The sequence below is a fragment of the Cupressus sempervirens genome, chromosome 4, assembly GCF_028749045.1.
Source record: "Cupressus sempervirens isolate cs-2001-9-10 chromosome 4, ASM2874904v1, whole genome shotgun sequence".
In the NCBI taxonomy this organism is placed as follows: Eukaryota; Viridiplantae; Streptophyta; class Pinopsida; order Cupressales; family Cupressaceae; genus Cupressus; species Cupressus sempervirens.
Genome location: NC_143121.1, coordinates 533,384,489 through 533,528,667, shown reverse-complemented (window position 1 = coordinate 533,528,667; position 144,179 = coordinate 533,384,489). Strand labels below are relative to the sequence as shown.

Genomic DNA, 144,179 nt, shown 5'->3' with positions numbered 1-144,179 from the left:
GGTGTCAGAAGGAGTTGTTGTTCTCTTGAGTCATGCTCATTCTAGCTAAGATAGCCTGATTCCTCTCCCTTACACCTAGTTAAATCCAAGCATGTTTATTCATCCCTCTCCTCCAAAACTGTCATCCTTAATCATCTTAATACCAATTGGAAGTTATCTATTACTCATAATGATTGGAAAAATATTCTCGCCCAACTTTTCTTTATTTGGAGATTGTTGTTGCATAGGTTACCATTCACTAAGCTAGGAGGGGAGCCTAATAGTTGTTTTGCTTGTAACCAACCTGAATCAATTGCTCATGTTTTCTTTCAATGTCCTTTTGCTCAAGATATTTGGCATATGTTTGGTTTTGTGTTTGATGAAAATTTCCTTATTGAGAACATTATATTTGGTAAAATATGTTTTGGTAGCAAGTATCTTAATGTGTCCTAGTCCATCTTTTCTTCATTCATACTCTGGTATCTATGGAAACTTAGGAACAATAACGTAATTCAGGGTAAAGAAATGATTCTTACTGAATCTCTAAGGAGACTCATAAGGGCTAACATTACTATGCAGGTTACTACCATCTTCAAGATGAGGGAGGCGCAGTTCCAGAAATTCATGTAGGAAGGTAAAGGGTTGTTGACTAAGGACCTTAAGTATGGCTTCACTACTATGAAGGAGAGATATTGCAACACTATAGAGAAAGACTTTAATGTCCCTTTGTTGCAGTTGGTGTAGCAGATCCACAAGGAAGGTAACTAGAGGGCACAAGGATCAGGAATGGAGGGACTGAATATGATGTTTATGCCTTCTCCTTTGAGGTTCACTAATTCAGAGTCTAGTGGTGAAGAGGAAGAGTAATATATTTGAACTAATAAATATGTTGTAATGTCATACCTTTTGTTGTAATATGTTGTAAATTATCTACGTTAGTCATTGGGCTATGACTTGGTTTTGTTTTTGTTTTGTTGCTCATCCTGCTACTTGAAACTTCCTTATACTCTCTTTGTCTCCTTGATATGCAATAGTAATAAGTTTCCAAATTGATAAAAATAGAAACAAATATAATAGTCAATTATATTTTAACAAGCAAATGAAAATATTGAAGAACCAATGTCAAAATTGGAAACTTACATAAAAATAATAATAATAATAATAATAATAATTAGTGCACTATTAGAAAATTAAAAATTAGAAAAGTAATCACAATAGTCTTTTACAGGTTGGGCTTACAATTTCCCAGCAAGAAATTATAAAATCCAGGAGCAAAGCTCCCACATATAAGCCCATTAGCTTAAATTAAAGTGGCTTTACCACAATTAAGATAAAAATGTTTATAAATCATTTTACAATAAGATAGAAAGTTCAAAAATTATAATTAAAATATTAGGTTTTATTAAAGTGGTTTTCTTATTAGTGCTTGCCATAAGGCAATGCTATTATTCACTAGTGCTCAATTAATTAATCAATGCCCACCAATAAGAATAGTTAATTATTAGATTTTATAAAATAAACTAAGTGTAACAAAATTCAATATTTTTAATTCTTTAATTATATAATTTCAAAACCATATTTATCTCTAATCTTATGGGTTGGAAAGAATGTGTCTTATAAGACACCTTTTTAAGGAATATAAACTTGAAACTTTTGAGTTTTTAGGGAATCCTTCCATAGAAACTTCCATTAAGACTTTTGAGTTTTATATTTTAATAGAAACTTCTAATTATTTTTAAATTAATTTTTGTCTAACTTTTATTTAGAAGAATTTTTTTTTAACACTGTTATAAATTGCATCAAGTTTTTGCTCTCACCAAGGTTTGATCTCCAAATTTCACAATATATCAACACTTTTTTTTCATTTCTTTTTTCTTTTATGTATTATATTTTTTTCACAGTTATTTATTTGATAGATATATTTTGAGACATATCACATTACATAAAAATATTTACAGTTCATAGTTAACAATTTAAATATATAAGTTTTTTTTAATCTTTAAAGCTATAGATGAATATGATTGTTCTCAGTTCAAATGTGTATTTTTTATAATACATTTCTACCACATCTTAATCCTTCTACCTCATTTTTCATTAAGAAATGTTCTTATTACAAAGAAGTTTCCTGTGAAATCTGATTTTAACCAGGAAGTAAAGCATTAGCTAAATTATTTGTTAAATTTGGTGCCTTATATTTCATTTGTGTTGCTTGATTGAGGGATGTTTATACAAAATATTTTCTTATTCCAAGCTCGCCATCACATTATTGTAAATATATCAATGTTAATTTGTACAAGAAGTGTAATGAGTTGTAGTTCTATAGTAAAATTTATAATAATTTATCTGATCTATTCACCTATTTATTTTATAATACATTCCTGTGACATCTTCTTATTCCTTCTACCTCATTTTGTATTAGAGCATTTTTTTTTAATTATCAAGAAGTTGCCTATGTAGTGTGAAATAGCTAAAATTAATTTTCATTATAATCTTATTAGGGTTCATGCTTACAAAAGACATAGTCTTGTAAGTATCTTTCCTAATATGTTACCACACTTTAAAAAAAATCATAAATAAATAAATAGTACTTTGATTCTAAATAATAATAAGTGTAGTTTTTAGAGTAATTCTATAGATTTAGATAGATATAATTGTACTTCAAGAGATTTAATTGGGAACTCTATAGATTTTGCATGTCTTTTTCATTAGTATTTGACCATATGTAATTGAAAGCAAGTTAAAAGCATATTTTGTACATTACTAAAATACTTTTTTCATTTAGATCTTTTGATTGAGAGTATCTCTTTATTGAAAATAATTTACAAAGTTTTGGAGGGTCATTTTAGAAAATTATAGAGAATTCACAATTTTTTTTATTGCTTGTCTAAAGCAATAACTATAGTCTATTAATTGAATACTATATTATATTTATAAATTTAGAATAATTTATTTAATAAATTTATGTTTATTTTATTTTTTTAAATTGACATAATATGTTGGAAATTTTCTTCTATAAATCTAATGACATTAGAATATAGTAGTTCTATAATTAAGATAATATTGTTTTATTGAAGTAAGACAAATTGTTTCAAAATGTTTTCTTTCTTGTATTAGAAATTGCCTTTAATAATTTATTGCATAAAAATCATATATGTACACATCATCCAATTTTTAAAATTATAATTAATATATACTAGATTACTTCATTATTCATTAATGCTAAATAATACATTCTAATCACCATTTTCTTGCTTGAAAGTCATTTGAATTTGTTAAAAAATTGTTAAATTAATATAACTTGATATCTTTTCATTTTTCTCTTTGCGAACTATGAATGCTTCCCATTATCAAGCTCTTTGTAACTTCCTCTTCACATATGCTCTTTCATTGTATTAATTTCTATTATTTATAATTGAGAAATTTTCTACAATGTAATATGATATTCCAAACATGATTGCAATCTTATCATCTACAATAAATATAGCTTTCCTTTATAATATAATTCAAAATTATTCATTAATGTCAAGTACTAGCCACTATGTGGCACTTATTATATATGTATTAGTATGGTAGGAACAATATTAGAATTTATTTTGACTAGCGAGAGAAATTATAAGTTAGAGAAAAGGTATGCTCTCGATGACGCTCTTGCTTGTTATATCAGGCCCTTGTCATCGTTGGTGAGGGCAACTCTACTGGTTTGTGGGTGGTGGTAATGTCATCGTTGATTGTGATGAGGTTCCAACTAGGATTTTCTCTCATGGAGTTTCTTCTTGTATGGATGCCCCTATTTCTGTTGGGCTTGGCATTGGTGGTAGGGGTGTTGTGTTATCATCTAAGTTTAAGGGTGGTTTTGGGTCTGATGCTCAATGTATGTGATCATGTTCTGTTGAGGTGGAGGTAAAGGGGGATTTCCTATGCCCAAAATTTATATAATGACAATGGTTTGGAGTTTGCCAAAGTTTGAAACTATTTCCAATATTGATCAGCATATTAGGCTCTTTTAGAAGATGCAATCATTTTTTCATTTTAATGGGTTTTTCCCACTCTTCGTGGGCTTCATGCATGGGTTACAAAGCATTGAGAACCTCTAGTTTTGGATGCTGTTCATTTTTTTTGGCCGGCAAAAGTTTTTTTTATTGTTAGATTCGACAGTCTAGACGATATGAGGCTTGTCCTTTGTGAAAAACTTTTTTATATGAGAAAATTGTTATCTAATGATGGCTAAACCCTGGCATCAGGATTTTAACCCTTGAATCTAAATCATTTTATAAAATTTCTATTTGGATAATCGAATCAATAGTTTTTTTTTGTTGAAAAGGCAGAACGGTGGAGAACAAGGCTCCTGAATAGGTTTGCAGAGAGTTTCAGTAAACAGGGTAGAAATTTTAAAAATTTAGGAAGGTTTGAACCATTTAGGAGACATGAAGATTTGAGATATTGTGGAAATAACACTGGGAGATGGCAAGGAGGTAGCATATTTTTTCAAGATAGGTTTCAATGGGAAAAAGTGGGACAACACAATGGAGGAAAATGGCAAAAAAAGGGAGAAAGATGGAGTTTTAATGTATAGAGGAGTCATCCAGTGCAGAGGTTCACATCAATTAACTTGGGATGAAATGTGGTTTTTGAAGCTATTACAATGAGATTAAGGAAACCACAGATAGTAGTAAACCAAGAGAAGAAGATGATAAAGGATCAACAAATGACAAGGTGCACAATTGAGAGAGTGGTTTTAGATTTGGGTCCAATGAAGGAGAAGATGGATTTTCTTGAAAAGAATTCTTTCTTTATGAAATGGGGAGGACCATGGCCTGCAATAGGGAAAATAAAAGTATGGTGTGATGAGAAATGGGGAAAGGTGAAAGATTTTAAGACTATAGAGAATGGGTAATGCATTCTTATGGTGGAGATGGCTCAAGATAAAGATTGGATTCTAAATGGTGGACCATGATTTCTAGAGGGTTTTGGATTTTACATGAAAACGTGGGTCCAAAACTTTGACCCGACAAAGGAAATAATAAAGCAATTCCCTCTCTGGGTGGGTTTGAGAAATTTGCCTGAGGAATATTGGAATGAACATTGTTATAAGGATATTGGAAATAAACTAGGTACATTTATTAAGGCTATGGAAATGGTGGACAAGGAAAGCCTACAAATGCTTCCAAGAATACGCATAGTGTGGAATGGCTGCCACCCTTTACCAGAAATGGTGGAGATCTTCTGTGAGGGAATGGTATGGAGACAACCTATGTCGATGGACAAAGGTTTGATGGTGTGTGAGCATTTTCTGGTAGAGGAACATGACTCAAAGAGTTATAAGCAAGAAGGCCACTACAAAGGGAAAGTGGAGGAAAAGCTATTAAATAAGGTGGTTGAGATGCCTAAAACAAAGGAAAAGATACACAGAGAGTCAAAGAAGTTCTCAAAAGGGGTTGCAGCAAAGGTAGAAAGCTTAATGATTTGGACAACCAAAGAAAATAGCTATCAAGAAAGTGAAAACATGTGGTGGATTTAAGGGGGGTGGAGTAGCGTGTTGGTTATGGAGGAGATGTGTATAGAAGTTTACAATAGGTCCTCCAATGGGAAAAGGAAGGGGTTGAGGCTCAGAATATGATAGGCTCTAATAGACAAGCGGGAATTATAGAAGTGCATGGACTTAGAGGGAACTTTGAGGGGGTGGGGGGGATGGGCAAAATAAGGGAGGAACAAACTGCTCTTATTTTCCAAGAGGAACCTCAAATGCTAGAAAGTAATATCAGAAAGGAAGTAGATGAGGTTATAAGGAATGAGGAAACAAAAAAGGGGTGAGAGGAAGATGAAGGATTTAGAACAGTTTCTAAAGGGGAAGAAGATAGAGGTTTTGGGGAGGTGTTTAAAGACATTGAAATGTCCCTGATTAGAAATCTAAAAGGAAACCCTAGAGATTCAAGCTCAGAGGAGAGCTCAATTGAGAAAGAATTGGAAAGGGAGTTTGCAAGGGAAGAGGATTACCTAGGGTTGGAAGAGAACATGGCCCTCAAAGAAAAAAAGGACTCTGGAAAAATCAGAAAATAAAAATCTTGAAGTACAAATAGGGGAGAGCCAAAAGAGGGGGAGAAGAACACTAAATGCTTTATTATAAATTGCAAGGAGTGTGAGGGGCCAAATTAAACTAAAAATGGGAAGGGGGAAGAACCCCTCCTAGGAGGGATGAAGATCCTTTCATGGAATTTCAAGGGTTGTAAAGCCCTTGACAAGATGCACTTGATCAAGCAAAATCGGATATGGTTCTATTTCAAGAAACAAAGATAAAAAGTGAGGATGTGGAAGGTGTAAAAGAGAAGTTTGGGAAATGCCAAAGTAATTGGGTTGTTGTAGAAGGAGAATCATGAGGCATAAATGTCTTATGGAAGGAAGATTCAATGGCTAGGTTTGTAATGTAGAAGGAGAAAAATTGGTAATGGATCAAGGTATGTTCAAAACAACAGAGGTGTGATTTTAATATTGTCAATGTGTATGGACCAATTTAGAGTAGGGATAAAAGAAAGTTATGGAAAGATTTAATAAAAGTTTTAGAAATTCTACAAGATGAAATCACAATTATGGGAGGATATTTCAATGTAATTCTTGTCCCTGATGAGAAAAGAGGGGGAAGGGGTTGGAGAACATCCAAATAGGATCATTTTTCAGCTTTTGTGAATAATAATGGTTTAGTGAACATTCCTTTTAAGTAAGGGGATTCACCTAGAATAATAGAAGACCAAGATTTGTGAATATTGCTGAAAATTTGGATAGGTTCCTTTTAGGGGGTGATTGGACAAAGGTGGAGTGGATGATAGATGCTAAAGTCGTTCCTATTCATGGATCTGACCACTTTCCAATTAGTTTGAGAATTTAGTAAGAGTGCACCCTTGATAGATGTTCATTCAAATTTGAAGCAATGTGGATAAGGGCGGACGATTTTAAGGAGATGGTACAATAGTGGTGGAGAGAGGCCCCTATCTATGAAGGAAACAAGCCTTTCAATTTTTTTTAAAAAGATACAACATATAAAAGGAAAGTTAAATGTCTGGAATAGGGAATCTTTCCAAAACATTTTTAGGAAAAAAGAAGAGTTGGAAGGGTCTTTGAAAAATTTAAATGAGAAAATCATTCAACAGGGAATGAATGAGTAGGACTTCCAAGAAGACAAGAAGCTGAAAGCAGAATATGAAGAAATTCTAAGAAGAGAAGAAGTGTTTTGGGGGCATAAATCTAGACAAATATGGCTAAAAGAAGGTGATAGGAACACAAAGTTTTTCCACATTTCAATTAAAGTGAGAAGAGCTCATAATAAGATTTTCTCCATAAAAAATGTGGATGGTTTTGTGGTAAATGATTGAGAAGTAATTAAGAGAGAGGTTGTAGTTTTTTTCAAGGAAAGAGGAAGGTTAGAGGAAGATAGCGAGGCCTTAGAAGAGGAGGTTTTGGAGTGTGTCCCAGAGTGTGTTACAGGGATGCAAAATCCAATGTTGAATGCAACAGTAACTATAGAAGAAGTAAAAAAGGCTCTCTGGGGATTAGGTAAGGATAAAAGCCCAGGTTTGGATGGCTTCACTGGAAGTTTTTTTAGACTCATGTGGGATTGCATAGGGGGTGAAGTGTGGGAAATGGTTGAGGAATCTAGATGTGGGGGTTTTGTTTCGAAATACATAAGCAATACTTTCATTGCTCTAGTGCCAAAGAAAGAGGAATATAGGACTTTCGAGGATTTTTGACCTATTTCTTTGTGCAATATTTTGTACAAAATTATCTCAAAGTTGATTGCAAATAAGCTAAATTTGGTCTTAAATGATCTCATTTCAAAGGAACAGAGTGGTTTTCCTCCAAGTAGAGCTATTTTTGAAGGGGTGATAATAGCCCATGAAATGATCCATTCCATAAGAGTAAAGAAACTTAGTAAAATGATGGTGAAATTAGATACAAGGAGGTCCTACAATGAGGTTAAGAGGGAATTTTTGTTTAAAGTTTTAAAAAAATTTGGTTTCAGTGAGGAAAGGGTTATATGGGTTAAATATTTTTTAAGTTCTATTAGATTTCCAAATCTAGTGAATGGTAGTCCCTAGGGATTCTTTGAGTTAGAAAGAGGCATAAGACAAGGGGATCCATTATCCTTGTTTCTTTTTATTATTTTAGAAGAAGTTTTCGAGAGATTGATTTGAGGAAAAAGAGTGATGGGTCTATGGAAAGGAGTTAGAGTGGAAAGAGGAGTGGATCCTATCTCTCATCTTCAGTTTGTGGATGACATCTTTCTTACATGGGAAGCTTCAGAGCAGGAAGCAAGATTGATGAAAAAGGTCTTAGAAATTTATGAGAAAGTTTCAAGGCAGAAAATCAATTGAGAAAAATTAGAAATATTCTTTTTTAATACTGCTACAAATAAAAGAGTGCCTATAGGGAGAATTCTAAACATTAAGCAAGGTTTACTTCCAAGTAGGTATTTGGGGATCCTATTGTTTCAAGGAAGAAACAAAAATGATGTATGGAAGGATTTGGCTAAAAAGTATTTTAGAAAAATGGAAGGATGGAAGGGTAAATGGTTGGCTTGGGCAGGGAGAATCTTGATGTAGTGTCTATTTTTTCAATGATGTGCCTAAAAATTCCAAAAAAGGTAATTAATATGGTGGAAAAATAGATATGGAGATTCTTCTAGAGTGGAGCAGGGGACTATAAAAAATGGTTGTTATTAAAGTAGGAAAAAGTTTGCAGACCAAAAAATATGGGGGAGCTAGAATTGGAGATTGGAATACTATAAATACTGCCTTGGGAGGAAAATGTAATATCCCTTGCCCAAACTGACTAATTTTAGCTCAAGGAATATTGGCAAACTCTTGTATGCGGCCTTTCAATGCTAAGAAATTTAGAATGTTCGCAAATGATATTATAATGCCTCTTACAATGAACTAATATGCAAGTGTCATTTGGTACTTTCAATGCTTATACATGGAAACTAGATATGGAATGCATACCTATGGCCAACTGATATTCATATATGCTATTAGATAGACATTTCATCAAACAAATGGTATGCAACATGTATCTCCTTTATTGAATTCATTCTCATGTACAATGTTTCTATGAGTTTGCCAAGACAAATGAGCTTACAATAATGACTATAGTAATGCCAAAATTTGATTCTAAATTATCATAAAAACATCAAATGCCCAAAAAATTACAATGTTAACTACTAATAGCTGCAAGAAGAAGTGGATAATAGTGATGCCCATGGATGGAGATGAATCAAGCATAAGTACTATAGCGTGACATTGTTCTTGTGTATTGTAGCAGCCAACAATAAATGTATTCTCCAATTTAAGCACAAATAGAACTCCTGAATTGAAGCTCTCCTGAATACCAAATTTAGAGGATATTTCACCACCTCAAATGGTTGCAACACTGAAGAGTTTACGTTCGCCAATGGTTGACTAAAATTAAAAACCTTAGTTTATTCTCCCAATTTTATATCAAATGAAATTCTCAATAATTAGATGATTAACAATGAAGCTCTCACCTCTATTTATTCTTTTCCTTCACCCTCTAGCAAGAAATAAAATATTATTTAATTGCATTCTCTAGAAGTCGCCCCTTTTCCAATACAATAATTAGTTGTATTTCTAGAAAATACACTCTCTAGAAGCTTTTCCCTTACAATACAATAATTAATTGTGCTTCTAGAATATTAAATTAATTAAATATAAAGTCACCTTTTAATTTTTATTTATTTAATGACTTTATAAGAAATTAAATTAATCAATTTCTCCTTATTTCTCCACTTAGCCTTCAGAGAATGTAAAGGCTAGGAACTCCATTGAAATGCTAAAAAGATGAGGACATTACAATCTGCCCTCCTTGAAATTGCTTGTCCTCAAGCAACTTCAAGTCCAGATGCTACAAAATCTCCTCGTTCTCCCATGTCCATCTTCTATTGGCAGGTCCTTCCATTTCACCAAATACTCAGTACGCCGCCTCAATTTCCTTTTCGTAAAATCAATGATAGCCTCTAGCACCAATACCAATTTTCCCTCATGATCCAAGGGTGGAAGCACTGTAGAAGGAACAATATGATCTCCTAGTGCTTTCTTGAGGCATGACACGTGAAAAACATTGTGCACCTTGCTCTTTGCCGACAAATCTAACTCATAAGCCACCTCTCCCACTTTCCTGATAATCTTGAATGGACCATAGTATCATGGCTTAAGTTTCTCAGTACCACTCTTCTTGAGAGTGAATTGATGATAAGGCTGCAACATAGGATACACTATATCTCCAACCTCAAAAGTCTGCTCAGTCCTCTTCTGGTCTGCATAGTTCTTCTACTGATTTTGTGCCTTGGTTATATTATCCTTGAGAGTCTTAACAATGTCTTAACTCTTCTATAACAAATCATCTACACTAGGCACTCTATTGTCACTCAAAAGTAGATCCATAAAATTGGGTGCCTCATACCCATACAGGGCCATAAAGGGTGACATCTAAATAGACATGTGATACGTGGTATTGTAGCAATACTTACAAAGATAAATCTACTTTACCCATGCCTTCTATTGCCTTGATATATAGTTTCTGAGATATACCTCCACCCATTTATTCACTATCTTTGTTTGACCATCTATCTAAGGGTGGTAGCTAGTACTCGGAGTGAGCTCTATCGCACACAACCTGAATAGCTCTTGCCAAAAGTGACTCATAAGCATGTTGTCTCTATCACTCAATGCTCTAAGGTAAGCCATGTAATGTGACTCTCCTTGAAGAACAACTCTGCCACCTACATAGCAATGTATGTAGTAGTGATCGGAAAGAAGTGTGCAAAATTTGTAAGGCGATCGATAACCACATATATGCACTCCCTACCTTAGGCTCTAGGTAGTCCTATGACGAAGTCCATAGATAAACACTCCCACTTCCTATCAGAAATTGAAAGTGGCTGAAGTAAATTGGTTGGGTAGGAGTGTTCTTTCTTATTCTGATGGCAGGTGGGACACTCGCTAAAATACTGAAGTACTTATACTTTGAGCCCTTTCCATGTGAAGCACTCTCTAATATGCCGATATTTCTGGTAAAAACTAGGATCTCCTACCATAGGTGAATCATGAAAAGATTTTAGAATCATCCTCCTCATTATTGACCCTGGGACTAAAAATATTTTCCCTTTGTAAATGATGAGCTCATTCACAAGGGTGTATCTGCAGTCCTGAATAGTTCCATCTATAAATCCAACTGCCCACACATCCTTTGCATACTCCACAAGAATCAAGTGTCTCCAATCCTCTGATATGTCTATCAATAAGCTGAAATGGGGCCTACATGATAAAGCATCAACAACTACATTCTATGTCCCCTTAAAATATGTAATATCAAAGTCATAGGACTATAACTTGCTCACCCACTTCTACTGCCTATCATTGAGATCTCGCTGCCCCAAAAAGTGTTTTAGGCTATTATGGTCAGTTTTGATACAAAATTTGCTACCTACCAAATATTTCTTGAATTTAGCCAAAGCATGCACAATGGCTAACATCTCCTTATTGTATATGCTAAAGCTCCACTCTGGTCCTCTTAATTTCCTACTCTCATGATAAGCAATAGGCGCTTCTCTTACATAAGAACTGCTCCAATGCCTTCTCCGGAAGCATCACAGTGTAGCTCAAAAGTTTTGCTGAAATCTGGTAACACTAACATTGGACAGGAAGTCATCAACTCCTTAAATTTCTCAAAACACTCCTATGCCCCAAGATTCCACAAGAAAGCTCCCTTTCTCATCAAATCTATCAAGGGTGCTCCATGCCTAGAATATCCATCCAAAAACCTCCTGTAGAAACCACATAATCTGAAAAAGCCCCTTAATTGTGTAAGGTTCACTGGTGAAGGCCACTCCACAATGGTACAAATCTTTTTATGATCCATATGTATGCCTTTTGCACTGATGATGTGACCCAAATACAAAAACTCTATCATACCCAAATCACATTTCAACTCCTTTGCATCAAGGACTCTTTGCCCAATATATCCAACACTATGTCAAGGTGAACCAAGTGCTCCTCAAAAGATCTACTGTACACCAAAATATCATCGAAGAAGACAAGTACAAATTTTCTCAACTGAGGATGGAAAACCCTATTCATTGTTGCCTAAAAAGTAGAAAGTGCATTAATTAGCCCAAATAGCATAACTAAAAACTCAAAATAACCACAATGATATCTAAAGGTTGTCTTCTCGATGTCCTACTCTCTAACTCTAATCTAGTGATAACCTAATCTCAAATCTATTTTTGAGAAGAAGCAAGCTCCATGAAGCTCATCTATCAACTCCTTGATCTTGGGAATGGGGTACCTATTTTAAATTGTCTTCCTATTAAGCACCATGTAATCAATGCACATCCTCAATGTATCATCCTTCGTCTTCACCAACAGCAGTGAAGAAGCGAAAGGAGACTTACTTGGTCTAATGTGGCCCATAGCAAGTAACTCCTTTATAGTTTTTTTCAATTTCATCCTTCAACCTCTTTGGATGTCTATAAGGTGTGATCATGATAGGCTTAGCCCCCCCCTCTAACTCAATGATGTGCTCAATACCCCTGTCTGGTGGTCTACCTGGTGGAATGTCACTGAACACCTTAGAGTGTTTAACTCTAAGCTCCTAAATATCAATAGGATATCCAATCTTCTATTGTCCCTCCTGTGATGGCATTAACATGCACTCTACTGCCCACTCTACCTAATCATGTCGAATCGATCTAGCCATCCTCTAGAAAGAGACCATTCTAAAATCACTGTCCCTGATTGCCTAAGAATATGTGTCTTCCCATTCACTTTAAATGTCATCTCCATCTCCTTGAGATTAAGAGTGAACTCACCAATATCATGCAACCAACTCATTCCAAGGACTATATTTGCATCTCCCATAGGCACAACATAGAAATCTACCTTAAAGACATAATTATTAACTTCCAGAGGGAGTCCAGTGATCTTACGATCATAGTTGAGGACATAGCCATCAGCTACCCTCACTCTCATTCCCCCAAACTCCTCTATTTTTATGTCACACTTCTCCACCAACCTAGCATCAACGAAATTATGAGTGGCGCTGGTATCAACCAAATTTATAACTCATTGTCCAATAAGTACTCTCATTTGAAATGATCCTTCCTTCTTAATACTAGTAAGACGAGCTTCCCTAAGTTGCTCATCTCCTTCCCCATCCATGGACTCCATTTTAGACAAGTTTTTAGACTTGTCTTCCTTTTTTTCAACATCTATTTCCTCTATATCAGACTATTGGTTTGAATTATTCGAAAGTAACATTGTACTTAGCAGACCTCCTCCCACCTTTCAAGAAAAGTTAAAGCAAATGGGAGAAGGTGCTGGTATAACAAATTTTAAATCCTTGAAGTATGAAACAAGGATAGAGGTAGAGCATAAACAAGTTGAAGAGTTGGTGCTGACCAAAATGAGCAAATGGAAGTATTCACCAGATGAGATCACCTCTCAAATGATTCCTCATATTATGTCCACATAACCCTTTGGTCTAAGAGGACAGTCATGGTTTGCATCATAGGGTCCCTTACAATAGAAACATAATTTTTTCTTCCTCAAATCATTTAATGTTTCCCTATCAAAGGTGCTAGAGTTTTATCTTTAGAATCATTTTTAAAATCAGTCCTTTCTATCTTTTTATAAAATAGTTTGTTATCCTTATTACAAGATGCTCCTTTGGACTAAAATTTGTTTGTTGGGACTGCATGCTCCATACTTGTTTCCTTTTTCATAGCTTCTTGTAAAAAAATGGGATCAAATGCCTTATCGAACCTCTCAATCGTTAGGATAGGCCCTCAATGAAAAGAACTATCAATCTACACTCTACAATGGTTGGCACCATGACTGCCAACTGTTGAAATTCACCAATGAAATACTCCAAGTTGCCTGTTTGTTTCAGCTATGTTAATTCCTGGAAGTAAACCTCTAGATCTTTCTTGTCAAATATTTCAACCAACCTATCAACAAAGTCCTGGTACTTTGTCACCTGATTATGCTAAAGTGTTATATACCATGGTACCACCAATCATGTGCTACTCCCTCCAAATGCAAAGTATAGCTTCAATCTCTTCCATTGGCCTCAGTGCCAAGAATGTGTCAAGCTTATGAATCCAAGATTGAGTTGTCATCTCACCACTCCCATTAAATGTAGGCATAGTAAGCTTGCCTGTAGCCCTCTTTAGCTCACTATTTTGACCCCTAGGCCTCCTATCCTGTCTAAGAGACCTGTAATGTTCTCTCCTCTGATTTACAAAGCATTTAAAAGTCATCCTCTCCCAAATCTACGGTGCCAATAATTCTCATTCATCATTTGCAACCATAAAGATATCTGCAAATGTCTCATCCTCAACTTCCTCTGTTGGTTCCTGCACCGATTCCTCTCTAACAAAAGTAGGATGTGTAGGCATGTCTACTATTCTAGAAATAGTTCTATGAGTTCTAGGTAATCCTACTACACTCCTATTATCCCCTTGTTGCAAATTTTTTCTGTCTTGTGGGTTCATGCACTCAACCATGGTGGTGAGTGCCTGCAAAGCTTGAGCCATTCGCTCTTGTCCTATAACCATTGCTCTGAAAAAATCTCTTATTTCCTGATCCTCATTCCTATTGTCTCTTGGTGGGCTATGCTCTTGCACGTCACCCATGGTGTCTAGCTGCTTAATAAAATCTTGTTCCCTGTCAAACAAAGCTCACTTGATAGTAAAACATCTATGAGAGCCAACCCCAGGTGGCTTGTGATTACTAAACCTGGCAGGAACTAGGCTTTGATACCAATGTAATATCCCTTGCCCAAACTGACGAATTTTAGCTCAAAGAATATTGTCAAAAACTTGTACGTTTCCTTTCAATGCTAATAAATTTAGAATGTTCACAAATGATATTACAATGCCTTTTACAATGAATAAATATGCAAGTGCAGTTTGGTACCTTCAATGCTTATACATGGAAACTAGATATGGAATGCATACCTACAACCAACTGACATTTCAAAAGAGAAATAATTGACATACAACTATTATGCTAATCATATATGCTATTAGATGGACATTTTGTTAAACAAATGGTATGCAACATCTAGCTCCTTTATTGAATTCATTCTCATGTATAATGTTTCTATGAGTTTGCCAAGGCAAATGGGCTTACAATAATGACTACAGTAATACTAAAATCTTATTCTAAATTATCATAGCAAAATAATATGCCCAAAAAAATACAATGTTAACTACTAATAGCTGCAAGAGGAACCTGATAATAGTGATGCCTGAGGATGGAGATGAATCAAGCATAAGTATTGTAGCGCGGCATCGTTCTTGCATAATATAGCAGCCAACAATAAATGTATTCTCCAATTTAAGCATAAATAGAACTCCTGAATTGAAGCTCTCTTGAATACAAAATTTAGTGGATATTTCATCACCTCAAATGGTTGCAACACTGAAGAGTTGAGGTTCTCCAATGGCTGACTGAAATCGGAAACCTTAGTTTCTTCTCCCACTTTTATATCAAATGCAATTCACAATAATCAGATGATTAACAATAAAGCTCTCACCTCTGTTTATTTTTTTCCTTCACCCTTCTAGAAAGAAATAAAATATTATTTAATTGCATTATCTATAAGTTTCCCCCTTTCTAATACAATAATTTAAAAATGCACTCTCTAAAAGCTTCTCCATTGCAATACAATAATTAATTGTGCTTCTAGAAAACTAAATTAATTAAATATAAAGTCACCTTTTAATTTTAATTTATTTAATGACTTTATAAGCAATTAATTTAATCAATTTCTTCTTATTTCTCCACTTAGCCTTTGGAGAATGTAAAGGCCAAGAACTCCATTGAAATGCTTAAAAGATGGGGACACTACACAAAATTAGTCTGGTAGATGGCAAGTGATGCTGATCAGATTTGGACAAAAAATTTAAAGGTAAAATACCTGGATTAAGATGAGGACATAAGGATTTTAACAATCCAAAACCTGTTGAAAGGATCGGCAATTCAAAATTTTATTTTATCATGCAAACATGTTATTACAAACCATATTTTATGGGTACTAGGAGATGGTAATCAAGCAAAATTCTGGGAGGATTCATGGAATGGTTATAAAACTTTAGATGAAGAATGTAAGGATAGAGAGTTGAAACAGAAACTATGTGAGTTGTAGGGAAGAAGTGTAAGGGATTATGTCTATGAAAAGGATGGGATCCTTGGAAAAGTGTGAGAATGGAAGGATTGGAGGGTTGAAGGCTTGTTAGAGAGGCAACAATAATCTCTAAAGGAGATTTGTGCCCAAAGGAAAGTCTGCATTATTGACAAAAGGGATAAGATAAGTTGGTGTGCAACAACCTCAAGGAAGTTCTCAGTGAAAATTGGTTATGAATTAATTGAAAACTAAGATGAGGTCTATTTTAAAGCAAGGGATTTGTGTTGGAATAAAGAAATATTACCTAAGGCTAGAAATTTCTCTGGGGATAGAAGAAGGAGATATGGATTTCAAGGACTAACAAAGTGTGTTATGTGTGGAAGAGAGGAAGATAGTGTTGATCATCTATTGCTAAATTGTGATGTTGCAACTAGATGTTGGAGTTATATTCAAGGGAAATTGGGATGGTCTGGACCGTGGTGTCCCTCATGGCTTTCTTCTTGTCATGGCCTAGGATAAGTAAGAGAAATATGTTTGAATGTGTGTGAAGGGTAGTTCCTTCAATAGTTATATGGGAGGTGTGGAAAGAGAGAAATAGGAGGATTTTCCAAGAAGTGACAGAAACTTTGGAACAACTCTTGCAAAGGATTGACCACTTGATAGAAGAAGTTGTTAGTATTTCATTGTTTAGGAAAATTTTGTTAAAGAGTGTGTTTATGAGGTGTGATAGAGCTATTCAAAAGGAATGGCTTGGGATCAAAATTGGACAAGCTGGAGCACAGGGGAAGATGTTTTCAAAGATGAATAAGAGGGAAAATGGAAGGTGGGAAGCTCTGGGAGAAGGTTGGATTAAAGTAAATTTTGATGGGGTGGCCAAGGGCAATCTAGGAAAATCAGGGGTTGGATGCATAGTTAGAGATCATTTAGGGGAGACAGTGGCCTTTGGTGCAACAAGACTTTTGGATGACACAAATAATGAAGCCAAATTTTAGGCTACACTATTGGAAATTCAATGTGCAAAGAAGGTGGGGAGAGTTAAGGTGATTTTGGAAGGTGACTCTATGGTAGTAGTGCAAGCATTGCTAGACAACATGATCTCAGCTTGGCACTTGGGTAATATTTTGTTCTGTGTCAATGAAGAGTTAAAATCACTAGAGGATTTTAAGATCCACCATGTTTATCAAGAAGCCAATCAAGAAGTAGACCAACTTTCAGAATGGGCGGTATTATTTTTGGCAGAGGAAGTGTTTAGTTTTGAATGGTGTAGCCGTTGGGAAGGAATTTCAGAAAATGATTAAGGAAAAAGTGAAGAACCTTTTATTTATGAGGAAAGTGGGTGATAGGAAAATGACATCAGAAAGGATTGTCAACAAAAGTATGGTTTTAGAGTTGGAAGATTTGTAATAAATGTTCACATAATGAAAGGTCGCGCAAACAACAAAGGAAAAAAATGATGATTTTTAGTGGCAACTTGAAAAAAACATAAAGTGAAACTACTGACAGGCTATAAAGAAAGTAGTTTGAAAAGAAATTTTTAACAAGTTGAATAGTAAATTCTAGATAGTAGTTTTCCACAATCCATTAGAATTCTTAGCTGTGTTTTCTGGGTAGATTGTGTTACAATTTTTGCATCAACGTTTCGGATCACACTCTGTGATCCATCATCAGGATGAGAGAGCTGAAGGATTGTGTTACTTTTTTCCTTCAGCTCTCTCATCCTGATGATGGATCACAGAGTGTGATCCAAAACGTTGATGCAAAAATTGTAACACAATCTACCCAGAAAACACAGCTAAGAATAGTAAATTCTAATTTTGGTGAAAGTGACAGAAAAAAGTGAAAGGATGGAGGCTACCTTTACATTGAAAATGTGAAGACAACAAAAGGCTTTGTTTAGTCCAATTCATAACTAGAGGTTGAAGTTGTAGTTGAAATGTCCTACACAAGGAGTGATGGAAGCTTTAAAGGAAACGATGGGGGGAATCATTTCAAAACTTGACCCACCATTGGAATCAAATTAATTTTGATTGTAAGGAAGCTAAGGTGCATGGAATCGCTTCCTATAGTAATCTTGACAGGACGATTATGAAAATTCAACTAACTATTGCAGAGATCTCAAGAAATGCATAATAACATAATCAAAATAACAATGAACTCATAACATAATGATTACCGTAGGGAAACCCTTACGGGAGAAAAACCCCACCCTTCAAAACCTACAAATGTATTCTTAAATAAATAAGATTACAATACACTTGCAATGCAAGTTCCTATAGGAGCACATCACTACAACTCAAACTCGAACTTGAACTCAAAGAGACTCCTTCTACCACCAATCTTGCAAACTGAACTCAATGATTCAAACACCTCCCCAAGCCCTCCTTTATAATGATTTACCACTTGGAAACCATTTGTGGTTTTACAAAACCATGGGTAAAACAACCATGCCACATGTTACCCACTTGTAATTTGTAACTCCAAGAATACTATTCTCATCCATAATTTTGTCCTCTAGTTTAGAACCCCATAAAATTCATATAATGAATTGTTTACACTCTAAAAATTTCAATTCTACATTGTTCTAGAGACTAGACGTATTTTTAACAACTCATAAACCTTTTTCCAACTCATAAACATGTGGAAAACTACCACAAACAAATTCTAGGATTCTCTATTTAAAAAATTGGAGTTTTTTGGAAAAAGCTTGCAAGGTTGAGACACAATTCTCAACATTCTCCCACTTGTCAAACACCTTACAAGAGTCAAGGGATCCAAAGATTCATGGAATTAATTGCTACAAGCCAAGAGGCCCATAGACTCCAAACACCATCTGAACTTCTCTGTGGTCACGGGCTTAGCTAATGCATCAGCAACATTCACCAAAGTCTCTACCTTCTCCAGCTTCACCTTGTCATCCTCGACCATATCTCTCACAAAATGATATCATACATCAATGTGCTTGGTCCTGGCATGAAATGTTGGGTTCTTTGCTAGGCAGATTGCACTCTAACTATCACTATAAATTGTCACTGTACCCTATTTGAATTCTATATCTAAACACAATCTCTTAAGCCAAATGGATTCCTTGCAGGCATGAGTAGCTGCTTTATACTCTACCTCTGTAGTGGACAAAGCGACTATAGCTTGTTGCTTGCTCATCCAACTGATTGCACCACCGAATAATGTAAACACATATGCACTGGTGGATCTTCTTCTATTAACATCACCAACCCAGTCTAAATCCACATAGCCTTGAATATCCAAGGAATGCTCCCTTTTTTTTCCATGAAAACATATAGAGTACTCTGAGGTACCCCACAAGTATCTAAAAACTCTTTTTACTGCATCCCAATGTGCTCTTCCTAGATTAGACATATAACCAAAAAGTACTCCCACTGCTTGGGCAATGTCTGGTCTTGTACAGACCATAGCATACATCAAACTTCCAACAACACTATGATACGGTACTTACCTCATCTCTTCCATCTCCAATGGGTATGAATGACACTATGAGCTAGAAAGCTTTGTTCCCATAGTAATAGGAACACTCGATGGTCTGGAATCTTGCATACTGAATCTTCTTAGAATATTACCAACATACTCTGGCCTAGCCAAAGCTTTCTATTTTGTCTATCTCTTACAAACTCCATTCCCAGAATGTATCTTGTTGTACCAAGATCTTTCATTTCAAACTTCGCTAAGAGATGAGATTTTAATTCTACAATCAAACCTTTTCCTTTGCCAATAAACATGTCATCAACATATAAGGCAATAACCTAGAAATAATCACCATCAGACTTGTAGTATATACGTTGATCAAATTTGGATCACACAAATCTCAAACTCGGTACATATGTATCAAACTTCTGGTACCACATCCTAGGACTTTGTTTTAACCCATACAAGAATTTCTTCAATTTATAGACCAAATGATTTTTACCTTTCACCACAAAGTACTCTAGTTGTGTCATATAAATTTCTTCCTCCAAATCTCCATGAAGGAAAGTTGTCTTTACATCGATTTGCTCGACTTCTAGATCATAAGTTGCTGCAATAGAAAGTAAAAATTGAATGGATGTCATTTTTTCTACAGGAGAAATTTTTTTACTATAATCAATTCCTGCAACTTAGGAGTAACCTTTTGCAACCAAACTTGCTTTATACTTCTCAATGCTTCCATCTGAACCCATCTTTCTTTTGAACACCCATTTACAACCAACAAGCTTTCGTCCTTTAGGCAATGGTAACAAGTCCCATGTGTCATTCCTCTTAAGAGCTACCGTCTCTTCTTCCATGGCTATCTTCCAGGACTCTGAATCATTCATACCAAGAGCCTCTTCTATAGATTTTGGTTCATCAATATTAGCATTCAAAGAAAATATACACCTCCAATCATCAAGAGAATATCCATACTTTTTTGGTGCTTTCCTTTGTCTACTAGACCTTCGAACAAGATTTGGTTTAGGTTCAGGGTCTCCCTCTTCCTCTGATGATTCAGAATTCGTAGAGCTCTCTTCAACAACTTGTCTTTCTAAGGGCCTCGATTCAACTTTTTTGGGCATAGAAAAAAGTTGAATCACATCTTTCTTTTCATTTATCTGTTCTAGCTACACTATAATAGAAGAGGGCTCAGTTTCTCTAAAAATAATACTTCTGGAGTAAAATTCCTTTTGTGCACTAGGATCCCAAAGCTTGTATCCTTTCACACCATAACTATATTTGATGAAGATACATTTGACAGCTTTGTTGTCCAATTTTTTCTGCTTCTCCTTTGGCACATGAGCATATGCCTCACAACCAAATACTCTTAGATGTCCAAGTGAAGGCTTGTGGCCTAACTATGCTTCCATTGGTGTCTTATCAACGAGAGCTGATGTAGGAGACCTATTTATCAGGTAGCAGGCAATGGCTACAGCTTCGGCCCAAAACTTTTGTTCCAATCTAGCTTCACTCAGCATACTCCTAACCTTCTCCATCAAGATCGTGTTTATTCTTTCTGCAACTCCATTCTGTTGTGGAGAATATGGAGTTGTTTTCTCTCTTTTAATACCACAATCTTTACAAAATGTGTCAAAAGCATTGGAGCAATATTCACCATCATTATTAGTTCTCAAACGCTTTATCTTCTTTCTAGTCTGCAACTCAGCCATTGCTTTAAATTCTTTGAAACGACTAAAAACTTCAACTTTACTTCTAAGAAAATAAACCCATGTTCTTCTACTGAAATCATCAATGAAAGAAACATAATAAACTGATCTACCAATAGAAGGAACATCACATGGACCAAATACATCCAAATGGATTAGATCCAAAATACATGAAGACTTATGAGAACTTGAGTAAAACTGAATGTGGTTTTGTTCACCATAGATACAATGCTCACAAAAATCAAACTCAAGATTGCAATCATTCAACCCATCAACAAGGTTTTTATTCTTTAAGGTTCGTAGACCTTTCTCACCTATGTGGCTGAGTCTTTGGTGCCATAACATAGTCTTCTCTGTAGGTAACCTTGATTTAGTAGATAGAGCAACATTGGGTACCCAAAAATCACGACCATTTGTTGAAAGAGAAACTCTCTCCTTCTCCAACAAAGTAGTCCTCTTCACAATCTTATCAAAAGTACTATTGCACTCACCCATGAATGCATCAAGCTGGTACAATGTACCCAATCTGCTTCCTCCTACTATTACCATAGCACCTATCACCATTTTCACACTTGCTTCAAAAATTTGTACATGCACACCCACATCTATTAGTTTACTAACAGATAAAAAATTCCTCGCTAGTCCCGAGATATGCAAGACACCATCAAATCTTCTAATTCTACCATCAAAAAATTTCACATGGATACTTCCATAAGCAACAATATCAAGAACCAAGTTATCACCCAAATACACCTTACCACCATCAAACTTTTCATATTTACTAAACCAATTTCTATTAGGAGTCATGTGAAAAGATGCACCCAAGTCTATCAACCATGTGTTGTCACCTACATGAGTTGTCAAAGGCTACGATGAAAACATCTCCATCTTTCTTCTCAGAGTCAGAATCAAAATCTTGCTTCTTCTTCATTTTCTTCTTCTCCTCTTTGCAGTCCTTTTACAAGTGTCTAGGTTTGCCACAATTCCAGTAGATCACCTTGGACTTACCAGGAGATTTTGATCTCCCCTTTTTTTTGGACTTAGAATGGCCATGCTACTTCTCGTTCTTGCCTCTTTCCTTTGGTCTTCCTCAAACACTCAAAGCCTCTTTGGAATTCAGAGAGACTTTCCTTCTCATCTCTTCAAAAAGTAGAGAACCAACAATGTCCTCCATCTTCAAGACAACTGATGTGCTCCCTATGGCCATGACAAGGATGTCCCATGAGTCTAGCAATGAACATAGCATGATTTGACACCTTTCTTCTTCATCCATTCACAACCCCAATTGAGGTCAACTGAGTCACCTAAATATTAAAACTTTCAAGATTCTTAAAAATTTGTCCACCTTCTTCCATTCTCAAGGAATACAACTTCTTCCTCAAGAAAATCTTGTTCACAAGTGATTTTGCTTGATAGATCTCGCTTAACTTCTTCCAAAGCTTCTTTGCAGTAGGTTCTTCATGGACATTAATCAATATAGAGTCTGCAAGACACAATCTGATGAGACTTTTAGCTTTTCTATCTCTCACATCATACTCTACAGTTGAAGTTGGATCTATGGGCCTCAGCTTCTTTTCATCGACTGCATCCCATAGATCCTGATCAATCAATAGATCTTTCATCTTTAGCTTCCACATTTCAAAGTTTGTGCCAGAGAACTTTTCTACATCAATCCTCCCTGATGTGCTTTCCATCTTTACAATCCTACAACATAGAAATAAAAACCCTTTGCACAAGCTCCCACTCAAACCTTGATTATCTCAAAAAACCCTATACCCAACAAATAGAACCAAAACTGGCCAAGCTCTGGTACCACATGTAAGGAAGCTAAGGTGCGCAGAATTGTTTCCTACACTAATCTTGAGAGGTCAATTATGCAAATTCAACTAATTATTGCAGAGATCTCAATAAATGCATAATAACATAATTAAAATAACAATGAACTCATAACACAATGATTATTGTGGGGAAACCCTTCCGAGAGAAAAACTCCACCCTCTGAAACTTGCACAATGTATTCTCAAATCAAGAAGATTACAATACACTTGCAATGCAAGTTCTTACAGGAGTGCATCACCACAACTTGAACTTAGACTCATACTCCAAGAGACTCCTTTTAGCACTAGTCTTACAAAGGGAACTCGATGATTCAAACACCTCCCCAAGCCCTCCTTTTGTAGTAATTTTCCACTTGGAAACCATTTGTAGTTTTATAAAACCATGGGCCAAAACCATGGGAAAAATAACCATGCCACATGTTACCCACTTGTAATTTATAACTTCAAGAATACCATTTTCGTCCATAATTTTGTCCTCTAGTTTAGACCCCCATAAAAGGCATATAATGAGTTGTTTACACTCTAAAAATAGACCTTCTACATTGTTGTAGAGACTAGACATATTTTTAACAACTCATACACATCTTTCCAACTCATACACATGTGGAATACTACCACAAACAAATTCTAGGATTTTCTAAAAAAATTCTAGAGTTTTCTAGACAAAGCTTGCAAGGTTGAGACGTAATTCTCAACATGGACATAGTGGCAATGGTGATGACTTGGGGTCTAGAATTGGCATTTTCAAAAAGGAAGGTTGAAAGGGTAATGAAAATGTTTTTCCTTGAGGATTTGATAGTTGGAATTGATTCCCTATTGGAGTGGGTGTGGCTGAGATAGGGGCTTGATTATAGTGAATGTTTTGAAAACATAGAGGAGAGGCGGGCTTAGGGGATGGGTTTGTTTGGTGGCCAACAGGAGTTGATAAAGAAGCCTACAAAGTCAAGATTAAGGTGGCTTGGCAGTGGTTGGTGAAGGAAATTAGAACTTTCAAGGAGAGGGAGGGAAGGAAGGTGACGGGATTCCTTATGACCCATCCAAAGCAGTGGAGAAGTGTAGGGAATAGGAGGCACTGAGTTATGAGAGTCTAATTCTTAGTGAGGGTGGAAGATTGAAATAACAAGTTGATGGTTTTTGAAACTTTGTCGTTTTTGTGATTTTGTTGCTTTTCACTAAGAAGGCCAGTAGAAGAAAAAGGAATTTCTTTTTTTGCAAATGAACAACATGAAAACCACACAAATTTGGGTAAGCCCCAATTTTGAGAAGAGCTTGGCTATGGACAGAAAAGAGATAATGGAGGAGCTAGTGCAACGTTTGAACAAAGGACAAATATGGAAAAGGAAGGCAAGATAATCAATAGAGCTCTGAGGGGGGATTCGCATCACAGGAAGTTTGTTGGTGTCACTTCAAAGCAAAGAAAGGACAGTTGGAGTTGATGACTAATGGTATTTTTGTAATGTTATCGGGTAAAGGTTTTATGTAAAGATGTATAGCGTGTAAAAAGGTGCAATACTTGATTAGTGCAAAAATGATTAGTAGAATGTAGGCAGATGTTATAAGTGTGCTATAAGTGTAAAGGAAGGGTAAGGCTAACTAAGAAAGTCTTTTTTATGTTGATGTAAATATCCTTTATTTTAATAAAATGGTAAATTATTACCGACAAAAAAAAAATGTCTATTTGGGTTCTCCTCCCCAATCTCCCACTTCATTTGTGGGTGGATCCAATGTTGAAGTTGATGAAAGATCAATCCCACGGCTCCCAAGAATCACCTGCATGCAAACACTTGTCACAGAAGAGAGAAACAAAAAGCTACGGAGGCTGAAATTGCGACATCCATAGATGAGCCATTCTTGATGAGCAAAAAAAAATTGCTATTATCAACAATGAATTGGTTTTACAAAGAGAGATAGTCTTTATAAAGGAGATCAAAACCCTAAAAAGGTCTAACCTAGGTTGCGTAATAATAATTTAATAAAAGAATTAATTATTATATGCCTAAAGTTTAACTTAAGTAGATTAGAGTTAATTAAAAAATATCTAATCACTCTAACACACCCCACCTTAAGAGTTAATTTACTACTAAAAGTAAATTGGGTCCCAACAACAAAGTCTGATGGGGTACCCAAGCACAACCAAATCTCTGAAAAGAGGAGAAATGGAGAAAACCCTACTCCAAAAAGAGATGGAAAACATGGTGAAAGAAACTACTGAAGGAATGAAGAAGCCTCCAAACTAGGGAATGTCTCAGAAGATAGTAACAAAAGATGATCATTAAGAACACCACTGAAGCATGTAGAAGCTGCAGAGCTCTGTCAAAAGTAATTGTTGATCTGAAGAACCTCCATTGAAATAGAACTTGACTAGGTAGAGAAGACTATAATCTACATCGAAGCAGGGGGCACACAAAGGCAAACAACTAAACTCAAAGATACAGATGGCATGAAACACCAAAGCCTAGAGAGTTGATCAACTGAACCAAGGAAGCGTGAGAAACAACAAAAGAACCCCTCAACAAAGACAAGGGTGAGGTGACAGGCATTTTCATGCAAGTGATTCTTGGAAGCTGTGGGGTTGATCTTTCATCAAATTCAACATGGTATCAAAGTCGGGGATCGATTTCGTTGCTTCAGATGACTCATCATGACTTGTACTATCTATTGTATTAGTCTTATGTCTCTTCTGGTCTATTTAGACATCATTTGTATGCATTCTTGCAAATGCACTGAGAAAAAGTTTCATATTGCATCTATATTTTGTTTTAGTTGTTTTGCCTTGTTTTTCCTTCTAATTTGAGTAGTGTCATCTGAGGACACTCATATAGATTATTGTATTATTGGGATTCACCATATCTTCTGTCTTATTGTACATTCACTACTCATGAGTAAAGTACCATGAGGGGTTGATGTTTTGCCTTTGTTTGTCATCTTCGTTTGTCCAGTGAGTGTCCCTTCTATGACATTAGCCTTATGACATGTCTAAGATTGATCACCTTAGTACACACATATGTACTCTTTTGTGCATCTTAATAGTGGTTCTTTGGCATGCAGTTCTTTTGGCCCACTTTTCCAGTAGCTTGTCACCTCACCCTTGTCTGCATTAGGGGAGTTCTTTTATTGTTTCTCATGCTTCCTTTGTTCGATTAATCAACTCTTCAAGCTTTGGTGTTTCATGCCATCTATATCTTTGTGTTTAGTTTTTTGCCTTTATGTACCTCCTAATTCAATGCAGATTATAGTCTTCTCTACCTGGTCAGGTTCTATTTTAGTAGAGATTTTTCAGATCACCAGTTACTTTTGATAAAGCTTTGCAACTTCTACATGCTTTAGTGATGTTATTCATGATCATCTTGCTCTGATACCATGTTGAAGTTGATGAAAGATCAACCCCACAGCTCCCAAGAATCACCAGCATGCAAACACCTGTCACATAAGAGAGAAGCAAAACACTATGGAGGCTGAAATTGTCAGATCCATAGATGAGACATTCTTGATGAGCAAAAAAGAAATTTCTATTATCAACAATGAATTGGTTTTACAAAGAGAGATCGTCCTTATAAAGGGGATCAAAACCCTAAAAAGGTCTAACTTAGGTTGCATAATAATAATTTAATAAAAGGATTAATTATTATATGCCTAAATTTTAGCTTAAGTAGACTAGAATTAATTAGGAAATATCTAATTACATTTGGTTCTTGAGACCGCGCGTGATAGGTTAGGATATTGTTTAATGGAGGATTGTGTGTCCTCTGATATTTTTCACTTGACCTTTGCTCATATCCTTGTTGATATTGATGCCTCTAAAGGTCTTCTTGCAGAGATTAAACCTTGCACCTCAAAGGTCTTGGTTTCTACCTTTAGATTATGAGGGTCTTCCAAAAATGTTTCAAAATTGGCCATGTGGCAACAAAATGTGAAAATGAAAGAATTGGGCTTAAGAAACCTTCCTCTTGGTGGAAGGGTGTCTCTATGCAACATTATATTGTATTTGAAAACCTATCTCAAACAATGGAGACAAATGAACTTATCAGAAATCCTAATGGATTTGTTGAGCCTAATATTGTTCTTGGATTGGATGCGACTCAAGAAGTAAAGGTTAGTGGTAAAAATGTTGGATTTGATTTGGCTTCTATTAGTTCTAAACATCAACTTAGTGTTGTCTCAGTCACTATTGGATCTGCCTAGCTTGGCGATGTTGATTTTGTTCCTTCTATGGTCATTGCCACTGTTGGTGGTGTTGTTGGTGCTCAATCCTCTTCTAGTGGGGATCTTCTTGTTGGCTCTATCTATCCAACCAAGGCCTTTTATCGGCTACTATTATCTCTAGTCAGCTTGATTTTGCTGGTATTATTGGTCTTGTTGTCTTAGATTTGGCTATAGGCCCTTTGGTTTCTGTTGGTCTTGTTATTGTCCTGAATTCTATCTTGTCTCAAGATGGGGACTACACCTCGATGGACTCTTTATCTTGGTACAAAGTTGTTGCTAAGTTGGAAGAGGGGTGGACCGTACTTAGAAGGAAATAATCAAAATTCCCCAGTGCTAAGTTTGACATGACCTGTCACTCTCATAAGGGAAAATTAGTTGTTAAGATGCAAGGGTACTTTTGTTGTTTGGTTTGCATCTTCTTTCATGCATTTTTTTTAGTTGGTAGAGTCCTACCTTCTTGTTTCTTTGTTTTGCCCCACCTTCGTGTGCCTTGTTGAAAATCTTTTGTCTTAGGTTGCTCTTCTTTATAAAGGGTTCCAAGCTCCCTTCAAAATATATTTTCCCCTTTGAAAAAAGAAATCATATTGTAGCTAGGATTTTATCATCCCTTAAAGTAGATTAAACTACTAATTTTTGTCATTTTCACATTCAAACTATAAGAAAAGACTAGTTTTGGATGACTATTCTACATAAGAGGAAGAAAGTCTCAACCACATTGACTATGGAGTCCTTAAAAGATGATGCTTCTATCCTTCAAAGGGGAGTGGAATATCATAAGGACAACTAATCAAAAGAGGAAATTGACAATTAAAATAACAATTTGGACTCATTAAAAGTTGATGTTACTACACTTCAAAGCAAAATAGGTTGGATGGAAAGAAAAATGGAAGATAAGAAACAATGTAAAGATTGTAAAGTATGATGGAAAAATACTTATGGTCTTATCAACATCTACTAGGAGAAATTTAAGAAGATGGATAATGATCTAGACAGACTTGTCATTATTATAGATGGAATTATGAGGAAAGTAGTGATGGACATTGTTTATGATTGGTTCTAAAATTAAGAAATAAAGTAGGAGCAAGTGCGCATCAAGGAAAGTCGAGTAAAAAATTAGGAAGGCCAAAAAAAATTCCTATATAAGAAGGAAAATTGAGAAGACTATGATAAATGGTTGGAAATTTATATATTCAGTTGTTTTATGAGGTTTGGTGCTACTTCATGTTTTTGTCTTATTTCTAGTAGATTATTGCACTAGCAATAGAACAAGCTTCCTAATTTTGTTATTTTCTTTGTTTTACCTTGATGGTTTATTTGTAAGAGACGAAGGTCCTTTCCCTATTAATCTATAATATAAAATAAATGATTATTTATTTTGACCTTTCAAATTTTACGAGTAACATTTGTAAGAATGAATCAATCTCAAGTTTGAAAATGCCCAACCTCTCTATCTCCTTTGATTTACCAATTTTATATCTTACATATGAATATCTCATATCTTCTTGAGTTTTTTTTCAAAGTGTACAATAAAATTTGACAACATTTTTGTTTAGCCAAAGAGGAGATTTTAATGTTCTCGCGATTTGTTAAAATTAAGAGTTGGTACTATATCTTTGTTGTAAAAGAATATTCAATTAAAATAATTACATTATATTTGTATTGTAAGTAAATTATTGATGACAACTCAATAATAATATCACCTTATCATGTACTTATCCTGTATACCACATTTTTCATATCATAGGATTATTTTTAAATAAAACTATATACCATAGTAATTACATCATCTTCAAGTCTACACTTCCCAAAAAAATTAGAGCAAGGATGGTGAAAGATGAGGGCACATGTTTTCAGTAAGAATTTTTTTTTGAAAATTTTTAAGATGTATACAAAAAATCTTTTTAAAAAAAATTATATATATATATATATATATATAAAGAAACTTCATATATTCATTTTATAATATTGTTAAAGCATTCATCGTAACAAATATAGAAAATTGAATTACATTAGACAAATTGTCATTTCATATTAAAATTGAAAAACAAATTAACAATATAATATATAAGAATTATAATATAATGCCAAAAAAATGTATGTTTCAACTACAAAATTACAAAAAACGTAGAAAATATACAATTGTCCCTAATCGACATTTGCATCTAATATGTATTACAATTAGTGTTTGACAAGTCACCTCCACTAGGGTATTGCCTCAAGCAATGAAGTGCCAACCAATCTCATTTTTTCTAATATGTATGGAATATTTATGATCAACATCCCAAATTGACATTAACATCTTCACACCCCTCCTTGGAGAGGTAATTCTCATGGTTGGGGAAAGGTTGTGGGCTCAATCAAAGGCCTCATCTTTTGGTGTTGATGGTGCTTCTCTGCTAGTCATTTGGCTACAAATTGTTCTCTTGTGCATTTAAGAGGTGTTGCCACTTGGGGGATGGATGTGAAATATGATAAAATCAATTGCATATTTCTTTGTGGACCATCAATCATCAAGCATTATTTGTTTCATGCTTCTTCCTTCAAGTGTGCTTGCCTCTGACCATGTACCTCATTGTAAATTAACCGCCATTAATTGGTAAGTCTCCTAAACCTCAAGAATCATCTCTAACAAAATAAAGTAGTTGTCATATATAATATTCACATTCTTGAAAAGCTCCTCACTTGAAATAGTCCCAAACCAAGCAAGTGATATATGATGATGCAAAAAAACATTTATGTGTCTCTAGCATCTAGTATTAATGTCTTCACCCAATCTATCTCTTTATTGTCTTTCAATGTACAAATCCAAGACTATATCCCCAAAAAAACAAAAAAAAACCATCCACCATCAAGCCAACTAACTACACAAATTAAATAAGTGACCACTTGTATGATATTAAAGGCTTCAACCTCTATTTTTGGAATTTAAAATTGGAAGTTTAAATCAATCCTCTTCAACGAACAATCAATTTAGCTCTAAGAAAATAAAAATTTGTTGAAGTTGTGATACTAATTTCGATGAGTGACCAATGTTTCATAAAGTTCACATGTTCATGTGAATGCGGCATTCATCCCTTATTCAACTTTGTCTCACTTCTATCAACACACCTTACTATATTTTCTATCAAGGAGAAGAGTGGTCCATAACTTATGTTCTCTTAATGGCACAATTAAAGGACCAACAAAAATCACATCTTTGGATATTTATTTAAAACAAAAAGAGCATGCCCCATAAAATGATATCGCATGAACATAAAAAAAACTTAGCAATAGCAAACTCAACCACCTCTCATAATTGTATATTACACATCTATGTGACTCCTTTGAATTTTGACATTCAATCCCTATAGAAAAAGACACATTATGATACAAACCCTCCAATGAAGTTCCCTTCTTTCATCTTTGTCCCCACCCCCCATATACAATCTAGCTACTTTGAAAGTTCCAACTAGAGATATAATTCTACAACTCAATCTCCCTAACCAAAAAAGATGAGAATAGGCATAGTTGTGTGTATTGTCTTTGTTACACAAATGATACACCCATGCTCTACTCCCCCTAAAATTTGGTTTTCTTCTTGTATTCACAATGTGAATCATAAGATTATATTTTTTGACATTTTATTGGGTATTTTGAAAGAAAAAAAATGGCTTGATTTGACTTGCTAACTTTGCAGCATTCCACTATAAATGAAACCTCAATGGCTGCCCTTCTATAGCTTCTAGTTCTTCATTGCATTTGAACTTCAATATTTTTACTCTCACTACTATAGTTGCCCACCATTTGTTTTGGATTTTTTTTGTCGGGGGTTAAATGGTTAAATGGGTATTTGCAATGTTTTAGAAGATACGTAAAAAATAATTAAAATGGGTTGATTTGACTTGCTAAGTTTGATACATTCCACTCTTTAAGAACTCTCAATTGCTACCCTTCTATGACTTCTAGTCCTCCATTCCATTTGAAGGGGAAAAAATGATAACTAAAAGCCCATAAATAAATTTCACATGTACCAATAACCACCCACTTGTACTTCAGTAGATAGAATGTGTAGACCTTGTAAACTTCAATTGGAATTGTATAACTTTATTGGTACCTATTTAACATAACTATTGTGACATCTGTGATTGAGTACAAAGAATTACTGATGTGGTTGCAGTGAACTTCTACGAGGCATCGTTAAGTAGGTATTGAACAACTCTCTGAATACAAAATCATGTATCAATAATTATAAGTAATTAGATTGCATATAAATACAACCAAAAAAAAATCATTGAAATCCAAAAAGCCATTAAAGGTCTATGGATACATGAACACAATGACTATTAGGATGTTATATATATATATATATATATATATATATATATATATATTCCAAGTTCTGAAAATAGGAGGAAAAATGGACAAACAAATGATAAATAAATAAATAACTTACCTCAAATGTAAGAGGATTGATACCTTGTATTTCCACTATTGTTCCCTCCTATATTCATTGTTGCTATTTTATTCCTAGTTCTTTTGATGCTTTTATTTTGTTTACAGGAGATATTTTTTCAATTAGTTTATGTTTTTTCAGTTTTGCCATTTTCTATAAAATCACAACTTTTAAAAGAAAATCTTGAACTTTCGGTTTGCCAAGCTAGCTATTACCAAGAACGATTTTTCGTTACCATGATATAATTCAGTGATGCCCCTTTACCACTGATGCTACAGTAAATAGACGACTATATACATTTCATTCTATAAAGATTGAGAAACAGCTTTTGAAAAGGAAATGGAGGACATAACTTATTAATTGTCGCAATTTTGCGTAGGTACAATAAATGTTCTTGGTTACCATTTTACAAATTGTTAACTGACATGATATAATCTAATTTTCCTAAAATGATTTATGGAAAATGGCCAATTGCCAGATATCACCCTGTAAAAATTTCATGAATACCTCGTAGAAGTACAAGATTAGGCAAATATGGCTGGTTACAACTTCTAAATTGACACTATCGACCGGACATAATTTAATTTTCTAAATAGTGGTTATAGAAAATTGGCCGATTGGCAGGTATCTAAGAAGATTTTCATAATTACCAATGCAACAGGTAAATTCTAATTTTTTATAATGTTTATTTTTTAAAGCTAACAGACGATATGGCCTTGGAGAATTTTCTTGCTTACCAAACCCATATGGAAGAAATGGGTTTGATGGATGTAGATAGATCCATTGAGGGTACAGTAGCATTGTTTGTTGTTTCATAGATTATTCATTTTTTACACCAGAAGGTCAGATTCTGCTTGACTATACCAGCAGGAGAAATAGATTTGACTGGATTCAAATTCGCTGGGGTGTCACAGAATTTCTTATTAATTCACCTTTTCTCATATCCATCACGCAGAATTTATTAAGCATATATCCTGGCATAAATCTCAAATACAACCATTATTGTGTCAAATATACAGCACAACTAGAATTTGTATGTATATTATTAACTACTATTTGAGAAATTCTTTTAATTATCGCCCTATTAATACCGACAATCAAAGAGTTTAATAAATTAAAACCTCGCACAAATCTCAAGTACAACCATATAATGTTTTAAATATGCAGCACAGTCTACTAGACTGCCTCCAATAAGTGTTTACAATGTTGACATATTAATACTAGCCTTACAGCTCTCAAAGAGCACCAGCTTCTGATAAAAGTGGTACAAGCTTTCCACTATTATGCTTTGCCACGGTATCTACACAGAAAAATAGAGTTAAGAGGCCTTCAAATTATGCAATCTTTGATTATCATGAGGAACAGCCAAAAACAGAGTTCAAAAGGTTAACAAACATTACAATATATGTTGTTCAAAGTTCAAAAGGCTACCAAAAATTAAAACAACGTTGTTCAGAGTTCAAAGGCTAACAAAAATTAAAATATGCAGCTTGATCCTTTCATATATAAAGGTTAGAAACAACCCAACTAAAACTTTCATTGAAGTTCCAAATTAGCTTTTCACAAACTTCTCCTGTAGAACCCAAATTTCTCGCTTATGTTGAAGTGTAAATCAAGGTCAATAAATTTCTCTTTAAGAATGCAAGGAAAGTGCTATTTACTCCAGAGTTCACTCCCGCCTGCCAGACTCTCATATGCTACTGAAGGGTCTCCGCGACAATTTACAATCTTGATATTTTGGGTCAGAGGAATTATAAGTCTTATTAAAGGTTGACAAAAACTTAATAGCCGCAAGTCAGTTTGGATGTTTTAATCCAACTTCAAGTTTAGAAGTACTTAATTGAAAACTCATTTCAATGGGTGATTATTGGAGAGAGTAAAAGATTAAAATTGATTACATTGTGTTCAGCCATAGGAGTAATAATAAAAAGATTTATATCAAGATAAACAAATTCCAATCTAGAATAAATCATTTTATTGAATATTCCCTCTTTCGTTATTACACAAAGTAAGCCTGATCGCTTTAGTCTCTTCCTTTCCTCTCCAAAGAAGCTCCACCACATTCAGCAAACTCTTCATCTTAGACCAAAAAAATTATTCATTACTCTTTACATCCAGATTTGACTCTCCTAATTAAACCTCTTAATGCTCAACCATATCACAATCACCTCACGCAATACAAGAATTTTTTTATAAGATTCCAAATCTAAGCCAACTCTATAGCTCAGCTCACACCCTATCATCATTAGGAGAACAAATTTAGTAAATTCCAACGACCACTAAAAATCCAACCCACAGGTGAGAGAACCAGTCAAAAAATTGATGTTGTAAATGAAAGAGCAAAACTAAGATCTCATCCTTTATCAAAGAAAAGGTCATTGAGTACATCTACAGATTTAATAATGGCCATGTTCATCTCAAGACAATATCATAGTATTTGTGTTCTTCAAGACCAATACAAATATGATTCTCGTACATGGTAGTAACTTCATAAACAAGATTATTTATTCCTACAGCCTCTTGCAATCAAGATTCCATCACAATTATTTTATTTTTAAACATTTGTAGACTTTAGTACTTACCATTCTTTAATTAATTAATTTATTTTTATTTTTAAGTCGTATTGGCTTTCTATCCAATTTGAACAAAAGTTGCAAATTCATCTTTAACTGAATGGAATTGAAATTACTTCTTTATTCACTTAGTGAAACATAACTGATTGGCTACAAAAAAAAACAGAGCACTTAGTTATGCCCGTTCCAACTTTGCATCTTCTACATATAAGCATGATCATTATAGGGAGGGGCAACAAAGTTTTGGGACTTAGCCCCAAAGTGTACCAACTTGGATGCATTTATTGCAGAGCTTGCTAGAGTTAATAATAATATAGATGGATGATGATGATGAGATTCTTACACATGATGCACCTAGTGGGAGTGACTACGCATATACATGTGGTTAGAATGATGTTGAACAAAATGATGACCTTAACCTAGATCCTTTTGATGATTGATGAAGATTAAAAACAATTATAGAAAAAAATTCTTATATTTATTTCAGTTTTCAAGTTGTGTATTTGTAATGATGTAGGATCTCCATTATGGAGACATACCACAAGATTATCACAGGTTTTAGGAGGTGGGTCATACATTTGGAGATGTAGTGTATGTCATAGTAAACCATTCAATAGCTCATATTCTTCAGTCAAACTTCATTTTATGGGGCCTATTGGTAAAGGAATGGGAATATGCAAAGGAAAAAAATATGGAAAGGGGATGATTGATGCACAATTAGCAGGATTTATAAGAGAACAAGAAGTTGCTGATCCTTTGGTTAAAAGATCAAAAAAAAGTTTTTATCAACCTCCATCTGGAAAGAACAAAATAAAATTGTCCAATGGTCCAGATATATCCTCCAAACATCCATTCTTGCAAGTACTTGTACCGGGAGAAGAAGTAGAAGTTATTGTCTATAAAAGAGTTCCACTGGATTCCGCATTTAAAATGGAAGCAAGAGAGCTTGTTGATGAAGTCATTGCACATTGTCTCTATGTCAATGGTCTTCCTTTCAACATGGTGAGATCACCATATTGGAAAGAAATGGTGACAACCATCAATAAAGCACCGGATGATTACACTAGTCCTGGTTATAAAGAAGACTTCCATAGAGAGCTCTTCTACCAATTGAAACTTCTTGGAAAACTTTGGTATGTCTATTGTCTAATGGATGGAAAGATACGAGAAACAGACCATTGATTAATGTGATTGTGATGTCCCCCAAAGGGATAATGTTTTTGAAGATGGTTAATTGTGAAGAAGTCAAGGATTAACAGTTCATTTCTAGAATTCTGATTGAGGCCATAGAGATGGCAGGCAGTGAAAATGTGGTCCAGGTGGTTACAGATAATGCCAATAATTTTAGGAGTGCAGATGCCTTAGTTGAGAGCCCGTATGACCATATTTTTTGGACACCATGCATCGTACACTCCCTCAACTTGGTCATGCAAAAAATTGGCACCCAAATAGGTTGGGTGAAGCAAATATACCAAGGAGAGGAGATACATATATATGTGATGAACCACCACATGTCACAATCCAAGTTGAAGTTGTTGAAGGTAAATAGTAATTAGTTAATTTTATTTATTTATTTATTATCAAATTGTATATAACTTTTCTTAGTATTTATTGACATATTGTTATCTTGCTTAAGGTTGCTGAGAGCCGATTTGTATCTCATACTATTGTTATGAGACAACTAGTCAAGGTGCAAGGGGCATTGAGACAAATGGTCAATTCTACCCAATGGGGTATATGGAAGGCTTAAAGTTCAGAGATAAACCAAAGAGTTGAGGCTTTGGTCTTGGATGACAATTGGTGGGCTCGTGAATTTGTAATGTATTTCACTGAGCCTATCATGACTATGCTCTGCTTTGTGGAAACAGAGTCACCTTGCTTGGGGGATGTGTACGATGGCATGGACACAATGGTGCTGGTATGTTTGTCGTTGCGCCAAGAGCTTGAGCTATCAACGAACGTCACAAACACCAAACTTACCTAGATCCATGAGAGGTGATTAACCCATATTGCGAACCCCGACAGAGGTGCTGACCACCAAGTCAACAATCTCCCCCTCAACACCAATTGAGGATTCTACATCGACGAAATGAAGGAGACCTCTCGAGATTCAAACTCATGACCCAAGGCTCTGATACCAATTGTTGGTATGTTTGTTGTTGTGCCAAAAGATTGAGCTATCAACGAACGTCACAAACACTAGACTTACCTAGATTCACAGGAGGTGGTTAAACTATGTCACAAACCCCGAAGGAGGTGCTGACCACCAAGTCAACAAATGGTAGAGAAGGTAAAACTTTCCATACAAACATATGAGAATGACCCCACAAAAAGTGAAGCCTTATGCAATAAGGTCAAAGCAATCATTCATCATCATTGGGAGAAGATGACTGCCCCATTTCATCATATTGAATATGCCTTATCTCCAAGGTACTATAGCAAGGAAATACTTGTTATGCCAGATAGAGTTGCGCATTATGCAGATGAATAAGTTGCTAATGGGTGCTACAAAGCATTTCCAAGACTCTTCCAAGATGATGAAATGCACAAAAAGGTGAGGCTAGAACTTGGCTTATTTGCGTCAAGATCAAAACTTACTCCAAATGCAATAAAGGACAAAAATGACATGGGAGCTATCACATGGTGGTACATGTATGATCAAACATACAAGCATCTACCAACTCTTGCAATCAAGAGCCTCTCATAAAAAAAATTTTGCTTTTAGTTTACCTGTAATGGGCACCCTTGAAATGCCCAAGAACTAAACCAAATGCTGAAAGAGATTGTGATGTTTTTGCATAGATTTAAACCACATAACATGAAACAAAAGGAATTCATGCAAACTGAAAATTGAACTATTGCTGAAATAATATTAGTTCTCCAACGAATACATAGCAACTCACTAATTACTCCAGCATCATCAAATACATAACAAACTGTTCAACTCACTAATTACACCCAATCTGCCTATAGCTGGAAATGCGTCCAAGCTGCTTGTTAATGAGTTGATAGCAATGAATTCCAAAGGTCGAACCCCAAGGGAATAACGTCTAGAATGTCACAAGAGAGGATGAACGTCCTCTAATGCCAAGAACATGATTGTACATCCAAATTCCTATCAAATGCAATTCACCATCATCCGATGCTAAACAATGAAGCTCCCACCTCTATTTATACTTTCCCTTCACCCTTCTAGAAGAAAATAAAATATTAATTAATTACATTTACTAGAAACTTCCCCCTTCCAATAATTAATGCACTCTCTCGAATCTCCTCCCTTGCAATACAATAATTAATTGTGCTTCTAAAAAATTAAATTACTAGAGGCTTCCCCCTTTCCAATAATTAATGCACTGTCTAGAAGCTTCTCCTTGCAATACAATAATTAATTAAATATAAAGTCATCTTTTAATTTTAATTTATTTAATGACTATAAGAAATTAATTTAATCAATTTCCCCTTATTTCTCCTCTTAGCGTTTGGAGAACGTGAAGGCTAAGAACTTCACTTAGTTGCTAAAAGATGGGGAAATTACAGACCGCCCTCCTTGAAATTGTTTGTCCTCAAACAATCTCAGTCCTGTTTGCTGTAGTACTTGCTCACTCTCCCAAGTAGCATCTTCCTCTGGCAAGTATCTCCATTTGACTAAATATTCTTTAATCAACCTATTTCGCAGAGTCCTTTCCCTAATATCTAGAGTAGCCTCACGAATCAATACAAGCTTTCCCTCCTCATCTAATGGTGGCAATTCTGCAAAAGGCACAACTCTCTGACCGATGGCTTTCTTAAGCCTTGACACATGAAACACATTATGCACCCAACTACCCTCTGGAAGCTCAATCTCGTAAGCAACCTCGCCCACCTTGTGAATCACTCTGTAGGGGCCATAAAACTAGGCTTCAACTTCTCTGCTTCGCTCTTCTTGAGTGATGACTGTCTGTATGGTTGTAGCCTCAGGTAAACCATATCCCCAACCTCGAAGCTGCGCTCTATCCGGTGCTAGTCAGCATTTAATTTTTGTTGATTTTGGGATTGCTGTATATTCTCCTTGAGCACCCTCAAAATATCCTGACTATCTTGCAATAAGTGTTTTTCTTTGGGCACTCTACTATCCCCCAAAACCAGATCCATGAAACTAGGTGCTTCATAACCATACAGTGCCATGAATGGAGTCATCTTGATGGACATATGATAAGTGGTGTTATAACAGTACTCTCCCATATGTAGCCATTTGACCCAAGCCCTTTGTTGTGCAGTCACATGGTTCCTCAATTATCCTTCCACCCATTTATTCACAATCTCTATTTACCCATCTGTTTGTGGATGATAATTAGTGCTAGGTGTAAGATTTGTACCACACAACCTAAACAATTCCTGCCAAAAAGTACTCATAAATTTACTATCCCGATCACTAACAATAAAACTAGGTAGTAACCTAAATAGCTCTCTGAAGAAAAGATCAGCCACCTGTGCTGCTGTGTAAGTGGATGGAATAGCAAAGAAGTGAGCAAACTTCGTCAGCCAGTCAACTATCACATAGATGCAATCTTTCCACTATACTCGTGGTAACCCGATGATGAAGTCCATAGAAATACTTTCCCATTTCCTATCCAGAATGGGCAAAGGTTGTAACAACCCTGCAGGATATGTGTGTTCTCCCTTATCCTGTTAACAAGCTGCACACTCCCTAACATGCTTCTGAACATCATCCTTGAGCCCTTCCCATGTGAACCGCTCACGGATCTACCTGTAGGTCTTAAAGACCCCTGGATGTCCAGCTGTAGGTGCATCGTGAAATGCCTTCAGTATTACCTCCCTAAACTGTAATGAAGGAATCAAATATATCCTTCCCTGGAACTTAATCAATCCGTCTGTCACCACGTAACGATCATCCTATATGGTGCTTGCAATCACTCCAGAAGCCCAAGTGTCCCTCGCATACTCTGTTGTAATCTTATTTCTCCAATCCCCTGTAATCTCAGCTAGAGCACAAATACGAGGTCTCCTAGATAAAGCATCTGCTACCACATTCTTCTTACCTTTGACAAACTCAATATCAAAGTCATAGGCCTATAACTTCGTAATCCACTTTTGTTGTCTATCATTCAAATCATGTTGGCTCATGAAGTATTGGATGTTGTTGTGATAAGTTTTGATAACAAATTTTCCCCCAACTAGATGGGGCCGAAACTTAGCCAATGCATGCATAATAGCTAGCATCTCTCGATCATAGATGGAATAGCCCCTCTCCATTCCACGGAGCTTCCTGCTCTCAAAAACAATGGGATGCTTCTCCTGCATCAAGACTACCCCAATCCCATCTCCTGACACATCACAATGAAGCTCAAATGGCTTCGTGAAATCTGGTAGAGCTAGTACTGGACATGATCACATCACCTTCTTGAAATGATCGAAGCTTCTCTGAGCTGCCCCTCTCCATGCGAAGGCCCCTTTCCTTGTAAGGTCTATCAAGGGTGCAGCGATCTATGAAAATCCCTTAACAAATCTCCTGTAAAACCCGCAAAGACCAAGGAACCCCTTAAGCTGTGGAAGATTCATAGGAATAGGCCAATCAACAATAGCCCTAATCTTTTCGGGATCTACCTGAACTCCATCTGTGCTAATGATATGCCCAAGATATAGTAGATCAGTCATCCCAAACTCGCAATTAGATTCCTTGGCACATAGTGACTCTTTTTTCAAAGTGGACAACACCATCTCAACATGTTGTAAATGCTCCTCCCAAGTCTTACTGAAGACTAAAATGTCATCAAAGAAAATCAAGACAAATCTCTTAAGTTGCTCCTTGAATACTTGATTCATGCAACTCTAGAACGTAGTAGGGGCATTGGTTAGCTCAAATGGCATAACCAAAAACTCAAAGTGGCCATAGTGACATCGAAAAATTGTCTTCTCAATGTCCTCCTCCCTCATCCTGATCTGATGATACCCTGACCGTAGATCAATCTTTGTAAAAAAGCATGCACCATGTAACTCATCAATCAGCTCATCTATTCGTGGGATGGGATATATGTTCTTAATGGTCTTCTTATTCAATGCCTTGTAATCAATGCACATGCACATCATTCCATCCTTCTTCTTTACCAACACTACTGTTGAAGCAAAAGGGTTCTTACTAGGCCTGATATGCCCCATCTCCAACAACTCCTTAATTGTCTTCTCTATCTCATCCTTGTGTTTCTTAGGATGATGATAGGGAGTAATCATAATTGGTTTGGCTCCCTCCTTGAGCTCAATAACATGCTCTATCCCTTTGTCAGGAGGAACCCCATGCGGAATCTTGCCAAATACCTTAGTGTGCCTGTCAAGTATCTCCTGGATATCTAGTAGATGACTCTTCACCTATAGCTCCCATGAAGCTAGCATAGTCAAACATTCTGCTGCCCACTCTATGTCATTATGCTGAAAAAGTCTCTGCATTCTCCTTAGGGAAACTACTCTGCAACTCCCATCTGAAAGTTCTCTAAGTACAACAGTTCTCCCCTCATGCTGAAACCTCATCTCCAATTTTGCTAGGTTGAGTGTGAACTCAACTAGCGAGGCCATCCATGTCATACCGAGGATGACATCATAGTCTCCCATGTCTACCACATAGAACTCATCCTCCAACTCATAGCCATCTCCAACCCTAATGTGAAGATTAAATATCTTTCGAGTGCATAATAGTTTGTCACCATTAGCTACCATAACTCTAAACCCGGCATGCTCCTCGGTGTGTAGACCTCTCTTGGCTACCAATTGTGCATCTATGAAATAATGTGTAGCCCCAATATCAATGAGTGAGATCACTTTCTGCCCTTGGATAGTACCCCTGACCTTAAATGTGATTGCCTTCTGAGCCCCATTTAATCGTGCCAATGACTTCTCATCCTCAGGAATGCTGCTCTCCTTTGTAGTGCTATCCTCGTCTGAATTAGAGTGTTGATCCTCCCTCTCTAACTGTGACTCCTCTGTTGAGAAATACTCCATTTGATTTGCCTTAGCCTTGAGAGGACACTTATAAGATAAATCCCAAGGCTCTTTGCAATGAAAACGTAGCTTCTTCTTTCTCAAATCATTCAAGGTGTCATTATCCAACTTATCTCTTTTTGGCTGAGCATCCTTGTGAAAAGATTTTTTGTCCTTCTCCTTGTCCTTTTTCATATAAGAATCCCTATGCTGAAATTTGCTCCTAAATAAAGAAGGTGCTAAGTCACAAGCCTTTTTAGTGGCCTCCTGTAACGTAGCTGGGTCATGCCCCTTGACCCAACCTCGCAAGGGATCTGAGAGTCCATCCATAAACAACACTACTAACCTCCTCTCTAAAATATCTGTGACCAACATAGTTAACCTCTGAAATTCACTAATATACGTCTCAACTGATCCCCACTGCTTGAGTTGTGCCAACTCCTTAAACTGTAATTCAGGATCCCTGATATCAAATCTCTCTATGAGCTTCTCAGTGAACTCCTCGTAAGATGTGATCTGATTATGTCCCAAGGTTACCATGCCATGGTGCCACCACTCATGCGCCAGTCCATCCAAGTGAATAGCCATATACTTTATAGCCTCCTCCTCAGACATAGGATTCAACTGCAAGTATGTATCTATCTTCTGCACCCAAGCTCGTACAGTCATCTTCCCTGAAGCATCATAATAAGGTAAAGAAAGTTTCCCAACTTTCTTTCTCAGCTCAAGGTTTTGACTTCTTCCTCCTGATCTGGGCATGTGTCTCATCCTCAAGTCCATATAATCTCTGACAAATATCCACCTGAAACTCCGGTCCACTAGCCTCCCAATCCCTCCTGAACTGAACTGATCCTGTAACTCCATAATCTACGGTTCATTAATTGGTTGAACTGGATCTCTGTGTAATGTCCCATTTTTTTTGGAGTTAATTATAAAGTTATCAATTAAAAAAATATATATTACAATGTAACTTTATAAATTAAATAAAAAAATCTTCTAGAGGTTGCTAGATGAAGCGGAGAAAAAATTAAAAAGAAGGCCGACCTATCAAGGAAAAAAGAATAAATAGGCATTGAGGGCCCATTGCCTACCATCGAGATTTATTATTGATTTTTTTTCTTATATGCGTTGTGGAGCCTAGGGTTTCTGCAAGTAGTCACAATTGGCCATTGAAAACGAAAACTCTCAATTGGTACGCAATTTTGAGGGTGTGAGAGATCACCTGAATTATTGCAGCTGTGGGAAGGATATTTCAGTCCTTTCACTTGTGCTTAATTGCTGATTTGGAGTTTCCAGTGGAGTTGCACTTTCACCATATCATCTTCAGCATTCAGTCTCCACCATTTTATCAATCCAGGTTCTTCATTTCAATCTGTAGTTGCAACGAGTTCTCAATTGTATACAGTCAATTAGGGTTTCTCTGTAATGTGCTATGTCATAATGTTTTGGTGCTGAAATTTGCCATATCATTTGTAAAAACATTTGGTTTTCATTGGATGAATACATTGGCACTATTATTTCTTTTATTTCAGCAATATATTTTAGCAGTGTATTAAATTTAGGGTTTTGTTTAGTGGCTTATTGGTACGGGTCATTACAGTGGTATCAGAGCGGTTTCCTGCCAGCCTAATAGGATTACCCAGCCACCATTTAATTTAGTTTACAAAAGAACCAACATAACTGAGAATATGGCTGAGAGACATTCTCAAAGCCCATCCAAAAGTGTGCGAGATGATGAAATTTTACAGTAACAGGAGAGGCTTCTACAGTCAATAGAGGCAAGTACACAGGCAATGATGGTTATGATGCAACATTTGATTGGAGAAAATAGGAGAAATAATCATAATAATGACCAGGATGACAAGAGCATAGCAGGATCACAACATAGGACACGGTCTAGAACAGTTGACAGACCCACACATCCTACATTCAGAGAAGAAACTCCAGCACGCACACCTGATGCTATGGTAACAGATATTGTAGATGAACTCTGACAACCGAGGAATGAGTGGGATTCATTACCAGAATATGTACAGGATGGATGGACATTTGACAGGTACCTGAACTATAGAGCTGCCAAGCAGAAGCAAGTAGATAAACACAGTGAGTTGCAACAGGTCACCAACAAGTTGGTATTACCCACATTTGATGGCAGTGGAAAAATGACTACTCGTGCTTGGATTCATAAGGTGGATACTTTCCTATCTTTGAAGACGATGATAGAATTAGAAGCGCTCAAGTATGCCATTTTACACTTAGATGGGACAGCACATGATTGGTGGACACATGGCATGATCACATTGCAACACAATCAGGTAACCACTTATCAGGAGTTTGTGGATAGATTGATAGAAAGGTTTGATAAAAAAAATCCTGAAGTTTATTTCCGGGAGTTAGCCCAGTTGAGACAGTCAGGAGGCTTAGAACAATTTATCAATGACTTCCAGAAGCTTGCAGTGATGGTGCCTAACATTTCAGAAAGGAGGCTAGTCATTTTATTCACACAGAGATTAACTAAACCACTCAAGGGGTGGGTAAAGGCCTTTGATCCTCCTATATTGCAGGAAGCCATGAAGAAAGCCCGTAGTATGGAACTTGCAGCTCCAGCAAACCGGTTTAGTTCAAAGAGTTCTTCATCATTTAGAGATAACAAAGGGGAATTCAGCAAGGGTAAAGAGAGGGTTAGTGACTCAAAAGACAAGCTAGCTGCACCTTGGGATAAGGAAACACTTAATGACCTGCGTAGGAAGAAGCTATGCTTCTTTTCCAAAGGTCCCTATGAGTTTGGTCATGATTGTCCTATGAAGCCTAAGGGGAAGGCTAACCTAAGGGGAAGGCTAACCGGGTGATGTGGGCTTATTACAAAGGTTCAGATTCAGACATCTCAAAGCACCATGATGAGGATCCTGATGAGGCAAAGGGTGAACAAGAGGTAGATAGTTCTGAGAAAAAAGAGGCTCCAGAGATACATTTACAAAAGGCATGTCTGTCTAGTATTCAAAGAGAGGGATCTTTCAAATTTCGGAGAGTCTTGGCAGGACAAAAGATTATTACTATGTTGGGACAAAAGATTATTACTCTATTGGATACAGGTGCCACGCATAATTTCATTGATGCACGATTTGTGGAGAGGCGTGGACTCATTACTGAGGAGTTTGAGGGACTGAGAGTTAAGGTAGCTAATGGATATATTCTTCGTTGTGATAGGATGGTGCGAGATCTACCTTTGCGCCTGAACAACTATGAGTTTAAGGCAGACTATCATGTGGTCAACATGGGTGACATGGACATAGTACTTGGGATGCAATGGCTACATTCTTTGAAGGAGGTTACCCTGAGATTGGAGGATATGGAGATACAATTCGTGGTGGATGGCAGGACTCATGTGCTGAAGGCTATCCGTAACAGTGATGTCAGGACTATCTCATTTAGGCGGTTGGAGAGATTAGCCAAACATAATAATATAGAGTGGGCCGCAATATGCGCTTTGATGCCTACCCAGGAGGGGCAACATAAGACTGAATATCATCCAGATATTCAGAAATTGAGAATCAAGTATGGGAAGGTATTCAGTGAGATTCCACCAGGCAGGCCACCAGACAGAGGTATTGAGCACATTATCAAGTTGGAGGAAGGTGCTAAGCCTGTCATGATCACACCATACCGGCACCCAAAATGACTCAAAGATGAGATCGAGAGGACCATCAACGAGTTGCTAGCAATGGGACACATTAGACCAAGTAAGTCACCCTTTGCATCTTCTGTCGTTTTGGTAAAAAAGAAGGATGGTACTCTATGAATGTGTATTGATTACAGGGTGTTGAATAAGAGAACTACAAAGAACAAGTATCCCATCCCACACATCGATGAGCTAATAGACGAATTGCATGGGGCTTGTTATTTCACAAAAATTGATTTATGATCAGGCAATCACCAAATCAGAGTTCGAGAGCAGGATATTAAAAAAACTGCTTCTAGATGTCATTACAGGCATTTCGAGTTTGTAGTCATGCCTTTTGGTTTGACTAATGCACCTGCCACTTTTCAGTCCATTATGAACAAGGTCTTCCACCATCAGTTGAGGAAATTTGTGCTAGTGTTCTTTGATGATATTTTGATCTATAGCAGGACATGGCAGGAACATTTAGAGCACTTGGAGACAGTATTAAGCATTTTATAGAGCGAGTCCTTGTATGCCAAGGAGTCCAAATGTGATTTGGGGATGACAGAATTGTTGTATCTTGGACACATCATTAGTGCGGGAGTGCGAATGGATCCTTAAAAGATCCATGCTATTGTTGATTGGCCACCACTAGAGAATCTTACACAGTTAAGAGGGTTCCTTGGTCTATGTGGATTCTATCGCAGGTTTGTTAGTGGCTACTCACGACATGCAGTGCCCATGACAGATTTGTTGAAGAAAGGGGCATTTGTGTGGACTCAGGAGGCACAGGAGTGTTTTATGCTTTTCAAGGAAATAATGACTACATGCCCAATATTAGCATTACCTGATTTCACAAAGCCATTTGAGCTTCAATGTGATGCTTCTAGAGAGGGAGTTGATGTTGTACTCATGCAGGACAAGCATCCTATAGCTTATGAGAGTAGGAAACTCAGAGGGGCTAAGAGATCATTCAGCATATATGATAAGAAGATGTTGGCCATCATGCATGCCTTGGCCAAATTCAGACAGTATCTTGTGGGCAGCAAATTTTGTATTAAAACTGATCATAATAGTTTGAAGCACTTTTTGGGACAGCGGGACCTAAATGATCGTCAACAGAAGTGGGTGAGTAAGTTACAGGCATATGATTTTGATATCACATATGTTAAGGGGACACAAAATATTGTTGCAGATGCTTTATCCCCTAGGCCACACCTCACTTCTATGATTCAGATATCAGAGGATTGGTGACACTTGATTGTAGCAGAATATGCCAAAGACACGTGGGCCTCTGCTATAGTGGAGGGGACAACAATCGACACCAGATACACTCTCATAGATGATTTGATCATTTACAAGAACAGGATTTACTTAGTCCCAGGATCAAAAGTGAAGCAATTGATTTTGAGAGCATTCCATAATTCACCTACAGCAGGCCATCCTGGGTATTTCAAGACTTACAGGTTAATACGGGAACGGTTCACTTAGAAGGGACTTAAGGCTGATGTTTTGCAGTATGTGCGAGTGTCATGTTTGCCAGCAGAACAAACAATAGCACACTTATCCAGCAGGGCTCCTACAGCCACTTCCTATTCCTAACAAGAAGTGGGAGTGCATCTCTATGAATTTTATTACGGGCTTTCCCAGGGCCCAGGGGCGCGCTTGTATCTATGTGGTGGTGGATAGGCTGACAAAATATGCTCACTTCTTTCCTATCGCTACTACATACTCAACAACTCAAGTGGCAGAGGTCTTCTTCAAGGAGATTTTTAGATTACATGGTTTGCCTCGGAGCATTGTGAGTGACAGGGATAGCCGCTTCATGAGTCTTTTTTGGCAGGAGGTATTTCGGTTGTGTGGCACTGAGCTTACACCTAGCACTAGTTATCACCCACAGACCGATGGTCAAACAGAGATTGTAAACAAATGGGTGGAAGGGTATTTGAGGAATTATGTGGCAGATCAACAGCGAGCTTGGGTCAGATGGATATATCTCTGTGAGTATTGTTACAATACTACATATCATATGACTATACAAATGACACCCTTCATGGCACTTTATGGTTATGAGGCACCTAGTTTCTTAGATTTGTTGTTGGGAGACAGTCGAGTACCCCGTGCAGGTGAACTATTACAAGAAAGTAAGGATATAGTTGCTACTCTCAGAGACGACATTGCTAGAGCTCAGAACCAACAAAAGCAGTATGCAGACAAGAAGAGGACTGAGTGTAGTTTTGAGGTAAATGATATGGTTTACCTCATGTTGCAGCCATATAAGCAATCCACTCTCAAGAAGAGTGGTGTAGAGAAACTCAAGCCACGCTATTATGGACCATTTAGGATCATCAAGCGAGTTGGTGAGGTGGCTTATGAGTTGGAGCTTTCCACAGACAGTAGAGTGCACAATGTGTTTCATGTATCACGCCTCAAAAAGGCGTTGGGTCAAAATGTGATGCCTTCTGCAGCATTACCTCCCTTGGATGATGAGGGGAAATTGATCTTAGTGCAGAATCCATTCTAGATAGTAGAGAGAAGCAACTTCGCAGGAGAGTAATCAGAGAGAATCTAGTTAAGTGGAAAGATTTACCTATTGAAGATGCTACTTGAGAGGGAGAAGTGATTTTGCAGCGTCCAACATTAAGATTGCTTGAGGCCAAGCAATTTTAGGAGGGGCGGACCTGTAATGTCCCATTTTTTTTGGAGTTAATTATAAAGTTATCAATTAAAAAAATATATATTACAAGGTAACTTTATAAATTAAATTAAAAAATCTTCTAGAGGTTGCTAGAAGCGGAGAAAAAATTAAAAAGGAGTCCGACCTATCAAGGAAAAAAGAATAAATAGGCATTGAGGGCTCATTGCCTATCTTCAAGATTTATTATTGAATTTTTTTCTTATGTGCGTTGTGGAGCCTAGAGTTTCTGCAAGCAGTCACAATTGGCCATTGAGAACGAAAACTCTCAATTGGTACACAATTTTGAGAGTGTGAGAGATCACCTGAATTATTGCAGCTGTGGGAAGGATATTTCAGTCCTTTCACTTGTGCTTAATTGCTGATTTGGAGTTTCCAGTGGAGTTGCACTTTCGCCATATCATCTTCGGCATTCAGTCTCCACCATTTTATCAATCCAAGTTTTTCATTTCAATCTGTAGTTGCAACGAGTTCTCAATTGTATACAGCCAATTAGGGTTTCTCTGTAATGTGCTATGTCATAATGTTTTGGTGCTGAAATTTGCCATATCATTTGTAAAAACATTTGGTTTTCATTGGATGAATACATTGGCACTATTATTTCTTTTATTTCAGCAATATATTTTAGCAGTGTATTAAATTTAGGATTTGGTTTAGTGGCCTATTGGTACGGGTCATTACACTCTGGGTGGGTAGGTGGGTAAAAGAGATCTCGAGCTTGTTGTTCGAGCTGGGCGTGCAAAATGTCTAAAGTTATCAGCTTCATTCCCATTGTTGCCATGTCCATTATTAATGTTATTCTCAGGACCATTGTTGTTGCCTCGGCCTCCATTATCATTGCCCCTATTGTTGTCGTTTCCCCCATTGTTATTATTTCCATTGTTGGCATCACCTAGATTAATATGGATGCCCATCTCTCTAACCATGAGCTACAACATCATATCCATTCGCCTATTCTACTCCTGTTGCATACGCTGCCCCTCCTCTAATATACCCAGTAACCTGAACATTACATTTTCTTAATCTGGACCGGTATTCTTGCCTCCATCTAATCCTGTATTCCTGTCATCTTGGTCACCCATACTATTGTCTTGTTCAAAGAATATCTCTTTTATGTCTGTATGGTTGGATTGTATATTCCCCTGCACGGATGAACTAGCCTGTTCGCTCTGCAAGTCTGAACTCCTACTTTCTCTTGCTCTGGTATTGCAGAAATTATAAAACCCTTGTCGCATGCTCAAATATAAATGTTGTTTCAAACTCTCTATAAGACCTCCACAGGATGACAGGACTTATAGCTCTGATATTACTGTAATGGGTACCCTTGAAATGCCCAAAAACTAAACCAAATGCTGAAAGAGATTGTGATGTTTTTGCATAGATTTAAACCACATAACATGAACAAAAAAGAATTCATGCAAACTGAAAATTGAACTACTTTTGAAATAATATTAGTTCTCCAACGAATACATAGCAACTCACTAATTACTCCAACATCATCAAATACATAACAAACTGTTCAACTCACTAATTACACCCAATCTGTCTGTAGCTGGAAATGCGTCCAAGCTGTCTGTTATATAATGAGTTGATAGCAATGAACTCCAAAGGCCAAACCCCAAGGGAATGATGTCTAGAATGTTAGAATAGAGGATGACCGTCCTCTAATGCCAAGAACAGAACTGTACATCCAAGTTCCTGTCAAATGCAATTCACCATCATCCGACGCTAAACAATGAAGCTCCCACCTCTATTTATACTTTCCCTTAACCCTTCTAGAAGGAAATAAAATATTAATTAATTACATTTACTAGAAGCTTCCCCCTTCTAATAATTAATGCACTCTCTAGAAACTCCTCCCTTGCAATACAATAATTAATTGTGCTTCTAGAAAATTAAATTACTAGAGACTTCCCCCATTCCTATAATTAATGCACCATCTAGAAGCTTCTCCTTGCAATACAATAATTAATTAAATATAAAGTCACCTTTTAATTTAAATTTATTTAATGACTTTATAAGAAATTAATTTAATCAATTTCCCCTTATTTCTCCTCTTAGCCTTTGGAGAATGTGAAGGCTAAGAACTCCACTTAGTTGCTAAAAGATGAGGACATTACATTACCACCTGTATTCTACAATTTAGTGTTTAACATTCTTTAATTTGCTTTCATTTATATGTTTAATTTTATGAACACTATCCAAGTTGCAAGTTCTTCTGCTGCTAACAGAATTGGAGTACATAGTCCTATATCTAGTTCAGTGAAGCAAGCTGGTTGGGCTCAAAGAAAGTTGAAGACTTGATTTATATTCGTACCAACTTGTGTCTTTTGTCTCCTACGGAGGATGAATACAAGGAAAGGTCAAACAAGCTTTGGGATGTAGCCTTTGAATGTGCAAACTTGGATGCAACAATTCAGAATCTTACTACAATCATAGATGATGATGATGATGATAGCATCATGGTACATGGTGCATCTAGCACAAGTGGAATCATTTTTTGTTCAAATGATCTTGAACTTGCAGCAGTTGGAGATGATGAGAATGTGGATTTTGTTGAGAATCCTTATGATTCTGAATCTAGTTGGTGAATCTTAAGTCTTGACTCTTGATTGATCAACATTGACTTGTGAACAAAGTTTAGATTATGTAGTTCAAATTGCATTTGAATCTTGAACTTGAGCTATTTACTAATTAGATACTTCAATTTGTACATTTGTGTTTGTATATTTATTGCATTTCCTTGCATATAATATATAGAGAGACACATCCAAACACATCCAAAATCAAGAAAAAAATCGTGCATCTACATCCGCAACTTAGATAAAATGTAATATCCCCAAATAAGGATTATAGAAAAACAAAATTACAAAAACTAGGGCATAAGAAGTTTGAAATTATTTTTTGCATATATTAGATTCTATGACAAACTCAGATTTGTAGTTAGATTATTGGTTTGTTTTTTTCTGCCAATATAAGTAAAATTTCTGAATACTACTTAATATGGAAAAGAGCATAAGATCCCTCTGATTCTGTCCAAAAAAATAAGAAATGGATTACAATGATTTTCTCTCATTTTCCAAAGATATAGATGATAAAATATGCAGATTCAGATACCAAAATCTCAGAATTTATCTTCAAACCCTATCTGTCCTTAGAAATGACTTTAAACCCTAGTTGACTTTGTCAAACTCCCAATAAAACGATGTGAGGTCTGATAGACTTTTCCTTTCTATTGATGTGCTCAATGAGGCTCAAAAATATGAAAGCGCATTGCTGAAGACTATCAAAAACCTGACCCTGTAGCTCTGAATTTAACTCCAACTCAGCCTCCAAACAATAATTAATCAACCCAACACTAAACTTTATGTTGAGAAATAATATAATTAGTTTTCCAATCAAAATAACTTTATTCTAAAAATTGCAGGAGTACCTTTATTTCTTAATCAAACCCTTAACCCCTGCAAATTTGTCCCCAAGAGGCAGGATTTTGTCCAACCCTTGTTGATCCTCTGAATGTTTCCATCCTCAGCTTCCACATATATCATCACATCAAATTCAAAAAGCATGCTTGCTACATACCAACAAATCTCCTTTTCAAGTACTCCAACCTCTATCTAGAAGACTAGGCTGCATTTAATTTTTGCAAGTCTCATTATATATTTGTCATAATTGGATAACTTTATTAAATGACTTATTTTTTCTTTCAATTTATGTTATGATTGAATAACTCAATTAAATTCATCCTTTTTGTAATAATATTATTTTTTCAGAGACCTTAATTAAGTCATTTTATAAAAATTTGGGACATTATATAAAAGCATAATTTTATTTAATCTGTAAAAAGAAAAAGCAATGTTCAAGACTACATATTTTAGTTAATAGCTATTGTCATTTGTCAAGTGCTAAATTTTCATCCAATATTGTTTATTTATGGTGAAATATGAAAGGTAATCTTTTTTGAAAATCTAGTGCATAGTGGTCTATCCTTGCTGTCAATCTCCTTTGAACCTTAACCATCTATTAGGTTTAAGATTCTCAACTAGAGACTTTGTTGTGTCTGCCTCTATAATAGATACTAAGTGTTTGGCTTCCTCTCAATGTTTCGGGACATTGATGTTTCTCCTGAATTTCTTTCTTCTCTAAAGACATGGGATAGGACCAAGATAGCCATCTACAGCAACATCGATAGTTCAGTATAGTTACTGCACCAGTCAAGCTTCTAGGTCAGAGGGTGTAATTTTGACAACTAAAAGCTTACAAGCTAAACCCAATGTAGAGAGTTAACACTGCTCAAATGCTCCAAGTCATCCCCCATTTTAGTTTGTAGTGAAGAAGTATAGGGGGAGTTGAGTTCTCTAAATGTGGTTTGGCCTGTCATTTTAATCACCTATAGCTTGAAGCTTCTGATATAACAAATTTTTGTCAAGCTGAGGAAACGTATATTGAAAATTTTGCATGTGCAAAGGATTTTTTTACTATAGTGTTTGAGTTCCTAAAACATAGTGATTTTTTTCTTCATGATCAGGTTTGGGCATGGAGAAAGTGTCTGCTCCCTGTGATGCCATAGTTTCTCAATTTCAATCCTTTAGCAGAAACTTCGAATGCCATGCCAACTTGGATTAGGCTTTCCAATCCCCTTCCAATTTTGGATTGATTCTTGTCTTGTAGCACTTGTTAACTAATCGAGAATCCATCTACAAGTGTGGTGACTTCAGCTTTCTCCCACACAACTTTTGCTCACATTTTGTTTAGGCCAAATATTTCAAAAGATCTCCCAAACAATATTGTACTGAAGTGGAAAGTTGATCATAGAATCAACTCATGGAGTATGAGGGACTGGCATTCCATTGCCAGTAGTGCTTTACTACAGGACGTGTTACCACTGACTTTTCTAGCCTTACAATAAATCTGCCAGCCAAGCTTCATGACAGAGAGGAGCTCTTCCCCACCACATCATTATCGTGGATGCTTAAAAGAAGGCTCATTTTCCCTCAAAAATGTTAGGGTTGTAGCTTCTATTGGATTGATTTTATCATGAGATACCCTGTTGATGGTAAATCATCTTTAAGATAAATATCTTATATATATATTTTAACATATTACATATATGCTTAAAGATGAGTTATACATATGGTTATATATTATTAATATATTAACTAATGATGATTATCTATAGAGACATATCTCTTCATGAGACATGTCTCCTCTCATATTTATGAGTCTTCAAATCTGCATTTGGAAGACATCAATCACATTGACAATGTCATTACATTTGCAGAAAATGATCCATGTTACTTAACATGGTATCAGAGCCAAGTTGCAGATTAAATCGAATTGAAAATAAAGAAATAAGAAAAGAGGAAGGACTAGTGAAATGTATGTGGCTATCGAACATGTTACTAACATTGACATCTTATATCTGAATCAGAGTGCAAGGCAGAAGAGGTCACACTTCATTTCATTGAAAATAGGGAGGAAGATGCATAAAAATAGAAACTTATATATCTGCAAAAGGAATAGAAGACATAAACATCAAGTTCGTCACAGTGCAAGAGAGCAGAGTTTGAACAAGTATATTCAGCGAAAATTAATTTTTTGAAGACAATGGAGTAATGTTTTGGAAAACTGAGTTGGGATCATTCTTTAACTACAATGATAGAAAAGATAATAATTAACATTACTGCTCTGTGTATTATGTGGATTCCATTGTTATGGTTTGGGTATTTGCATCAAACTTTACTGTGCGATTGTCTTTCCTCGTGATTGGACGACCATCTATGCTCATACTTTCTAATGATTGGCCTGGTGTTAAGACTGATAAAGAATCCAGGGGTTACCTTGTAGAATTCCAATCACCCCCTTCTCTGCAAACACACAAATCTCATATGAAATGTTAAAAGAGATGTCGAATTCTACATTGGCCGTTGCAAAATTCCAAATCAACCGCCAATGAGATCAAGCAGAAAAATTAAAGAACAATGAAATGAGTCCCAAAACATTAAATCACACACCCACCAGTGGTTCGGATGCAACACATAGGAAGGTTCACCATTGAGAATATTAATTGAAAGAGAATGAATAAATGTGGTTGACATCGAACACCAAAGGAACCCATTCATTGATAAGGATTCATTTACTATTCGTCGTGGAGGCATGCACCAAACAAGAGATTAAAATCACGAAGTTAGTGGCAGCAAATTTGAAGCAATCAAAAATCCATATTACCGCTGGAGGAATATTGCTGGACCCACCTATAGGTGCACACATAATGAGATTGGTGTGCGAATAGAGAGACCACTTTGAAGTGGAACAACAAGTTAGAAGTACGTACGTGGCACGATGATCCTACCAACTTCTTGGGAAAGGCATGGTTCACGCATACGAGGAAACCACTCCAAATAGAAAAGGGGTATGTTGCTTGTATATTATTATATTATAATATTATAGTTCTAAATGCAAGATCTAATATTGTTCATAGATATAATTAGAAATGAGAATAGGATTAAATATATATAAGAGGAGATGTGCAATTAAAGTCACTAACAATTCTTAGTTGGAATTGGTGATACCACTTTTAAGAAATATAATAAATTCTATACATTGTTGGGACAGGAAATAATACTTTACAATATATTTCTAATATTTATCTTAATATATATGTTCGATATTAAAATAGAGCTAATCTCTAATTACAAATAGTTTCTGAAAATATATTCATTTAATATGTAAATTAAGGATCAAAAGATATAGATATTTATCTATTAGAATGATCTTATATCATTTTGCAAAATTATCCTTGAATATTATGTTAGTCTCTCACTTGTTACTCTTTTATTTTCAATTAGAGCTACGTGCCTTGATCTTTTCCTCTGAGAATGTTATTGCAAGAAGAGGGAAGTTGAGACTCAGAGGGAGTCTAACATTTCATTAGAGGCAAACTTAAAAGAGAGGGATAAGATAAACGATATGATTCAACCTTTACTGATTCAGAGGGAGTAAACCATATTGGGATACATTCTCCAGTGATCATTAACTTGTAGTGGTCAAGAGGACTATAATTCATGCAACTATGTGATTTTAATGGGCCTACCTCCTGTGTACATCATGAGGAAGTCTAAAAGTATATGTGTGCAATGTGAAAAATTTTAAGAATCGTGGATGAGTTTAAGAAAATGGAAGGACATGTTTGATTCTACTATTAAGCTTAATGCATGTTTGGAGCTTCAATGGATGAAAAAAGCAAGTTGGAACTTAGAAGGAAGTCATTAAATTTGATGTGATGCAAAAGTGTTCAAAGATATAAGAGTGGGAATTTTACATTGTGATGGGGGAATAATAACCAATGTTTCATTCCCACTTGGACCATCTTTAATAAGGAGATGTTCCATGTCCCTCATAAGTACTCGTTTGAGGATGTTCTTGTGGGTAAAGAAGGTTGGTACTTCACACATGCTACCAAATATTGTGTAGATGAGAATTCATTAGTCATTTGATGATCAGGATAAAGTGAAGTGAATATTTTTAATGATTGAGATTATGAGTATACTTCTACATTAAGAGGAAGTATGACACTTCTTCGAAAGTAACACAGGAGCTTAGAAGATTAATATAAGATTCAGAGTGAGTTCGATAGGCATCCTTGGTTTCTGACGAAGTAACTATAGGACCTGACTTCCCAGGATCATTGTTCAGAAGAAGAGACTTTGAGATGTAATCCCTTGTGGATGATATGTTCTCTATGAGGAGAAGTTCTAAGTGAAATTCCTTGTAATGTTCTCTTCTCTATAAGAGAGAAGTCTGAGGTGAAAATCCTTGTTCCACCCTCTAGTCATAGCTATGGTGGTTCATGGTGGTTCATTGTGAATATCATGTAAGTCACTACATGATGTTGTTATGACATGTAATGAAAGGTGATAGTCCTTCATTGACATATATAAACAAAAGGTAACCATTATAAATGACGATCTTATAAATGGTAGACCTGTTATCATGACAGACTTCATTAAATTATTGTCCCAGAGTGTTGGGGATCATGATAATAAACAAACAAAAGGTAATCATTGTAAGGTGACAATCTTATAAATGGTAGACCTATTATCATGGTTCTTTGGGCCAGATTTTGTCGAACACCATGATAACCAACTTGTTGTCAGATCTTGCGTGGTTCTTTGGGTCAAATCTTGCCAAACACCATATAGACCACACTTAAAGGTGGTGTTTTTAAAGTTATGGAAATTGCTTCAATTGTGTGTTATGAAAGGTGAGAAATTTAGCCTCATAGTGAATTGAATATCATACTGAGATGATATCTCTTCTTATTCTTGAGAGCATAATGTGTTCTATAATTCCTCCCTAGCTAAGAGGGAGTGTTAAGGTTGTAGCTTCTATCAGATTGATTTTATCATGAGATACCTTGTTGATGGTAAATCATCTTTAAGATAAATATCTTATTATCTTATATATCATGAATGGTTTAAAGAAGGCCCATTTTCCCTCAAAGACCCCACAAGTTCTCTGATGTTTTAGAACCCCAAAATGGTGCTCCCTTAATCCCTTCTTTGTCTTTTGAAAGTCTTAGGAAAAGCCGCATTTGGTCGATATGAATCTGCACATGCAGCACAATCTCAAGTGATCCCTTCTTCCTCTGCTGATAGGTTAAATCTGAAAGCTCCAAAGTCGGATGAAGTTTTTCTTTAAGTTCCATTTAGCACATGCAGTAGAGAAAGCAAGCAGAACCCCAATAGATCCTGTCCAGCCTCTTGTTCATTTGAACAAGGAATGTACTCCATGTGAGGAGAAGCCTCTTATGTCAATAAAGAAGTATGATTTGGAATTTTCAGAAGGTGTGAATTAACAATGGTTTCCAAATTCTGCCAAAACAAAGAAAATAAAGTCTCAGATGCTTCAATGTGTTAGTAAGAGCTCGGAAGGCTCTCTGTTGCAGTCCTTATCCAGCTTTATGCTTTATCATGCTTATTCAGGGGAGGGAGGATTATTTTTAAATTATACTTCTGGAGGTTTTATGTTTCTCTTTCCAAAACTTGTGCACATGCAATTATATTAGACAAGTACCCACAGGAAGTCTTACACATTGCAATAAGTGATATAAAAGATAATTTAGAAATCATAAGAATATATGCCATTGTGATAAAAACGCACATTGAAAATTCCTATTAATGAACATTATATACTAACCATCACAACCACCAATGTGCGTGCCTCCAATGAATACGTTTGGGACAGTTCTTTGTCCTGTCCATTCTTTCAAAGCTGCCTGTATATCTGGACCATCACCTGCATAAGTGAAATTTAAAAAACAGTACCATAAATCAAACACATATCACCAATGCTCAAGATAAATTATTAAAAGAAATTTACCCGAATGCATTAAATGGCTTTTAATATTCTATAATGGAAATACTCCAACACATTAACTAACAACAACATAAATGGCAGCCAAACAATATTTTAATTTCAAAGAAATGCCAGCGGTAAAAACAATTAAATTACAATGATACAATTCAATAAGCATGCATGTTTCAATATGACCAAACACGTAATGTAAACAATAGAAGCCACTCCTTCACCTAATGGAGATTCATTATAGTCATCAACTAAAGAATCAATGACCACATTACTATGGAAACACAAAGATCTGCAGCTCTTTACATTTGTCATGCTGAATGATGCCATGACATATGGATAATCTCTCTTGCTAAGAGCGGGTGTTGAAGTTCTAGTACCAGCGAGATTAATTATTCATACATGCATATTCTGTTATTGTATTCTTAGGTGCTATTATCATCTTCAACGGAGACTCTATCTTGTCTATGGTTGCTATACTATTCATTCTCTATGTACCTAGTTTGGAGTTGTGATGGCTATTGTTTTTTACAGTTTGGCCGTTGTATTGTATTCCTCCTGTGTCCATCACCGCACACTGGATGGTGTAATTATGTTTGACGTTGAGTGATATGAACTTATCGTGGACCTCTATCAATTGCATCGACCCTTCTTCCTCCAAGGATTATGGGTGTTCTTTATGTTCAATAAATATGAGTTGACGTGGCACAGATATGAGATGACATGACGCGGTAATGATATGACTTAGTATCATCGGGCTATGTGCATCACAGAGTTAGCTGTATTTTGCTGGCATCAATTGATTTGGATTTGTCTCCCATTATCATCAATGTTATTGTTTCATATAAAAGGTGGATTAAAGTAAGAGACGGTGTGTCCCTTATTATTCCAAACGGCTTGAGGTGAAACATATTTGTCCTATTTGTCACCAATAATTAAGAAGGTTCATCGGGTTTTTTAATTCTGAAGAATTTATCATTCTCGCTGGCAGTGTTGATGTGACGAACATCCTTTCCTTCCTTGGTAGTGTTGTTTTCATATTAAAGATTTGATAAGTGTAAAAGAACGTATGACTGTTGAGATGGATTGACATTCTTGTAACTACTGTTGTTTGTTGATTATGCCGGATGAGATGACATGTGGGCTGCTTACAATTTATGTATTGCTGGGCCATGCTGTGTATGGGAAGAGAATATAGTGTGCCGTGATTATCACGAATGCAAGTTCGACACTATCATTGCAGAGGGAATGTCATTATTGAATCGGCTTCTTATGTTTCTGCTTCAGCTTTTGGGACCACCATGTCTATTCAGACTGTAGTGCCTTTGTTTATTGTTGCATATTGGTTCAAACTTCAGACTGTGTTGCATGATCTGTCACTTATTCATTGTAATCTGTGAGATTCTTTTATGTTGTTCAGATAGAGGAGACTAGCAGGCTATGCTAGAGCTGCTAAAAGTCTTCCATTATTGATTGTTAAGCATTAACAATATTGTTTAAATGATCGTCTGATTTGGCTTGAGAACATTGTACTCAGTGTTTGAGTATTCAATAAAGGATCTATTTTTTAGGTGTGGTTGGGTTTTTCCCTCAAGTGGAGGATTTTCCCAGGGTAAATACTAATGCAATCTGTTCTTTTCTGTAGTTTGAGTTTTGTTTAATGAATTACTGTATTCTGATTCAAAATTTGAACACAATTTACTCAAGTTTTCATAGTTTTTCTAGGGTGTCGGATCTAGTAAAATCTAAAATTTCGATCTAATAAATGTTTCCGCATTATCAAAATCTATATATTTTGTTTCATTAAATTGATGACCAAAGTAGGACATTTGTATATTTCCTCCAGAGTAAATCTAAAGTCTTTAATCCATGTAAGGAGTTTAAGGCCTAGGCTGAAAATTAGACTTGTAAAAAAATTATGCATTTGAGAAGGACAATAATGGTGATTTTGTTCTTGACAAGTTCAATATATAGAATTGAAAGACATAAGACAAGTCCATGCACTTTTGAACAAAATAGAGCTATAGAAAGGAATCAGGATAAATAGGATGTTAATGGAGAGGGCTGAGTTGCTTAGAGATGTCGGCCTTAATTAAAAGTTTTGTGCTGAAGTTGGAGCCATTGCTTGCTATCTCTTAAACAAACCTCCTACATCAACAATTGTTGATAAGATGGTGCAATTAAGAAAGAAGCCTTCTATGAGACATCTCCAAGAATTTGGTTGCAAGGCATATGCATGTGCTTAGTGAGAAAAGTTCAAAGTTGGAGATATCAAGGGGCACAAATTTATCTTCATTGGTTATGACCTCAATGTTAAGGGGTACAAACTTTGAGATCCAATGACCAAGATGTTTCTTTACAATAGAAGTGTAATTTTCAGAGAGATAAAAATTTTCTGTTGAGTTGTAGCAAAAGAAAAAAGAGAAAGAAAAGTAGATAGTTCAAATTGCACCTAATATGATGAAAGATGAACTACGTAATCTTGATGGACCTGATGATGATGAGAACTCTAGCAGCTCTAAATATTCTAAAGAACCTCACACTTAAGCATTGATAAAGTGTACAAGAGTTAGGTAGCAATTGAGAAGGTTTCGACGTTACCAGTTGGACTCTAGTATATTTTTTCTTTCATCGATAACACTGATAAATGTAGGACTGTTGGAAAAGCAGTGTATGAATGATATAGATTCTTGGATGGGATTCATGGAAAAAGAAATGGCTTCTTTGATACCTAAGTGTTGAGTTTGAAACTTCAGAGGTCCAAGTCTAATCATTGTGTTTACCATAAAATTGATAATGATCCCATTCTCATTATTGTACTACATGTAGATAATATGGTGTTCTATGGGAATGGAAAATATATAGTTTGTGACTTGAAGCCTCAATTATCAACACAGCTTGAGATGAAAGATCTAGGTGCACCTAAAGACATTCAAGTATTGGACATTAGAAACTACCAAGCCAACATTAGTATTTGGTTAAGCTAGAGCAAGTACATGAACTTAGTGTTGAAGATATTCACCATGACAACTTGCAAACTCTTGGTAGTTCCTATCTTGCAAGGAATGAAGTAATCTATGGAGGATTCTCCAAAATCTCCTGCTGCAATGGAGGACATGACCAGAGTACTGTATGCGAGTGTTGGTAGTTTGATGTAAACCATGGTCTCTCAAGGCTAAACATTGCCCAAGCAATAGGAGTCCTAGGTCAATTCATGTCCAATCCTAAATGAGTACATTGGGATGCAATTAAAAAAGTGCTGCAATACATGCAGGGTACTTCTGAGTATTCCCATTTCATAGTTATCCTACTAGACATATACATTCAGTTTGTAGTTATGAATATGTGGATTCAAAATGAGCGGCCAACATTGAGAGCAAAATTTCTACTGATGGATATGCATTCACAATGTTTGATGGTGGGATTAGTTAGATGAGTAAGTGGCTGGTTATAGTCACTTTGTCCCCAACTGAAGTGGAGTATATGCCGACTACTCATGCTTGTAAGGAATCCATTTGGCTTAGATGTGCATGTTATGATTTTGGGTTTAATACAAGGATCATTACCATCTACAATAATAAATAGGGTAGACAATCCTACTTTCCATACCTGAACAAACCATGTTGATTGTAATGGCCCCACTATTAGGATTAGCTTGGGGTAAATATTATCTACAAAATAAATGCCAGATTTAAACAATAACAAGTCTAAATATACTATTCTACCCTCTATCTTAACCCCAAACCTTAAAGACATCTCCAAATTAAATTTAATAACCCTCTTGAGGATCTTCGGATCCTGAACGATATATCATCGATTCTAGTACCATCCTTGGTTATTTAAGTTGGAGATCAAGGGGCACAAATTTATCTTCATTGGTTATGACCTCAATGTTAAGGGGTACGAACTTTGAGATCCAATGACCAAGATGGTCCTTTACAATAGAAGTGTAATTTTCAGAGAGATAAAAATTTGATGTTGAATTGTAGCAAAAGAAAAAAGAGAAAGAAAAGTAGGTAGTTCCAATTGCACCTGATATGATGAAAGATGAACTACATAATCTTGATGGACCTGATGATGATGAGAACTCTAGCAGCTCTAAATATTCTAAAGAACCTCACCCTTAGGCGTTGATAAAGTGGACAAGAGTTAGGTAGCAATTGAGAAGGTTTCGATGTTACCAGTTGGACTCTAGTATATTTTTCTTTCATCGATAACATTGATAAATGTAGGACTGTTGGAAAAGCAATGTGTATGAATGATATAGATTCTTGGATGGGATTCATGGAAAAAAAAAAGGGCTATTTGATACCTAAGTGTTTAGTTTGAAACTTTAGAGGTCCAAGTTTAATCATTGTGTTTACTATAAAATTGATAATGATCCCATTCTCATTATCGTATTATATGTAGATGATATGGTGTTTTCTGGTTATGGAAAATATATAGTTTGGGACTTGAAGCCTCAATTATCAACACAGATTGAGATGAAAGATCTAGGTGCACCTAAAGACATTCAAGTATTGGACATTAGAAACTACAAAGCCAACATTAATATTTGGTTAAGCTAAAGCAAGTACATGAACTTAGTGTTGAAGATATTCACCATGACAACTTGCAAACCCTTGGTAGTTCCTATCTTGCAAGGAATGAAGTAATCTATGGAGGATTCTCCAAAATCTCCTGCTGCAATGGAGGACATGATCAGAGTACCATATGCAAGTGTTGTTGGTAGTTTGATGTAAACCATGGTCTCTCAAGGCTAAACATTGCCCAAGCAATAGGAGTCGTAGGTTAATTCATGTCCAATCCTAAATGAGTACATTGGGATGCAATTAAAAAAGTGCTGCAATACATGCAGGGTACTTCTGAGTATTCCCATTTCATAGTTATCCTACTCGACATATACATTTAGTTTGTAGTTGTGAATATGTGGATTCAGAATGGGTGGCCAACATTGAGAGTAAAATTTCTACTGATGGATATGCGTTCACAATGTTTGATGGTGTTATTAGTTAGATGAGTAAGTGGCTGGTTATAGTCACTTTGTCCACAACTGAAGTGGAGTATATGTCGACTACTCATGCTTGTAAGGAATCCATTTGGCTTAGATGTGCATGTTATGATTTTGGGTTTAATACAAGGATCATTACCATCTACAATAACAAATAGAGTAGACAATCCTACTTTCCATACACGAACAAAGCATGTCGATTGTAATGGCCCCACTATTAGGATTAGCTTGGGGTAAATATTATCTACAAAATAAATCCCAGATTTAAACAATAACAAGTCTAAATATACTATTCTACCCCCTATCTTAACCCCAAACCTTTAAGACGTCTCCAAATTAAAATTAATAACCCTCTTGAGGATCTTCAGGTCCTGAACGATATATCATTGATTCTAGTACCATCCTTGGTTATTTTTCCATCTTCTCTAGAGTGTTGCCTCTAAGGTTCTTCCTTGGAGAGGTAGCCTCTATCCAAGGCCCTTATCACATATGTACATGTTGACATCAATAAAATATTCCAGCCATAATATCTTCCTCTTCTAGCCATTTATATAGGGGTTAAATTGACATTTCACACTAACAATAATAGCCACTTATATGAAGGTTATACTAACCTCCTGCACTGGCACTAAGTGGTATCATTCTCATCTAGCCATTTATTTGGGGATTGTTATGTGCCCTTGCACTGGCACTATAAGCCATTTATACAAAGGATATACTAATCTTGACATTCCACATTGACAATATTAGCCATTTATATGAAGGTTATACTGACCCCCTACACTGACACTAAGTGGTATCATTCTCATCTAGCCATTTATATGAGGATTGTTATGTGCCCTCGCACTAGAACTATTAGCCATTTATACGAAGGATATACTAATCTCCCACACTAGCACTATGAAATTCCATTTATCCCAACTTAGCCATTTATATAGGGATGACCCCAATCTCTATACTGGCACTTATTTATATAGAGTTTAGCACGATCCCTACACTAGTACTATGAGTGTTTGTCAATTACTTCCCCCATAAGGAGTTATACTATTTCTTATAGAATACCAATTAATTAGTTATATTTAATAAACATAATCTCAAATCATTAAATATCATTCTTTTGAATTGATGTAAATTTCCACATACACACACATATATATTCATTTCCCGACTGATTACATTTGTACACCTTACTAATCAAGGGAAAGAATTCATATTTAAGAAAATATTAATTAATACATCTTATTAATAGTATAAATAACCTCATAATCTTATCTATTAAGCTTATTAATCATATAATGAATCTTGTGATTAATCTTATTAATATTAATTAATACATTTTATTAACTATATTAGTTAGTCTTATCCCTTCGATTCTTATATTTTAGAAAATAAACTTAGAGAGAATGATGTACATACCTCTTTATAAAGGGGAGTCTCCTTATTATATTTATTTGACTTACTCATTTCCTTATGGTATATCTAATAATGCTGATATTTAATTTAAGGCTTACGTCAGATGTCTTCCATTTTGTTTCATTCACACTTCCTCCTCATTTTTGGCTTCCCTTATTATTATACTACAGGTGCCTTATATTTTTCTTATATACCCCTTGTCTTCCAAGTTGTAGGAATTGAGAGTGCTTGACTTGTTTTGACACCTTTTGTAGATTCTCCTTCCTATCTTTATTTAATCATAAATGCAAACCGCATCCCTTGCTTTGAAATCTTCAATATGTGTATTTCCTTATCTTCTTCTGTAATGTAATCATGTTTGTGCTCCTACATATATCCTTCTCGCACTTCCTTGTTAATGCCTGATTTATATATTCAGTGTGCAGGTAGGGGTTATGGGTCATGGCCCCTACTTTTGATTAGTTATAAGTTTGTAAGCATCTCTTATTAATTAATGAATTTACAAATTTGGATTGTTATAATGATTATATATAGTTGATTAATTCAACATATATAGATTATTTATATAGTGATTAACATTTGGTTAATGATAAATTAGTCATATTGACTATCCATTGGATATTTGTTGTTGTTTGTTGAATTATATATATATATATATATATATATATATATATATATATATATATATATATATATATATATGTTATTATCATTATTGACATTTGATCGTAAATGGTGTCAATGTTAGTCTCTTATAGATTACAGAGTTTATCCATTGATTAATATATTAGATACATATATTCATATTTTGAATATATTTATGTTAATCATATGTCAATAAAGAGTTATGACACTGATATTCAATTCAATTTTGTCCAGGATATGGTGATAGATGAGAAGGTGAAATCGAAGAAGGTTGATACTTGGGCGAGCATTAATTATTTAATTGTTAATGTTAATATTATGTTGTTGATTTCTGATGTAACAAATTTTATGTGTACTCAATGATGTCCTCTATGAGAGTGGCACTTTGAATTGTCGTACATGAAGTAGCACTGATGACATGGTTCCATTTTTTTCTAGAAAGGTGTTCCACTTTGTATCAATTAATTGAAGTCATTGTTGCTAGTTACTCATGTTGAATTATTGGTTACCAGTACCAAATTTTATTTCTGAGAAGTCAGCTTGAAAATCACTAAAACAAGATTGTGCATGTAGGTGCATTCCATGTAATGTCTGAGTTTGCATAAATGCATGCGTGTTGAATGTTAAGTGGACACCTTGCATGTGTTGTTGCAATTGGTAGGTCGCACTTTTGTATCTGTAGGTTGAGCTAGGCACCTTGCATGTTTATCTTCAGTGTTGCATGCAGGCAGTGAAGGGGATGATGACATGTACAATCTTGGGCATATCATTTTAGAAGAATCTAAAATATGCATTGTAAACTCCTTTATATTGTACAATTGTATCTTAGAGTAGTGTTACGTTGTATTCACAGGACAGGTTATGCTGTCGAAAATTCAAAATTAGTCCAGAAACTTGTAGAAGTGTGAAGACTCCTCCCAGAGCAAAGATCTGCAATTGTATTGTAAACTCTTTTTTCTGATAATACATTGGTGGGTTGTGTTCTTAAGTGTGTGGCTTCTCACCCAAAATGGCTTTCCACATGTACTTGTTAACTCGTGTTATCTGGTTGAATATATATTTATGTTATTCTGAATGTGCATTTGAATCTGCAACCATTTAAGGGTTTTTACAATATTTGCAATAATTAGTGTGACATATAAAATTAGTAATAGTCTCTTTGTTGCAATACTATTTTATACCATTGATTTTCTTTCTTGTTTGAAATCACTAGAAAGGGAACTAACATAGTTGTCAAGGCAAACCTGCCATGACACTAATAAAACTGCCCTACCATTTACAGAAAGCCATTGCAAATGTGTAATTGCTGCCACCATGTATATCTGGTTAGTCATTGATAAAAACCTGTTCTCTATATTTTGTTCTGTTCTGATTAAGGTCCTTTGTTTGTTAATGAGGCAATTATTTGTGGATGCCCATGAATCATCCTACAATAATATAGTTTCTAATTTCAAATCATTTTTTTGAAACAATAGAAATATGAAATCATCCTGCTTGCTTGTTCTCAAGGCCAAAGAATCTCAGCCCTCTAACACCACGATCTTGAGGCCACTATACAGAGGTGAACAAGCTTTCTATAGACCAGCATCAATAACCACTTCTGTTAAGTTTTCAGAGTATGTTAATCTACAAAAACATACTGCTGGAAATAAAACAAACAGCAACTACTCAAAGAGATGAACTCTTGAAACTCCACCTACCTTCTATTAATGAAGAAAGTAGAATAACACCCCCCTCTCTCAAAAAAAAAAATCATCTTAAAAGGGAGGATTTTCTCCAGCTAAATTAAGCAACACTAATATGTTGAGTACTGTGTTACATTTGATGAGTGACCAAAAGAGAGCAACTGGCAACGCTGCTATGCCTTGTCTGAGTTATATAAGAACATTGATCTAAAATAAGAACACCAGCTAACTGACAAAATTAGAAACCAATCTAAAAAAAGAAAATAGGTGCTGTCTAAATATAAAAGCATCCTAGAAAAGGAGAACAGCCCCAAGCTAAAATAATAAAAGCTAATATGTTGAGTGTAAGCCAGCCCCACCAAAGAAGAACAACTAGCAACACTGCCAGACCATGCTGCTGCTGTCTTGACAGTGCTTTCAACCCACCTGCACACACCAAAACTGTTGTTTGTTACTGTTGACCATTGTGTTAGCATGATACAATGGAAGGGGAAATGAGAACAAAATCCCTTTCTTGAAAGTGGAATTCACCACTCCAAGGTTCCAGAAGGCTGAGTCATAGCCTTGTTGGATAGGTCAAAGAAAGGTGTTAAATGTGATTAAATTTATCTCAGATTGGAACTATGAATGCCTTTTAGTTCAGAATATAATTCTTACTAATCTCTATACTATATCTGGAGGTACTAATCAGAATTTGATCTTTAGCAAGTGACAATTCAATATTGATATATGCTGAATATTAATTAGTAATTCTGAATCTGTAATTTGTAGTCACCGAACTCCAAAGGGCAGAGCACTAATTGATTTTGATGTTCTTCTTGGCCGATCGGTTTGAGTATACATAATTAATAAAGAGTCGTGTCCATGAATGGACATGTCTCCTCAAAGTGGAGGCATGTCCATTCATGAGATGCCTCTTCATTTCTAACTATTTGTTTACCAAACAAAAGGCCTGATTACTAATCAGGATTAGCATTAGTTTGCACTCAACCAATACATATCATATTTGTTGATTTTCATAGATCGCTGCAAATGTACTAAGCACTGTCATATTAGGTATGTGTTTTTCAAATGCATTGATCTCTTTGAATTTGTATGAGGAATAAATCGAGAAGAGGCATGTCCCTTCATGGGACATGTCTATTCATTAATATAATTAATATAATGGCAAACATAACTTTACATATTATATATATGTGAATCATTGTAATTATATTAATTTCTCTTTGATCTCACATGTTTATCCTACTAAAGCTACCAAAACATTGACACTCCCTCTTAGCTAGGGAGGATAAACACAAGACATGTATTACACCATTGGTAATATTAGGTATGGTAAATTTTAAAGATATCTTTGATCAGAAGATATCCATCTTTTTGATATCATGAGTATTGGTATTCCAGAATACCAACACATAATATTCACCAAATGCTCAAAAAGTTTTGATATCACATCTAATGCCATGAGTATTGGTTTCCCAGAATATCGACATTCGATATTCACTAAGTACTCAAATAGTTTTCACATCTTATATCACAAGTATTGGTCTCCCAGAATATCAACATTCAATATTCACCAAGTACTCAAAAAAATTTGTTATCATATCTGATATCAAGCGTATTGGTCTCCTAGAATATCAACATTCGATATTCACCAAGTACTCCAAAGGTTTTGATATCACATCTGATAACATGAGTATTGATCTTCTAGAATATCGACACATGAGATTCACCAAGTAATTTGTCTAATGGCCCTCCAAAACATCAATTTGCATAACATTTACCATGTACTCAAAAAATATTTATGAGGTATGTGCACACGCATTCTCATAATGCTTACCATATAAACATCCATCATGCAAAGTATAATATATCATGATCTACATAGACATCGTAAGATATCCCTCATAATAGAAAATTAAGTTATTGTTAGATCATCACCTTTCAAATAACTTCTGCAAATACAAGTGACGATCATTTGGAAGTCGTCACTTCCTCATGATGTACACAAGGGGTAAGCCCATTAAATAATGCAGTGAAATGCATGATACCAAAAGTTTACATGAAGTCAAAACTCCCTCTAATTCTTATATAATCAAAGATCTTCAAGGATCAATTAAACATATCCTCTATCCTCTCCTTCAGATGGATGTGTCAAACTCCCTCTGAACATCAATCTTCTAAGCTCCTCATCCAATGTTGCCTCTGATGAAGTGTCAAACTCCCTCTTTATTCTGTAAGTGGGGAACACTATACCTTTCTCTACCCACATGTATCTTCAACATCTTCTTATTATATTACTCCACTTTAGTTTAAATTTGTTCTTCAAAATATTTTGTTTGCTTTTATAAGTCAATATTAAAGTATCCTTGTTTTCTCCTTCTAGCTAGCATGTTTGTTATTCTTTTTCAACACTAATGCAATCCTTCTCACTCCCCGTCAACTTTCAAATCCCTTTAAGCCCATGCCTCCTCAATTTCTATCTTCACAATTATCACATTATCGCGAATTTGAAAACCATAGTTGTGAATGAAGACAATGATTCAACCGACAAAGGTTACGTTTTGTATTCTTCAAAAGGAATCTAGTCGACTAACTCCTCTCTATTTATCACATACTCTTGGACGAACAAGGGTGATCTTGTCTTTTTAAACATAAGCCATAGAACTACTTCTTTTGTCAGTGCTTCGTCATATATGATGACATATTTATCAATATCACACCAAGGTTCCACGTTGTCATTGTTTTATCCATCAAACATAAAAACTTGGGCATGCTTATAGCAATAAGCTATATTATCCAGCACTAAGTCTCGATACTATACAAACTTGGGCTTCACAACTCCACACGGTTGACTGAACTTCAAGACTACGATTACTCAGGGTTAGTCTTTTAGGCTCCGCATTTTGAAAAGTCTGGCAATGGACCATGTAACTGTGCAAAGATTGGAAGCACTAAAGGCTTGCTTGCCAAAGTCATACGGTTTGCGGGTCTACATGCTACGAATTTGTTTAAAGCCTAGATGAAGAATTTGGGGCTCTCCCCACAGTTACTAAAAAAAGTTGGTGGTAAGGGCAAAACAGGGAATGCATTGAGAAAAGAAATATTGAAAAATGTTTTCACAATAAGCAATCTCAGAGAATTTCTTCTCTACGAAGGCTCCAACTGTTCGTAGCTCACCAGCATTGTTCTCAAAGAGGAAGATACAGAGAGCATCAGAAGCACCGATGGAGTTTTGAGTAATATTTTCTTTGTGATTTTCATGGAGAGGATTAATCTAAATGAACATGACGAGATAAGGCAGATAGTGAGCAAGGCGGGAGAAGCCCTCACTCTGCTCGCACTCCACAACAATCACAACTGCAAAACGATGATTAAAATCAAATTAATGAGGCATCAATTGTCATGTCCCCTTTTCAAATAATTAAAAATAATAATCTTTGCTAAGGCAGGCAGGCCCAAAAAGGTGAAGTTTCGGAAAAAGGGGATAATCTTTGGAAGCTAATGGACTAATAAATGAAAATTATTATTAAAATATGTTTTATTAACCCCTCTTGGACGTGAGTTAGGGTTATGCCCTCTTTTAAGGGGTTTGGAGGCATTTTGGGCTCATTCCAGAACTTGATTTTTGCTCATTTCTTTGTTATTCTTCAGAGGCTGCCAAACCTGTGGAGAAGGAGACCCAAGAACGGGAGTTTGCAGGTTTCCAGGAAGGCTAAGGACGGGAGTTTGAAGCCATTCCATGTGCATGCTCGTGCAGGGTTTGCCTTTGTGCTGAACAGTGCAGATTTGTGAATTTTCGGGTGTATTTTTTGTAAGAGTTTGGTGTTTCCGGTTGAGTATTTCATATCAGTTTGGGTTGCTGCTGTATATCAGACTTTTAAATGTTAAAATAGAGCTGAATATATGTATTTGGATATGATTATAATTCTGTGATAGATTATTAAGTATTTGTGGTGATTTCGGGCTATTTTGTGCTATTTTCGAGAGCCCGATGAGCATTGGTTTTGTCCTCCGTTTGGGAGCTATTGTGTGCATGTTATACAGATCTGGAAATGTCATTTTATAGGCTGTTATGCTGCTCAAATTTCTGTAAAAATGTCCACTTTCAGATTTATTAATAATAGGTGAAGCTGTGAAGCTTTTGGCACTATTTCCGGCATACCCGATTTGGGGTTTATTGAGAAATTGGTGGATCTTTGAAATATTGGTTGTTTGATCTTAAAAGATCTGACCGAAGCTTGAAATATCATAAAACATTAGAAAAGGGACATTTCATCAATGCAGAAATGGGTATGTGATCAAAGACCTTTCTCTATGTGTTGAACAATCCTTTTTAGGGAATTCAAGAATTCTTTGGAATTTGTGCGATGAGCTCAAGGAAATCACCAATGTGCCATAACAAGTAAAACACATTTAATGCATTTTCAAGTTTTGAATTAAATAAGTTATTTCAAAGCTTATGCCCATTTGCTCTGTTACAAGTCCTAAAGCTTGTGATGGAAGAACAAGGTGAACATCAGGAGGTTGCCATAGGACTAGCCGCTCAATTCTTAAAGTTCTTTGACAAATACAGAATACACACTATATTTAACAAGGTGAGGATAAATCAAAGATTGTTTCTTATGCGTTGTCTACTCTACTCAGCTTTGCTATCGGCCATCCATGAATTTCTCTTTTTCATATAATCCCTGACACCCTTGTTTTTTTCATGTTCTCCCCTGCATTTGTCGAACATCGGATGTAATTGTAATTGTCGATCACATCTATAATCCACAGGCCTGAAGGTTCTTTGTTTATGTCATTATATATCTCCACCCTCGTATGCATTGACAGGAAACCTTCTAGCCACGGGTAATGGCAAGGAACAGTGGCTTGAAACCTATAGGTCACATTGTAATAAAAACTACCTTCTATGATAAGCTGCAATGCATACTCCCACCATGGCCTCTCAGATGTCTGATAATCTCCATCCTCATTAGCTTGAAAACTTCTGTCATTTCGATAAATCCACTACTCTACATTGGTTCAAGAGAACTATTTTCAAATCTTCTAACTTCGTTTCTATTTGCAAGACATCACAATTGGAAAATACAAAATTACAATCAGAAAAATATAATATTCTCTTGTCCTGATTTCCATCTGTATCCCTTCTTCATAGTATGCATTTTCTAACTTGGCTCTAATACTTTGTCGATTTTGTTGCACATGTACTAAGCATTTCCATATTAGATATGTGTTTTTCAAATGCATCGATCTCTTTGAATTTGTATGAGGAATAAACTGAGAATAGAATGGGACACTTAACTATATATGTGTGTGTGTGTGTATCATTGTAATTATCTTATTTTCTCTTTGATCTCACAAGTTTATCCTACTAAAGCTACCAAAACATCAACAATATTTCCGCTCTCAAATGAAGAATAATCAAACCTCAATCTGATTTCATTCAATCAAACATTTGACCATTGCTCTATCCATATGTGAAGAACATAAAATAACAATTTCAGAGATAGAATCTGCAAGTGCAAATAGATAATTACTTGAATTCATGAGATGCTATGATCTGATATAAGATATATGTATATGTATATATGTATGTATATTGATACACACACTATATATATATATATATATATATATATATATATATATATATATATATATATATATATCATGCTATTGATAATCACTGATCTAACCGAAGCTATTATCTTCAACACTCCCTCTTAGCTAGGGAAGATAAAGAATCTAACCAGGTATTTATCACAATAGGCTCATCTACTGTGAGAAAAGATATCACCTTACTCATGATATTAGAGGATATAATAAGCTAAAAAATATCAAGTCACATGACATTCCTGCTTTATATCCAAGTGATGGTATGTGCACTAACATCAAGTCTCATGAAGTTCACCATAACAAATCATGGCACATCCACAAAAACACTTATCCACCATGATTATCTCGTAAGGAACATAATAATCTTCAACTAATATCAAGTCTCATGATATCTATCCAAATGTCCAAGAGATACTATCATGACATGCCCATGAATATCAAGTCACATGATATCCGTCATGATAGCAAAACTAATCATTGTAAAGTCGTCACCTTACAATGTCACATACAAGGGTTCATTATCAGAAAGATCGTCACCTTTCAATTCTTTCAATAATGTACATAGGGGGCCCATAAAGTCATGGAGTCACACTAATGAAAATAAAAGATTATACACAGAGTCATCACAGATTCCCTTACGTAGTGTTGTCATGGCGTCAAACACATGACATCCACCATGAACCATATCAGAATCCCAGAGGGTGGATCAAGGGTTTCACTTTAAGCTTCTCTCTCAAAGAGAAGAATCTATTTAAATACATTTCAAGAAATTAATAGTGCTAAGACTCCTTAGCAAGGGCTTTACTCTTCACAATTCCAAACTAGTCTCCAAATGCACAAACTTCACTTTGGTATGAGACATGGTGAGAATATCAGCCATTCATTCTTTAGTGATAATGTACCTTGTCTAGAAACCATCTCCATGGTCTACTCCCTCTGACTCACTATGATCAAAGATCCACTTGGCAGATCTTCTAGCAACTCTCTTTGTTCTGGTCACAACATTATTCATGACAATAATTTCTCATACACAAATATACTTGTCTGATTTCATAGTAAATGTACTAAGCTTTGGATTTATCCCTAGGCTTGGTGATACCAATAATTCATGATAATGTGGCTTCTATTTAAAGTCCCAAGTACATGCATCAACCTCTTGACCTTCTCATCCAGGGCTGCCTTAGACCTTTTTTAAATGTGATATCAACCTTCTGACCTCCTTGTCCAAGGTTTCTTCTAATAGATTATCAGAATCCCTCTCAATATGATGTCCATCTTCAATTCAGCTCCATAACTTGAAGTATCAAATTTTCTTTCCCTTGAATGCAATTTCTTATGCTTCTTGATCCATCTTGAAGACATTGCAAATAGATGATAAAACTAATCTATCTCTAAAGGGAAATGTTAATCATAGAACAATACAAGATTTGTCATCCCAATGTTATAGCATGAACTAATGAACATTATTCAAGGGTATAAATACTTCTCTTATGTTGGTACATCGTAGAGCTAGTCTAGAGTTGGGTCAAAAGACTGTAGTAAGATTCTTTTCTTTGCTATCTTGCTGGCTCTAAGCAAAGTATCAATAATAATCATAGTAACACGGGGACGCGTCCCCCCCCTTTTTGCCCGACGTCTCGGAGACTTCAACGCACCGGAGACTTGGGGACTCCGTCTCCCCGTCCCCAGCGGTGCCACTAGATTCCACCACCTCCACCGAGGATGGGGGACATCCTGCTATTCACTATTTGCAAATTCGACTATTTATGTTTAATGTTCGATGTTCCAATTCAATGCAATGTTTCAAGTATTCACTCTTTTACATCTTTACATCCTATATTGCAATACATATTTTCATAACTAACATTTTTAAATACCATATGCATAGATATATACACCGCTCTTGTCCCCTGCCGCCGTCCCCCCGCCGTCCCCAAATTAAGGCCCCTCTATCCCCCCGTCCCGGAAACTTGTCCCCTCGTTTCGCCGTCCCCCCGTCCCCCAGGGTGGTGTAACTATGATAATAATGTATTGTATATCTACTATATGCTCCTTCTTGATTACTACAGTTTCCTTGTCACTAGAGATGTTATCTGGACATAATCTTCTCCCTCTAAACCAATATAATCCTTGATAGTCACTTAAAGCAGATCCTTCAGCTGCTGCTTGATAAGAGGAATCCCAAGCTCAAAGAGTATTCATTTATCATGACTTAGGTAGTAGGATCATGGTCCACTCCATCTGAACCAATATCACCAAGTTCCTCGGAAGTCAATTTAAGAAGGTCCTCTATCTGCTCCCTCAGATATTAAGATAATGTAGTTCTCTTCTAAGCTTCAAGTACATGCATCAACCTCTTAACCTTTTCATCTAAGGTTACCTCTAATGAAGTGTCAAGCCCCCTTATGATATAGAAGGATTCTAATCACCGAATATATCTTGCTCCAAGGGTCTCTTATTATCTGACATGATTCATATGTGGTTGAAGTTGCTAGATACAAGACCACTAAAGGAGCTACTATCATATAAGATCAAGTCCTAGGCAAAATAGTTATATGACCGTCTGGATATTTGAACAAAATCTCATTGCAGTCTGCTCCCTCTAAGTGGAAGTGCCCCTTGTCTTGACTTTGTTTCATAATCTCGGATGTTATCATCCATAAAAGTGCCTTAGCAGCATCCCGAATGCACCATTCTTCCCTTCCTGAAAGAACATTCCTATCTCACTACTCAGAAGTAGGCATTCATCAACATCCTTCTGACATGGTTCCAATTACGGAAGAGATCTGACTCCGAGAATGAAATTAGATCTGAATTTTCTACAGTAACTTTAGAGTACAAGAATGACTGCAGATCTCTTTACAAATGTTCTGCTTCACAGGCTCAAAGCTCTCCCATCATCATTCTTCTACATAAGGTGAAGTATACAATATTAAATGACGGACATATAATGAATAAGGATGTTGTTTCAGATATGGATATGCATCCTTGCAGCAATAATAAGGTTATTATTTCTGATCTTATGTATTAACTCCTGCAGCTATGGTGTCGTCTCTGATTGACAGCTTTTCTTGCAACAGGATTGTGCCAATTTGGCAAGTGCTCGACTGAGTAGATCAACCTGAATTTAGGCAAAATAATTTGTAGTCTCATGGTGCTGAAGGTGCTCGATGCACATGAACTCTTGCGAATGCTTGTTGTATGGTTTCAATCCTGAGACATCATTCTCATAAGTAGAAGCAAATGATATGAGTTCAATACTTCCATGCTAATTGATATTCAACTTAGATGGTTGTTATTAGAATGGTGCAATATCAAAGTATAGTTGGCTTATTGGTCATGTTAGTTCTCATATCAAAACACTAGGAGGGGTTACCATGTATTCATTATGCTTCAGAATTGTTCATAAAATGACCCAATTGCTCACTTAGGACCACTATCTCCTTCACAAACTATAAAAGAAATATCTTGGTCAACATTTCTCCTATATAATCAACACAATGATATCAGTCTAATTTGTTTCCTTCTTGTGATGCAAACTGTTGTATCTAATCTTCAACAAGAAAAGAATATAGGTAGAGCAACACTCTCCACAAATTTCAATAACTCCCAGATGGCTGCACTGAGATTGAATTCAACTTAGACTGGTGTATTGAATGCATTTGACAATCCATTGTTGTTCAAACTCATGGCACAAGAGACAGATTTAATCGGGACAGAGCATGATCCAAGAGATGTGCATTCACATGGCATTATTTGGTCGAGATATTCAAATGGAGATGTTTATCGCTTATACAACAATCTCAAATGTTCCACAATGATCTTGTTGCCTGGTTCAATGCTGACTGTATAGTTCTCTGATGGGACTGCAGAGAAGTGTAGGATTGGGGCTGATTTAATTTCCAATTTGATTCAGATGGCAAGGTCTGGATTTGACCACCTGATCCTAGAATGGACAAGTTCTCGGAATATGGATAGTATTCTTTGCAAACTGTGACAATTCATATGAAGGCCAATCTGGCCCAAAAAAGAATTTTAGTCTCACCTGCTAGGCATTCTATTGAATTCTGCTTGTCGAAAAATGATACTCTCCAGGATCATTATCATTATAACTTAAGGAAGGTTCAAATGAAATCCATGTCAAGTTGTTCTGAAGATTATGTGCATATAGATATTTATAACTTCAAGTTTATTGGTGAGTCATTCAATTTCAATCGTGACACAGACTGAAAATATTCCAGATTATACTTTCAAGATAGAATTTATATTCTCAGTAATAAGAACTCTCAAATCTAATCAGATTTTCCTTAACTAGGTTCTGATACCAAGTTAAATGTTGATTAAATTTATCTCAGAGTGGAACTATTGATGCCTTTTAGTCTTCAGAATATAATTCTTACAAATTACTGTGATTTATCTGCAGGTACTAATCAGAATTTGATCTTTGGCAAATTTGTATGCAAGTGACAATTCAATATGATAAATACTGAATATTAATTAGTAATTCTGAATCTGATATTTGTAGTCACCAAACTCCAAAGGGCAGAGGATTAATTAATTTCAATGCTCTTCTTGGCCCATCAGTTCGAGTATATGTAATTAATGGAGAGTCATGTCCGTGAATGGACATGTAATCTCAAAGTGGAGGCATGTCCATTCATGACATGCCTCTTCATTTGTAACTATTTGTTTACCAAACAAAAGGCCTGATTACTAATCAGGATTAGCATTAGTTTGCACTCAATCAATATATATCATATAGCCAATCTGAAATGAAGAATAATCAGACCTCAATCTGGTTTCATTCAGTCAAACATTTGATCATTGCTCGATCAGAATGTGAAGAACATAAAATAACAATTTCAGAGATAGAATCTGCAAGTGCAGATCGATAATACGCTTGAATTCATGAGATGCTATGATCTGATATAAGAGATAATATATTTCAATAAGATCAATATTATTCCAAGTAATATAACTATGTGTGTATGAAGAGTGGCCTATATATTCACTATGTAGACTGATACACACACACACATATATATACCAGGCGTTCACTAATAAGTATTGCATCTTCAAAATATATATATGTGTGTGTGTGTGTGTGTGTGTGTGTATCATGCTATTTGATTATCATTTATCTGACTGACGCTATTATCTTCAACAAAAGTCAATGGGAAAATTCACAAGGAGGCCTTTCCTGATAACTAAGCGCAATTACTGGGTTTAGCAAATTTAGACTCTCTTTTCGCAGGTAAGAAACTCTGGTTTTTCTTATTCTCAAAGATTTTTTCTGATTTTCAAAAATAAAACCTGCAATGAACGAAATCTGAAAACAAGGAACTAATTTCTAAGCTAATCTAACTCTACCCTAACCATGGTATACAAAGAAAATGCAAAAGAGTTACGGGATGCAAGAGATTGAATATAAATGATTTTAAACTACTATGGGCAATGATTTCTCAGAACACACGCTGCTGTAGACGATAAGATTGAATCAATAAACCATGTAAACACAAACTCGGATTCACACAATTCATAGAAACATGATGTAATCATCTAAGGAAAACTGAAAACAAAGACTTCTCAAAACTCATCAGAAAATGCAAAGCCTTTACCCATGTGCATATGTGAGACAAATTCTTCCTCAATGCACTAGTAGAAATGATTCCACCATATTATTTAGAGAAACAAACAAGGAATCAATGATCACCACCAACTAAAACAAATGATTGAGTAAAACTAGAGAGCACAATAAATGGCTCTTTAATCTGAATTGTATTTAAACTCACAAAGTCAACAGTATGCACAGACTGGGATTGTAACACTACTTGTTATTCGTGCTCAAACAAAGAATTCTCAACCCTTCTTACAAGCAAATCAAGGGATTATATAGATTTTACAACTGAAGATTGGCAAACCTGTAACCAGGGTTTCTGGACATTATTTTGGGTTGAAATAAATTTAGAACAACAACTACACAGTCTAAAACTATTTCTAATCTAACGAAAAATGATCATACAACTCTTGCATGATATTTAATAAAAAATGATAGAGATTTGTTTTTGCCAAAACATGCCCTTAAATTTCGGGATTTAATTGTTGTTTGGACAGTCGAACTGCTGCTCACCCAAAACGCATTTTTGGAGATCCTTTGAGCTTTCATCATGGGTAAACAAAAGCTTTGTGCTAGGTCGACCCGGGGTAGGTCGTCCAACCTTATTGTCATCAAATTTCACATGCATCTTGTAATCACCTAAAAATAGTCATCTAGACTATTAGCCCCCTTCTTAGCATTTTGGCTAAATTAATTAATTATTTCCCTAGGCCAAATTGCTAATTAACAATTTATTTGATTTTAACCTATAGTTTGACAATAATATCCTAAGTCCATATTTGATTAAAGAACATGTCGCCTTTTAATTAAATAAAAGACCCCATTCTCCTAACCCACTCAAAGTGCACACATGAAGTCTTTTTTCTATTTGCAAATTAAAAGAAAAGGCTTTTGTCTCACATGAAAAGTCAACTTTCTCTCATTGGTTGACTTGCTCTTGCACATAGATCATGCCAAAAGTCAACCACCACCCTTGCTCATCCATTTCTTGATCTTGATCTCAACCGTCCATCTACCTTTAAAAGAGAGAGCTCTCTCCCTCTCTAAGGATCCCGTTTTGAGCTAATGTTATGCTGCAGGTTTCTTGACAGGTTTCTTGGAGCACTTGAGAACAACTTCTATTCTTCTTACCTCATTCTTGCATCCTTCATCTTAGCACTAAATTCATTTAGAATAGCTTGATTTCCTTTATTATTACATAGCTCACATAGCCTAATTAGCAATGGTTGTAATACATTCATCTTGTTTAGCTTAGTTGCATTCTTGCATTTCATCCTAGCATAGTTCATTCTTGCATTGCATGCTTGAGAGCTCTCTTGGACATTTACACTCTTACTCTTGTCTAAGGAATCTTGCATTGCATGGTTTACTAGCAAGGGTCATGTCTTTAAGGCTCAGCTGAGAGCTTCTCATATGCACAAACACACACCTTTGCACTCCATGGATAGGGAGCTTTAAGCCGCCATTCAAGTGTTCCAATCTACGGGATAGCTTGGATAGAAGAGTTTAGAGAAGTGCACTTTCTTAGTGTACACATCTAACCTCTAAAAATAGAAAAAGCCTGAATAAACACAACTTCAGTTGATGGCACTATTTTCACTTACTAGCAACTAAAAGAATCATTGAACCTTTTACAAATATGTTTAAAACCACATCTCCCTTTATCTAACAATGAGCAACAAGCTCTGGAAATGCTTGGTTGAAAGATCTGGCTAACACATTAATCTCATCAACAACTGGGTTTTCATATATATTAACGTAACTTACTGATTCTTCATAAAAGTCAGTAGCTTATTTCTATCCTCAAAATAAGGAATCCCCACTTCATATTCTCCAATTCATGCTTCACCCAAGCATCTAGTTGATGGATTCCTTTTACACTCTCCATGAAGGATATCTTTGAGCTCCTGTAACATACTATTGATGTTTCTCATGTGATCTTCCAACTCCCAAAATGTGCATGAAATTTCCTTTAAGAAATCTTCTGCAAGCTACATCAAAATCTATATATTTCTCCCATTTCTCAAGCATGATATTGCTCGTCTTTATGTATTGCTTAATGATTAATTTTATGGACCTTAGCCATTCAGCTGGAAAGCAGATTGTTGGCAAGTGATCAAGTATGAAGAGTCAGATGTTGTCATTGATGGCAACTGAGACAGTAGGAATGATCGCCAGACTTAACATTCAGTTTTAAATAAAGTTTGATATGAACTATGCCCAAGTCTCATGCAGGAAACAGTGAGCAGTCAGAATGATTTTGTCAGCAAGCTTAGCAGGATAATCAGACATGACCACAATTTTGGATAAAGGTAGTATAAGGTCTGTATATGGTACAAATATGTTCGCCTATGGTCAGATGGTGTTTGGCACAGGTTTTGAATAGAAAATATGTTGACTGGCTGAGATCACGGTATTCAGAATTAGATTGATAACCGGGCAATCTGCCTAAGAAATTGAATTGTTTCACCAATTCAATTGCTTGACATTCTAGGGATGACATCCTAGCTGTAGCCCTTGGATAGAAGCTTCTAATGATTGATTTTGGTTATTGTGCCACACGATTTGTGAAGACAATTGATTGGGAAATTAATTTGAAAAGGTATAACGCAAAGACAGTTTTTGTATGCAAGCGTGGGATATGATATGCAAGCTTGGTATATGATGTATAGATGATGCTCTGATGTTGTATTAATGGTCAGATGCGAGACACACTAAGACTGATCAGGCAGTGTGATGTCAGAACAGTCATTTTGGTAATGTAACTAATATCTCCTGTATATTGGACAGAGAATCCTCATTAAAAAGTGAGCTCCTATTATAATACAAATCTTAACAAAGTTGAGACCTCTGACAAGGTCTAGCCCTCTAACAAGGACTAATGTACGAAATGTATGTAATGACTCCTAATAAGATCAAAACTCCTAACAAAGTACTTTCAAATTAGTACATAGTTGTGGGTACCATCCCCACCCAGGTTTTCCCTTAGCCAGGGTTTCCTCGAAAACAAATCATGGTGTTTATGAGTTCCTTATTGCCATGTGCTTTACTTTTCAGTATTGTTCTTTGTCAGTATTGTTCTTTATGGATTCTCATGATTAAGTTAACAGATTATAGATTGGTGTAGAAGTGCTACAATATTGATTCACACCCCCCACCCCCGTATTGCCAATTTCTAACAAGGACATCCTCTGGTTCGAAAATGGCTTCTTTCAAAGTTTATCTAGACTTGTGCTTTTCATTATTTTCAAAATCAGAAGGTAAATGTCCCATATTAGCATTGTCCCTTCAATTCCGGCTCCATCTTCTCTCGTAATCATATGTTGTAATATCCTCATTTGCTCTACCATTTATTAATATAAAGTTAAACAGACCTTATTACTTCTTCTCCTCTCTCCTTTAAGACTTTGCTCCATTACATACACATAGGAAAAAGGAGTTTGGTTTGGAAAATTGGCCTCCAAAGCCTGGTGCTTCTTGTAGGCTAGAAGAGGGTGTGGAGGAATCAATTGGGCCTACTAACCGATCAATATATCTCTTGAATTCTTTGACCTAGAACTATAAGTCTTCCTTTCTATTTCAATTTTTTTGCATCCTTTAAAAAATGGTTGTTACAACCTGATGCAAGAGATTCTTCTCACTTTCCCTAGTGGATGCACCTAGCTCTATTTCTTCCATTCAGTAATCTCTTCCAAGATGCCCCCTTCTAACTTATCCGCAAGGGGTACTACTATTTGAGGTTTTTGGTTTCCACTTGTACCACACCTACTTGGGATATCTTCCGTGCCTTTCATATTTGCTCTTTACCCACGAAAGTACAATCCAAAACTAGGAGATCTTACATCTCTACATCCTTGTTTCCTTCTATGTATAATCTAAGAGAACCACATAGAAGCAATGTCAAAAGTAGATGGTCTATATGTACTCATACCAAAAAATGTATCTTGTCCTTGTCCCTCTCCTTGTTTTGGTGGGGTTGTATTATGACTTGAATGAGTCACTCCATTACTTGAAGAAGATGGTGTATATTGTTTTTCTTCTCACCTAGGAGCAATTTCATTCCTCTTAGGCTCTTCACTCACTTCCCCTTATTTGTCTCCTCCTATTGGGCTTGTACCTTCTCAAGAGTTTCCTTATGTTTCTCTAGGGGTGGTTTCGAAAGGTTTTCGTCTAGGGGGATTGTTGGAATTATAGATCAAATGTATCCACTTCCCCTTCATCTCTAACATCCATTTCTCCTAGCATTGCCTGTAAATCAACTTCATCTTTAGCATTATCCTTTAGAGGCTCCATGTTGGAAGAACTATCTTGTGGACTTCAACAAATGTTATGTCTACAAGGTCTACTTAAAAGAACTCATATTCCCCAAACAAATCATCCTTTTCCTATTTTTCCTTTTCAACCTCTACCTCACCCTATAGTGCCTCCAAACTAATGCCCAAATCTAAACATCACGAACCTCTTGGGGTTTCTTGAGGAGAAGGTTTTGAAAGGTTCTTATCATGTAGAACTAGGAGGAGGTTCTAATAGATTTTTTTCTAATGTATCCTCCCCTAGGGGCTCTACTAGTCTCTTTCCTTCTTCGTCTTCGTCATCTTCTACTTGCTCAACCCTAGGCAATGGATGTATTTTCTTCAATCTTCAACAAACTCTGGCAGGTTGCTGAGATTTATTCTTCTTCAACTTTGTCTTGATTGCTGTTATTTTGGGTTGGAAGGAAGAAGTAACATCACCAGTGGTTGCAATGGCAGGTGCAAAAGTAACAACAAAAGAAAAAGTGGCAATAGGAACAGAAGTGGCCCTTCTTGCAAAAAGAACAAAGCAAGAGTTTTTCTTGCAGCAGTTCTTTTCTCTTTCTTTCTATTGTCTACTCACCTTGCTTTGTATCTTCTATGATACCACTCTAGCATGTCTAATGGGGTGTGATGGAGGAGTTTGCCTCAGAGGTGTTATTTTCCTACTCTTTGAAGAGCTAGGTTTACCATTAGGTTACCTAATGATCAAGGTACTTCTGAAAATCTTCAGCTCATGTGTCAAGTGAACATGGCAATTCCGAAATCTTGAGCTCATGTATAAAGGTGAACTTTAGAATTCATAAGGCTATGCGGCAACTTGGAAATCTTTCTTGGATGAGGCAACTAAAGTTAACATTTCCATGTGGACGTGGAAAATGACACACACATGCAAATCGAATTTGGCATGGAGATGTGGCAAGTTCCATAAGATCGATTGGAAAATGGCTGGCTCAAGTGGCAATTGCCTCTTGATGAAATCGGAAATGACAAGGAGATGGAACAAGGCATAAAGTCAAAATCAGAATTTGCATGTGTACGTGGCAAGGTCTCATGAATGCCAGTCAAAAATGGCATGAGGATGTGGTAAAGTCCCTTAAGGATTTTCGGGTATATCATGTTGGTGGGGCTAGTTGCTTTAAGGATTTCCTTTGATAATTGAAACTTGCCTCACCCATAAGCTTGAATTTGATCTCGCTACTTGGAATCAAACCTTGTTCAGCAAATTCTCATTGCTTGTATTTTATATTTTATCTTTTCTTAGACTTGATCATCTTGAAATCATACTTCACTCACCCCATGATTGCTCACACCAACATGATCAAAATTTTGTTGCTCTTGATAATACTTAAATCAATGTTGAATCTGATTTTGGAATTTATCAAGCCCTCTCAGGCTTGAACTGATTTACCTCTTTGCCAACATTTCTCATTCTCAACTTTATTCTTTCTTTTCCAAGACTAGGACACCACAGATTGTCTCAAACTTTGACTTAGTGATCAACTTGAACACCCCTTACTACCTGAAGACCTAATCTTACGCGAGACTTGGACTTTCTAAATGTTGCCAATGTACTTCACGGCTAGCACCTACTAACAAAAAACCAAAAAGAGGGTCCCCATTTGCAATGGAGCAATGGTGTGAAAACCTCACAACAAGACCAAAGCTCAACCTTAACCTCAGCCAAAGTTTCAAGTATTTGAGTATAGGCGACCCCAATCCTCTTTGCATACTTGGATCAGGATATTGGACTTTTGAAAATTCAACTTTTTGCAAGTCTTCCTTCATCGACTTTAGAGTGGTTTGAGTCAATTTTCTAACCCAATTTGGGTTTCCTTGACCAGTTCAAAGTCTGATTTGTTCAAGACATGGGTTTAGCAAGGGTTTTACATGATGCCATGTCTCGGCAATTTGATGGAATGACACTAGTTGAATGCATAAAGAAACTAAACTAAAGCCTAAAAACTAACATACACTCTAAATGTGTCATTGCTCAACAACTATGAATAGTGAAAAAACAAAACAAACAGAACAAAAAGAAAACAAAAAAACACTAAGACAAAGGCACACAAACAAAACCCTACCCAAAGAAAGATGCATGTTGGTTAACAATTGCTTAAGGAAATTCAGAAGCAATTATGAACAATTTAATGGATTGTAGAAATCTTATCTCTCTAATTGCTTAAGGATGTTATACACTCAAAATCTCACTCCAATTACAAAAAAGAAGCTCTTGATCAGATTAGATGCACTAATCACCTTATAGTCACTTTGAGATCATTGAAAGATGTGTGCGCAAATGAGCAACAAAATGCTCGTTTATAGCCACAGGGGTCATGGTACACCAGCAGGTGTAAGCATTTAAGTCATCATTTTAGGGTTTGCACAAGGTTGCAACACTTTAGGGCATCGGGATTTTGTATGTGTCACTTACATGGCATCCCTGAAGTCTAATCACCAATACCCAACAGCAAACAAATAGGCAAGCAAGATTAGGGGTCAAGTTTTTGAGGGTGTCATGCTTCCATGGCAACTCCAATCCTCCGAACACCGAAAGATCAAAAAAAGCAAAAAATACGAAAAAGACAAGGAAAAGGGGACTTCTAGGATTTTGGAATTTCAAGCTTTGGACAAGTCTTTGATATCCCCATTCCTCCAATTAGCAAAAGCTCCAAAATGCAAAAGAACAGAATGGAACAAGGCAGAAAGAAAAAAAAGAAAGGGGGTCCCACACCAAAGTGATCGAGGGGGGTGTGAGTTGTAATGCAAAAGTTAAAAGTTCATTGCTGAGAGCAAACTACAGTATATTGTTGTGTTGCTACACAACTTTGGAGAAACAAAGGTAAAACTAAAATAATCTCTAACCAAAGAATGTTTAGTTTCATATATCTATGTAATTATAGATGACTTCCCACACAATCTTATGTCTGTCGCTTGTACAATAGTTATACTCTACAAAAATATTTGCTAACTTTTTTAAAAGCAAGAATTACATAAGCATAAAAAATTATTAGTAGAATAAAAAACTTAACTATCAAAATCCCAAATGACCCACATAAGGTTTTAAAAATTGATTCTGGAAAGAGTTATGCTTGAGCATCATTAAGAGGCATCTTTCTGTAAAACTCGAGCAACCAACCACAAACCCCTCACTAGCATTTTTCAAGTGAACATAGACAGAGAGAGAGAAAGAATTTATACTTTGATTCTTAAGCAGGCCAAACCGACAAATATCGATTTTAAGATGGGACGTGATGCTCATATTACCACAAAGTTGCACAACAATACATAATTTACATATTTTTTGTAATGTCCCCTTTTTTAGCATTCATAGCATGATGTTGTCGTTAGCCTATTTCCCCACGGTCCCATAGGCTAACCAGGACATTAAATGGGCTTAGAGGCCATTTGGCCTAGATAGTTTCAGTTGCAGGTCTTTTTGAGGGGTTTTGAGGCAACTTTGGGCATACTTACTATTTATAGTAAGTCATCTTGGATATGGTCAGACATCCAGTGGCAGCCGTATGTCGATGGTAATTGTTGAAAATCGGCAAGAAGACTTGTTTATCATTGATAAGATTTGTTATGCATTGATAAAGCTATTTTATAAAGTTAAACTTAAATATTTAGCTTTATTAATGCATAGACTATAGTTTGTGGGAAATATTTAAATGAAAAGAGTCCCCTTTATTTTATAACACATTGGAGACATAAGTTGCATAAAGGGAGTGATGTTTTATCCCACATTGAAAAAACGAAGGATTGAGCTCTTGTGAGAACATTATAAAAGAAAGGGAAGAGCTTCTTTTTAGTAGGCTTGGAAATATCAAAGAAATTGGGAAATTTTTCTGGAGATTATGTCTCAATAGTTTGAAGGACGAAATCCCTTCAAGCTGGAAATCTTGACGCCATTGAAAGATATGGTCTTGAGATTCAACAAGGTAGCAATCTGAAAAAGCAGATACGAAAAAAGCAGTCCGAAAAAGCGGAACCAAAAAAGCAGGCCGAAAAAGCAATCCGAAAAAGCGGAACCAAAAAAGCAAGCCGAAAAAGCAGTTCGAAAAAACAAATCGGAAAAACAAAGCAAAAGGGGCAGCATTGAAAAAATTTATTACAGCCATCTACAACCAGGTTCCTTTATTAGTATTGTTTTTTAGGGTGTTATAAGTTTCAGCTGTAAGTGTGCATTATACCAACATTATCATTTTGTAATCCATGTAAATGCCAAAAGTCTTGGCCATATTTCATGAGCATTGTATTAGAAATTTCATTGCAAATTAAGAAGATAATAGTTGTTGGTGTCATTTAAGCAATTCAATATCATTATTTATTAGCTAGTTAGTTTGTACACCAACTGTTTGTAAAAATGTCAGTTGGTTGTAGGTGTTCATTTCTCATGCTTAGATCATATTTATGCACTGAATATTGTCAAAATTAGTAGCACACTCATGTTAGGCCATTGTGTAGTCCATTTGGAGTCTTCTAGCACAAGATTCTCATTGATGCAAATTCAAAAAGAGTCATTTAAAGCCAGCTGAAATACTATATCAGTCATACGTCCCTTGCATGTGAATTGTTTGATGAAATTCCTTGAGCTTTCATCAGCATTTTTTTGAGAGCAGATTTGAGGAGGGTCATTACAGTGGTATCAGAGCTTGCTTGCAAAGTGTTTGACAAAATGTCAAACAACTGAAGTATAAAGATTTTTGGTGTTTGAAGAAGTTATAGCCTATTGGGGTTATTACAGTGGTATCAGAGCGATTTCCTGTCATCCTGTGGAGGTCTTATTGGGAATTTGGATTAGCCAGATAGAGAGAAAAATGTTTGACAAAATGAATGTCAGTCCAGATCAGGGAAAGGAAAGATTCTTACAATTATTAGACACCTTAGCACAGGGACAGCGATCAGCAGAGCAAAGAGCACCAGGATCAGAGTCAGAGATTTGAGCTTATGATGCAGATGATGGCTTGTCAAATGGGGTTGAATGCTAATGTGGGTGGAGGAAATAATCAGAATGGTAATAATCAGGATGGGGCACATAATGGAGGCGAACAAGTTGGGAACAATTTCGGTCATGCACCCCAGCAAACTAGGACAATGAGTTCGTGGCCCATGATTCCCATATTTCCTCCTAGAGCTCCAGAGCAGCCCGTACCAGAGCCCCAGATCACTGATATACAGGACCAACAGAGGAGAGATTGGGAAGCCGGAGGTCTAGATTTTATTGCTGCAATCACCTTTAGGGAGTATATAGATGTGCGGATGAAACATATGCCACGTGGACATGACAAGAACCAAAGCTATGAGTTACAAAAGAAAGTAGGGAAACTTCAGTTACCATATTATGATGGCTCGGGGAAGTCTATAGCAAGAGCTTGGATTCAAAAGCTTGACACATACTTTCAATTGAACCTTATGCCTGAGGAAGAAGCCATTAAGTATGCAGCAATTCACCTGGATGGGTTAGCACACAAGTGGTGGCATCATGGTATGGTCACTATGGGTCATGCACACATTACCTCATATGTGGAGTTTACGGAGAGACTGATTGAACGCTTTGATAGGCCTAAGGATCATACCTTCCCTATGATAGGCAGAAACTTGTATGAGGAGTTTAACAGACATGCAGATTCGATACAGGGAGACTTCAGCACATCTTCAGGTAATGCTTTATCTGCATCATCTTCACAAGGAGAAGGGGTTAAAGATGTTGTGCAGGTTGAGCTAGTTGCATCAGAAGGTGATATCACAGACACACCAGATTGCGTGATTGACACAGATAGTGATTTCAGTACAGTTGGGCTGGATGAAGTTACTGCAGTTGAGGATATTGTCATGTTTGAGGATAGTACAGTTGATCAGAAAGTGAGCATTCATGACTTTGCTGAGAAAGAGTACCAGGCACAGTTGGATGCTTCTTCACATGAGATAGAGGCTAGTAGCTCTTTGCTTGGTTTGGCAAGCCAGCTGAAGACAAGGGACAAGAATATTGTCACGGCTTTATCTCATCATGATAGGATACATGGATTGATTGACAATCACATTTGGATGATTCAACTGCAAGAGAGACAGAAAGGGGTCACAACAGGTTCTTCTTGTGACGACTTACAACAGATCAAGGAAGGCATGGAGGCAATGAAGTTGGCTCTCCAAGATTCTGAGAGACATGTGGACGAGTGTTGTCTTGAGGTGAGTTCAGTTCGGGAGTTAGCGCATATAGCAAGGACTCAGTTTCCTTTTACAGTCGGGTCACATGTTGATGATGATATGAGTACGTCTAGCATTCACACTCCGGATTCAAAGACTGTAGACAAGTTCGTGAAGTCAGTTGGTATTGTTCACATTACTCAGGTGAGAAGTTTACTTGAATTGCCAGTTGGTTTCCGTTCATGGATTAGATGTTGGGATCCTTATCTTAGTATTTGGGATCGTTTTAACCGAAGATATTTATCATTCTTTGGTAGTAGTATCTGTTGCACCATCATGGACTTGATTAGTAGTTTGCCAAGTGTAGTTCTCATCCATGCCAGTAGCTTGTTTGATGCTGGAATCAAAGTAACAAGAATCGAAATCGGATCGGAATCGGCAAGGCCGAATCAAATCGTGAATCGGTCATGAATCGGAATCGAATCGGCCATGAATCGGAAAATTTAAAAAACCCTTGAAATTTAGTAACTTATTTCATAAACCCTTTATCGCTGATTCGATTCACCGATTCACAAAAAATCGTTTAGCTTGAATCGAATCGCCGAATTGCGTGAATCGCATGAATCGCCGTGATTCTTGGAACTATGGCTGGAATTAGTTTTTACACACCTTTGTTGAGCATTGTTCATGTATCCAGTCGACCATTCTTGTTGGAATGGGTTGATGATCTCTCAGATATGACAAAGTTTACAGAAGAGTCCCAGGATCTGATTATTACAGATGACACCCAGGGGGATGTTGTGGACAATTTTGAGGACTTAGTCTCCTCAACAGTTTCCTTTGATACAAAGGTTTATGTTGCTGCTTCAGTCACTCCGTTTGATGATACAACTTCTGCAGTTGGACTGCAGAATTTGGATATGGCAGTATTACAGACGATAGCTATTATGAGGTTACTCCTTTGGACAGTGTACCAGGGGTAGAGTATAGGAGTTTGACCAGCCAGCACAATCATGTGTCTAGTCAGCTGAGAGTTAGTGAGCAAGACATTGCTATCGCTTGCCAGCATTTCGATGCCGCTCGTCAGTTGTTAGCAATTTATGGATGGGGTTCTCCTACTAGTGATGAGTAGGGAGGTAGTTATCTTTCCTTGACAGAGATCCACTCTTTATGGGAGGCTATTCGGATTCTAAGACAGAATTATATGCAGTTGGTAGCCGACAGAGATTATCTTATGGAGTGGGGCAGTACATCATATGACGAATTATTGGTCAAGGAAGATGAGGTGAGTGAGCTTACTCAGCAACTCGAGATGACTTCTGAGTTTCTTGAGAGTACACAGTTGGCTTTCGAGGAGTCACAGTTTCATTTAGCTGAGGTGACCGTGGAGTTGAAACGACTTCAATCTTGACTCGATTCTGTACAGTCACTGACCGTGGTGTCTGGTGATCTGAGGATGTCCATGGTCGAGGTTGATAGAGGCAATGGAGATGAGGATATATTTGTCCACGACACTAGTATTGGCATATTTGGTCTGTTTCCATTGGAGGTAGGTTCAACTGGGTTAGGCACTGCAGCTGAGCATTGTGGTATGTTTGACTTGAAGGGCACAGAGACTAGTGATTTTGTTGATTTTGCGCCCTTGGCTATATCATCATCTGACTTAGCTGATGATCAGTCACAATGGGTCATATCACGTCTGTAGGATGAGTCTTTGACTGAGATTGGTTCTTTTTACAGGCATTATACTAAAGGATATGTTCATTGGTTTGCTTTTGATCCATGTGTTGAGGAGTTGATGGCAGACAGGTTTGGTCTAGGCTCTCGTTTTTGCTATCTACCGTGTAATGACTATTCACCATCAGCAATGCATGGGTGTTATGGTTATGAGACAGTGACCAGTGATCTGCAGAGTTGTGTTAATTGCAGTAGGTGTGCAGTGTGTGGATTCTCTGTATTTGGTGCAGTTTCATGCAAGAGTATTCATCGTTGTTGCAGAATTGTATTGTACATTCCACATAGGCTAGTGGGATGTGTTGATGGTATTTACTATGGCAATTTGGGTTATCTACTCTACTTGGGTTCTGATATTTCGAGAGCTTGTTTCTCATGGGTTCCTGATTTTGGAGTTTGGGTGAGTTGTATTTGCCAATTTGACTATGGATTCCTCTTGGTTAATTTTCAGAGGTTGTTGCAGGAGCCTATGTTGACTGACAGCAGGATAGTTCATGACTACATTTGGGATCCAAGTGGATTGATTGGGTTGTTGTTCGACCATTGCTTGGGGACAAGCAATTTTGGGAAGGGCGGACTGTAATGTCCCCTTTTTTAGCATTCATAGCATGATGTTGTCGTTAGCCTATTTCCCCACAGTCCCGTAGGCTAACCAGGACATTAAAGGGGCTTAGAGGCCATTTGGCCTAGATAGTTTCAGTTGCAGGTCTTTTTGAGGGGTTTTGAGGCAACTTTGGGCATACTTACTATTTATAGTAAGTCATCTTGGATATGGTCAAACATCCAATGGCAGCAGTATGTCGATGGTAATTGTTTAAAATTGGCAAGAAGACTTGTTTATCATTGATAAGATTTGTTATGCATTGATAAAGCTATTTTATAAAGTTAAATTTAAATATTTAACTTTATTAATGCATAGACGATAGTTTGTGGAAAATATTTAAATTAAAAGAGTCCCCTTTATTTTATAACACATTGGAGACATAAGTTGCATAAAGGGAGTGATGTTTTATCCCACATTGAAAAAACGAAGGATTGAGCTCTTGTGAGAACACTATAAAAGAAAGGGAAGAGCTTCTTTTTTGTAGGCTTGGAAATATCAAAGAAATTGGAAAAAATTTCTGGAGATTATGTCTCAATAGTTTGAAGGACGAAATCCCTTCAAGCTGGAAATCTTGACGCCATTGAAAGATATGGTCTTGAGATTCAACAGGGTAGCAGTCTGAAAAAGCAGATACGAAAAAAGCAGTCTGAAAAAGCGGAACCGAAAAAGCAGGCCAAAAAAGCAGTCCGAAAAAGCAGAACCAAAAAAGCGGAACCGAAAAAGCAGGCCGAAAAAGCAATCCGAAAAAGCAGTTCGAAAAAGCAAATCGGAAAAACAAAGCAGAAGGGGCAGCATTGAAAAAAATTATTACAGCTATCTACAACCAGGTTCCTTTATTAGTATTGTTTTTTAGGGTGTTATAAGTTTCAGCTGTAAGTGTGCATTATACCAGCATTATCATTTTGTAATCCATGTAAATGCCAAAAGTCTTGGCCATATTTCATGAGCATTGTATTAAAAATTTCATTGCAAATTAAGAAGATAATAGTTGTTGGTGTCATTTAAGCAATTCAATATCATTATTTATCAGTTAGTTAGTTTGCACACCAACTGTTTGTAAAAATGTCAGTTGGTTGTAGGTGTTCATTTCTCATGCTTAGATCATATTTATGCACTGAACATTGTCAAAATTAGTAGCACACTCATGTTAGGCCATTGTGTAGTCCATTTGGAGTCTTCTAGCACAAGATTCTCATTGATGCAAATTGAAAAAGAGTCATTTAAAGCCAGCTGAAATACTATATCAGTCATACGTCCCGTGCATGTGAATTGTTTGATGAAATTCCTTGAGCTTTCATCAGCATTTTTTTGAGAGCAGATTTGAGGAGGGTCATTACAGTGGTATCAGAGCTTGCTTGCAAAGTGTTTGACGAAATGTCAAACAACTGAAGTATAAAGATTTTTGGTGTTTGAAGAAGTTATAACCTATTGGGGTTATTACATTTTTGGGATGTATTCCGCCAAAAATGTCAATTAATTCCTAGGTGTGAATGAATTAAAATAATTTAATATCAAGAAGCTAGCTTTCATGGTATGATGGAAGGCTATATTGTGTTTTCCTTCTACTAACAAAGGCAAGCCTTTTCTCATCAAACCTATTGTACTCAAGAAAGTTAAGACCATGTTCCCATATCATTGCTTAGCTTATTTTGGCTATGTTAGAATATTTAGAATAATTGATAGGGTGGGTTAATCAGTTATCCAAGGTCCAAATGTAACAATTAAACATTTGCACACTTCAACTAATCCAAATCTAAGCATCCAATAACTTGGCCTCTATAGTAAACAATCAGTAAAATAAAACTTGCAGCCCATTGTCTTGATACTTATCAAACTTGCAAAATGTAAACCATTAATAATAAAATATCACAAATGACATCCACACAGGTTAACACTAGGATTTAACGCGGAAACCCAAGTTGAGAAAAATATCAGTAACGTGTCACCAATCTTTCACTCTTGTAAAGTGAGCTCTATTAGGAGCCAACCCTGTTAAAGGTTACAAAACACACTATTAAATGTGACCTTGTTAAAGGATTTAATCATCTTGTTAGAAATGGTCTTGTTAGAGGACTTAGGAACATTCCATTAGAATGCCACCTTGAATAAAGAATTTATATATGACTGTTAGGTCAACCTTGATTGAAGGATTTCAATACTAATACAATGGTTAGAAAGTAACAGCAGGTTTGATCTGACAAATACAACTCACTTTGCAAATACAGATCACAGTTCGGTTGACATGTTGATCCGCTAACTGGACTTCATTGTCATCTCTGTCTCTAATCTGCTTGGCACTCCTTCAAACAATCACACTTTGACACTTTACAACTCTTCTCAGCCTCCAGCTTAAGTTCGCCAATCAATAGCATCTACAATTGCTCCAACCCCTCTAAGTTTTCACTAGCTCTACTAACCTCTCATACACATTAGATTAGTCCTCATGCCTCCTTAAATAAGTACTTTTGATCTTTTGTTGCTTAAACACCACCATAGATATTAGTGTTTTGTTAGATTCATCGAATCCTTCCTACATTTTGTTTCCTATTTTCTCTTCTAGAAACTTCTCCAAACTTCGCCTTGAATTCTTGCATAGAAATGCTCAAACACGATTTCTCTTGAATTAAATGCTCCAAGTCATCCATCCTTATCTTCCACACGTTTTACATATTCCAAAAAATCAACTATGTCAACTGGAAATCACGATTTTCCCATAATTTATCAATTGTTGTCCCTCAACCAACACTGTGTTCTGACGCTTGGTCATTACTGGATTACTCAGTTACTACTAACTTTTTTGTTCGGCACATATACTAACGCTCGATCAATACTGATGCTTAGTCGATACTAAATTTGCTCGACTTATACTGGAACTCGGTCGATACTAGCATCACTCAGCATAAACTTCAAGTTTCATAATCTTCTACTCTTTTGCTCGATCAAGCCTATGTATTTGGTCAATCTTTGATCACTTCTTCAAGGCTTCAGTACAACTATCTTCTTTACTTGTAGCATGTTTAATTAATCACTTTATCATGGCAAAGTCTAACTAATCAACTGCCCATTGTAATTCCTCTCATAACTTAACCTTTCCTCTAGGTGCTTTTGTTATGTCCATCTTCTCAAATCCTCTCCATCAATCATCCTGATATGGCACTCAAATCAGATAGCAAACTATCTTACCAATTAGGTTTGACATCAATGACAACATAACAATTGTTTCAATTAAAGTTTCCAACAGGCTAGCATTGGCTGCTCAACTTTTTTTTTAAATAATTGTGGAATTGGTGGTTCAAGAAATATATAATTTGTTGCTTGTTTTTAAGCAAGAAACTTGAAATATACTTTTACAAAGAAAAAAAAGATAAATTATAAAAAAATAAAAAAGGGAAAAGAGTTTGTAAAGCCACGTGGTGTTTTTGGCAATAAACAGCCATTACTTATTGTCAGCCCCTCCTCTTTTCCCCTAGCTTATTTTCAATTGCTAAATAATAGTTGCTCCACTAACATAGCTAAAGATTCTAAATTATCATTTTTAGACAATTTAAAATATCCATGGGAACACTCAATTGCTTAAATTTAAGCACAAAATATACTTAAGCAGCCCCCATGGGAATGCAAGGTTGGTATTCATGTTTTATAGCATCAAAGCTTTTTTCTGCAAACTAGATTAGAATCTTTCGTTCCTTCCAGCTCATGATCTATAATCGCCTCTTCTTGTGGATTATTTGAGGGCACTTGCCAAGTCTGTAGGCCAATCCATGTGCCTAAAATGTTATAGTGATACTAGCTTATTCATATTTATCAAAATTGGAAGGCGTGGACACTAGTTGAAATGCTATCTGTATTGAGTATAAGGTTATCAGGGTCAAAAATAGTGTATACTGACCTCACAAAAACACTATATCATGTCATAACTGGCCAAGAGGATCTAAGCTCTATGTGCCAGCTATGGATAGTAAGAAAATGGCAACTTGGAGATTGTCAAGGAAGACAGATTGAGAAACAAGCCTAGAGTTTAGTAAACATAAAACCAGGAATAAGGATCATGAACCTATTATCAACTACTTGTGGAAAGGAATTTACTGAACCAAAACCCTGAACCTAAATTCAATTTGAGCAAACAAAGTTCCTTCCTTGGCTGCTCATCCAAGATCTATGTTCGCGTAATTGATGAAGGCATCTTACAGAAATGGAACCCAGGTTCTCGTCAATTAAGGCAAACCATCAAAAGTCAAACTTCCCTAATATTATGGTGTAAGGTATCACTGACCACGACAATTTAAAACCTAATCCACAGATGCGTTCGCAGTAAAGAATGACGAAGCTGGTACAATATAATCAAAATGCCTAAATTTAAGGGCATCAGATGGTAAATTCCGAAGAAACGTGGCGGAAAAAATGAGGGCTTCACAATAATACTAACTTTCACTATCAAGCTCAATGACCTCCGGCTTGGCGCCCAACCTCGTCAACAGTTGCTTGACTTGTGTGCAATACGGGCAGTATGTCTTGCTGTGATGCAGAAACCCATATCAGCCGCCACAATTTGTTATTTTCATTTATCAAATAAAACATAAAAAGATAAGAATCGAACCTGAAAATAACAACTGGTTTTGAAGAAACGATGGACTTGGCTCTCTCCATTGCCTTTGCAATCAATTCAGGATTCTTGCTGGTGGACACACCCATACAACAATATGCCCTGCTACGTTTCTATTAAAAGAGCACTTCCACCGGCAGGAGAAGGTGAATGTTAGCCAACCATCACTTGCACCGGATGAGAAATAAGTTAGGAAAATGGCACTTGGATTAGGGGAAGGTGTCATCCTTCGTTTTCAACAAACATGTTGAAGAATATACCTTAATTCCCTTGGATAGAAAGGATCCTTGTTCTCGTTCTTGTATATAATTTATAAAAGTTCAATATTCTTTGTAACATTTGAAAACTATTTGTACCATATATTTGTTTATAATTAGTTTTATTTTAATTTGATTTGTCTCTATTAAACAATTATAAATTTAAGCTTTTAATTCTTATATATTTAAACAAGAACAAGAAGTTAGCACACATTTTAGAAATGTATGATTCATTTTATGTTAAAGATAAATATGATAGAAAATGTTTGAAATAAAATAATATAAGGTAATGTACATAATCAAAATGTATATTATAAGAATCTATTTGGTTGTTAAAATTTATTGTTCTAGTTTGTTATCGTGGAATTTGTTATTCTAAAGAAATTTGTTATTCCAAATCTGTTTGGTTCTACAAAGTTAAAATTTGAATTTGAAATGTTTATTTGATCCGATTGCTTTCCCAAAAATTAGATTCTTGTCGTGCTCAGAAATACAAGTTGTCCTTCATTAACAAACAAAATCTACGAATTCAAAATACAAGTTATTATTCAAAACCTTTGTCAATAGACTGTGAGCACCACTAGGAAGGACTGGGGTTTTCTATAAGGAGTTCCGAAGTGGATTGTTGCAACTTCAACATATCATAATAATGGGAATGCTTACTACAACACCCCACGCTCCATTTCTTGTGCAGTTGTCTCAACTTTGGTTCTAGCTGCAACAAAACATACATTATGGCATGCCCGGATTTGATTATTATGGCTTATGCTCTATGTGGTTGAATCAAAGTAAGTGCATGAAAACTCAATTAGTTTGTAACCTAGTTCGTCAGTCGTTTTCTCTGTTTGTTTTGTATTGCAAAAGCCATGGTGGTAACTTCATATTGCTTGACACAACTCTTTGCTCTTGATGGCAAACGACTTGTGCTTCTGATTTGAATTGGGTAGAGCATTTGGAGTAGCTAGTAAGCTTGTTTGTCAGCTCATCTTCTATATTATCTTTGATGACTTTTAAGGGTGACATCAACATTGGCCAGACGAGATTGTTTGTCTTCAAAATAAAGACATCACAGACAAAATCTATGAATTCCCAATGCTTTCATTTTGTTGGTTGTCTATTAAGCGGAATTAAAATTTTGATCAAATATTTAAAAAGAAAATGAGAATTGGAATTGTCAATTTCAATTCCACCTATTATGGTGAAATATCAAATTCTCATTTTAGGGCCAAAATGGGAATACGAATTCCAATTCCCAATTCCAATTTGGTGCACCCAAATTAAGAATTAAAAAATTTAGGATGTTGATTCCTATTCCAATTCTATTTCCTCAAACAACCAAACCCTAAACAATCTCCATCTTTATAGATTGAGTTAAGGCATCCTAATTTTATTAAATTTTTACTAGATGATGATAAAATGTGGATTTTTTTAATATGAAACCATCATAATTATGGTATAGAAAGTTTCTTGTGATACCAAACAGTAGCATAAATTTGATAGCACATGCATTCAGGCATATCTCTATAGAATGTGAAATTGTGAGTGTATAACATCAAAATTAATTTGTGATAAACATATAGTATGAAGGTAGTAATAAAAAAAAGGGAATGAAAAGATTTTATCATATATTTAATTGGCTTAGGATAGGCTAAAATAAAGTGTGCCTAGGTATAGATTATTTAATATGTTTGTGCACTCATATATGATAGTCAAGCATGCATCTATAGATCATGAAATTGTGAATTTATTAGGCTACATTTTTATTTTTGTAAAATAAATAGTAAGTAGATGATAATGAAAAAGTATGTTAAGGGGTTTTATTATTTCTTTAATTAATGGCTTATCATAGGCCAAAATTAAGTGTGCTTATGTATCAATAATTTAATGTGTCTCCAAAATTAATATACAATTGTCAAACATGCCTTTAAAGACCATGAATTGTGAATAAATTATATTAGATTTTATTATTTGTAAAATATATAGTATGAAGTCAATAATAAAAATTATAGATTGAAAAGTTTCTTTTATAGAAGGTTGAATTAATATCTACCTTTTAATGTAAAATAAAATAGGATCATGGTTAAACATGTATTAAAACTCATTGCTATAAAACTAGATATACTCAAGATTCTTCTTTTTTTCCCCTAATAATTGTGTTTGGATTATTTTTCATTCTTTATATTAATTAGATATCAATTAAGGATGATTAAACTCTAAGGAAAGGCTTATCATTTTATTTTTCTAATTTTATTTATTTGTTGCTTGTGATATTCTTTGAGTTTTATGTATTCTAATTGCACATGTCATTAGTAGTGTTATTTATTACTCATTAGTCTATTATATAAGTATTACTGTGATTTTTGGGTCATTTTAGTTCTATAGTGGACCATTGTAAGTATTAAATCACACTACTATGTTCAAAGCTCAATCAAATTTCTTCAAGCTAGTAATGCATGCAATATCTACCACCTCTCTAAAAGATGAATTTATAAGACATGTTTGAATCCCCAAGTTTTTTGTTAACATGATTTTTTCACCCTTACATAGAAAGATTTCATAAGAAAGGTGACCAACATCATTATAATTGTATGATTTTATGTGTATTTTTACTATAGCATTAAGTTAGTGGGGATATTTAGTAATTTAAGCATTTTTATCATGAATGATCATTAAATAATTTGTATAAAATAGGTTCATTGTATGGTCAAAATATTGTTGTTCTTCTATTTGTTTGTGTGGTTCATTAGTAATTCTCAATCTTGTCCAACCAGTTGCACATTATGCATGTATTGTAATGTTTGGAAAATTTGAGTTTGATTATCACCTTGTTGAAGGAAATTTATTTTCAATAAACTAATTGCAATGAATCATTTCCATAGTAATTTGGCATCTAAGTGATACATAGATGGACTTGTCCATAAGAGATGGTAGTTTTACAAAGTCACATACAAGGATGATAGGTGTGCCACCAAATTCTAGGTATTGTTGATTAGGAAAATCTTTTCACATTCTACTATTTATCTTTGATAGTAACTTTCCATCCCTATTTAGCTCATCTTGTTCATAAACAAACATTTTTATGTTTCGTGTCTTCTTTCAATATTGTTAGCAACTTCCCCTTTAACATCTGTGTTTGTTTTATTGGAATCTTGAGCATTGAATATGTATTTAAGAAAAGAATATTAACATACAATTATTGAAGGGGCAAAAATAACAAAAGCTCCATGCAACTAGAATCCCTACATTTGGTGGGGGAGTAGGAGAAAGTGGGTAGTTAATGTATGCCTTTGGTGGGGGAGTAGGAGGAAGTGTGGGGGGAGTAGGAGAAAGTGTGTAATTAATGTATGAGTGGACTTGTTTGCTTCTAACATAAGGAGGGTTTTGGGTCTTCTACTGGTGAGCTATCATTACCGAAGGAGATTTAGTCTTAGTTTTTTGTCAAGCTTTGTACTAGTGACATCATTATGGAAGTAACTTTTGTGCCCTTCATCCTAATTATATGTGAGTGTACATATGAAGAATGAAAGAAAATAATTATGTCAGTATACCTCAAGAATATAAATAAATAAAATAATTAACAATAGACATCCTTAGTGTTAATTTTCCTAGGAGAAAGTGTGTAATTAATGTATGAGTGGACTTGTTTGCTTCTAACATAAGGAGGGCTTTGGGTCTTCTACTAGTTAGCTATCATTACCGAAGGAGATTTAGTCTTAGTATTTTGTCAAGCTTTGTACTAGTGACATCATTATGGAAGTAACTTTTGCGCCCTTCATCCTAATTTTATGTGAGTGTACATATGAAGAATGAAAGAAAATAATTATGTCATTGTACCTCAAGAATAAAAATAAATTAAATAATTAACAATAGACATCCTTAGTGTGATTTTCCTAGGAGAAAGTGTGTAATTAATGTATGAGTGGACTTGTTTGCTTCTAACATAAGGAGGGTTTTGGGTCTTCTACTAGTTAGCTATCATTACCGAAGGAGATTCAGTCTTTATATTTTGTCAAGCTTTGTACTAGTGACATCATTATGGAAGTAACTTTTGTGCCCTTCATCCTAATTTTATGTGAGTGTACATATGAAGAATTAAAGAAAATAATTATGTCATTGTACCTCAAGAATAAAAATAATTTAAATAATTAACAATAGACATCCTTAGTGTTAATTTTCCCATCACAAGTAATAGATCCTTTTCCTTTAATAGGACAAGATGCATTGTTCCTAACTCTAACTACTCCTCCATCATAACCATTAAACTCAACAAATTTATTCATATCTCTAGTCATATTATGAGAGGATCGATTGTCTATAATCTAATCAGAATTTACTAAGAAACAATGGAAGTAGGAAATCCTCATATACATTTGATATTTTATGTGAAACAACATATTTGATGAGTATCTTTCATAATGATTACAAGAAATTTAGGTGAATGCAAAAGTTAATATAGCTAAATGCAAAAGATAATAGTAGCAATATGCCCTAGTAAATCACCTTAATAGATTTGTAGCTTGACCCTACTTACTTACTTCACTATAAACAAAAACCATATAGATGTACACTCACAACATGCATTACTTGCATACCACATATTATCTGATACTACAAGGAATAGATGAGGTGTTGGCGAGTGTAACAAGTGAAATGGAACTACAACTAACCATACACCATTTTTATGCTAATAGTTGAGGTACAAGGGCACTTACTGAAATTAAATTACATAAATAAATGACTAAGGCTAGACCATAGAATTGTAAACAATTGTCACACAAAACTATTACCAAGAAGCATTAAACTTTTTGTAAGACAAGACAAACATACATCTATTATAAAATAGCTTAACCATAGTCATAAATCAATGCAACATGAAACAAGTTTTTATGCCACGTCAAGAATAAAAATATGTTTAACAAAATAAAATAACATTTTGATATTACAAAGAATGAATGAGACGCTATCAAGTGTAACAAAATAAACTACAACCAACCACACCATTTTAATGCCATGCATCAAAATTCATCAATCCAAAGAATCCATAATTGCAAGTTACCATAATTATAATAGAAAAGAAGATAGATAATAAACTCATATAGAATATAATCACAATCATACATCAAAACATACTTCCCCTGAATTGTACCATTATAGATTAGAGTCAAATAAAAGAAAAATAGTTGATAAGTCTCATTTATTAATCTAGTTTAAGCATTTCCCATCAATATATTAAAGAATTTGTAAAATATCTAAATGTTATACTCCTTTTCTCTTCCCATCCATTAATCCAGGCAAATATTCTACCCAAATTCCAAATGCAACAATTTTTATAAAATCATGATCACCACAATCTCCTTTCTTCTCTTTTAGATTCCAATAGACTAAGGACGTCACCTTCTCTAACAAGGCCTTTCACATTCCATATAATAAGGTGATTCTGACCATCAATAATTTTCACTCAAACCTGTGTAACTTGACCCCTAGATTCAGTACAACCAATAACCTTGACCACAACTGCAATCTTAACTCATGTGTCCATGGTTTCCTACGAAGACATAAAGGAGGCTTAAAAAATATAGATGTTTGTTCCAACAATTTTAGCTAGAAAATAAGATACTTTTTCCTAAGAAAAGTGCCCACAAAATTATGATGTGTATTGGTACAAATGGACAACGATATCCATATTCATATTGATAAGGGCCCATTTGGCCACAAGAATAGGAATATGAGAATATGAATATATATACTAGATTTTTTATTCTAGAATAGATAATAAAAATATGTATTCCTATTCTTTGTTTGGTTAGACAAAATTTTAATTTTAATTTTAATAATAGACAAAGACCAAAGAAGCATAGGTATGGTAGACAAGATCAAGATTTTGTGCAGTTTGGAGTAGAGGGTCATTCACCTGGACGCAAAGCTGGGAAATGTGATGCTGGATAGGGATTTCAATACCCAACTTAAGGATTGTAGAGTAAAGATAAGGTTTTGGAGTGTGTGAATCCTAAATTGGAAGGGCTTGATTATGATAGAGAGGAGATATAAAGGGTTTTGATTTTGGGTTTAATGTGCTTGAATCATGATCCTCAATTACAACCTTCAATAAGATAAGTCATTTAAGTGCTTATAATCCCATTGACCACAATGACATGGAAGTCCCATGTGTTTTCTCAATTTTCCATATAACTCGAAGACACATTTCTTGAATTTCCTTAATAGAATTGTATTTTGGCCATCATGATCTAGGTACCAATGATGTCTTGTCTTTGGACTTTCTTCACTAAATTATTCATCTTCCTTCGTAGCACAAATTTAAAAAGGGAAGCTAGCCAATGGTGCCAATATCTCTTTATTTACATAGCATGAAGATTCATGCATGGTTGTTATGGGAGTTTGCCTCTATTTTCCTCATTTAGTTACACATCTCGTTGCCTTCTTGTAATGTCAGATTATAATGCCTGTTCAAAATTGGCTAAATTGGTGAGGCTCTCAATGGCGATGAATGCCATTTTCCTTATTTCTATGACTTATGGGCTCTCCCTAGCTATGCTTATGGGCATAGACTTGAAATTTTCATCAAATATGAAAACTTCAAATTTAGAATAGGAATACATATTCCAATAACACCTATTTAGATGGAATAGAAAATGCTCATTTGGGGGCCAAAATAGAAATACATATTTCTATTCTCAATTCTGATTTGGTGCATCCAAATAGAGGATTCAAAATTTTAAGCATTTACAAATGTGTATTATAGTCTTATTTCCGCTACCAAACAAACCCTAAATGATTTTGCACTACAAAAAAAAAACAATGTAAGCAACTGAGAGGACCCCACTTCTTCTGTTGTGGTAAGTAGAAACAACATCAAATCAATGGATGGAACTTTCATTTCCAAGCGCCTTGTCGTCCAACAAGTTTTGAAAATGTATCACCTACACCTTGAACTTCTCCAATATAAATACTTGTATATGAATCTCCCAAAACAATTACAACAAAAAATGGTATGAATATTGGTATACAATTTAGAAATAGACCTACAAATAAATCATAATGAGTGTATTATGATTATCATAGACACTATGTGAAGTGTAAAGGTGATCCCTAGTTGAGATTTCACTTTTGATAATATTAACGTAAGGACATCGATGCTAGGGTAATCTTTAATTATAGGGTGATCAAACAAGTGAAGAGATCTCTTGTGCTTGCCATGTATGGACTCCATTTGTGACAAAGCCCCAAGTATTTTTCTACCCAATTTTATGAACAAAAACAAATAAGACTATTGGGAAAATGGAGCTTTTCAAATGGAAAAATAGAAATTTGGATGGTGATAATTCATTTTTATTAGTATTTATCGAATGACCATAGAATAGGGATAATATGTTGCATTTTTTCACCATTTCCTATGTGAGGTCTATTGCCCAAAAATGGACATGAAAATATTAGTCCTCGCCTTAACAGGCAGGGACTAATAAATAGGATATATTTTTGTGACATCAAACCCCAATTTGCATGGAGGAGATATATTTTGCTACTATTAAAATTTTGATTCTTTAAAGATTGTAATCATGAATAAAATTTGAAAATTTATTAGTTTTAGATAGGCTACAAGTAGTAGAGCTTTTGATAAATACTTGACAGTTGTTATATTTCACTTGTGCAACAAGATGATTCAATATGGAAATTTACTATATACATAATTTAAAAAGAAGAAGAAAAGATAATGAAGGATAGGAGAAGTCAAATTAAAGCATGTTGTATAGAATTTACAAATCTAAATAGAAGTATAAAATTGGATTAAAATTTATGAAAGTAAGATCTTCACTTATTAATATATATAAGCTATAATTATTATATAGTTCATATATGATTTAAATGAAACAACAAAGAACTATTGGTAGACCTATATCGTTGATCATTCGAGTATATAAAATAATAATAATAATTTTAAATAGTTGTAATTATTTTAATTACTTGTATATGCCTATGCCATTGATTGTTAAACAATAAGTAATCAAAATGTATTATGAGTAGTCATTCACTAGAAATAATCGCAGTGTAAATATACAAATGAAATAAAATATAGATACAAATTTAAATATTAGTAGATAATGGAGGGTATAAAAGAACCATACATTGATATATTGCTTAAAAAAATAAAAAAAGATGTTGATTATTGTCTAGCACCAGTAATGGGAATAGGAATCTCTCTCTCTCTCTCTCTCTCTCTCTCTCTCTCTCTCTCTCTGTGTGTGTGTGTGTGTGTGTGTGTGTGTGTGTGTGTGGTATTATATTTGACCATTTATGGATGCCCATGTTATTGGTTATTGAAAGATAAGTTGTAGAAATTTAATATGGAAAGAAACTTGAGATAATTAATGGCATATTGAAAGTGTTAAAAACAAAGTTGCTAAATTTAATAATATAAAATAAAAATTATTCTTAATTAATAGAAATTATAATTGTATTAGATTATATCATGTTATTTACATAATTTTAAAATATAATTTATTACATATCATTTAAAATATTGTTAAACACACTTTTAATGTAAGGATACTACCTTTGGTTCTCTTGACTTTGTTATCTTTGATGCCATAACACTAACTAGTACATTTATATACTTATGGTAATAAAGTTGACACACTTGATGATCATACTTTATACTTGATGCATTATTGCCAATTAATGTAAAGAGTCATCCTACATGTGAATGATACTTGATATGGTAATAACATATTTGATGACACTTCACAATCAATTTGAGTTGATATGATAATATGCATGTATAATACATAACATACCTACAAATTTGATGTATATATATTAGATTCTTACTTCAAGTCATTCCTAGTGATGTTTGAATATTTAAATTATGAACATTTTCATTTTGAAGAATGATGCACATACATCCTCATATGCATCTTTCATATAATAGATTAGCACATATGGACATGACATACATTGTAAGATTACATTATTGATATGATAAGAGACTTCTTAGATAATTTAATTGGATCTATGTTTTCGTCACACTCATATACATTTGTCCTCACAATGGTTAGTGATAGGATAATCTCCATGGCTAACAATATTGTGCCTTGAATTCAAGTATTGTATTGACATTATATCAATTGAATATTCTAAAACTCTCTTATATTGATTACAAGTGCATACAAAACATATAAGTAGGATCATATCCCATATTGGGGAGTTAAAAGTTTTTAAGGCTATTATTTTGGTTACTTGATGTCTTTATTGTCTATCGTGACAATATGGTTAGAATTCTCTAATGTTAATATGTCTCATGAAGATAGAAATCCATATTGCATGTTAGATCTTGAAACTAAGATCAATAAGTGAAGAAATTGAAATAATTGCACGTCCATAAACATGTATACTCATACAAATGAAGATTTTATCTTAAATCAATGGTCTTTATGTGAACAATAAATATATATTTCCTAATGGGATAAGTTTTCTTTCTTATGTGTAAAATTTCAAAAAGCCTTATAATCCTTAAGAAGGATTGAATTCTTTATAAACAATATGAGTGATCATTTTCCTTATAAAAAAACACATGTTAGAATGATAAATCTATGTGACCAACATTTCATGTGAAATATAATAATGTCATTTTTAGTTTTTCTCTATTATTTTTTGAGGGAATAGTTTGTGGGCATTAAAAAAATTATGTAGGCTTTCGGGGAAGTGATTCACTATGTCAGAGCTGCTCTCTTGTTTACTCATACGTATTTAAGGAAACGATTGTATTTGCATATTTTGATAATGGCTAAAAATATTGGTCGCACTGTACTGTTTCAAGTTCCCGAATGGGAGCAGGATTGGAAAAACATGGAAAAGGAATCATATCTCAAATGTAATTATGATGGATATGAATTGACGGACCCGGATGTCCCGAAAAAGTTCCTAAAAGATTACATCAAAGAAGGTATTCAAATCAAGATTGTATATCCTTTTCACTTAAAACCTTGGTATGAACCTAATTCTACTGGCACTGAAAAAAAACAACAAGATACTTAACTATCTATGGTACAAAAATTGAATCACCTTTTGGTAATCCACTAAACGTACCTTCTTTTTGGGAACCTATTGGCGAATGGATTTGGAATTATACGTCCGATCGGGCAAAATCTATTATCGAACCTATCTGTGAATTGATAAATGAAATAAAAAAGACGATAAAGGAAAAAAATGAAATACAAAAGACGATAAAAGCCCCCAAGCACTACTCAGGCATGGTGACAAAGAAGCATGGTCTAGTTTTTTAAGAGACCACAAGTTTACTATATGTTTTATGGTTTTAATTACAAAGGTATTATGGAATTAGGGTTTTTGAAGCTGTATTTATAGAGTTCAAACCTTCAATTAGTTTCCAAAATAGTTATGAAAAAGTGATAAATGGTTTCTAGTTGAGTTGATTGTTTGAAAAAAAAGAGAGTGAAGGATAGATATAATGTCATGCCCTGCAAGGGAACCCAAAAGGACAAGAAGAAGTTTAGATAACAAGTTACTTTTTGGTTGAACAACATTATTATATTCTTTTCATAATATTAAATGCAAGAGATGCTACAATTTTGCTAACATTTCCCTTAGACTAACTCAGCTTGATTCTTAGTTCATATGTAGGGGGGAGATGGAATCAACAACCCTTTCTATCAATGAAGGGGGGGAAACCAAGATTCACCTCCTAATGTAGGCGAGATTAACATAAAAGGAACTATCAATTCATAACCTAATGCAAAAGGGTGAATTACTTGGATTTACTTCTCCCCCACCTCCACCTTAAGAGAGTTTTAGGCAAGTAGATATGCAATATGAAACTGAAATATTTAGATTATGTTTGAATATTTATATTATGAACAATTTTATGTTGAACTATGATGCACATACATCCTCGTATGCATCATTTATATAATAGATTAGCACATATGGACATGTTATTCATTACAAGATTACATTATCAACTTGATAAGAGACTTGTTAGATAATTTTATTGGATTTGTGTTTTCATCACACTCACACTAATTGATTCTCATAATTATTAGTGATAGGATGATATCCATGGCTAACAATATTGTGCCTTGAATTAAAGTATTGCATTGATATTATATCAATTGAATATTCTAAACACTCTCTTATATTGATCGCAAGTGCATGCAAAACATATAAGTGGGATCACATCCCATCTTGATAAGTTAAAAGTTTTTAAGGCTATTTTGTTGATCACTTGATGTCTTTATTTTCTATCATGACAATATGGTTAGAATTCTCTAATGTTAATATCTCTCATAAAGATAGAAATCAATATTGTATGATAGATCTTGAAACTAAGATCAATAAGTGAATAAATTGAAATTATTGCATCTCCAGAAACATATAACTCATACAAATGAAGTTTTGATCTTAAATCAATGGTCTTTATGTGAACAATGAATATATTTCCTAATGGGATAAGTTTTATTTCTTATGTGTAAAATTTCAAAAAGCCTTATAATGCTTAAGAAGGATTAAATTCCTTATAGACAATATAAGAGACCATTTTCCTTATCAAAAAACACATGTTAGAATGATAAATCTATGTGACCAACATTTCATGTGAAATATAATAATATTATTTTTAGTTTTTCTCTATTATTTTTTGAGAGAATAGTTTATGGGCATTAAAAAAGTTGTGTAGGCTTTCCTTGAAAGCCTCCAAGCACTACTCGAGCATGGTGACAAAGAAGAATGGGCTAGTTTTTGAAGAGACCACAAGTTTACTATGTGTTTTGTGGTCATAATTACAAAAGTATAACAGAATCAAGGTTTTTGAAGCTATATTTATATATTTCAAACTTTCAAATTAGTTTCCAAAATTATTATGAAAAAGTGATAAATGGTTTATAGTTGAGTTGATTATTTGAAAAAGAGAGACTAAAGGACAAATATAATGTCATGCCCCACAAGGGAACCCAAAAGGACAAGAAGTTTAGAGAAAAAATTATTTATTTGTTGACCAAAATTATTATACTCTTTTCCTAATATTAAATGCAAGAGACCCTATAGGTTCACTAACATTGCCCTTAAACTAACTCAAATTGATTCTTAGTTCATGTGTAGGGTTGAAATGGAATCAATCACCCTTTCTATCAACGAAGGGGGGAAAATCAAGATTCACCTCCTAATATAGGCCCAATTAACACAAAAGGAAGTGTCAATTCATAACCTAATACAAAAGGGTGAATTACTTGGACTTACTTCTCCACCACCTCTACCTTAACAAAGCTTTAGGCAAGTAGATATGCAATATGATATTGAAATATTTAGATTATGTTTAAATATTTATATTATGAACATTTTCATGTTGAACCATGATGCACATACATCCTCATATGCATCATTTATATAATAGATTAGCACATATGGACATGTTATAAATTGCAAGATTACATTATCGATATGATAAGAGACTTCATAGATAATTTCATTGGATTTATGTTTTCATCACACTCAAACAAATTAATTCTCAAAATGATTAGTGATAGGATAATCTCCATGGCTAACAATATTGTGCCTTGGCTTCAAGTATTGCATTGATATTATATCAATTGAATATTCTAAACACTCTCTTATATTGATCGCAAGTGCATGCAAAACATATAAGTGGGATCATATTTTAAGGCTATTATTTCAGTCACTTGATGTCTTTATTTTCTATCATGAAAATATGGTTATAATTTTCCAATGTTAATATCCTTCATGAAGATAGAAATCGACATTGCATGATAGATCTTGAAACTAAGAAGAAATTTAAATCATTGCATCTCCATAAACATGTATACTCATACAAATAAAGATTTGATCTTACATCAATAGTCTTTATGTGAACAATACATATATATTTCTTGATGGGATGAGTTTTCTTTCTTATGTGTAAAATTTCAAAAAGCCTTATAATTCTTAAGAAGGATTGAATTCTTTATAGACAATACAAGTGATCATTTTCCTTATCAAAAAACACATGTTAGAATGATAAATTTATGTGACCAACATTTTATGTGAAATATAATAAAATTATTTTTAGTTTTTCTCTATTATTTTTTGAGGGTATAGTTTATGGGCATTAGAAAATTTACGTAGGCTTTCCTTGAAAGTCCCAAGCATTGCTCAGACATGGTGACAAAGAAGCATAGGCTAGTTTTTAAAGAGACCACAAGTTTATTATATCTTTTGTGGTCATTATAGTGCCCACCTATAGTTTGCTTTTCCATTATATTTACCAAACTCTTTTATGCCTATTTCATGCATGTGTTAGTTTCAAGGGTATTGGATTTATAATTATATGAAATTATTTCATGACTTGGATTACATGTATATCAATAAAGAATTACTTAGTTGATTATATTTCACATGTTGATTGATGATTATTATTACTAGCACATTAATGATGCTGTAATGGTTTGTAGTTAATAAATGAAATTTCTTTTATAGTAATGTTAGATGATGCTTTAATGATGATTACTTCATATTTGTAATGACGCATAATTTTATCTGAGCATTTGATGTTTGACTTATAATTATTATGGTACTTACCTCATACTTGCATGTGTATGTTGCATGTCTATTTTATCTTTTTGTTTATCGTGTTTGATGTGATTAAGGGAGGGAGTCGTAGTCACCTACTAATCGGGATCTACATGATGTACCACTCCCCACCGTTGCCTATTTAGTTTAGATATATTTATATACATGTACATGCTCATCTTTTATGCAAAATGTAGGTACCAGGCATCAACTTCCCTGAATTGTCAGGATAAGTATGCCCTATCACAATAACTCAATGGTAAGAATGGGGAGATAATGTTTAGGTCCAATCCCAACCATAGCCTAAGTTCTTGTGTTGCAAGGAGGACTCATAATTGACTTTCCACCCTTTTTAAAATCCGTGAGTTTATCTTTGTTGGTGTTGTTTGATTTTGAGTTTCAATCTATTTTGGTAATGTTGCTTTTATGTGGATTTCGCTATGTGATTTATTTGGTAAATGATTTAATTATAATATTTAAGTTAATCATATAATATTAAGAATTATTAAATATTATTTAATTAAAAAATATTAAAGCATGAGAATATTTAATTAATTAAAACATTAATTAAATATGTGTTTTAATTTAGAAGTCTAAATTTAGAAAATTTGTTAAAGAGAATAGAATATGATGATATTTAATTAATTATTAATTAATTAAATATGTACTTTAGTTTAAAAGATTTAATTTAAGAAGTTGGACAAAAAGAGATAATTAAAATATTAAAGATTTAATATTACTTTATTATAATTATTTATTTAATAATATTTACATTAGAGTTGCATTTAAACAATGAGCTTTAATTATTATTATTAATTTAAATAATAAACTATGCTTTAATTAGTGCTTGCACTAATTAATAAGTAGAAGAAAAGAAAATATAAAAGAATATTTTAATAAAAAAGTTCTTTAAATGTGCATGAAAGAATTAAATTTAAAAGATTTCATTAAATTTATAATTTAGGCATATTTATATTTATTTAATTTAATAATAATTTATTTAGGAGTTTTATTTTTTAATAAACTCTAAATACTCTTATTAGTTAAATTAATAAATATTATATTAAAAATGTCGCATAATTTAATAAGGGAGAGAAAGCTTTAATTTAATAAAGTTTATTTTAATTATATTGCATAAAGTGTGTGCATAAAAATTAAAATATAGTAATTAAAGATAAAAAAATTTCTCATGATTGTATGATCAAAGCCTTGATTTGGGGGAAAAACTCTTTATTAAAGAAATTAGAGCTCATTTCTAGATACACAGGTTTTGGGGATCAAAATTTGGAATTGGATCAAAAGAATTGTTCAGAGTTTTAGAGGGTTTGAATTTGCATGCATTCACGGATTGTCTCAGATTTTAGCTGTGGTTTTGAGGTAGGGTTTAAAAACCCATTTAAAATTTTTATTGAAAGATCTTTGCTTCGTGTCTTCCTGGGTGTTTGCTTATTGCTTATTAATTTATTGTAGTGATTGTTGAATAAGAAATTATGTTATAGATTTTGAAAAAGGAAAACTTATTGATCAAAAAAACTTGACTACGAAAAATTATAGAAAATTATTGTGATTGTATTCTTATAAATCCCTTTCTAATATAACAAAAAATTTGATTATTAAAAATTGAAAGAAAATAATAAATTGAATAGTTAATGTTTTAACTTTAAATTTGTTAGAACTATGTGATTATCATGAATTTTCTAAATATAGATGAATATTATTCTTATATATAAAATAATTTAATTACAATATTTATTTAGAAAGCATGATATTAATTGAGAGGAAAACATGTTGTAACTAAACTTATGCATGCGTGTGAAAACAAACATGCTAAAAATAGAAACCAAGTATAGTATGGTTGCATGCATGTGAAAACAAATAAGCTAAAAATAGAAAACTAAGTATAGTATAGTCCCATGCATGTGAAATCAAATATGCTAAAAATAGAAAATAGAGTATAGAATGCTTGCACGATTTGAGAGATCAAAAACTTGAAAATACTAATTGCATATTTATTTTTATTTTATAAAAACATAGTTTAATTTTTAGATTTATTGTTTTTAAAAAATTAATTAATTAAGAATAAATTTCAAAAAAAAATTTAATTTTTTAAAAATAAAATAAATATTATCCATTTAGTTATAAAGTGAATGTTAGTATTAATGATTATTTAAGTCTAATTAAACTCTTAGTTGCATATAAATGCTTTTATAATTATTAATGCAAGAGGGAAGTTATTAAATAAATATTTATAATTTTATTATATTTAAAAAAAAGTTGTGGTAGAGTTCACTTTGTAATCATTTAGTTAATAACTATATCACTTAATGAGAGAGATTATAAATAATTAAATTAAATTTATAATTTTATCTCTAGTTGCATTATGAATTAAAGGAAAAGTAAATATTAATATTAAACTTAAATAGAAGTCACATTAATATTTTAGAAATTGAAATTAATATCAATATTTAAATATAATAATATACATTTATGTTATTAATTAAATCATTCATGATTTAAGATTATTTAAATTAATAACATGATAATATTGTTTGATATGTTATATGCACAAAAAGATTGAATATTTAAATACTTATTATTTTAAATAAGTATATTAGCATGACAATTTATATTAGCATATATATATTTTTACTTTATTTCTAAACACATCCTTATGACCAAAACTAAATAAGAGAAATTGATGGAATTAAATCATATGGCTGAAAACTATGTGTTTTCTAATATTCTATTTATAGCTTTGTGATGTTTATTTTCGTGATAGTTTTTCTTTGTGGGTTGTTTAGTTGGCCAAGTTAGGATGTGAACTAGAGGCAATTTTTGAGATTTCTTTTATGATTATTTGACTGGATGTCATGATAAACTTTATGATATGAATTGAGATTTATGTTTTATGAGCTTTATGCTATTGAGCATTTATGAGAACTTGGGTTTTGGGAACCAATGTTATTTTTTTGGGTTGCCTGTTAAGGAGCCAAATTCGATCAATTTTACTCTTGTGATATGAGACACTATTGTAGTTTGCAATTTTTGGGAAGGTAGTTTAGGTGCATGTCTATGGGAGTGGCTTGCAATGGGGGCTAGGACTCAAAGTGGCTGCGAGGGTAACTCATTGTAAATTGTGTAACAAGTGATAACATAGTAATTGAAATATCTTGCCTAGCCCTTTTCCTTGAGATACATTAAAAAGATAAGTTAGAGATTTTTCCTCATCCATGCCTTGAGTGATTGTATAGACTAAGGATGAGATGGAGATGATACCTTGAGAGGTATGGCTAGTTTCCTCATCATCGCAAGAGGGTATTCTGATTCCACATAGAGTCACTAGGGGGCCAGGGTCCTGAGAGACTACCAAGGTAACCTAAGAGTTGGCTCATGTGATGAAACTCCATAGTATGTAGCCTGAGTCTCCTTCATGGTTTTTTTACATTTGCCTCTAATGGTGTACTTTTTGGATATTACTTTTGATGGTGCATTTATTGTGAGTTGTTACTCATTGATTGGATATCATTTATTGTTGACAATTGACTTTTTATTAATGAATGATTAGTTATTCATTAGTGGTGTTTTTATTGTTGGAGTTAATGATTGGTAGTTTACTTTTATTGATGAAAGTTTTTATCTATTGGTCATTGTGCTTGTGACACTTGACATTGATTTCGAGGTGGTTGTATATTTTTGGTCTTGGTATTTGTATGTTGACTTGGTATAAGATGTTAGTATTGGAATGGGTGTCCTTTCAATTTTGATTATCTCTTCTTCTTGAGTTGTTTGTGTTACCCTTGAGGTAGCTTTGGTTATCAGGTTTCCTTGCCTAGGGTTATTTTATGATTTGATTATCTATGTGTGCATTGTACATTATCTCTCCTGCATAGTGGGAGTGGGAGCCTAATTAGGTAACTACACGGTCGGGAGGTAGCATATTCTTACCATTTGCGTCCCCCTCAAATTGACAAATTATGTTGGATGCTCCTTGATATAGTGGTACCATTATCATTCTTCCTCTTATCTTGAAGACTTCTATTCATTTGATGTATCTATGTATCATGTGTTTTGAGATCCTACGGGATATTGTATTGTATATTGATGTACTTATATCTATTTTCACATACCCTGTGACATGTGCAATGGATGTTATTCATTATATGTACTTTCATATTATTAGTTGTACTTATGCATTTTCTTATATGACTATGTATGTGTTTATTTGATGATTATGGACATTGTAATTGAGACTTAAACTTATTTAAAAAATTTCTTAAATGTGACTCAACATGAAGGAACCCTTGAGGAATTGAAACTATATTTGTAATTGATTACATGTTCTTGATGTATATGTATATATTGCTTTCACATTATTGTTACTTTGATGTTGTTTAAACTTAAAATAAAATTTAAAAATAGTTCAATAAATTTTGTAACATATTAGGTTAATTTCTTTTGGGTTCCCAAGTGGGGCGTTACAATCTTCATTAAAATAGTTTTCAAAATAGTTAGGAAAAAGTGATAAACGGTTTGTAGTTGAGTTTATTGTTTGAAAAAGAAGAAGTGAAGGACAGATATAATTTCATGCCCCACAAGGGAACCCAAAAGGACAAGAAGAAGTTTAGAGAATAATTTTTTTTTTGTTGAATAACCTTATTATATTATTTTCCCTATATCAAATGCAAGAGTCCCTACATGTTCCCTAACATTTCCCTTAAACTAACTCAACTTGATCGTTGGTTCATGTGTAGGGGGGAAATGGAACCAACCACCCTTTCTATCAACGAAGGGGGAAAACCAATATTCACCTCCTAATGTAGGCCCAATTAACACAAAAGGAAGTATCAATTCCTAGCTTAATGGAAAAGGGTGAATTACTTGGACTTACTTCCCCCTCACCTCCACCTTAAGAGAGTTTTAGGCAAGTAGTGTCAGGATTAACCTTAGACAAAAATCAAAGTTTCATGCAAATATAACCAATAAAAAAAAAAAAAAAAGATCGCACATAAGAGAACACAAGACATCAAGATTTAACGTGGTTCACCCAATCCCTAGGCTACGTCCACCAACAAGAAGTCCAATATTATTATGATCCAGTGATTACAACCTGATTATAATCTGTAATCTCTTACAACTCAATACCGTTGTAAGAACCAATTTTTGCATCACTCATTATGAAAATCCCTAACCCTAAGCCTTTTTATACAAGTTTTTTGCCACTTACAAAATTAGGGCTATCATAATAGAAAAATAATAGCCAATGCCTTTTACAATATAAGGTCATTTTTGACTTCAGGGGTGTTGCCCCTTGAACCTATCTTTAGGGAACTGCCCAAACTCTCCTAGAAATAATCTAGAGGGAAACCACACCAAATAAACCTCTGAGTCTGATTAGGCTCCACATCACAAAAATCTCCCACTTGGAGTTTGATCAAACTTCACAATAATAACCTCCCACTTGGAGACTGATCATAGCACTACTAAACTTGTAGCTCCCACTAGAATATTAAACCACCCTAGACTCTACTATTCTTTTAGTCTGTTAAGTCTAGAAGATCAATTGAAGCTCAAGAGGAGTTCAACTTCTCCCTTGTCACTACCTTTGTAAACATATCTGCTAGATTATCCTGTGTATGTATCTTCTCCAACTTTAACTGTCCATTATCCAAAATTGATTGAATAAAATGGTACCACAACTATATGTGTTTTGTCTTTGAATGCAAAGTTGAATTTTTTGTAAGAGAATGACACTCAAACTATCTGTAAACAAATAATTATCCTTCTAAGGGTGTCCCAATTCTTCCAAGAAGAACTGAAGCCATATCATTTCTTTGGTTGCCTCTATAGCAACAACATACTCTGCCTCTATAGTGGATAAAGCATTAACCTTCTGTAACCTAGAAACCCAACTCATCGTTGCCCCATCAACAGTAAATACATAACCTGTAGTACTCCACCTACTATCAATATCCCCTACCAAATCTTAGTTAACATAGCTCTGTAAAATAGTAGTAGAGCCCCCAAAGTGTAAATACTTACTTGATGTTCCTCTCAAATATTTGAGAATCCATTTAACTGCATTCCAATGCTCAGTTCTTGGATGACTCATATACCTACTAACAACTCCCACTGCATGTGCAATATCTGGTTTAGTACATACCATAGCATACATTAAGCTTCCTATAGCTGGAGCATAGGGTGTGTTTGACATCTTGTCCTCCTCTTCTTGTGTCTTGGGACACATCTCCTTAGTCAACTTCAAATGACTAGGTAAAGGTGTGCTGATAGCTTTAGCATTCTCCATAGAGAAACGTTGCAACACCTTCTCAATATAATCAGCCTGAGATAATATCAATTTTTTGTTCTTCCTATCTTTGCAAATCTTCATACCAAGGATTTGTTTTGTAGCCCCCAAATCCTTCATAGCAAATGCATGTGCTAATTGACATTTCAACCTCTTAATGTGATCCATGTTAGACCCAGCTACAAGCATATCATCAACATATAAACATAAAATAATGTAGCAATCATCATCCAACCTCTTAAAATAAACACAATGATCTGAATGACACCTGCAATATCCATGCTCATGCATAAACCTATCAAATTTCACATACCATTGTCGAGGTGCTTGCTTCAAGCCATATAAACTTTTCTTCAATTTGTACACTAAGTTATCCTTTCCTTTGACTTCAAACCCTTGTGATTGTGCCATATATATCTCTTCATCCAAATCACCATAAAGGAAGGCTATTTTAACATCAAGTTGCTCTAAATGCAAATCCTCAGTATCCACAATATTTAAAATAGTGTGAATAGAAGTCATTTTAACAACAGGAGAGAATATCTCATCAAAATTAATTTCTTTTTTCTATGCAAATCCTTTTACAACTAGCTTGGCTTTAAATCATTTCTTACCTCCATCCTCTTCTTTCAACCTGTAAACCCACTTATTTTGTAAAGCCTTTTTACTTGCAGGCAATTTGATCATGTCTTATTTTTCAGCAAAGAGTCCATTCCTTCTTTCATTGCAGACTCCCACTGAATCTTTATATCCACCTGCACAGCTTCATTATAACATTTAGGTTCACTAGCATCAGTAAGTAAAATAGAATACAAGGAAGGAGAAAATCTTTCTGGAGGTCTACTCATCCTTGTTGACTATCTAACATTCACTGGGGTGTGTGGTCTTTGTTGTTGCAGTTGTTGCACATCATGAGAAACTACTAGAACATAAACTTTTGGAGTATCATCCAAAACTACATTATCATTTTCTTTCTTCTCATGTTGCTGCAACAGATCTTTGTACAACACTTTCTCATTGAATATGACATCCCTGCTTCTTACAATTTTATGATTTTCAAAATCTCAAAGCCTATAACCAAATTCATCAATGCCATATCCAAAAAATACACATTTCTTTAATTTAACTTCCAACTTGGTTCTATTTTTAGAATCTATATAAGCAAATGTTTCATAGCTGAAGGTTTTGAGAAAAGAATAACTTACCTTCTTACCAGTCCATGCTTCCTTGGGAATACCACAACCCAAAGGAGTAGAGGGACCTCTATTAATCAAATATATAGTAGTATTGATAGCCTCCACCCACATGTTTAAGGGCAATCCTACATGCAACCTCATGCTTCTTGCACGCTCCATTATAGTCCTGTTCATGTGTTCAACCACTCTATTTTCTTGCGGAGTCCTTAGAATATTTTTTTGTCTACGAATACCATTAGCGAAGCAATAATCTTCAAATTCATGACTACAATACTCACCGCCATTATCAGATTTGAGACATTTTAATTTCTTTCTAGTCTCATTTTCAACCAAGCATTTCTATTTCTTAAAAGTTTGAAATACATCAGATTTCTTTTTAAGGAAATAAACTCATACTTTTCTAGTTGCATCATCAATAAATGTAACATAATAATGAGAGCCACCGAGGGAAGATACCTGAGCTAGTCCCGATACATCTATATGCACAAGCTCTAATTTCTCACTTTTATTTTCCTTACCAGTCTTCACAAAACTCACTCTCTTTTGTTTTGCAAACACACAACTTTCACAGAAATCCATATTGACACATTTTAGGCCTAGTAAAACTTGCTTTGAATGAAGTACTTTCATACCTTTCTCCTTCATGTGCCCAAGTCTGTTGTGCCACAACGCTGTATCAGAATCTAGAATAACTATTTGTTCTCCCAACTCAACTGCAACAATTGTTCCTGAACATTCATTTTTCTCTAAAACAATCAAAGTAGAAGGAATAATATAACTTGTACAAAGATATAAGGTGCCTACTTTTACACCTTTTGCTACTACAAGGGACCATTTTGAAACATTTCATTTTTTATCATTAAAAGTAACTATACAACCCTCATCATTGAGTTGCCCTGCTGACATTAAATTCTTGCTCAACCTTGAAATATGTCTTACCACATGTAGTAGCCAATGATTCCTATTCTACAACTTAATTTTAACTTTCCCTTTCCAATAGTCTGACAGGGTTCATTATCCCCCAAATAACCAAGCCCAAAATCCTCTTGGAGATAATCAATGAAACAACCTCTATGAGGTGTAGCATGAATTGAAGCACTAGAATTTAAAACTCATGAATCATCAACACTTTCTAAAGATAGAAGCAAAGTATCTTCTTTGGATTTGTTGCTTACCACATTTTCCTCCTTGTTCCCTTCTGGTTTATCTCCTTCATTGTTCTTTTGAGTTCTACAATCTTTCTTCTTATGCCCTATTTTACCATAGTACCAGTAATATTTTCATCATTTGGATTGAGACCTCTTCCCCTTTGACTTTCCTCTTGATTTATCACAATTTTCAAAGTTATTTCCTCTCTCAGTCATTTTGTCTCTGCTCTGTGCATTCAAAGCACTTCCTAATGTAGATCCACCTAAAGATTTCCTACGAGTTTCCTCACTCAAAATAACACCGATCACATTATTAAATTTTAGGGTAATAGATCCAAAAACATAATTACTCACAGTCATTACCAAGCCATTCCAAATTTTAGGCAAAGAACAAAAAACCAAGAAAGCCCTAATTTCTTCATCAAAATTAATACCAAAAGAAGATAACTGACTAGTTATAGTATAAAACTCATTTAAATGATATATAACAGATCCACCTTTTGCCATTTTCATATTAAATAAACACTTCATGAGAAATACCTTATTTGAAGCGAAGGGCTTTTCATACAATTTTGCTAGGGTCTCCATCAACTCTTCCATCTTCTTCACTTTTGTAATGTTAAATTTTACTGATGGTGCCAAGCATAATTGAATGCTTCCGAGTGCCTTTTTGTCTAAAATCTCTCAATCCTCATCTGACATAGTTTCTTGTTTCTTGAATTTTCCTTCCAACGGCTTCCATAAATCCTTCTATAAAGATAGTCCTCCATTTGCATCTTCCATAATTGAAAGTTCTGTCCATTAAAGTTTTCCACGTTTAGTTTACCCTCGTTTGCCATCACTCACACTCAATCGTGAGACCTTCCTGCAAAGGATCACCAAAAAAAAATGACAACGATCTCGCCAAAAAAAATGACGACCATTTAGCTCTAATACCACTTGTTAGGATTAACCTCAGACATAAATAATAGTTACATGCAAATATAACCAATATCAAAAAATAATAGATTGCACATAAGAGAACATAAGACACCAAGATTTAACATAGTTCACCTAATCCATGTGCTACATCCACCAACAACAAGTCCAATATTATTATGATCCAGTGATTACAACCTAATTACAATTCGTAATCCCTTACAACTCAATATTGCCACAAGAACCAATTTTTGCATCACTCATTATGAAAATCCCTAACCGTAAGCCTTTTTATACAAGCATTTTTCCACTTACAAAATTAGGGCTAGAATAATGGAAAAAATAGTAGCCAATGCCTTTTACAATATAAGGTCATTTTTGGCTTTGAGGGCACTGCCCCAAAAAACCCTTGCGACCCCACCATATACTACAATAGGAAGCACACCTGGGTTGCTGCCCCTTGACATCACCCAAACCCTCATAGAAATAGTCTGGAGGGAAACTGTGCCAAATAAACCTCTGAGTTTGATTAGGCTCCACATCACAACAAGTAGATATGCAATATGAAACTAAAATATAAAGAACTAAAATTTTGCATTCAGAAATGAAGAAGGAAATATGATATACCTTAAGAAGTAAAAACCTATAAATGGGCTATCAAATGATCTCCAAAACTATTGAATCCAACAATGTGGATTGGAAGCTATGAGATCTTCAAAACTCATAAATCATTTGGTCATTTGACAGAGTCAACTTTTCTTAGCAAGGATGACTTTAGTAATGTAGGGATGCAATGTGTTATTGCTCATTAGTCTCTGAACATGAACCAATTTTTAAATCTTCAAAGTTCAGCAAAAAGGGTATATGAATCTACCACTTGCTCTTCCTTGTAAGATTTGTAGCCTGCAAAATAAAGATTTTTTTTTAATTTTTATTTTGTGGTTGGGGGGGGTAGTCAAACCCTAGTTTAAGAATTAATCTTGAATTGAGATAGAGAAATAGGGAATGCTAGCAAGTAGTAGAAGTAGATCTAACATGAAGTAATGTCAATCTATGAATATGCTCTTGAATTTAAAATGTAGTCAAGTATGTAGATGTAGTAGCCTTGACTCAACTTTAAAAAATATAAGAAAGGAAATCAAAGTAAATAAAAAAACCTTCATGAATGAATGTTCTTGAAACTCTCCTTAAGAATGTATGGAATGATGAATGTAGAATATGTCACAAAGGATCTTGAATTTATGAAGGGAGATCTTGAATGTTGAAAATGCTAGATCTTGCTTAAACTCCTTCAATTTCTTGAATGCTTGAATCCTTGATCTTTAATAGAAAACTTATTAGAATGCCTTGAATGTTTGAAGAATGCTTGAGTGCTTGAGAGATTTCTTGATGAATCATGAATGTCATGTATATGCTTGGATACTTGTGGATCACTTGTACACATGTAAGATGGATGCAAAGTGATGCAAATGGATGAGTTTATAAAGGGCTAAGAATAACTTTCTCTTGTAGGCCAACTGAAATTAGAATCTTGCACCTCAAATAATCCTCGACTTGAGACTAGAGAAGTGGACCTAAAAAAGGTCCCAAGCAATGAGACACTACATCCCTTATTTGGGCAAGCAAGGACACACTGTGTCCCTGATTGGGCGAGCAAAGATGCACTATTCTCCTAATTGTACAAGAAGGGATGCATGTAAACCTTAATAAGCAAGGACCCACTACCTTCCTCCTAACTAGACCCCAAAATACCGAAGACTCCTTCAGGGTCCCAAAATAGGTCCCAATCTTTGGAAATTAGGCACAAATTTTGAGACAAGTTTGTTCTGGCATGGAAAATAGATTCCCAGTGATTGGATGAAGGCAAGGGAGGACCCAAGTGGTTAGATCCTACCTTGAACTTTATACCATGAAATATTGTGTCCTTGATTGGGCAAGCAAGGATGCATTGCATCCATAATGAGTAGGGATGCACTACATCCTTGCAAACTAGGCCCCAAAATACTCGAGATTTTCTCAAGGTTCTGAAATAGGTCCTTGTCTTTGGAAATCGGTCACAATTTTTTAGAAAAGTTTGTTATGGTGCAAAAAATGCATTTTAAGTGATTGGATGAAGTCAAAGGAGGAACCAAGTGTTTATATCCTACCTTGCATTTTACACCATGAAATAGAAACACTGAGGAGGATCTATTAGGTCCTACCCTAATTCTGCCTAGGAGAAATGAAAAGAAAATAGAAGAAAGGGGAAGAAGTGCAAATAAATGACCACAACACATTAAATGTTATTAAATTGGATCATTAAATTGAGGTGCTTCCAATTTAAGATGATACAACTCATATGCTTATGTTTATACAAACCAGTTAAGTAACATGTTAACTTCTTAACTGCATGTGGAATAAATATAACATTTACTTAGTATTATTTCTAGACAACATATTTATAAATTGCTTACATAGAAAAGGAAACATAATCAGAAGTTTTTAACTTTCTTACTTTGACTCATGATTCTTTAGGAATAGAGATTAATTTCATAGAATATAATATTCTTTCACTAACATTATTAACATTTCAACATGGGATCAATAAAGAATTATTCCATTATTATCTTTTCAAACATAAGAGGTATGAATATTGCTTCTCAAATACAACATTTCTAAATCCATAATACTACTTTTTCTCTTTTACCTTTTTTCTAAACTATCCTCCCAAAGTACATTGCTTTTATTTGAATTCATATATATATCAAATGTGTCCCTTTTACATGGTTTTATAATTATAATATATTTTATATCAAGAGTGATGCAATATAAAGAAATATTTATCTTCATCCACATCAAGATATTTTACCACCCAACTACGTGAAAGCATAAACGGTCCACTCCCCCAAGCTAGGAGATAAGATCATGAACCACATGGGTTCTAAGGAAATATACAACTAGGGTCTACCCTCCCCAAAACATCATAGAAAACACATGAAACAACATAAATACAACCGGAGGCATCCATAAACAAGAGTAAGGGCTTATAATATTGTTAGGTGAGTGTCATCACACATTCATTTAATGTTGGGATCAACCTCCTAAACTAATGACCACCCTTCCATACTCAAGCCTTCTACATGATGTCATACATTCCCAATACTCCAATAGGACATGGGTGGCCACAAATATCCTTTAACTTGATTAATTTTTAAACCAAAACCCTAATAATTCATTAATTTTATTAATGTTACCCCTTTACAATATAAACTCACATGTAGCCAGCCTACTTAGAGTTTTGGTCTCTTCAACATACTTGAGCCTCTAGGGACCATTTCTGAAACCTAGTACCTATGGTGAGCCACTCACCTAGGGCATATAACCCTACTCAACATCTAACAAAAATGTACATGAGATAAGGAAACATGCTAGGGTCGCATATGCCTAGGTTAACCTTAAACCCTAATCTAAGCATATATGGTTTCCAAAAAACATATAACCAAGACATGCAACATGTATACACAATATTAAGAATATGAAAACACATAGAAGACATCATGATATAGTTTGGCAAGCCTCTGATGATCCAAAAAAAGAATTAGAAACTCAAAAACTTAGTCAAGAAGCCAAACTAGTTAACAAACACTAAAATTGCGCGTATGTGCAATATTTTATGCATACATCAATTTCTATTGTGCATATGTTAAACATGTGTTTTTGTAAGCAGAAGTTGCACGTGTGTGATGCACAACTATGCATGTATGCAGTTCCTACACATATTTTAACCAAAACTACACATTCATACTCCGATCCTACACCTTAGTTCTATGATAGATGAATAGGAAAGTTGTGCATCCATGCATTGTTCCTATGCATCTATCCCAAAATATTGTTTTGTTTTTTTAATGGAATGACCCGCGTCGAACACAACTCATGACCTAAGCATGATGGGGTGTTCATTGTAGGAAGTATGGGGTGTGCCTTGACTAAATCACCTATCAGCCTTGATGGAATCCCATCATACACATTCTTGGAATGTGTTCAATCTAAACTGTTAGAGTAATAAGATATTGTCTTATTAATTAAATATTTTTTAAATTTAATTATTAATTCACTTATTAACTCTAGTTGCTTAAGCTAAACTTAGGCATATAATAATTAATTCTATAATTAATTATTATCATGAAAACTAGGTTTTTTCATTTTTATGTTTCTTGATCTCCTTTATAAGGATGACCTCTATTTGTAATTATTCATTCTGTTTTCATTTGATTAATATATTCTTTATATTTTCAAAGTTTCAAAGTCAAACCCTTGCCTTTTCTCATAGATTTTACATCCTCGTGATAGGTTTTTTGCATGCAAGTGATCTACTAGAGTTGTAGATTTGTATTTCTCAAATCCTTCATGGTATCATAATCAGATCTTCTACAACTTGTTCAAGTTTTTGAAGCTATCGGATGAATGAGGGTTTGAGTGAATTAGATATCTGATTTTAAGATTTTTTTTTATTGAAATAGGGGGCACTAATTTTTGGTGCACTTTGAGCAAAAACAAACCTTACTGTTGAGCTCGCAATGCCCCAAAACCCCTATTTTCATATAAGGCATGTCCAATTTAGACAGTTGGAATTTGAGGCAAAAGATTACTCCTAGATTGGGCACGTTTCCTGAGGTGGTGATTATATTATTGAATTTTTTTTTTTAAAGAAAGGGTTTCAAAAAAATTGCAAGAAAAAAAAACCTTTCAAAAGAAGGCATAATTTTTTTAAGTTATTCAAAAGTATGCTGACATCAACAGATGTAGTGCCAATGTCATTAATTTTTGGGATTAAATTTGACGGTCTTCAAACTATCATTAGTTTAATTTTTTTTTATCATAAAGAGCAATCTATGGTTTTTTTCTAATATATTGAGCATACAGTATTGAAATTGTGCAAATGAGATACTGTTAGAAAGTGGATTTTGAGCCCATCACAACCATGGAGTTTATTCTGTAAAATTTTCTAGTATAGTACCTATATTTACTATTGAAGTGTGATGATCCTTTTTACATTCTTGGGGGCATAACTTGCTCAAGTTTTCTTTATTTTTTGATCCAGAAGAAGCTCTAGAAAGGTCTCTTTGAGCTCTTTCCAAGTTCTCTGTCATTTTCATTAGACTTTTTCAAAGGTAGACATAATACTCATTTGAATATATTTTACTCTTCTCATCGTATAAGTCTCTTTATAGTTAGTAGGGTTTAGTTTTTTGCATTGTGGGGGGTATTTTTTTAATTCTTGTTTCTGTCATTTACATCAAAAGACTAGAACTATATCAAAATAGACACCTAAAAAAATGGCCAAGACCCCATGTAATTATCACACATGGAAAACCTTAATGACATGACTTCTCCATTCAAAAGGATTGTGGTCTTGTTTAGATTATGTGCAACGAATTTTATTGAGGTCCTTTAAGGTCATGCAACACAAGAACAAGATGGATGAGGCCATGAGGCTAATTATTTTGTAGGTATCTGACAGTTTACAGTTTCATCTTGATGGGTGCACTTCTCCTCGAGATATGTGGACTAAGCTAGAGGGTTTATTTGGTATTGTTAATGAATTCAGAGCACTTCAGATTGAGGTTGAGCTTACATCACTTGTACCTAATACTTTTCCCTCCATTGAGGACTTTTTGATGAGGTTTAAACAACCAAGATCTTTGTTACACAACTGTGGGAAAGTAAAGACTGATAAGGAGTGCTTTTATCTAATTTTGTCAAAGCTTTATAGAAACTTTCAAATTTTCTCTTCTACCTTTCATTCCACCATGGATGATTTGAGTACTAGATTTATCATGCCATCCCTTAAGGTTTTTTTTGTGATTGTTTGACTCAAGAGAAAGCTAAGATCTCTTAGTTGGATACTCTTATAGGCTCACAGACTCATGCTTTGGTTGCTCATACATCTTTTGGAAAGGAGAAGAAGTAGAAGTCATATCCTATAGAGTCTTAGATTGATTCTAGCCCTCACCTCTCATGAGACCCACCTCCTCCTAAGGGGGGATAAATCAAAGCTAGATAGACCAAAGTGTGCTTATTGTAATAAGCCCAATCATGATGAGTCACATTTTTATGAGAAGAAGTTAGATGGCTATGCCAAATAGGTTTCAAATTTGATAGCTCTCCTTCAGAAGAGAAACATTGATATTCCTTCTACTTCTCATAGATCTTCTTGTTCTTTGTAATTTTAATCAAATGGTAAAGACATAGGAAAGGGTCATGCATTATGTGCAACTACTACTTCACATTCTTCTAGATCTGGTTACAAGATTTAGGTGCTTCACATTATATGGTATCTTCTCAGGATTTGTTCTCTTTTTTTGAGGCTTCTCCTATTGCACACATTTTGATGGGAAACAACATTGTTATAGCTATATATGGGAAAGGTCCTAGTGAAATTGATGATGGTACATTTGATGATGTACTATGTGCTCCATCTTTGTCCTCTAACCTTCTCTCTATACATTAGATCATATATAGTGGGACAGGGAAGAGAGTTGAGTTTGCATGAGATTCAATGCACATCAGAGATAAGGAGACAAGAAATATTGTTGCTACATGGATTATTTATCATTATTCATGCTTGTACTCCTTCTCTCATTTTGGCCCACCATCTCCACTATCGAAGACTCACTCTCCTTCATGAGAAACTACCGAGGTGAAGTTAGGTCACTTGAACTTATGTGTTGTTCCTAAGATCAATTTTGTGACTTCTACAACTCTACTTCCTATTCAGATTTCATTTGTTGCATAGGATTACTCTTCAACATTGCTTGACATTGTAGCTCCATTCATCAAGCCACCTAGTGCAGTTGTTGAGGATATATCAAAGGACATCCATCTCCTCTAAAATGATAGATTTAACACCTATTATCCCATCTGCATTAGAGACTCCATTTTAGGATTATCATGCATTCTCTTTTGAGCATCAACTAGGAGTTCTAGCTTCACCTTACATTTAGGGTTTCATTTTCCTTGTCCATTGCCTTTGTTTCTTCCATATTGGAGCCACATTGGTCTGATAATTAACACAGGAATTCCACCATTCTAGGGGTTGCTATGGAGTCTCAAGCCTCTATCATTGGGGCTTTCATTGAACTTATGGTTTTTGAGAGAGTCTCTTGATACATCATTTATACTTTCTTTCCATCTCTTTTTGTAGTAGGGTTTTTTCCCAGGTGATTTTCTCTATTTCTCTCTTTACAAAGATTTGGTTGTGCTTGGGTACCTGATTAGGACTTTTTCGCCAAGAGCCATCTCCTTTTTCTTTCAGCAATAGTTTCTAGGTTTTTAGCTACTCCCTAAGTTTATCTTAAGAGTGGGTGTTAGAGTAATAAGATATTGTCTTACTAATTAATTTAAAAAAAATAAAAATTAATTCACTTATTAACTCTAGTTTCTTATGCTAAACTTAGGCATATGATAATTAATTCTATTATGAATTATTATCATGAAACCTAGGGTTATCATTTTTTATGTTTCTTGACCTCATTTATAAGGATTATCTCTCTTTGTAATTATTCATTCTATTTTCATTTGATTAATATATTCTTCATATTTTTAGACTTTTAGAGTCAAACCCTTGCCTTTTCTCATCTTTTACTTCCATGTGACAGATTTTTTGCATGCAAGTAATCTATTGGAGCTGTGGATTTGTATTTCTCAAATCCTTCATAAACCATTCCAATTTAATGACTACAAGCCTCTAGATGGTGTGGCTAAACCCTATAAATGAAAAAAAGTACAAAAGCATATAACTAGATTGCATGTGACAAGGTTCTAACACACAATCCATTATATAAAAATAAATGAAAACAAAGACTGTAATATAAATTTGATTCTTGTTTATAGTTTATTATTGATTCATGCCCACACACACAAATCTAAATCCAACGAGATCTAGGCCTTCCGATAAGTGTTGAGGAAGACTTGGACCATTTTAGAAGGAAGTTGATGTAGGCCAACCCTTCAAGCACACTACAATGTGTTCCCCGCCAATTTAATTTGTCTTCAATGCCAACTTTTGAACTCTTCACTCAATCCTCACAAATTCACAATCCCAACACAAAATTTTCATATTTCTCCCGTGACTATTTTCTAATAGATTGATTCTCATGCCATCCTATATTCATGGCTTCTTGGGAAGCAATATTTATAAATCTCCAAATGGTTGTGAATGCCTAGGTTTAAGGAATACAACTAACCTAATGATTAAGAGCATCCACTACTAACCCCTAGGTCACAGGTTCAAACTCTAGGCTAGAATTTTTTTTCTTTTTTTCTTTTTTGATTAATTTCCTTCATTTTAATTAACAAAACCAAAATCACATACACATATTCCCAAGGAATTAAAATGATGCAATGACAACCCACTAAAATTGTCCCCTTGAGGTCTTGGGTTTGAATCCCTATAAACTAGTCTAGGCTTTTATTTAAACTTTTAATTATTTTTATTTTATGGATTCATTCAACATTTTATTTACATTTCTATATTAAATTAATAAACACTTATTTTATTAACATGTTGAATAACTAGAGTATGATTACCTGGAGTATTGAGGGAAGTATAATGGAAATAAAAGACATTATGAATAAATTTGATAATGTCCCTATCTGTAGTGCCTCTCCCATTTGACTTTTGTAACTCGTCCTGATGGATGCACCCTTGCTGATCTTTTGTTGTGATGGGATCATGATTGTGACCCTGAGTGGTCTACACCGTTGAGGTGTTTGGATTTATGTTTCTTTATCAGTTGCTTTGTTTATGCTTTTGACTGATCTTTGAGATTATGATGTGATTTTTGGTTCACTGAGGTTTGTGCCAGTGGTTACCAGGATCGATGTGGTATCATGAGGTTGTTTCGTGATTACCCTGAGATGTGTGCAGAGATTGCACTACGTTCTTTTACCATGCTACACTGGACTGGTTTCCTGTAGCAGTGGTTAGTCATGTTTGTGACTGTGGTTGCTTATGTGTTTTAAGTGCCTTTTTAATGCAGTGTAATCAATCATTATTAAATGCGTAAGTAATTAAATGGATTGTTCTTGTGGAATTATTTGGTTATGTGCTACGGACATTTACCTTGTTATATTTCTGATTAGAGAGATATTTGTTACTCATGTTATGTTTACATTTGAGAGGACCCAAGGGTTAGATGTTACACCTTGATTTCAGTATCATAGATTTTAGACTACTATGTTGTTCAATTAATCATAGTGCATGATGATGCCATTTTGAGATGACAGTGTATTTTATGATGTTATCTGGTTATCTAGTATTTGGACATACCTCTGATTATGTTATGTGATGGATTTAATGCTATGGTTATTTACTTCATTCCTACGTTGTTATGCTTTATGCGAACGTGAGTGATGTAAATAGATTATTTTAATATAATTAAATAAATGGTTAAATTAGGCGATTTAATGCATTTATTGCTTCGGCTATGTTATTATATGCAATTGCACTTGATCGTGTTGTTTAGTGTGCAGGATGTATATCCCTGGCAGTGGCACATGGAGTTAGTGATTCAGCCTTTCATATTTTACCAATGTCGTCCTTGTATGGTTGATGTATCCTTTATTAAAATGTTTAATTTAAACCTTTCGGTGATTATTAAATCCAAACTCTTTGCATTATGTGATTAGACCAGTAAGCGTGTCTGTGCATTTAGAGGTTCGCATTGTCGCGAAAGTTGTTTAAGGAGATTTATGTGTTTTTGGGTTTTCGGGCTTTTTATTTGATTTATTTTAATTTCTGGAAGCTTTGCCATAGATGAATTCCTATTTATAGGAATAGCCTATTTTCGTTTGGGTCGATTCAGAGTTTAACTAGATTGGCTGGTTAAATGCCCTAATCGATTATTCACCTGAAAAGTGAATAAGTATCCAAAAAGGAATTTAATTCCTCACTTCTCACTTTCAAATTGGAAAGTTGGAGAGTAAAACCCAAAATCCTCTTCATGAGGATTTACTGTTTTATTCGTTGTGGGAGCTACAGTCGTGGGATCGTTGCGAGGTTGGGCTCGTTGGATCCAGCTCGGGGAAACCTTGGATTGCTGCGATTTTCAGCTACTTCTGCAAGATATTTATTTTATGGTTCAGATTCCCATTTTGCCCTTTCGGCTGTGAGGTAGGGCTTTCCCGTTTTATTGTTTCTACTCCGTTTCTGCTTCTATTTTTGGTAGCCATTTTTTTGGAGGCTGAGAACTAGTGTTCCCCTCCGTTTCTATATGCTAGTTCTACCCGATTGGGCGGGTATGAACATTTCCCTATTTTTTGGGATGAGGGTTTGGAATTTTACGCTGTTATGCTGGCCGTTTTTGCATACGGTGTCCGATTCTATTTATTTTTGAATTTTTGGGGTTTTTGAACCTAAAGGCCAAATGGGTTTTAATTTTGAAGTTTTTCAAATTTTTTAAGTTTTTACCTCGTTTTGCGTGTTGCCCTATTTTCTCGAGTTTTCTTGGCACAATGTGGGTCGTGGACCTTGATGATCCATTTGGATATCAGTCAGACCACTTTTGCACTTTTATGTTGCATTGGGATGCGTGTTGCATCCGTACTCGTGACGTTGTGTTCGGTTGAGTGATTTTATACTTGTTATGGGTTTTGTTGGACCTTTGCTTTTGTTTTGTGAATGCTAGGATTCGTGTAGAATCCATACTCTCGGATTGAGGCTGGTTGAGTGAGTTCACGATGTTTGGTGTTGTTAAATCATTGGGATTCGTGTAGAATCCATACTCTCGGATTGAGGTCGGTTGAGTGATTTCATGATGTATGGTTTTATTGGCTTTGGGATTCGTGTAGAATCCGTCCTCTTGAGTTGCTTTCGGTTGGGTGTTTTGTTTTGCATTGTGTTCTCATTCCTGTCCTTGTGTTATGATCTTCGTGATGGTGGTGCGCCACACACGAGTACGTGCGCGTACATTTGTTGAGTGACTTGCGAGGCCCGATCTTCCGTGGATTTGCCAAAAGTTATGATCATTGGGGTTGGGATGGGAGTATGCATGCCCACGGGCACTTGTCGTAGGATGAGCATGGGTAGGGTAGGATAGCATATGGAGGGGGCTTCTATCTCGCAGCCTGGTGACCTTAGTCCCATAGGATTGGCAGAGGAAGTTTTAAATAAGTGATAATGAAAGAAAATGTGTGACTGGTAATAAAACTTAAGATAATAAAATGTGTGTGCGGGGCCCTCCGTTGAGGAGTTGAAACACACGATCCAAGCTTGGGCTCTTCGATGCCAAGCGACTCTCCATGATGCTAGTCCCTACATAGTAGCTTATTGAGTGTCTAACCAAGACCTGTCCTCCTTGCATTGTCTTAGGTTCTTGGTTGCAGCCATCATACTGTCTGGTGTGAGTGTTGGCCTTGGATGTTGTGCTTTATGTGTGTTTGTGGTTGGATCATTATCTCCATCAGCACAACGGGTGTGGACCTACGGGTGCCACGTGGTTGGGAGGCATAGCTACCTTCACCACTGCTAGGGATCGGTGTACAGAGACGATCTTTTGTCCTAGTGCGACCGTTGCTGGATGTCTTCACATGGTACTTCGAGTTTTGGAGTATGCTTCCTTGTGATTTATGCTTTCATTGGGATGCTTGTATATCATGTTTAGATGATGTTATTTTATTTGGCGCATTCCCTTATTATGATGTTTAGCATATGATTAGATGATGTGATTTGCTTTAGTAGTATATCTGTTGCTTACTTGCTGTTTAGCATGTGATAGGTGATGTTATCTACTGTAGATTATCTTATGCGTTATCACTAGCATGTTAGATTTTCTTATGTTGTTATTGTTGCATGTTTTTAGTAGTGACGTCCCTATTACGACAGTACCGATGATCTAGTTGGTGGCTTGGGATGTTACACGCGGGGGATGGCTAGGATCCACGATGGTCCTATGATGCTATTGACGGTTGGGAGGAACCGCGTACTTAGTTTGTTTGTTCAACTCTCTGCGATGTTTATTTCAGTGTGTTCTTTGCTGCTGTAGTTTAGATGGATAGATGTTCTCCTTTCTATGTTGTTCTTGCACTCGAGTGTTCATTCCTCAAGCCTTTGTGGATCCGGTACTCCCTGGTGTGGAGGTTCCTTGCTCTAATTTTGGTCCCTTTTGCTTCTGGGAGTGTTTTCGTGTTTCTATGGGCGACATTTGTTCAGCATGGTGCGACACTTTAAAAAGTATCGTACGCCCATGCAAACTATGTCGTACGACATTGTAAAGCATCGCATGGCTTCTTGAGAAATGTCGTACGACACTGGAAGAGTGTCGCACGCCTTCTTGAGAAATGTTGTACGATGCTGAAAAGTGTCGCATGCCTTCTTGAGAAATGTCTTACGACACTAGAAGAGTGTCGCACGCCTTAAGGAGAAGTATCGCCCTCCCTTAGTAAAAAGTGTCGCACGGGTTTTGTGAAAAACCTGCCCGTGCCATCAGCGGGCACTTTTTTTTATGATATGATCTTTTTGTGAGTTAATTTGGATAACCCTTTTGGGCATTCTTCAACCCTATGTTGTTGCATTTTGCATTCTATTGTTTTCTCTTGAATGCAGTTTTTCGTGTTCTGTTGTTGTCTCTTGGGGTTTAAAATATATCGTTTAAGTATAAATTTCTTATACTTAAGATATATTTTAATATATGCGACAAATTTTTTGAGATAGGTTTCATACCTCTTAGAGATAAGTTATGGATTCTAGGAAATTTTAGGGCTTCAGAAATCTAGACTTAGCCAATTTTCAGGGCTTCAGGATTTCAGGCTTAGCCAAATTTCGGGATTCTGCATTTTACCCCAGCTTGGTGTTTTGTTGACGAGTGGTCATTTCTTATGCCCTCATCTTGTTGTGGTGGTTGTTGGCTTTTGTTTGGGTGTGTTAGTTGGTAGTGGCGTTCGAAGATTCGTTGGTTGCCGGGATTGTGTTGAAGTCTTCCGTTGCGATCTTTGTGATCCCTGTATGATGTTGTCTTATACATTCATACTTGTAAAAAAAAAAATATCTTGGCTTGATTTGAATCCTTGTTTCCAAGGATCTTCGAGCAGGGCATTACACTATCTCTCATATTTTTCGGGAGGGCAACAAAGTTGTTGACTAGATTTGAAATCAAGCGGTCTATAGGGAAACTAAATTGAGTTGGAAATATGACCTAAGCCAGGAAGTGGAGCTGACAGGAACTGTAAATTATGATATGCCACATGCTAATGAAGGAAAGATCATGCAAGATTGAGGAATTTATTAGGGGAAGTAATGGGTTTGTGGCTGATTTTCTGAGTATCCCTGGGTGGTAATTTTGTATAATTATGGATTGTACTTGGCACACATCAAGGTTAAAGGTTTCTTGGAAATCATTAACACCTTACTCTCCATTTTGGTGACAATTTTTAACCTAGTTATAGATGTAGAGCCGAATACGAGATGGGAGGGGAACCAAGAAAGTAAGAGTTGAATAATTGCAAAGAGTGGGGGGAAAATTCACATATTTTGGATATACTAAAAAAAGGGAAAGTCATGGCTTATATAGAGAATCTTCAAGGGTATAAGCCATACATTACAAAGTCCTTCAAAAATTGGATTGAATACAGGATAACACTGCATGGGGTCATTGTGAAGTTGTTAGAGGAATTCATCACTGAGATTACTAGTCTTCCAATTGAGGGTCTCAAATTCAACAAGGAAACTAGTATCTCAAATGCAGCGTTCAAAAAATTCCCTAAAACTGATGAGGAGAAGAATGGCAATTTTTATGATATGAGCTAAATTAAGGTAATATGGAGAGATGTTTTATCATGTATCCATGAGTATTTTATCCTTGATGGTAGAGCTAAGAGAGTCCACAAGTTTCATTTTGTCTTCCTAAATCATTTTAGGTATAAAGATAAAATTTCATTCCTATTCTATTTAAAGTACTCTTTGATACAAAGCCTCCAAGCACATAGAAAGAAGGATTCCCATCATGTGATCCATGAGGGCTTACTTCTTCTTATTGATAAGTATTGTAAAAGTAAGGTTGTTAAACCCTCTTCGATTTTGGAGAAAAAAAGGAAAGTGTCTGGTAATGAACCCTAAAAGAAAAAGGTTAAAAGTGAGGAAGGCACTACTAACAATGAGAACATCAAAAGGGTCACAAGAAGGAGATTAAAAAGAAGAATGTTGAGCAAGTGACAGATTTTGAGAATTCTACTGAGGATGACAATAAGAATGAAATGGGAGACCTTAGCTTGAACCTGGAAGGTTATTCTGGAAGTAAGGGCATGTCAATAGGCAAGGACCATGTGGAAGAAAGTAAAGACATAAAAATTGAATCAAATGTTGGGTTTGAAGCTTTAAAGGATGATGAGGGGAAAGATAATGCTCTTTTTTCTCCTCCTAATACCAAATCCAATGACGAGAAAATGGATATTGACATAGAAAAGAACAATGAGGGTAATGTCCTTGTTATGAAAGAGAATAGCCCAAGTAAGGAGAAGGAAGAGGAGTCTAAGGAGAAGCAGGATGCTAACATTGACATCCAAGTTAGTAACACTACCATTGACATTGCAATTAGGATTGAAGAAGGTAACAGGGATGAGACTCACCATGCAAAGCTCTCTTTTCTTCATACTTCTAGACTTAAAGTGGAGGCATCCCTACAAGCAAACTCGTGGCTATACAATGAAATCATGGTGCTCAAGAAAAAGGTTAAAGTCATTCAGAAAGAGTTGGACCATGAACATGTTATGAGATCCCACCCAAAGAAACAAGTTGGTAACATCCTTGACAAACTAAAGGATTATGAGTTGGAACTCTATCAACTTATTAAGGAAAGAGGGAAATGAAAGGAGCATATCACTTCTAGTTTATGCATCGCAGCGGCCAGTTTGGACAAGAAAAGTGACGAGGAGATCATGGCTCAAGACATTGTTGCGGTGAGGAGTCCAGGAGGGCCTAACAAGAGAACAAGGTAGAGAATGAGGAAAAAGATTGTTGATGCTCCTAAGGTTCCCATTTCTACCATGATTGATGTTATCTAGAGTATTGCAAAAGAAAACAAGGAGGTGGAGAAGAGCATCAAGGAATTGTTTTAGGTGTTGGTTGTGGTCGCTGGTGTGCTAGTCACTGGTCTTGGTGGTTTTGTTGGTTTTGTTTTTTATTTTCCAACTTTCTGTTTAAAATTGTAGGTTCCAAATCCTTGTAAAACTTGGGTGTATTTGGTTTATTTTGCTTTACTCTAGGCTTCATGTCCTTGTAAGGCTTGGCTTGTTCTTAATGTTGATCTTTTTCTCTTGTTAACGGGTTTCAGGTCCCTTCAAAACTTGTTTTTACCTTAATCTAAAAATAAACACTTATTTTGATCATTCAAATGTATTCTCCTAAAAGTTATAAATCTAGACATGTACTAATAATCAAAAGTTTAATTTTTTAGAGCATGGGTTCATAATGAAATTATTATTCTGTATTATATATTTTGGACTAAATAAGTTGTAGTATAGACCATAGGTTTTCTTTCCTACTGACGCTTGCACTAAATGGGGTTGTATTTGTAAACTTCTTGTTATCTAATTAAGAAAATTTGGTCCAAGTCCTTTTACTGATTAAAAATATACACATGTTTAGTGCACACACACAAATGATTAAATCTAACCATCATGCTATTGTGTATTTTTATTTGGGCATATATATATGTGCACCCATATATGCTCATATAAATATACCAAAGTATAGTATGTAATAAGTCATGCATTCAAAACAAATGAGGCAAACTCTTATGGAGAGCTCTTCTAGGGTTTTAGCATTGGACAATGAAGGAGAGGGATATTCTAGAGGATATGATATTGATGGGGAGTTTTTTGGGCTTCTTATATTATTGTTTTAGTTTCAATAGTGTTCTTGTCTGCTAAGTTTTTGGAATTTTTCAATTGCCCTTTTATTTTGGGTGTATTGGTGTAAATAAGTATCTCATTCTTACATGATATCCTTCTCAATAAACTTGCAACCTTGTTGATTCCCTGAAGCATTTACATAACTCCTTGAGTCATAAGCAACAATAAAACAACATACAACCTTAAGGGACTACAACTATGACCTAAGCTCTTTGTTCAAAGATCATAAAACATTAAAAATTCACTGAGACTGGAGACAAGAATCAGAATGAAACTAATGAAATTCTTTTGCTCTTTGTATTATTTCCTTGAAATTATACAGTCATATGCATGAAATGAAAAACATGAAACAACCTAATAGATATGAACTATCTATATTAACCTTCTTAATGTTGTTCATACAAGAGAGAATATGCTGAAGAAAATGGTTTCATAGTAAAACACTGGAAGCCTCCTGGTATTACCCAGAGAAAACTGCCAACCTTGCAAAAAAGAAGAAGGAAGAAAGATATAGGAGAAGAGTTGATTCCTGGATCTGATCTGAACATGACATCTGTCCACTTGGAAAACCTTCTCAACAGGTTAAAAACATCATTTTAATCTCTCCCCTCAACTGGTGAATCAAATCTTCATCATTAGGCCTCTGCAAGAACAAAATATCTAAGATATTTGACAGAATAACTGATTTGGATTCCTGATTTGAATTCATAACAACAACAAAAATTAGTTAAAAATGAATTCTAGAAGCATGCAAACTTGTCTAGAATTCATTTTAGCATCAATAGACTCCAATAAATGTTCCCCAACTGATTTTTTCGTTCCATAATGAATTTTTCCCCTTTTACTGAGAATGCCCCGAAAATTGCAAATCTACTTATAGACCGAACTGGTGAATTGTTGTGCACAATCTGATCTCAAATTTAGAAAATTCACCTTCTCTCGGTTCCAACGGTATACTGCACTACCTATTTTAGACAAAAAATGCCCCCTTAGTAGTAGTTTGAAAAACAGGCCCCTGGACTAAGAACAAAACATAAAAAATGAAAAATTTAAAAATTATATAGTCTGAACTATATAATAATTCAAAATATTTCAATTTTTCATTCAAAGATTTTCATGCCTTTGAAAGCATCTTCTAAATTTTCACTTTATGTTCAATACTCTCCTTATCTCTCCAATCTAAAGTTGCCATATGTCAAAATTTGACTGGCCATGACATTTTAAATATTTTTAATTAATTAATATTAATTAATTCCTACTCTAAATATCACCATTAGCTTCCCCGTATCACCGTGCACCCTGAGAATTTTCTTTACATGCATACGTTTTCATCATTTTTCGTAGCGTCAGGACCTTCTCATTTTACCTTCACACTCATACGGGGCAAATTTCCTTTACGCCCATATGAGCACTTGTATCACTGAAGGTCTGAAAATTTTTGTTTACGTCCATATGGGATGCTTGCTTTCCTGTAGCATCGGGAAGCCTTCACATATTAACCTTCGCTCGTACGCTGGGTGTGTCATCATAATAACTTTGAAACTACCTTACGTTCATACATATGGCTCAGTCTTATGCACTTCCTGTCAAAATTTATTGTCTTTGACCCCGCGGGCCCCTCCATAGCATGGCTCGACTTTAAAAGTCATGTGTCTTTTAAGACACAATAACCTTTGCATGCTTGAGTACTTAAAGAACTCAAAAGTTTTCGGTGGCATCAATGTGGGATAAAAGACCACATACATTCCTCACAACTTCCCCTGCAACGTGACACATCTGCTCTATACATGGAGTTCTTCTTTGCATGGGGTATTTCAGATTGGTGGCTGGGTCTTTTACTTCTAACGCCTACTGCCTAGTTCTCTTTTTACACATGGGCTCCTCTCAAGCTGCAAAAACTCCATTTCATTCATTGTAAAGCCTCTGGCAAACTCCTTTCATGCCACGACTTATCTGTTTGGTACATTCTATCCCCTTTTCAAAATAACGTGAGCCCTTTTTCTTCAAAACAAGAGGCACCTTCCTTATGCTTTATATGCAGGTTCTTTCTTGTTTGTGTGGGGCAACTTTGACCTATTTCATGGCGTGAGGGTCTTCTTTTTTAATGCTGAGTCTTTTGCCACAGTTTTCTATATTCTTGCATTAATGCATGGGGTCTCTCTTATAACGCCTTGGCCCCAAAGCCGTCTCCTCCTTTTAGCGCGAGGCTCTGCTAATTTCTCTTTTCCTTCATTGTTTGGCGTGTTCTATTCTTTGCATGGGCTTTTCTTGCTCTTACATCCTTTGCCCTACTTATTGACGTGAGTTCCTCTTAATTCACAAGCCTTCAACCCTATTCAAAATATTTTTCTGTTTGTTGCTCATGCGTGGGTTTGTTTTTGTTTTGTTTCAGGGCTCCTCTTTCCATGGCGTGGCTTCCTCTAGCACTGCAATGTCCCCTGCCTAATTTGTTATGCCGATGACTTGCAAAGCCATTCCAAATCCTTTAATAAGAATTCCACTTTGCATCTTCAAAAGCTGGAGCTCCTTGGCATCAGGTTTCTCCTTTTTTACACTAGAGTAAGGGCTTCAACACTGCCACTTACTTCATACCCTGCTGCCTGCCATTTACATTTGACATATCCTCTTAACTTAACTGAACTACCTTAACTTCTTGAGAGTTGTCATTTGATTTCACAAACTCAGAGATATTAGTAGCATCATTAGTTTCCTCATATGCAAAATCTTTACCATCTCCATATCTCTCATCTTCGTGACTAAAGAAGTTCTATTACACTAGAACCTTTTGAAGTTACTGGTTAGGAACAATAGTTGCAATAGACTTAACATTACCATCTTGATCTACCTCTTTAAACATAGGTATTTTTCAGTGATACCACTGACAAGAGGAATTACACCTGAAAGCTTACTAGCTTGATGATCTTTATTTTCTGGAGGAGGAACAAAGAAAGGAATCATGCTCCTTTGCCAATCATGAAGAAACCATCTTTGTAGCAATCACCAAATCCGATTCTCTACCCTTCAAAAGCTTGCCAGATACTTTGCACAACTACTGAGGAAATCATCTTCATCAATCCAATCCTTTAATTTATATGCTCTTTTGAGGTGATCCTTCTTCACTTGACGAGGAACCTTGCCAAATGAGTTTGTGATGCTTGCATAACACTGGAGCCCATTTTTGGACATGAAGCTGAAAGGGAGTGTAACCCCTACCTTCTTTTGTAGTTATATTTTACAGATCTCTTATCTTTTACTATCATGATACTCCCTTGTAGTGAGACACTGTTATCTTCTGACTTCTCGAGACATGAAAGCTCATCAATGCATGATTAACACTTTTATTTTGATCCTCTTTAGTGTGAGAAACTACCCTTAAAACCAAATAGTTAATGATTTTTTCAATCACTTATGCAGGCAACACTGCCAAAGCTATTACTATCAAGACTTTGAGCAACTGATGAAATCAGTCGGGCCCCAAAGCGGGCTCAGCTAAAAAAAACTTCATTTTTGAACAACTGACATTGCAAACTGATCCATCGATCACCTCAAACTGACTGGAATCCACTTTGAGCACTGAATCATCACTTAAAACCCATTTTATCACTGCTCTTTTAAAATGTGATTTGCTGACAGGAATGCCTGATAACCAACTTTAAAAACTGACATAAACACCTAATTAGGCTATGAAAATTGACACACTGATTCTTTGTTCCACACTCTTGCACCATGTTGAAATCTAATCTCATGAAAAATTTAGAGTCAAAAGATATTTGCTGTCAAAGTTGACCTCTCAAAATTACCTACATGTAAACATGTCAGAAAGCAATAAATTGGGTTCCGATTTGGCTTTGAAAACTAGGCAAATGGACACTTGGGAAGATGAAAACTGGGGTGTTGGTTCTCTATCATGAAGACATTACAAATCTTTGATTTGGGATCATGATGAATAACTAGGCACAAATGGCGAGCGGTCAAAGTAGGCTACTTGGATTTTGCAAACTGGAAACACTGACAAAAAACAATTTTTGCAAATGGAAATGACCTGGAAAAGTGTGCAAATGGATTTGTCAAGATGTAAAAATTGACACACTTGGAGTATTTTTAGAGGACAACATAGTGGTACAATCCATTCTATCTAGGCAATCACAGATCTCAAGTTATGACATCCCGAATAGGGGTACCAAACAATCTGCAAATGCTGACACCAATATAACTTTAGAAATTGCGTTTAGAATCGCATTTGAAAATTGATCAAACGGATTCTTCATAAGCTGAAACTTGAAACATAACAAGCCTTTGACATCTAAAATACAACACAAAAGGAAATTTAGCATTTTGACCAACTGGCCAAAAGTTATAGAATGTCAAACAGGGCTTCCCAGAATTAGGTGCAAAGTGCAAATGCATGAAAATAGTAAATGACCAACTTTGAGGGGTTCGAAACCTAGTCAAACAGACTCAAAAAAACTTGAAACTTGTAATGTAGGTTCTCTGGTATGGACACTAAGCACTCCCAAAGTGGTAGGTCATGACACATTTCTGGGTGCCAGATATTCACTGGCAAACAGGGCCTCCTGTCGCTGTTTAACGCTTGGGGTAAAAATGCAGATTTGGAACTAGCTCAAAACAAGACTTCACAAAATGGCTCAGAATGTCAATTTATCATCATGGAACACTTAAACGCACTGAATGGAGGGTGTTAGAAACATTAAACACCTCATGAGGCTCAAATGTACAATTGGGTACACACGCATTTATGGGGCTTGATTTGACTCAAAATTTCAAATAAATGCTCAAAATATTAATGCAATTTTGAGCGCCAACACCTTGTATTCTTATGCTCTCATTGTTGCACATGCATTCATGCACAATAGAGGATAATCCACTCTTCATGGACATGTGCTTAGTTGTTATGATCATCTCTTTGATGACTCCTAGTCATCTTGATTACCTTTATATACAAGATATTTCTATGATGTATTTATCTTAAATCCATTATCATTTAATCATTATTAAGATTCTCATTTGATCATCTATTTTCTATCTTGTGCTATCTCTAGTGCTTCTAGATCTTGGCGTTGCATTATTTCCCTAGGAAAATTCTTACATGGTATCAAAGCCATAGGAGCATACATTTGCTAGTTGTTGGAGAGCATCATTATTTCACGTCATAAAGGGTCATGATTCAGATTCAAGATATCCACAATTATTGGGAGTGTCTATAACAAGATCTGCCCTCACCATTGCATTTGGGTGGCTGTTCCGATGAATTTTGACTATAGATTTGCCTATGTTGGGCAAAAGTCAAATCTGAGGCTTTTTTATTATAGAAAATTGGACTTGGAAGCCAGATTTTCCCATCTGAAGGATGGCAAGTAGTATGATAACTGTTATTTTCAAAATTGAATTTTTGTAGTGTGAATGTGACATCATTCACAAGCTACACACCGCCTATCTTGGTTGGCTTCTTTAGTAGTGATCTAATCACATATGACACTTAGATCGGGTCTATAATGTGACAAGTCCACCAACAAGCTATATTGACGTTGATTAAGAGTGCATTTTGCCTTGATACAACATTGCAAGTTCACATTAATTCTGAGGTAGTACTTGGTCCAGATTTTGTAGATCCAAGTCCAAGTCATTGACCCTCTTCTATCATCTCCACACAATCTCTTCAAAGTTGTAGCACGACATCTCTCAACCCTTGCAACATGTTAATCCACGGTGGAAGACAATGTGTGAATACGATCATTGGAACACTACAAGCACATAGGTAGCCAAGATTCAAACTGTGTCACAAGCCTTCACTCATCAATGTTTGGGGATCTTGTAAGAATTTGGTATAGCTTTGATACCATGCAAGAATTTACCTTAGGGAAAAATCACCCAAGGTCAAGGAACTCAAGCACAAGCAGAACAATAGACCAAAAGAGTATGATCAGAATAATGATATGATATTTAATTCAATGTAATTGATATGAATTGATATGCTATGTACTCTAGAGGTTCCTGTATATAAAGGCCTCTAGGATGCATCTAGAATGTCTAGGAGTTAGCGATATGATAAGCTTTAGAACTAAGCACATGTCCACTATGAAAGGGTTATCCTCCATTAAGCATAGGAGTAAGTATGATGATGAGAGGATAAGCCTACCAAGGTCTAGCATGCAAAATTATGTTGTAGACACCATGTGCTAAAACAAGAGTGCGAATAACTGTGTTGTTTACATGACGACTTGATTGTTTATGCAAACTCCAGTGTTGTAGACACCATATGCTGAATTAGAGTTGCTTACTCCTATGTTGTCAACAAGACAACTCATATGAGTACACAAAATCCCAAGTGTCTCACCTAAGAAATAATAAAATAATGCATAGACCTAAGTAAACTTAAGTAAAGTGTAATAAGTAAATACTTATTTACACCAACACCCCCCCTTAAGTGCAACTGAGGGAAATGCACTTAAGCTTACGGAAGCTAGGATGAAATTCAAGATGGGTCTCAGTTACTAGGCAATGTTAGGTACCCATGTACATAATGCAATGCAATCTCTCATAAAGTGGAGAAAGAGGGAAAACCTCATAGGAAAAACCCTCTGCCAAAAAGAGAGATGAAAAAACAAGATGCATGGATGGATGGAGTAATCAAGACCCCCCTATTACAACATACATCAAGTATATACAAAAAAGAAGGACAAAACCCCATAAGAGGAAAAAGTCCTCCCCATAAAAGAGAAGAAGAACTAGACAAGGTAGTTCCCCCCCTAAATGTAGAGTGTCGATTAGTGATAGCTACTCCAATGTAGAAGTTGATCCAATGCTACTGAATAATGTTCCTCCCCTTTGGAAGAAACAATGACAAAGGTATAAATGAGATGCTTCTCTTATGTGTAGAAAGAATCTTGATGATGAATGGTGTCTCTAAAATATGCTCAACTGTCCTTGTGTCGATGCTGATGATTGCCCCTTCCAATACTGTAGAAAAGAACATGTACAAATCGAGCAAGAATGGATGTAGAACATGCCCCAAAGAACCAACTGTCTCCTCAAATGATAAAGAGACCTCTTGCAACTACTGTACATAAGAATCCACAATCATATCAACCTGTGAAGACTGATCATGTAGAGAATGGAGAGGAGGGTCAGAGTGAGCCCTCACAACAATTGAAGAAGGATCTTCTTCATCAAAGAGAAGATGTATATCATCAATGAAGTCTCCCAAATCTACTACGTGTGACTCCATGAACAAACTTGAAATATCTATCAAGAAGTCACCACTGATGCTGGAGCTAGAAGACAAGGTGTACCTTGCTGTTCTGGACCTATCATTGTGGCTACAGATGAAGTATTCACCTCAATAAAGAGAAGAAAAATATCATCAATGATGTCTCCCATATCTTCATTGTGAGACTCCATGAACAAACCTACAATATTTGAAAGGAAGTCATCCCATGAAGTTGAAGTAGGAAGACATAGTGTTTCCTACTGCCCTAAATTAGAAGCAACTATGGCTGGAATTGAATCAGTAGTAGCAATAGGAGCATCAGGAGGTGTGATCTCATCTAGAGGTGAAGGAACCATAGCTAAAGTGACTAATGATAGAATGTCTTCTGGAAAAGGAGAAACTGTTGGATCTCCATATTCTTTCCAAAGAGCCATCCACATATCATAAGGGTGAATGAGCTTTTTAATGACATGCCAACAATCTGAACTAATATTCAATACAATGACATCCAAAAATCTATTAACAGGTGGCTATTCTTTAGTGTCAGAGTTCAATTCATTGGAACATAAATAAGGAAATACTTCCTTATGCTTGCTTCTTAGATGATCAATGATTAAAGCACTCCATTTGTGATAGTTCCTTTTTGTCAACGAGGGTCTAATTCACCAACATGTGCAACATAACTCCTCATGAGACCAATGAATGTATGTGCCCCCAAAAATGCAAGAGAGAATCAAAGAATCCCCCCCTAATGGATGATTCAAACACTTTATAGCCACTTGCCAATTTAGGGCCTATTTCTAAAAGTAGTATTTCTATCCACACAAGGCTGTAATTTGATTGCAAATCTGGAAAGTAGACAAAAAAATTATGCACTTTGAAAAAAAAAATTGATTATGTGTCTAGATGAGCCTGTACTAAGGATTTGAAGTGGCAAAAATTGAGATTTGTGAGTTGCAGAAGAAGTTAGGAACAAAGATCTCAAACCACCTGCACCAATGTGTAGATCATGAAATCCTAACCCAAACAAAAAAAATTGCTTGAAAAAAGAAGTTTGTATGAGGGAAAAATTGTAGAGATTGAAATAATAAAATATGTAGATCTGAAATTTAAATTCAGAGATCTGAAATGATCATACCAAATTTGCAAATCGAGACTTCGGGTTTTAGTTTGCATTTTTTTTGCCTTAGAATTGACTATGGCCCAATATAGGTGAATTTATGGTCAATTTTCACTAAATCAACATTCCAGACATAATGGTGAGGTCCACTTTGTCTCTAGACACTCCCAATATCTATAGATACTTCAAATCTAGGATGAGGTGCTAAAGCAAGAATGGTCTCAAATGGATATGTGAAGAGAAATTCTCCAAAATCTGATACCATGTAAGAATTTGGTATAGCTATGATACCATGTAAGAATTTTCCTTAGGGAAAACTCACCCAAAATCAAGGAACTCAAGAACAAGCACAACAATAGGCCAAAAGAGTATGATTAGAATAACAATATGATATTTAATTCAATGTAATTGATATGAATTGATACGATATGTACACTAGCGGTGCCTATATATAAAGGCCTCTAGGATACATCTAGAATGTCTAAGAGTTAGCCATATGGTAAGCTTCACAACTAAGCAGATGTCCATCGTGAATGGGTTATCCTCCATTAAGCACGAGTAAGTGTGATGATAAGAGGATAAGCCTACAAAGGTGTAGCATGCAAAATTATGTTGTAGACACCATGTGCTAAAATAGGAGTGTGAATAACTACGTTGTCTACATGAAGATTCAATTGTTTATGCAAACTCTAGTGTTGTAGACACCATGTGCTGAATTAGAGTTGCTTACTCCTATGTTGTCAACAAGACAACTCATATGAGTACGCAAACTCCTAAGTGTCTCACCTAATAAATAATAAATAATGCATAGACCTAAGTAAACTTAAGTAAAGTGTAATAAGTAAATACTTATTTACACCTACAAATCTATATTAATTGTAGGAATTTCCCATCATCCATGATGGCATTCAAAGTATGGTGGAAAATTCATTGCCCTTCGATTGACAGTGAGTAACCACCCTTAAACATCACACACTACGGAGAGAATTAAGCTTGGAAAAAATAAGTCAACTTTGACTATTTAACACTTTTAGTGTTAGAATGAAGCTTAGTGTGTGATGTTTAAGCCATCTGACAATGAGCACATTATTTGGGTCCAAAGACCCATTCCACATCAAGAACATTGCAAATCTTGAGCTCATTCCCGATTGGAGGCTTTTTGTTTTTTGATCTGTTGGTCTTAGATTGGTTTTGACAATTGAGTGTCAACACACTTAACCAATTCTCAAGATGATGCTAAGTACATAAGTTGAGCTACAGTGTGTGCGGAGCCAAAGAATTCAATAGGTGCCGAGTGAACTTCAGGTGCTGAGTGAAGTTCAAGTGCTGAGTGATAAGTGATGCCGAGTCACTATAAGTGCCGAGCAGAGTATAGATGCTAAGTGAAATAGAATTACTATAGGAGCCAAGTGAAACAAAATTCCTATATGTGTTGAGCATTAGCAAATAGTAAGTGCCGAGTAACACATAATCAACATATGAGTTTGTACCTTCACATACTTAGATGTAAACCATTTTTTGAGCCGACTTAGGATGAATCTCAAAGGATCTTGAAGATAAGATCAAATCTTTTGCATTACCTATGTACTCAGCATGCAACTAATAAAAAAATGGAGAAGGCATGCAACCAATAGGAAAAGTGAAAGAATTGAGTGGGAAATGAAGAGTGAATATTGATTGTAGATTCATACCTAACCCTAAGTCTTTGAAGCCTTTAAAAGGAGGATGAAACCCCATTGTATGTGTGGATGTGAGAAGTGTATGGGTGAATTATAGTGAAGTGTAGAGGGGTGTAAAGACTTAGAAAGAACATAACAACATTGTAGAATTTAGTTGATCAAGAACAAAGTATTAGAGTTGCAAAGAGAGACATATTAGATCAAGCAAGGATCATAATAGATAGAGCAGAACGAGGATCTGGATCAACAATTAAGGATTGCAAGTCATCAGGTGAAGACTTTCTAATACTCTCTAGCAATTGTATTAGGAATGCAAATCTTATGATGATAGGTTGGTTTAATAGCCATGTTGTAAGCATTTAAACAAGGTGCTAAATCCTTTCACAAGGTAACATTCCAAGTGAGTGTTTGTAAATCCTTT

The 144,179-nt window shown here is 35.2% G+C and overlaps 1 protein-coding gene and 1 pseudogene across 1 annotated transcript; both read right to left on the bottom strand.

Annotated features, from left to right (window-relative positions):
* Positions 1 to 32,807: 32,807 nt before the first annotated feature.
* Positions 32,808 to 94,631, bottom strand: LOC149562275 (glutaredoxin-like). The gene is made up of 4 exons (XM_089825804.1): positions 94,425 to 94,631; positions 94,254 to 94,342; positions 56,890 to 56,988; positions 32,808 to 33,093 (listed from the first exon to the last, which is right to left on the bottom strand). The coding sequence occupies exons 1-4, from the start codon at positions 94,517 to 94,519 to the stop codon at positions 33,029 to 33,031; spliced, it is 348 nt and encodes a 115-aa protein (XP_089681930.1). The 5' UTR covers positions 94,520 to 94,631; the 3' UTR covers positions 32,808 to 33,028.
* A 5,397-nt stretch (positions 94,632 to 100,028) lies between these two features.
* Positions 100,029 to 100,226, bottom strand: LOC149562274 (small ribosomal subunit protein eS28 pseudogene; annotated as a pseudogene).
* Between the last annotated feature and the right edge of the window lie 43,953 nt (positions 100,227 to 144,179).

Bases quoted from the DNA above. Each gene is read 5' to 3' on its own strand.
- LOC149562275 (XM_089825804.1), bottom strand. From the start codon at position 94,519: ATGGGTGTGTCCACCAGCAAGAATCCTGAATTGATTGCAAAGGCAATG. The intron at 56,989-94,253 runs GTTAGTATTATT...TCACTTATGCAG, and splicing joins CATTGAGCTTGATAGTGAAA to GTGATGGTCCAGATATACAG. The intron at 33,094-56,889 runs GTTAGTATATAA...TTTTCTGTGTAG, and splicing joins GCACATTGGTGGTTGTGATG to ATACCGTGGCAAAGCATAAT.